Source organism: Colias philodice, chromosome 8 (genome assembly GCF_061535455.1).
Source record: "Colias philodice isolate Cphi_HAF_F1 chromosome 8, ilColPhil1 Martin Lab GWU primary, whole genome shotgun sequence".
Lineage (NCBI taxonomy): Eukaryota > Metazoa > Arthropoda > Insecta > Lepidoptera > Pieridae > Colias > Colias philodice.
The window spans coordinates 10,481,146-10,585,865 of NC_143093.1; the positions used below are offsets into that span (position 1 = coordinate 10,481,146).

A 104,720-nucleotide genomic window follows, 5' to 3' on the forward strand; every position below is an offset into this window, starting at 1 on the left:
AACTCCTGTAATAAGTTTTCATAAAATTATATTGTAAGTAATCAACAAACAATATTATAGTTACCTACTTATAATATTTTTTATTTTAAGTATCAAAACGGGTAAGTCCAACTTATCAATAAAATATTCAAAATTGAAAATTGTGATGTGTTTGACCCTTCTTCATCGAATGTTTTTCTATACACATTATAAACAACACCTCTTGCTTGTGATCGCAGCGGCTTTTTCGACATTTTCGAAGATTTTTAGACAAAATCCTAAAAATTATTCATCAAATGCAAAGAAGACAAATAATTTGACAACCAATTTGATAGTTGTCAAATAAAATTGCCATATGAAAATCTTTTATTTCGTAAATATAAATATGCCATCAGATTCTGGTAGACCTATACATAATATTATACCTAAATAATTGCAATCTATAAAATATATAAATATATATTATGAACACATAGTTTTATGTATGAAATATTCTTGATAATTATTGAACATTTCATTCCTGTTTGCTTGTTTTTTTTTAATTAAAAAAACGAGTTTTAAATTAAAATTAAAACACAAACTAATTTATGAGGTAATTACTATAAATCATTACTTTGTATCAGTAGCTAAAACAACATTAGTAACACCAAAATATTAATTTATTTCACTCATTAATATTTATTTTATGATTCCTATGTTAAAGTTGTCCATTATTTATTTTTTCTGTATGTTTCCGTAATTCCGTATAAGTTATAATATCTGATTAATAAGAATGCATTTAATGCATATTAATAATTAATGATCACTAAATAATATGATACCTATTTTATTAATTTCAAAAAAGCGCGTATCTAACCAAAAGTCTCAGGTCTAATTATTAAGAAGTTTCATTGATGTTGGCGCGATTATTTAAATTGAAATGTTACATATTATTGTTATGTATGACTATGGAACATAAAAATTTTCAACTTTTAAAAATCAAAACGGTATAATTATTATTTAAGAAAATAATTAATGGTTTGCTCTTTTATATTTTATTAAGTTGTTATTATGCATTCAGGAATAAAAAATGTATTGACGTTGCTAAGTACGTAAACGTTTTTCTATACCTATCCATAGGTACGGTCTAATTCTTTAATAAATGGCTTATAATAAATGGTCCGGGAGCCAGCAGCAGATTTTATGACCAAGTTCCTCTCAAGCGGTAATTAGTAAAATGCATCAAATTATAGTATTATGAAGCCTCGTGAACGTCAGCTGGAGCTCGGTTGGGGGGAAGAGCGGTTGTAGCCTCCCGTATCAGCTGACGGTTTTTCCACCAAGATACAGCCAGCTGACATATATATTTATCCACAGTTACATATAAGCTATCATCAGGTAAATTTTTGTTTGAGAGGAAATAACGGAAAATAAATTTTTCTTTAAATTTAACTTTCATGTTCGAGACACCAGCTGACGTATAATACACCATGTTGTAACCAGCTGACTATTTTTTTTCGTTGAGATATTGGGTTAGCTACAATTTGATAAATTTTTAGCTGAGAGGAAATGAATGAATGAATGTATTTTTTTTCCTATGTGCGTGGGAGGCTCACCCCCCCAACCGAGCGCCAGCTGACGTTCACGAGGCTTTATAATACTATACTCTCATGCGTCTGACGAATTATCTCTTGAGAGGAAATAGTTAACCAAATTTGCACCTGGCTCCCTAACCAAAAGGGATTACATCCTGAACTTGTTACGAAATTTTACAACTTCCAAAGGAATATAAAACGCGATTTTGTTTGTTTCAATGTATGTTTCTAGTATGTTGTTTATTAACATATTTATTATACGCCTGGCTATAATTTTTGTTGCATTACGCTTATAGGAGTATTGCTAATACTTTACGAACGGGCGCTAGTAAAGCAAACATTTTCTTAATTCTTTTCATGCTTAATGCTTATCATATAAGTAAAAGTTGTACCCATGGTTGTACCTATAATGTTATTATAGACTATTACTTCTGGGAATCATAAATCCCCAATGACGTCAGAGTTAAACCGCGCACCCTTAAAAACACCGTATTCTACATCAATATTCTATAAAAAACAACTTAATGTTATTATAACACAAATCGCTCTCACGGGACCATGTCTCCATAACGAGCAAATATTTTGTTTTCTTGCAAAGATTAACTAAGCTCAGGCTTGTCTAATAGTAGAATAAAGTATTATGCATTATATAACTTAACTACACGAAAAAAATGAAAATATCACTACATAGTATAAAACAAAGTCGCTTTCCCTGTCCCTATGTCCCTATGTCCCTATGTCCCTTTGTACGCTTAAATCTTTGAAACTACGCAACGGATTTTGATGCGGTTTTTTTTAATAGATAGAGTGATTCAAGAGGAAGGTTTATATGTATAATAAGATCCATTAAGTAGTGGAGAAGTACTGTTATTTTTGAGGTTTCTAATGTGATGTCGTAAAAAATTACATTTATTCCGCTTACATTGCAAACGCAGGCTGAACCCTACGAGTTTTATCAAAATAATGTACTAAGTATTATACACATTGAAAAGGTCTACAGAAAAGTCCGCGATGGTATATGTCTATCTCTTATGGATAACCCACAATAACTTTTTTTTGTCATTTACTTTTTACGACAAATAATGGCTAATTTTCGAAGCGATTTTAACCAATACAGCATTAATCCTTAACCAATTAAATACCATGGATACATTGTTCATTTAATATAGATCTATATGGCCCTTTACACCGTATGATTTAAGTGAATATTTTCGAAGATATTACAGATTTAAAAATTGTAGGACGTAGCGTTTGCGGCCGCCCGGCTATGTATTTTATACCCGTGCGATGCCGGAGGCCGGAGCGGGCCGCTATATTTTTAACCGACTTCCAAAAAAACGAGGAGGTTATCAATTCGGCCGGTATAATTTTTTTTTTTTTTTTGGATGTATGTACACCGATTACTCCTAGGTTTCTTAACCGATTTACGTGATTCTTTTTTTGTTCGATGCGGGATGGTGTCGAATTGGTCCCATAAAAATTTTATTCGGATAAACCCAGTAGTTTTTATTTTATGAGCATTTTTGTCTGTATTCGATGACTTCATTGAAATGTTGCAAGTAACTTTGATTCACTTCCCGGTAACCGATTGAGCTGAAATTTTGTATACTTATGTAAATTGGATAGCGATGAAACATTATCATGACATAGAGCTGATTTGATGATGGAACCGGAAGGTGGCCTTAGGAACTCAGTAATATATTGACTCAATTATATCGAGATTGGGCTCGTTTGATTCGTGTTGATAATTATACACTAAAAAGTATTAAATAAAAATAACTGCGTTAAAAACAACCGACTTCATAAACAGAAAAGTAAAAAATAAAAAAGATTTGATATTATTAATTACTACATATTATTTAGATGTGCTATTTATTAAATAGGTTTGAAGTCGGTGCCAAACACTAGTATTAAGGGCTTGGTCTAGTAGTGCAAACAAATGCATCCTGTCATCCTATATGTAAATAATACAAATGTACTAAGGGAAAGTTGCTCCACTTAATTTTTAAAAATTAAATCATTCGTATGCATAATTTAATATTCGTAATAAGTACCAAAAATGACAATTTGAAACAATTTTCGTGAAAATTACACCGGGTGATTTTTTTTTATCAGTACACAAAATTTGCGAATACTTTCTATTGATATCTTCAACTTCATGTTTATATAACTGATCAACTTTTACAAAGAAATTTGGACGAAATATAAAAAAAATAAGCTTTCTATATTATTATAAGACTAAACTAGAAATGGCGGACTAAATTTGTCAGCGCGTCTGTAAGATCAGAATATAAAACCAACATCCTGTATTTAAGTTACAAAATTAATAATCAAACAACATGCCGCTACGTTTAAAATGACTAGAAGAAAAAATTGAAACACCTCGACATATTTGGAATTTTGGAGTAAACAAATCATTTTCCCCGTATGGGGATTTCCCCGGATGAACTTGGGAAGTTCAAGTTCTCAATACAAGTTCATATTATATTTCGTATTTCTCAAACGAAAAATAAACATTTTTGGAACTTCAAAAAAATTATATTATAAGAAAATTTATGAGCTTACTTTAGTTTTAAAGAAATATACATCCCTTTACTGACACCCCGTAAAATAAAGAAATTGTTGCCAATCACCTTTGCAATCTATTTGGTTTCATTAACTTTATGTTCGAAGATAATTTTTTTTCTAGTAGTTACACGCGTATTTTTTTCGTTTATTTTCCACTAGCTTCCGCCCGCGACTCCGTCCGCGCGGATGTCGGTCTTCGCGTGGATGGTTTATTTCTCCATTTTGAGTAACTCTGACAATAACATCTTATAAATATCTATTGGACCCAAATACGGCTAGGCCTATAATAATACGCAACGTGTGTTCGCGGTTCTACAGAACAACGTCTATGGATAAAACTGAAAAATTAAGATTAATTTTTTTTTACGTATTTTTCCAGGATAAAAAGTATCCTATTTTACGCCCAGGATAATAAGGTATAATTATACCAAGTTTCATCGAAATCGAACCGTTAGTTTTTACGTGATGATTGAACATACAGACAGACAGACAGACAGACAGACAGACAGACAGACAGACAAAAATTTTTTTAATCACATATTTGGGTTTGGTATCGATCCAGTAACACCCCCTGCTATTTATTTTTTCAATATTTTCAATGTACAGAATTGACCCTTCTACAGATTTATTATATGTATAGATATCGAAATCAAATGTTTAAAAATACGAATATTTGCACAAAACTAAGATAAAAATAATCAATTAACAAAAATATTAAATTTAATGAAGTAGAGCAACTTTCACTTCGGTATGAAGGAAAATCGAGCGTAGAGCACACGTCAGAACGCTCCGGCCCAAGGAGCGCGACTAAAGAAATTCGCTAGGATTTTTCCTAATTATTTTAAATATTTTTTTAATATTTAAAGAATTATCAAAATTCAAAAAAAAAATTTTTTAAAGGATTAATACTCATTGGTCTTCAACCAACTCGAATAAATTAATGGAAAAAATAACTTTTAGCAGTATTTATCAATAGATTTTGTAAGGGAAAAAATGGGAAATTTAATGAATTTATAACGTTCTAATTAAGAAAATCATAAGTTTTTCGGCAATTGTATTCAGCAGTTTTTAATAACGACTATATAAGGATAATAATGCGCTGATCAGATTGTGTAAATTGTAATCGGTTGCAACGTAGTGAGTGCACAAAGTTAGCTCGAAATGTCTTTGGGGGAAAGAGACTTATCTTGAAGGCCTGATTAAGGTAACATAAAGTAACTTTATAAATGTGAAAAAATTCACGCGCATTGCGTATATAACACTAATTGATAAACAAGAAAAAAAAATTCAGTATATCATTTCATTAGCCGGGAAAAAATTGTCAAATAACTTGTTGAAAACGCAATTTTGCTAGACTGCAGCCTTAAGCCCGTGCACCGACATCAAACCTTTTTAGTAAATAGCACATCTAAATAATATGTAGTAATTAATAATATCAAATCTTTTTTATTTTTTACTTTTCTGTTTATGAAGTCGGTTGTTTTTAACGCAGTTATTTTTATTATACCTATACAACGTTCACAATTTTTCTGTAGTATGTATTTAGTATCAGCATTGCACCCGTGCGAAGCCGGGGCGGGTCGCTAGTAGTTTATAAAACAAAATAAGTGTTATTCTTTGTTCAGATAAAATATCTTTCATAATAAAGCATTAGAGTAATCTAATAAGTTGTAAAAACTGTTTTTATTTAAGTAGGTACCTACTTTACATTCGATGTCGGATTAATCAATAAGTTGGTTAATTATCGTTATACTTCACACTACTGATATAATATATAGTAGCTTCGATGAATTAAACATGTGATAACAAAATTAAAACTTACTGAATCATACGTCTACGCTATTTTTTACGTTCAACGTGATGACGTCACGACAAAGACCATCGAACGAGACCCTTCGCGGCTCATGCGGTTCCATCGATTGTGCGTATTCACGGTAAGGCAGGGAGGGGCGGGTGGGGTCTTCATAGTGGTTTCTACTACGATATTATCGATCGTTCCTTGAGCTTGACGCCAATTTCATACGATAACGTGCGTTCAAACCGGATGGTCCCGTGTAACGGAACAGAAAGTCGTCGAACCGGTAAGTGTGCCGAATTCATTTATTATCATAAATTTAAATTATACAGCTCTATATTATATATGTATTAATCGTGGTACTTTTCTTATATACAATTTCGTGTTGCCACGTGGTATTATGGTGTTATAGTGGTACAGTAGTGTTATTATGGCTATATGACTGTGTGATTTTTCCACGTTTGTATTATTATGAAATCACTTCATGGTATTTTTCGATGTGCACGTGTTATATTTTAGTTAGAAAACGTATATTATATAGGCTCTCTTTTTAATAGGTCACGTGGTTATCATTAAGAAACGGTGACCGATATTTATAAACCCCATGCATATTTTTATCATAGTTCATAATTTTATAACGTACACATAATATTATTATGAACATAATACCTACTTGGTGTATTTCCTTGAGCAGACGCCAGACAGTCTATCCCTGGAGCATGACCTGGCTCAATATTCCCAAATCCCATCGAACGATAGAGCGAAAAACGTGATTTACTTCTGAGTTATCTACCAACTATCGAAAAAATAAAGCTAGATATTTTTAAAACTATATGCCTAGAATAGGTATTTATTTCCCAATTTTTCAATAACTAGTAGAAGTTAGAACCAATTTAATTATTGTAGAGTTTTTATTATATATGTATAAAGGGTATAGCTAAAAGTTACGCCTAAAGCCTTATTCATATTATACCAGCTAACAATTACGAAGTTCAATCAGTAAATATTTGTTGTTGATTGTTGGCCAGCTCGCCGATGGTTAAATGATTATACACAAGAAGTAGCTACCTACTACGAATATTATAAGCATGAAAGTTTTATAGATGGGTTACTATGTTACGTAAAAATCGCTGATTGTATCTCTATTAAATTTTGTACGGAGATATACCTAGTATGTTAGTAGAAAATACACATTTTTCTCGCGTGCTTTTTAGACCTGTAGCTGTAGGTAACAGACTCGGGCTTTAGCTAGTCATTTCTATAGATAATCTTAGTTGTCTATATTGAGAGTAAAACAAAAGAGGGAAGAGCTAAAAGCACTATAAATAACACCCCCTGTTTAAATATTAACTAGCCGGTGGGAATAACCGCGAAGAAATTTATGTTTGGCTCTATTGTTATGACCTCTACCTGTTCTGATATATTTATTTAGTCTTTGTAGTTCAATACATAGAAGCAGGAGAAAACAATACAACATACAGATAAAGGCTTATGGATTATAGAGAATAGGGCCATAAATTCCGTCTTATTGCTAAAAACAGTCACTACCAGGCAACTGGGGTGGCAAAAGATATCAGACGTACACACGATCGCGATGGCACTACCAATATTAAAAAATATGAAATTATACATAAAATCAATCAATAATAACTATTATATGTACATATATTTCTGGTCTAATGAGCATATTATAAGATTAAACATTGCATACTTATAGACAAATCATAAAAAAGTAATAATACCTAATACCTACCTACCGAGACCTTATACCTAATACAAAATTTGAATAATTATAGTTTATCGTTTCCTTGCACTTACCTTATAGAATATTACTCATACCACATTTGCTTCAGTAAACTATAAAAAATAGATATTTTTAGAATGTTTGCAATATTTAAATATCAGATTAATTGGTTCCCCTAAAGAATGTTGTAGGCAATTTTGTTAATGAAGAACCACGATCTTACGGCGATAAAATAAAGTCAAGGCTAGACAGACCATTAGAAATAGTGAAAAAGCGCCCTATAAAAGTGCAGTTCATGGCCATATAAACTATTTTTAACATTTGGTAGACGCGCAGTATCTGTGTTTTGTAATATTTTTTATAAGCTTCTTGGGTTCATTTATTTTCTATTTAGAAGACTTATCAATGATAAGTTTCATAAAAATTCGACTTTGTAATATAGATTAAAAATATGAAGAGTCAGCTGGTAACTGCACTTAGATATCATTGTCATTTATTTCGTTGATCCTTGTAATTTAATATCGGATGTAGTTAACTTTTAATATGGCTATATTTTAATATCAATATTACCGTACAAAATTACTTAAATTACTATAGAAACGTGTCTATTGTCTATTATAATTGTGATATTTATCTTTTCAGGAGCAGAGCTTTGTGGTTTCAAAGACTTCGCACTACAATTTTTAACTTTTTAAAACAGTGACGACCTTGCATGGGTCACTTTAAAACTGCCTACTTCAGCCCTTTGATAAAGATCTTCATGGTACCTGTTGAAAACAAGCCGAATACCTTAAAACTAAACAGCGTGGCTAGACAGTCTAGTAGATATTCAGCCAGAGATCCAAGATTAAGACGTTAATCTATTATTTGAATCAGTCCCCACTGCCAGTATTATTTGTAACATAGTAAGATATGGAGTTAGACGAAAAGTCATCTGTAGTATTGAGAAATCGCGCGCCAAAAGATAAATTAAAACCACAAGATGCAGTACGTGAATCTTTGCTAACCGATTCGACATCGGGTATAGTTAAAGGCGATGATGATACTACAAGTATTGGTTCCACATCCTTCTCTAGTCCAGAAGTCGAAGTTAGTAATAAAGACCTACTTGCCGTTAATAGTAAGGAAAATCTCGATGGAAAGTGCACAAAAGTGAATATCGATACAGACAACGAAACAAAAGAAAATCATGGAAAGGGTAATGATGTGAAAGAAAAACAAAAGCTTATTAAGATAGTCGAAGTTCCTAAAGCAAAGATACCAGATGGTGGATGGGGATGGGTGGTTGTATTTTCTTCATTTGTCATCTCAGTGATCGCTGATGGTATTAGTTTCTCGTTTGGATTGCTGTATATGGAATTTCTTGAAGAATTTAAAGCTAGCAAAGCGACTACAGCATGGATTGGCAGTCTGTTCATTGCTGTACCTCTTTTGTCGGGACCAGTAATGAGCGCTCTGGTGGATAGATATGGCTGTCGAAGTATGACGATATTGGGTGGTTTGATTTCCACGCTTGGTTTTGTATTAGCGTCGGTTTCAAATTCAATAGAATTGATGATGTTGACGTTTGGCGTGATCGCTGGGTTGGGCCTCGGTCTCGTATACGTCACTGCGGTTGTTTCCATCGCTTATTGGTTTGAAAAGAAAAGGAATCTCGCTGTCGGTTTAGGAGCTTGTGGTACTGGAGTTGGAACATTTATTTACGCTCCGATGACACAATATTTTATAGAAGAATACGGTTGGAGAGGAACGATCCTTTTATTGGCTGGTACTTTGCTTAATTTGTGCGTGTGTGGGTGCGTTATGAGAGATCCCGACTGGTGGATCTTGGAGCAGGAGAAAGAGAAATCTGAAAGGGACGAAGAGAAATCTGTTAGAGATGATCTGAAATCTAAATATTCCAGTTCCGCCTCAATTGCCAATTCTGTTTCTTATAATGATGAGTTTTCGCGTGGTAAGAATATGAAGCGTCTTATATCAAAGGGTGTTTCGGCGGAGAAAGTGATAAAAGATGAAGTAGCTACTATAAGACGTCGTGAAATTATGGTGTTAATGAAAAAGAAGAATGATGAGAGGAAAACCAGATCTCTTATAGATATGCCATCGAATATGAGTAATGTTGTGGAGGTATGTTGTACTTATATTTTATACATAAAATTGATCTATAACAGTGCCTGATAATGAATTGTTAATAACAATAAAACTTTATATAATTTCAGATGAACAGCGGCTTTACGAACACAAGTAAAGAGTGTGATGATAGCATGAAGTACGTGTCATTTGCAAGTAACTTGTTCGATCGAGATTTAGCGTTAAGGAAAACTCTACAACCTAATGTGGTTACTCAGCCGATAGTTAAAAATAAAGATGACGTAAAAGATAACAATGCAATTGCCGAAGGTACGAAAAGCGAAGGGAAATCAAACGACGATCAAAAAGTAATAAGAAGATCAATGTCCGGGTCAAAAGAACTGAAACCGCTCTTGAAACAAGACAGCAAAGACAATAGACGTGATTGGTTTAAAAAGCAATTATCTGTTAATCATCATTATTTACGCGATTTGAAGATGCCATTAAATTCTATAAGCCACAGGAACGCGATTTTGAATATAAAGCGTTATAAACTGAAGGCATCCTCTTGCCCTGATATATTTAAAAATTCCATGATGACGGTTAATGAAGAGGAAGAGGTGAGTTCAATTTATTCAATTTATTTTACGACATATTACACGCGGTTTCACTCACGTGGCTCCGCTTCTGTTGATCTTAGCGTGATGATATATAGCCTATAGCCTTCCTCGATAAATGGGCTATCTAATCAAATCGGACCTGTAGTTTCTGAGATTAGCGCGTTCAAACAAACAAACAAACTCTTCAGCTTTATAATATTAGTATAGATAAATTATTTTAAAATAAATAAATAGAAAATCTGTCGCGCATAACGTTAAAAACGTAATTGCCAATTGGACGAAAGAAGGCGCAGAGACAGAGCTAGAGTATAAATTAATTATTATTTTTAAAAACATTCTATTTTTGCTACAATGATGACAGTGGTTAATTTTTAACTTGACCTACTCTTGCGTTTTCGTAACGCAGTATATAAAACTCGCTCTATTACTTCGCTTGTAAGACAAGGTTGTAAAACCTTTATTTTGTCTGTCTGTATCTTTATCACGCATCAGGTGAAATCCACATAATTGATTTAGATTTTAGATGTTACTTGACCAAGTAAATAGAAGAACATAAATTGTCACTGGCAATTAATGCACCATGTATTTTATTACTATATAATTTTTATTGTGTAGTCCACGCCGTTAATAGCTAGCTTATAATGACAAGGTTCGCGTTGTCTCTGCCAAAAAATTAGTATCCATAAGTCACTAAGGAACAATAAGCTTTCTAAATTATACTGGTGAAAGTATGTTCAATAAAGTATAGACTATATATTATAGTTAATCCGATATCTAATCGTTTCATGCTGCAATCTTTATTAGGTGATAGTGCAATGCAAAAGTAAATTATACGTATTTACTTAGAATAACATTATAAATTCTTAGAAATGTTGCTATTATTTTTTTATACTATCTTTGTTTACAAGTGTTTTCATCTAACCTTAATAATAAACAACTACTCACAATCACGCTTTAAAATTGTCCCGAGCAAAACTCTACGCGCCGTTTTCTTATGAGCAATACACTACACAATACACTTTGAACATTACTACCCAGAAATAAGGTTCTAATTTCAATGAATGTGTTATACAATATCACTCATATTTTTCGACGACCTTTTGACAGGCGATTGTGAGTCTAGTTCTTTATAGCATTTGGCATGCGATTGTGAGTCTTATGGTTTATTATTATGATAACAATATATGCCTTATTGTCTACAGAATTGGTACGACGATTGCGTCACAGTCCTACAGGATATGTTTAACGTGGAACTATTCAAAGAGGTCACATTCATAATACTTTGTGTTGGAACAATAATAATATTTGTATGGTTTATTGTGCCGTATTTCTACCTCGCTGAGCACATGGTGAACAATGGGTATAATGATGATGATGGAGCCGTAATGTTGAGTTTAATTGGTATCACCAATACTATTGGAATGGTGAGCATTGTGATTTGATTGTGAGTGTTGCATGCTCGAGTTTTAGGGATTTTAAATGCGATTTATTTGAAACGTCGGGATTAATAAGTTTCGAACATTTTACATAGGACACAGGCATGAAATTCTTAAAAATATACTTAGTTGTATAAATAATAAATAAATCGTTTAAAATATTTTATTAGTCACTTATTTTATTTAAAACATCAGCTCCGCCTTGGTTGAATTGAAATAGTAGGTACAAGATTAAAAAAATGGTCAATCCGGCATTGTGTTCCTTGCATAATAGACATTACAGTATCAAGTCCCAATTACCTATATCCTAGAACTTGAAACTTAGCCTATAAATTTCAAACGTTAGACAGAGAGAGAAGGTACAAGTACATTATCCGTACCTCTATTTTCTGAAAGAAACGTCGATAAGCTGCTATCTCTTACCACTCTTGCGCAAGTGATAATTTGTTGGGCCAACGCTCTCGTTTTCAAGAGAGCCTATAAGACAGATACGGTATCGCGATCTTCGTTCTCTTTCTAACCGAGAAAAGTCCAGGAAAGCTATTTTTTTGCAATTAAAAATACCTCTGCATTCTTGGGATATTCCACATTTTTTTATAGAAAGTTCGCTGGACCATCTAGAACAGTATTACACATTATTTTACATTACGATTTACGATTCTGAATAAGTATTAGAAACTACTTTTATCTCGCTTATTCGTATCTCGTACTTGATTGGTAAATGCACGACCCTTGTATAAATACATACCTATGTACTTTATCTTGACATTAAAAAGTCTTGTACCAAAGCTAGGTTAGGATAGGACAGTAGACCGTATATTTTTAGGGACACAATAAAAAGCTGAATAATATAATACGCATCAATATAATATTTCATTTTGCCTAGGGGTAACCATTATGTAAGAAGACAATATTATTTTTGGGTGAGAAAGCGATAGCGCTAGACGACCTATTATAGCGCTGTCATTTTTTCACACTGGAAATAATATTGCTTTGCATGTGGGGGCTGTATTCTTTCAATGAATCAAAAAGTGTATGACTATTTTACACGGCAGGTTTATACTATCTTACACCATTAGGTAGATAGTTAAGTCATGTTATTTTTAATGAATATTGTATTTATGAAACGAAGTACCTATACCTAATACCCAAGAAAATAAATCATTTCACTAAATAGAGCAACTTGAAAATATTGGAACACAATTTGAACTTAGATATAATTAACGTTCAATAAATTACGACAAAAATCTGTGACAAAAATAGAAAATCCAGAAAGCAAATGTCACCTGATATTTACGCATCTGTGCCAAATTCTTGCACTTACCACAGACTAAATATAACCGAAGGTTTTGGATATATTCGGATTTTATCAACGGTAGCTTCGAAATTTGAAGTATCTAGATTGATATTTCGTTTTTTGTTTCGGTTACTGTTCATTTAATTTTTAATGCTGTAAGGTTAAATGGGCACTTTATTCTATGGTTAGATAGCTATGCAAATTAGCAATTATTATTATTACTTCAAATAAATTACTGCTGTTCTAGATAAATAAGTTAATTTCGATTATTTATATTGACAATAATTAATTAAAAATTATCGTCAACTGAACTACACTATTCTGAATTGAAATAGGTACCTATATTGTATAATGCGAAGTCGTCAAATCATATCGAAGCTATTTTTTACAATTCTCGTAAACACACTTCTGCTTTACCTTGTAAAATAAACTGCATTTTATTACGTAGTAAGTATACTAAAAATTAATTCTCGTTTTCCTCCCACAGGTAGGCCTAGGCTGGATAGGGGATTTCCCCAGTGTTTCCATCGGCAATCTATACGCCGCTTGCCTTTTATTCTGTGGCGCTTCAGTAGCCGCTATTCCCTTAGTGGTCACCAACTATTGGCTATTGGCCTTCGTTTGTGGAACGTTTGGCTTGATGTTCGCCGCGTCTTTCACTTTTGTGCCAAGTTTGTTGGTCAAGTTGGTATCGTTGGATGACTTCACTTCGGCGTACGGATTGGTGCTGTTGGCGGAGGGGATTGGCCATTTGATTGGCCCACCGCTATCTGGTGAGTTGTTTTCTGTAATAAATAGTAATTTTGTGTTTTAATGATCTATTGTGTATTTGATAATGACATTTGGGGGTGTAAAATCTAGGGGTGTAAATAATGACTAAATAGGTAATAGTGAAATTATAAAATTGAAACTATTTGGAAGTTTTTATAACAACAACAGCAATATGTCTGTTTGTCAGTCTCTCATTGAACTCAAAAACTACTGAATGTAGAACTATTTTATGTAGTTTCATCCGATATATTTCTAGATACTACAACATAATCACTACAAATCATAAGCTACAGTATTAAGTGTATGAATTTAGAAGCGCCAAGGGCAGAGGCTAGAAAAAATTATTATGATTCGTAAAAAATAGATTATCATGAAGGTACTTTTTCTAACTAACTTGTTTTACGATATGCATAGACTATCTAGTATCTAGGTATAAAAGAATGACATTTAGATCTAACAGAATTCTATCGTTCCCAGGACTCATATACGACCTAACATTATCCTGGGAGTTATCCTTTTACCTCGGTGGAGGTTGGATTGTCATGGCCGGAGTACTTACAGCCTTCATACAACCGATCAGGTCTTACCAGCAGAGACGGGAAACGGAGCAGAATAGCGAAATTATTTAATTTTTTGTTAAGTGGTGTTGGGGTAATTGCGAATAGGGGCTTATTCCAATCTATAAGTTATAGATACTTTAAAGAATGACAGTACGAGTCGGGTAAATGCCCGACTCCTGAGCGAGCATACTCTTTTGATACATCAGTGTTTGTATCTAATCTCCTTTGAAACGGCTCGACACATTTATAATCAAATTATTCCCTCAAAAGATATCAGAGATAAATTTTCGAAACTATGTAAGTACCCTACATTCGCAATTACTCCAATCACGAATGCACTTTTATCTTTGATTAGAAAAATCAATTTGATAGAAATTGAAATAGTAATTCGGCTTAAAATATAGTGAAAAAATTCTACTATAACAGTTTTTGTGTTAAATTTTTAACAAAAGACCAAATTAGAGGTAATTTGAATAAAACAAACGATTCATTATTTTAATGTAACTATAAATTTTTGATAAGTTTTAAATTTGATATTATGACCTTCCGCTGTGGAAACACAAAATATAATACAGTAGAACCTCGATAAGTTAAAGTCCAAGGGAAACACAAAATATTTTAAGTTATAGAGGTTTTAAGTTATCAAGGGTCTATCCATTTTTCACTGCTTCTATAGCTTTTAATTTATAAGCGTAGGTGAGGGTTGTTAGTTTTCTTTTTGGACTCATTTTAAGCCAGTTTTATCACACAGTAAGTAAAGTGATGTTTCTAGGACAACAATCAAAAACTTATGATGCAAGTAAGACGTTGTCATAAAGCTAACCGCCGCAAAGCTTTGAAGAATTTCGATAAAGCAAACAATAGGTAATGTATTGTTTACGTTAACAATACATAGTAAACACGTGCAAGCAATAAATACCGAAACCTTTTGTTTTGACACTCTTTCAAAATGAATCATTGACAAACAATTTTATGTTATAGAGGTTGTGGAAACATTTCTTGAAGTTACTGAGGGCCAATACAGAGATTATTTATTTAAGTTATAGAGGTTGCGTATTTTAAGTTAAAGAGGTTTTGTGAGGTTAAGGGAACACATTATTTTTTGAAGTTACAGAGGTTTTTATGTTACCGAGGTTTAAGTTATCGAGGTTCAACTGTATGTGAATTATATACTTTTCATGTACTTACTTATTTGGAATAAATAATTAAATTTTTAAACATAATTAACCTCAATGATATTCTTAAGATAATATAATATTGGTACTAAAGATTTATTCCTTCTAGAAATATTAGTATATAAAAGTACAGGTTTATAGTTATAAAATTCAATACAGCCTCTCAATAAAACACCAAAATAAACTATTGTGAATATTTTCGCCTCTCATTTTTCGTAAATTTATTCTAAAATGTTCACAAAAAGAACAAATTAATAAAACGTATTTTATTAAATTTATTACAATTTATTACGCACAATTATTATTACCTATTAATTATTAGAATTATAGGTACTTAATGCATTTCTAGTCAAATTATAGTATTATTAAATAAACAAATTACTATTGTTATCGCTTTATGACATGTTATTACTTATTATGTAAGAAAAATAATAAATTACGATATTGAATAATTCTAATACGGAGTTTTATTTTAACCCTCTCTACGCTTCTAAAAGGGGTGTTTGAAATAAAAACGTGTTCATTACGCATTGATTATTAGAGGAAATTCTAACAGTAGTACCTAGTACCTACTACTACCGTAAACGCAAAAGTTTTTGTTGGAACTTGGAATGCAATGTTTTATGCAAAAACAGGTGATCAGATCTAGATGAAACTTTACATAGAGATAGTTCGTATAACCCGTTTTCATTTATATAGCTATTGTAGCTATTATGTAATTGCCTATTATGTTTATATTATATTTTAATTAATTTATTTGTTTATTGCATGTTAGTGCTCTATAATATATCTTATAACATTTCACAAGTAATAATAAAACCAAAAACATGTTCAACAATCTTAACTTTCATCCACTTTGAAATTTCATTTGGAATTTTAATTTCTTAATGCTGTAAAAGTGAAATAAATCCCACATAACTACCTAACTAAAGCAACATGTTAATTAAAGCTTAACGGGCGATACAAAATTATAATAAAATTTTAGCGCCGCGATAATAATTATAAGGTACTTACCTATCTGGTATACATGTTAGATGCATAAAAAATATACGGAGGTCATAGAGTTTATCCAATCGACAATTATTATGACTAACCTCAACCTTTATGCAAATAAACATTACATTTTTTTATTTAAAATGATTATTGTAATGTCAATAAATGATAGCGCCCTTCAGAATTTATCGTGAAAATTGTTTTAAAACAATTATTTATTTAAAACTATTTTATTTCAATTTAGATTATAAAAAATTGCAAAAAACTATAAAAAATTGCATCGCACGTGACCTTCACGGTTGAATAGTAAAATTCCGCTGATTCCCTGATGAGATGAGGATTACAAAAACAAATACAACAACCCAGCTATCTTGAGTAAATAATGTTATCGTTTGATAATTAAAAACGACATTTGTCGCGAGGAATTTCTGTGTAACGGACGTATTGTGGATACAAAAAAAATGGGAACATACACTACGAGGCGCGACGTTCCTTGTCACGCCTCCTAACAAGCTAGTTCGCTGATGTTGGTTTCGCAAACGCACGTCTTGTGGTATTCGTGAATTTGCGCCGAGTTTTTCGCGAGAATTCAATACATACAGGTATGTTCCTTTGTGTTATTTCGTACTTTATAAAAGTTATTGTGTTAAACGTAGGTTTAGTGTTAGGAGGATATGTGGCTCTACATAGAGCGATTTGGTTATCCCTAGAATAGCAAAGATTTTGGCATATAAATAAGGTATATTTTGATGCATTTTGTGTTATTTTTGTACTTTAAAAGATGGGATGAAGTAACTTTTGATTGATGAACTATAACTATGCAACAAGTGTATAATGATTATCCAATAACCGTTTCAAAAGTAGTTCCTCTTGGTAGAGTTCACGTAAAAAGCAATTAAATAGCTATTCAAACTGGTTTTATCACACTTAATAAAAATAAATGCTGATATGAAAGAAATCTATTTACCTATTATTCCAATGTCTTATTTAAATTAATTGTTGTCTCACAATGTTTCATATGAGTTTTTACTTAGTCCTTTATCTTTTAAGTTATAAGTATGCATTTTTAAGACTTTCACTATCTTTCTTAAATTTGTAAATGACTCTTATATTTTTTAAACTTTGTATAAGTATAATGTTCCCTTGACCACGTTCATTTTACTCACGTTTATTATTGTTAGTATAAGTAATTGTCTAGAAGAAATCCGAGTTATCGTTGCTTCCAAGAAGCCTGTTATTAAGTTATGGGAGCCTCGTAGGATGACCAAACGTTTGTTTTTTGTAAAAAATTAATTTGTATGACATTTATCGCTATAAGTAATTTTTAAGAAAAATACAAGGGTGACGATAATTTTGCTATTAGTTACCTTAATTATGCGAACATCACAATTCGGTTAAAGGAAAATACAGCATTCTAAACGCAACAAAAACCATTCACATTGAAGTTAAAAAAAGACGACCGCGTATCTCATATTTTAAGTCCCTGATTATGTAGACATGACAGTAATTTTTTAATGTTATTCTTAGAGGAATCGCTACAGTCGCATAAAAATACGGTTATTTACAAGGTCCCCAGTGACCATGAATCGGTTGTGGACCTTGAAGCAACAATGACCTTTATCTCGTTACAAAAAAAGATCACAATCGAGCAGCAAAAATATAGTTATTTATTACCGGTGTTGACTGCTTCAACGGTGTGTATTATGTAAAATAGTCGCTCTTTATTGTGTTTGCCAGTATTGATAAGATTTATTGCTTTTGCATAATATATTACACGCGTATCGTCTAGGTATTGTCTGTGATTTTAGTCCCTGTTTTGTTCGTACTGTTCTGACAAGTTTGAACTTTTTTTTTCATAAGGTACCCACAAAACACATGTTATTTTGGTACCTAACATACATTTTACCAATTGTTTTTTTTAGCCCTTATATTCCATGAGTAAGACCGGATACCATTCCAAAATATCAAACATGCTGAACGTTAATAATCAAGTTTTCACTTCTGCCGGCACTCCCGGAGTGCAACCCGTTTTCTTAGTAAGTGCGAATTTGTACATTTAACATTGTATGAATGTGTTATTTTTGTGTAAATATTTAAAAAAGTGAATATCATTTATGTTATCCCAACTCTGATAATACGTTTTTTTATTACTTCTAAAGTTTTAATTAACGATCGTGTTATTTACCAGATAGGTCAATAACTTCGGAAAAAAATATTACATTTACATTTTTAATATTACATTTTTAAGTCATGCGTTCATTCGTTTTTCTGTCCATGACCGTTCATTGTTTATATTATAATTAAAAAAAGAGCGTGTGTGCCGAGCACACGTGTCAGAAGTGAAATTTCTTTGGCAAGATTCAACGATACTACATAAAGTTTCACTTCAAAAAATAATATAACAAATTCCTTCTTCTCAATAAAATATATTTATTATTTATAATGGCAATATAGCGAAAGGACTCTTACGGTTAATTATAAAGAATTAATTAGTCATAAATTCAGTTAAATATTGTCCTGATTTTTTCAATTGGATGGCAACCCTAACGTCTAAGTAAACAAAGCGTTTTTATGAATACAAAATCCGGTACCGTGTAGCGGTTTACGCAGGTAACAAAAGCGTATTCTTTTATACCTTTTTTTTGTTTTTTATTTGCAAAATATGTACCAAGAAAAGCCATAGGACATGTTTGTAATATGTATGTATGCTCCTGAAAAGACAGGCAGTTGTATTACTCCCAATGGTGTTCAAAACATCAATAAATATCCAGATTTTGTAGAAAATTACTACCAATAATGCGTAATTACAACATAGGTATCAATGACTAAATATTTTCTTAGGTAATCAAGCATAGTATAAAAATGTATTAATTAAAAAAAAAAAGCAATAGATGCATGTTACGTTTTCAGTAAACTTGAAAGTTCTTCATAAATTAAAAAAAATATGTAGACTAAATCTTCCATGTCCTTTGACTTTTTTGTTGGATTTTTTTCATACTTCTTCTGCCCATTTTTGGGCTAAACATGATTAATGGACAAGCCCTGAGCTCAGTATCAAATATCGGGCTGTGACTAACAAATTCCATAATATGAATAAGTCTAATTTCAGGCCAGCAGTCAGAGGGATCAAATTTAGAATCTCCGTCACTTAGTCACTAGCTACAGTTCTTTTGTGACGGTTACAATAACCAGAAAAGTTTTGTGTAAGAATCAGAAAAATAACAATTATAAACAAAATAAATAACTACCATGTTATCATGAAAAAATCCCTTTATTTCCAAACTTGTTTTTAAAAACTTATGAATGAATTATGGTAACACTAGCCCCCTTGCCATGATGTCTTATAGCAATCTTACTTCCAGTGTGGAAAAATGACAGCGTTATATAGGTCGTCTAGCGCCATCACTTTCCCTCTCTGAAATATCACTGCTCTAAGATATCATGGTAAGCTCCCCGATCGGAAAGTACACTTCAAAGCCTGTATTAAAAAGAAAATGTACTAGTGTACACAAGTAAGAAGTGAAACTTCTTTATGACCTAATTTTTCAAAAAAAAATAAAAAAAATATGCAACTTTACAGAAATAAGTCGAATCCCGTGTGGTAGGGATAAGAAAAAGATGGCGCGTAACGGAAAAATGTCACGCGTAACGAAAAAATGTTACACTAAATTTTTTTCCAACCCCGATAAAGAAGTTTCACTTCAAAAATAATTTTCTTTACAGTTTATTATACCTAAAAGATAATAATGCATCGCTAAATGATAACCATTTAAACGTACTTTTTCATAATGCAAACAGCAGGCCTATATTTTATCTAAATATTAGAGTATTATATTTAAATGCTTCACGTTTTATTGAATTATTTGCATTATATTAACAGTTTAGTGGTAGAGTGCGACATGATTAGATAGTGCGTTCCTTACAATAGGCATGACGAAAGATTTTGAAATCCTCTTCCATAATGTGTGTATACGTTTACTATACAAGAAAAACCCTATATTTCGGTAATATACTTAAATCTAACGAAGATAAAAGCCATTTTCCAAAAAATATTTATTAACTGTGCCAAAACAGCTCACAGGTGTCATGGCGTAGGCGTGACGTCACATTTTGGTAAATACGTAATTATTTGTACGCATTGCGAAGAAAATTAAAAAAATATTTATTTAATATGTGTTATAGAAACGAATTTCAAAGTTTATAAGTGGTGTGCAGTATTGCAGTGTGAATCCACATAAAAATAATGCTCAAAAATGTGTTAGTAATTATTTTAAGCGAGAAAATAATAAGAAATGATTGTATAAAGTTGGCGCGGAGAACCCCGAACCATATATTCGTGAATTCGCAATTATATTTCTGTTCTGAGTCGATAAATCATACGTGAAACAATAGAAAATAAATAAAAATGCGTATTCTCAACATATTCATAACAACAAAAAGCATCTGATTTGAGTTGTTTACTTAAGCGTGACGTCACGCGTGTTTTAGTCAAAATGGCGAACTGCAGTATTTCAATGTTTTATTTTATTGATAATCTCATTAATCTTAATGTTTTTAAGATTTCTAAGTCACTATATGTAATTTATCTATTATACATTTTCCCTTAAAAACACTAATACGATCATTTATGGATACTGTCGTCATGCCTATTATAAATGAGTTGAACATACCTAAACATACTAAGAAATATTATAAGGTATAATTAAAACTTGGCTATTTTATTTTCCTCATCAATCGTTTATTTTTAAACGTGGTTTAACGTTTTTGTACAAAAAATCCTTGAAATCGATACCTATTTCTCTCGTGTTGTTTTTGCTGTCGTATGAAATGAGTAATTTTTTTGTCTATAAAATACTATGAATTTGGAACGCTAGGTGCAAGCGTTCATTCCAGGATTCCTTTGATACAAAAGCAATACAAAAATTTTTGGGATAAAAAGGCTAAGTGTGATCGTTGGCACAATAAAGAAATATGTATTTTTCAGAAATGGGATAGATGTAGGTAATATTAGGTATGTATAAGAGAAATGCGGAAACTTGAAGATAATATGCAAAGTGTTGTGTTAACGAGTGGTCTATCAGTGAAAGTGACAAATAAGTTCCAGTAGTGTATGTTATTATGGCGTATCTATATGTACTTAATATTATAAAGCTGAAGAGTTTGTTTGTTTGAACGAGCTAATCTCAGGAACTACTGGTCCGATTTGAAAAAATTTCGGTGTTAGATAGCCCATTTATCGGGAAGGCTAAACGCTATACATCATCACGCTAAGATCAACAGGATCGGAGCAATGCGGGGCACAGCTAGTAAGGAATAGAAATACTTTACCACGACAATGAACGACACGTTCATGGCGGAAGACGCGGGTTCTAAACCGCCTCGTGATCGATTTTTTCCATTCTTTAAAAAATTAATAACTAATTTTTATTAGGTTACACAGCTAGACAAAAATAACACATATTTATGTATCGTAGTACAGTATTATATTATCTGTGGTACCTAGGTATTTAATACGGAAAGGATTCCTTGTCGCACCTTCATCATTCTTACCAATAATACTGGTTAAACCCCGATTACCTACAGTTTACCTTCGTTCAGGGTTATTTGAAACTGGTTACGTCTGACAACAATCAGTTAAGTTGGCATGAACATAAATTACTTTATTACAGGAAAAATAGTAATACTGGACATTACACATAATTCTTGGCAAAAACTGTGTGTTTTCGCATGAATTACAGCACTGAATTTGGTAGATAACATTTCAAATGAAAATAGTTAGACGTAACGGGATACTATTACCGTGATCAGGCTTTTTTTTATATTGAAGCATCTAAAATTATAGCCAGTGATTTTATCGGGTACATCCATTGGGTACATCAACTGTCTTACCACAAAAAACTTTAGGACAGGGTTTAACTTTAATCGCGGGTTTTGTTTAATCGGGTTTTGTTGTTTTTTACAAGTGACAGTTCCCTGGTTTAAAGTTAGGCTGTTTAAATTATTTGGTGGTAATACCACTAGATTCTAGACGATAAAAATAGCCATATGTAACATTAAAATAATACATAAAACAAATAAAATTCTTCACAGTGGAAAGTATCAAGCGTTGTTTTTTATTCAATACTGTATATTGTTATAATTGCCTTTTTGATAAGGTCTAACTGCATGCCCTTGAATGATTGCAAATGTTATCAGTAATTAGTACTTGCATTGTTTTAAATGCATTTTTGACACAATACTACAAGTAGGTACTTATAAATATAAATACAATATGCAATTATCAGGATGCAATATCTTTTACGATATAATTTTTAGACTTTTATAGTCTTTTAGTTTAACCGATAGCCGTTTTGAATAATAATTCTGAATTAATTAACATTTTAATAAATAATTGTGAATTGTAAACGAATACATAATTTAAGCATCAATAGTGAATATTTATATGGAATTTTAACAGCATCCAGAAATACTGAAATATTTGTAAACATTTGAATACGCACACACGCACACATACACATGGGTCATGGGTGTATGTGTGTAATAACAGCTTGCATTTTGCATTATGCCAATGTGTGTGTGACCTCAAGTATGCAAGGGGTGATTGACCGGGGGCAGGTAGCGTCGTTTCTAGAATAATTGTACACCTAGCTTTCCTTGTGGTCTATGGTAGAAAGTGTTTAGTAATGGATATGTTGTCAAGAGATATATCAATAAGTGGTGGTTCTTGTATGAACTATTTGCAGTAGGTTCATATATATTTCTTAATTTTACTAAATTTGTTTTCTAAATGATACGACTTATATGACAATTTCATTTTTTACATGTCACAGACAATACTACATGAATTACTATCTCAATACTATTATCTAGGCCTAGCCATAAGACAAAAGCACAATTGTTCGTACATATTCTTTTTCTTTATGGGCGACCCTCAAAATAATGACCAATGTGCTGGTATGTTAAAGAATGATCATAAAAACAGTTATTAATATTGGGTATTATTCCATTCTCAAAACGACGTCCTAAATTGCTATATGTAATTACTATTCTGTTAACAATCCTCTAAAGTCTAAATAAGTAAGATTAGATCAATTTTCACTCCATTTTATCATCAGTCTACATACAAACGATTTGATTGTAATAGACCCCTTTAGTAGGGCTGCTACTCCTATTGAATTAAGGAGTGATAGTGTTATATGACAGACTGAATAGATCATCAGATGTTGTTTTGCGTTATTCCTGCAGAGTTCAGACTATCTATTTAGCTGATAATATAAATGTGGTATCAGAGATTCAGAGGTCATGATTCGTTAGTATATAGTTATAAGCTAATGAGTTCTCTTCGATTTTTATAATGGTTACAATTAATATTTTGCATGTTCGGAAATGAGAATCCAAATTAATTCTCGTTCTTAATTTTTAGTGTTCGTCGTGATACAGTGTTAATTTCTTAATTTATCTTTAGCTTGATCTAAGAACCAGTGCAGTAAATAACACAATTTTTTAAGACTGTTTACATGAGCTTTGTCGTAGTCAAGGATGAAGTGTATTTATTCTAGTTATGTCACAGATTACTACGTTAGTTATATTTTTTGCATTACATTTCATGGTTTATGATTTACATTAGTTATTTATGTCTGACAGCCCTATTGAAGTGGTCTGTGCAGCGCAAATGTATTGCTCTAATTGATCAATTGACTTGTCTAGTTCAACATTCAGACTATAAATCTAAAAATGGCCATCATGTGCCTGGACTGACATGCGTTATTGGTTTGTGCTCCAGAAGATAATTAGTAAGGCCACAGTTATGAATACATTGTTGGTTAATACCGACAGTTTTGTATGCTCTCAGTTTGTTCGTTTACAGATCCATGCAAAGAATTTCAGATCTTACCGTTTTGATATTGTATGGGGATACATTTTGAACAAAAATATTAGCAATCAAAATCGGTTTACATACCTAATATTATGTGAATGATATGTTAGAGGAAAATCTGGATTTATAAAAGTATTTTATAGGAATAGAGATTTATAAAGAATCTGCAGCCTGTTTAAATATTATTATATTACCTACAGTGACGGTTGTATTTCATAAGGTACTGAAGCTTAAAAACCCAATTTTAATGAGCCAGAAAAATTGTGTGAGTTTTTCTAGTTCTTAGGAGCTGGGTTTTTTACTTTTATTGCTAGCCAGATAACTTTTTAATTAGTATAAGTGTAATAACATTTTATTGCACGCTGAGTTTGATGAGATAATAACTATTTTATATTGCCCTTGGCTTTTGTCACTGTAATTTCGTGAGGAGCGGTAATACATGCTCCATAGCGGATAAATACTTTAATTAAAGGCATGTTTCAAATGGATAATAAGGCTTTTCCATGATAATATTATGTTTATAGTAGTCATGTAATTACACTTTTAGTAATAGCCAATAGGGTAGGTTTTATAAGGTTGCGTGCGTTACAAATTCAGGCTACACTCTTGCTCTATCTTATGAAAATAGCCAATTTTTATCAATTTAGCTTCCATACTGACTTTCAAAGCACTGATTTTACTGCTTTTATCCTTTCTAATTCTATAAAAAGTTTGGGCTGATTTCTTGCTTGCTCCCTTTCCAAAAATGTTATAGAAACTTCCAGTAGCTTCGAGTAGAATCGGCGACAATGTGTCGCTTCAGGCGTTCCCATCAACACCGTAAAACCGTAATTTGATCTAATTCAGCGACACTCACGGAATACTGGAGTCTGCCAAATGACGTCAGATGACTGCGGAGTGCGTTGTTGTATTTCCCTTCTATTTTGGAACAGCCTTGAGCCCTCAATGGGAGGCAAAGGTTCTGTCATTGCGTACGGAAATAAAACTTCCGAAAAATGTTTTATGGCTGATTTGCCTGGTGATCTATTTGGCTCGATTTGACTAAGATTCTATCTGTGGGCTCTTATCTATATTTGTGGTTGATTGACTTTGAGCCACTTCGGTTTCTTTTTTCTTAGGTATTAATGAAATGGATAAACATTTACACATTTCAATTATAGATGCCCAAAAGGATGAAACTTTACCGTCTACATGACGCCATAGATATTGAATTTTTCATTACGTGACAAAACCTCATTTGTCAAATTATGAAATAAACAAAAATTCTTACTCATAATTTATTTAAATCATGACTATCTTTTTCCTTCAGAATAGTCGTTAAATAGCTACTATATCCTTAACCAATCTGAAATAAATCCCACATTCCGAAAATCATCAAAATCCGTTGAACTGTTCTTGAGTTAGAAGTTGTGTAACTACCACGACTTTCTTTTATAAATATAGAATATTATAACTCAATTTAACCCATTTTTTGGTGCACGTGCAGTCTAGACGTCGTGGGTGACACTGGCGGCCTTGTAAATATGAATTTACCGGATTTTGCGTGCGGGTTAAATATAACCTCGCCTGTTTATTTGGCTCGGGTTATTCGGATTGTGAGGTTGATATTATACCTATCTCTGATGTACTGCGGCCGTTATTTATTTAAATAGTATAGAATTAATCAGGTATAATGCTCTAATCCATACTAATATTATAAATGCGAAAGTAACTCTGTCTGTCTGTCTGTCTGTTACTCAATCACGCCTTAACTACTGAACCAATTTGCATGAAATTTGGTATAGAGATATTTTGATACCCGAGAAAGGACATAGGATAGGTTTTATCCCGGAAATCCTACGGGAACGGGTTTTTCTTTGAAAACGCGGGCGAAGCCGCGGGCGGAAAGCTAGTGGTGAATAAATTATTTATTATTTGAGATTAGATATAATTGCTCGATTAAATGATTTATGTGGCCTAATGTTAATTGAACGAAAAATTATGTTACATCGTTAAATGGTTCAGTGATTTTTTATTTTAATTTATTAAAATACTTTCACAATTTTGGCACCCCTACATCCTACTACCGTTGCGTTATCGCATTCTTTCATAAAAAATTGAAAGTCGTTTACTGTTTTAGAGCTAGCGCGCACGAGCAACTTTGTCTCCGCAACTATTTTGTCTCTCCCATCAATTTGTATGGGGAGTTGCGTCGCTACGTGCGCGCACTTTCATACTAGCCCATAGGTGGGAGAGACAAAATAGTTGCGGAGACAAAAAAGTTGCGGAGACAAAGCTGCTCGTGCGCGCTAGCTCTTAGACAGTGTTGATTATAATGTTATCTGTCACACTAATAATCTACAACATGTATAAAAGCACAATGCATACGCATAAAACATCGAATCGAATCACTCGAAGCACAAATAAAAGTGCATACAAAGGAAGCAAACATCTCCAACCTTTCTTTGCAATGCGGTAAGTAACTTCCAGTCAGCAAAGGCCGTTGCAATCAGGTTGGATCTGTTGCTTCGGTTTGTTTGAACTGGTTCAGAGCGGATATTGAGCGCCGTTCAAGGCACTATGGATAGCTATTGGCGGTATTGTTACTGGCGCTAGTGCTGGCTTGAATTATTGTTGTTTATATTACTCCGATTCCATAAGAAGGAAGGTACTCAATTTTTTAGAACACTTGGGTGAAAATATGTATCAGTTTCGACGTGTTATTAGACTTGTTATACCAACTGCTGCGCAAAGGAATATGTTGATGTATAATTTTACTAATTATGCATAACATTCAAGTAAGGCACAGGATTTAATGGCAAAGAATCATTCAACATGAATTATAAATAAATAATTAAGTACCTAGATTATCTAATCTTTTATCTCGACAGTGTTTTTCCAGCTGCACTTTACGTGACTCTCCCATTCATGCTGGTTTATTATCAATTTATACCCACATCGACTTGACATTGATGGATCCAATCTATTTAATGGAGGCATTAATAAAATTACAATTAAGTGAACTACATACTTATAATAATATTAAACTAAGCATATACAAATTTGACAGAATATTAGTGAATAGAACGCAGTAAATGATTTTGTTTACTCGCTCTAGTTACTAAATCGTTGTTGTACTAACATACAATAAGCCGTAACGAGTGTACGACCTTCCATTAGTCACTAATGCGGTTGTAAGATTTCTTCCGCTAGTTTGAAAGAATAGACTTTTTTAATTTTTAACTCGACTCGACTGTAATGTATCATTAATTACTCGACTTGTAATTAATGATACATGACAAACTAGGTTTCCGCCCGCGGCTTCGCCTGCGCAGTCAAAGAAAAACCCGCATAGTTCCCGTTCCCGTGGGATTTCCGGAATTGCGTCATTTTCCCGGGATAAAAAGTAGCCTATGTCCTTTCTCGGGTATCAAAATATCTCCATACCAAATTTCATGAAAATTGGTTCAGTAGTTTAGGCGTGATTGAGTAACAGACAGACAGACAGAGTTACTTTCGCATTTATAATATTAGTATGGATTATACAAAAGATACTAAAACAAAGCGAAAAGGGTATCTACTCTCTTATGGCTTATGCTATAGGTACAATGCTTTTACTTTAAGTATCTCCTGTCTTAAAATAATAAAACCGAATTCTAAAGTAATGTTTGTGTTCACATTTTTCAAAAATACTTATATTATTATTTGTAGTATACACTTGTAGTATATCGCACCTTGTTAAAAGTTAAGACAATAAGACAATACGCGGATTGAAACAAAAGGGATGTGGTCACTGCTTGATGACGTCACAGGCAGGCACTACCGCCAGGTAAAACAAGCATACGAAATAATGAGTGATCAACTGTGTCAGGATTCGAACTAGTTGAAACTGGAGGTGATCATTCAAAAGCTCATTATGAATGTATGTCAAATGCATTCGATCCACTTATAGATTACAAGGACTTCAAGAACAGTGGGTTTAAGAAGCCGATAATAATAATAATTAAGTGCTTGTAGGTAGTTAGTATTTTTATTGGCTTAGAAAGGAAGAAGAGCTCTTTAGAGGTTCATGGTCTCATTGTAAAGGCTAAACTAAAGGTGTGCATCATTGGATGCATACCAGCTAAAGTGATTGTTCCATAAAAAAATTGGGAACTTTATAGAATTAACATTTCGCAAAAATGTCGTTCTTTAACAGGCTGGGTAAATAAAAAAAAAATGTTTTTTAATTACCTCATTTTTATTGGCAACATGGTTATTGTTTGTTTAATGAATTATCATATTCATGTAAAATATGTTGTTATGTTGTTCAAACAGTTCTGCACTAACATAATATTATGTAGTTACCAATCAAATGTATCATTGACTTGATTTCCATGAATCAAATATTTATTTTATCATGTTTTTCACACCCGTCTACATTAAATTGACTGTATAAATAATTATTCACATTATAATCTATAGTTTTAGTCTGTTTTACAACTTCAGGTATGTTCTGTTTAGTTTATCTGTCAGAAAGAGTCGTATTTATAGGCTATGATAGACATCATCAGTAAAGTGGTTTTTAGATACAAACGAAAGTAATTAATTGTAAGTCTGTTACGTTATACTACTGAACCGCTTTTCCGATATGAATGAATTTCTTTAAAATGTAGCATAGATGTAACAAAATTCGAAGGGGGTGCAATGATATGAAAATGTATATGGTGACGTAAATAAGTCAAAATAATATTATGATTTTTGTGTGTATTATTTACTTAGTGTGTGTAAATTAAATGATAGATTCTAGCAATTTGTATACAATAGGCATGACGAAAGATTTTGAAATCCTCTTCCATAATGTGTGTATACGTTTACTATACAAGAAAAACCCTATATTTCGGTAATATACTTAAATCTAACGAAGATAAAAGCCATTTTCCAAAAAATATTTATTAACTGTGCCAAAACAGCTCACAGGTGTCATGGCGTAGGCGTGACGTCACATTTTGGTAAATACGTAATTATTTGTACGCATTGCGAAGAAAATTAAAAAAATATTTATTTAATATGTGTTATAGAAACGAATTTCAAAGTTTATAAGTGGTGTGCAGTATTGCAGTGTGAATCCACATAAAAATAATGCTCAAAAATGTGTTAGTAATTATTTTAAGCGAGAAAATAATAAGAAATGATTGTATAAAGTTGGCGCGGAGAACCCCGAACCATATATTCGTGAATTCGCAATTATATTTCTGTTCTGAGTCGATAAATCATACGTGAAACAATAGAAAATAAATAAAAATGCGTATTCTCAACATATTCATAACAACAAAAAGCATCTGATTTGAGTTGTTTACTTAAGCGTGACGTCACGCGTGTTTTAGTCAAAATGGCGAACTGCAGTATTTCAATGTTTTATTTTATTGATAATCTCATTAATCTTAATGTTTTTAAGATTTCTAAGTCACTATATGTAATTTATCTATTATACATTTTCCCTTAAAAACACTAATACGATCATTTATGGATACTGTCGTCATGCCTATTCTACCTTATATGAGAGGTGATAAGTAAAGTTAAATATTTATCGAGAAGTGATTCAATGAAAATCCTCCTTTAGACTAGTTTTGGGATGTTTATATATTAGAGGTAAATTATTCTGAAATTTGATGTGTTAATACCATAAGTAAATCCTATAGGGCTGAGGCATCTTATGAATAAACTTCAGAAATAATATGTAACTATTTGGTACCTACCTACATTAATTTAGACTTAGACTTAAAGAAGTGTAAGTTCTCTGGAAATTCCGTCTAGTTTGTGACGTGTGTGTCTGTCTGTGGTATGAGGATTAACCAATTTTGATTATTTCTCTTTTGGAATGGTACATTAGTTGAGAATATTCTGAGCTATGTTTGATGAACATCATCTTCTGAATAGATTCATTAAATTAAAAGATAGGCTAGAACCCTAGAACGCTATATCGCGCCTATGTACACTACTCCCAAACTGATAATGCGCATAGAAAAATTCGTCACTGTTCGGCAACTGTCATATTCCCCGAGCCTCCGAAGACGATATGTATATAGAGTGGTTAAATGTATTTTCTTCATGCATAGTTTATTAGAATTATGAGTTTTATTGTGATTTTATGGTAAAAGAGATAAGTAACGAAATTAGTTTCGATAATTTAATGTAAGTTAATAGCGAGGATAAGCCACACGATTGCGAATATATATTTGTTGTATTGATTTACTTGGAAAAATCTATACTTAGAACTATTAAAGTGTCTTACTGAAGCTGGCGTAATGATGGATGTATGGAAGGTTAAAATAAGACAAAGTTTATATTTAAAAAAATGATTTTCAAACACTGGTTTACATTTAAATTGTAGAAATCTAATCATTTAAATCTCAGTCCAAAGGATTTACAGAATCAGGGATTATCTCTATTTCTGATATCGTAGAATGATCAGAACATTCATTATGCTCATATTTTATCATCACTTTCCCCACTGCTATCTGCTACCTGTGTAAATAATCATTTTATCGGAAAATTCAACTTTGAAACAAAACTAAGAAGGATATATGTAACAGCAGCTCTATATAATTCCATACAGAGATAATACGTGCGGTCACCACCAATATAATTATAAAGACGACTGACGGATTTTTGAATTTTTTGACTGACAGGCTACCGTCACCTACCGCCCGAATTGTTTTCGATTGTGTATGACTCTGAATTGACTCCTATTTCTTTCGAACAAGGTGCAAGGTGCAAGTGCATTGTTTAGAGCACTTACGATTCAATGATTCGGGGTGATTCGGGTGTTTCTGGAAATACGATAATTAGCGAAGATCTGCATGCGCATTATTAATTTTGGAGTACTGTAATATTGTTGTTGTGAGTATGAGCCCGTTTGCAGTATCAGCATGGATAAATTGTAAATTCCGAGTAATTTGGTTATATTTGATCTTGTTATGAATAGCTCAGTCGACTGTCGAACAATGATCTTCATTCACCATTGTTTCATTATATTTTACTTGCAAATAACGTTAGGTACTTGTTTGGAAGCTGTTCAGCCTTTGAATAAATTATGTTAAATCGTTGATTCCAAATGGATATTGCGAATGTTCGTGGATTTAAATATAGGCTGCTTCTATGTGGTAAGAAATATTCTAGTTTTATTAGTCGTCGTACCACAGATTATTAAATAAAAGCAGTACTAAAAGGCTCAATATTAAAATCATTAAAATATAATACTAGTTATATGTGCTAAGACAATAACCAAAGGTTCATACAACTATGTATTGTTATGTTTCGCTTACTAAACTTTGCATTGAAATAATCCCGGGTTAAATAATTTCAGTGATTGTCTCTCTGACTATGATTTATGAGTGACAGTCGATTACCTACTGAAAAAGGAGAATACTGTTCATGGAGATAAGATAATTAGATTTTTGCTGGTGATAGCAATTATTGTTTATTTACAGATATTATCGAATATTAATAAGCATTATATGATTAACATCTTTTGTATTATCACTACGTCACTACATAGTATAAAACAAAGTCGCTTTCCCTGTCCCTATGTCCCTATGTCCCTTTGTACGTAAGGTTTTAGTATATAATTTATTATGTTTTAGACAAAGCGGGCAGAAAGCTAGTGATAGATATTATAAACTATAAAGATACGTGGTGTTGAAGATGATTCATTAGACAGAATGAAGACTACATAATATGTCTTGCTGATTTTGCTCTACATAAAAACTAAATTTGCGTTTTCAGTTTCAGAGAACGAAGCTCTGTTGTTCTTATCCTTTTACCTTTAATATTATTAATATTATTAATACTATAATACAGCTGATAACTGACTATACTATATTTACTTATCCCAGACTCTTCCCATAGTTTAAAGAGAACTTATACTATGCTCTTCCTTTTTCTTTTCTTATGGAAAGCCAAGATATAAACAACCGTATCTTTGAAAATGCTCATAGACAATGATGATAAGATAAATAAAGTGATGACCGTTTCCGTTAAAAAAATATTCGAGTTTGTTGCCAATAGCAAAAATCACGCGTATGAAATAAACTGGAGGGCTACCAAAAAGGTGTTATCTACAAAACATCGGCATTACGTCAGAAATATTCTGGCCAATGTCCAATGTCTCGTTTTACTTGAAATGAGACGATTTCTGAGGTTAATTATATATTTGTTTTTTAGATTTGTATATAAACATAGTTTTTATTGAGGTTGTACTTGTTGGTAAATTAAGATTGTATGTTATAATGTTATGGTGTTTATTACTGCTGCGAAAATTTCTGCTGCTGCTGTTTATTTTTGCCGTAAACTAAATAATTTTTAATAATAATTATGGTAATCCAATACGAATACCTAGTTGAAGGCGATTATTAAATAAATAAGATCAGTGGGTCAATTTTCAGGGTCACCGCTTACATCAAAATGAAATGAAATCTAATTTCGATGGAATTTACTATCGCAGTCTAATTCTATTCGTCCGTTTTATAAACTGTAAAATATAAATATATGATTACAGTTTACACCATCATCTGTAGACTGTACTGTAAATTAAAATTATTGAATAATATTTTACATTGATTATGAGTATCAACCCTAATACAAATTGAAGAGATTGTATGTTAATAAATAAGAGTTTACCATAGAAACTATAAAACCTAGTACTTGTATGGTTCAAATGACGTCATACAATCAGTAATCGACAAATTGCTAGATGCATTACAATCAGGAAACGTTAGACCTGCAAAAAGTCTAGTTTCTGATGACCTTGCGCTATATTGTAGGCTATTATTTCTCGATTCTAGGACTCGATACAATCTAGGTTTCCATCCACGACTAGTCAAATGTTATCTCCTAGCCGATAAGAATACTACATACGCAAACGCGTGGGTTCGCTTACGTATTAATAAGTTATTAACATCGGCCAGCGGCGGCCGTGTTTTGTGCTCGCCACGCAGCGTGACGTCATCCACGCATCCGTCCATACTCCATAATATATTTAATTGAACGACGCTCGGCCGTTCAGTTATCCGACATCTGTTGTCGATTGTTGTTACTTATCTGTGATAGTTCCAAAATTACGAATCGAAAGTACGCAATTTAAAGTTTCCGTCAACATTGTGCGCCATTTCCGAATTTGAAATTGGAACTCGGTCATTGAACCGACACGATTAAGGTATGTACAGATTGTTAAGGAAATATTTTTAATCCTAATTCATACTAGCTAGATTGTTCTCGATTAAACCGGTTTGTTAAAAGTTCCATTAATAAAAAAATTATCGGATGCATTCTGACTGGGAATGATTGAATACCTACTTTCATTGCTGTTTAATTGTAAACAATTATGTTTCATGACACATACGGGTGATCATTATTTATTGTTGACTCAGATAAAACGGGTGACAATGAAAAAGTTTAACCTACATATTATTTAACATAATAAAGGTATTTTAATGTTGATGAATAAGCCGTTGTGTTTTTATTAGATTATGTCGCAATTGGATTAAAGAAATCGTTGACTTTGAAATTTTATTTCAAGAACGTTTGATAATTTTAACGCAACCAACATATTGTACCTACCTACTGAACAAATTTTTATTTTTGTAGGTATTTCCTTTTGATCGCGATCACTCATGTTACTTACAGGAAATAAATATTAAAGTTAAATCAAGCAATTGTAGTGCGATAGTTTACGTATGGTAAATAATTTATGTTTATACTTATTATAGGTACTACTTGAACACATACAGTATGTAATCCATACTAATATGTATTATAAATGCGAAAGTAACTCTGTCTGTCTGTCTGTTACTCAATCACGATTCACGCCTAAACTACTGAACCAATTTGCATGAAATTTGGTATGGAGATATTTTGATACAGGAGAAAGGACATAGGCTACCTTTTATTGCGAAATATGTACCACGGGCGAAGCCGGGGCGGACCTCTAGTGTTATAATAAAGCAGTAGTTTCCTGGTACATATATTGCAGTTGGCGCTCACATAATAATTTCGCGGTATTTGAATGCCTCGCGTCAATATAAACAATTTATTCAATGAGTGAGTAGGGTTGTCAAAAACATTATAAACTTTAGAAATAAATCCTATAGGTATTTTAATTGCAAACACGGCCTAAAGGAATGAGTGGCATTTAGGAAAATTATGGAAATAATTTAGTTGAAATTTACTACCTGAAAGCCTCTACATAAATTCCATACCTAGGTATCTTATTTCGATATCGAAGCAAGATTTATTTCAACAGACAAGACAGATATAATATTTTATATTATACTTCCGAAATTATAATATCATCTACACCGTATGGATGGTATAGACTATAGACTATTTCTTTGGCTTTCCCTTGTGCCTATACCTAGCTATACTGTCTTACTTTTCTAAGAATCTATAGAATACTAGCGGTCCGCCCCGCCTTCGCCCGTGGTACATAATATTTACGTTTTCTCTACATAAGAACCATCCTCGGACTTCAAGGAATATAATAAAAAAAGAATTATCAAAATCGGTTCAGCCGTTCTCGAGTTATGCGCTTACCAACACATTTTGCGATTCATTTTTATATATAAGAAGAAAATATAGAATTCTATTCCTTATAAATATGTTTATTATGATTTTGGAATTCCCCTATATAGGTATATAATTATTTAAAAGTATACACCTTATCTTAGGAGCTCTATTTTCGGAAATGATGAAGAAGATCTCATAAAAGATATCTATCGCCGTAATTTCGTTATATTTAACTTTTAGTTTATCTTATCTTTTATGGCGACTATAAATTGAAGTGAATTACCTTTTTATTTGATACCATTTACGAAAAAGAACAGACCTATTTACAAAAATAAATATTTATTTTTGACCCTTCAAATAGTGCAACTAATATAATCCATTAAACTACTTTAATTAATTTAATCTTATCTATACTAATATTATAAAGAGGAAAAGTTTGTAAGTATGTATGTATGTATGTATGGTTTTCACGCAAAAACTACTGGACCGATTTCAAAAATTCTTTCACCATTAGAAAGCTGCATCTTTACTGAGCAACATAGGCTATATTGCATTTTCAAAAAAATTAGAGATCCTTACCAAAAATGCAATAATGTAACCCAAGGTGTAAAAAAATCCTCAATAAAACTTCTGTCATCGCGTGCGCTGCGGAATCTATTGAAGATAGAACAAAAAAATGTTCTACGGTATTATAGAATGGATCAATATCTACAAGTAAGTCCGCGATACCATATGTCCATCTTCAGTAGTTATGTTACTACAACAACTTTTTTACGTTTTCAAAGTAAATAGAAGTGCTGACAGTAATCAAACCATGTTATCCATACACATATATTAATCCTTATCCCATTAAATGATGTTTTATTATAGACTGTTTCAATACCAGCAAAATACTTTTTAAATGAAAAGAATTGGATATTCCATTCAAAAGATATAACGAATTTTTAGAAGTGTCAATCTACAGAAAACAGTAGGTATACTGTTCGAGCAGGCCGTAGTGCGGTGGTCACGGAGGAATTCTACCAATATGCGTCTTGACGGAACACAGTGGGGTTTTGGTCGGTAGGAATCCGAAATAACCCACGGCCCCTCCCCCGGAGGCCGTGGGTATCTATGAAAGATTTCCCCACTAAAACAAAAAAAAAAAAGGCCGTAGTGCGGGACGGGGTAAAGGTGATTTTCATGTGATTAAAAATTAAACCTATATATAGTCCGACCTATAGTAGACTTTTCACTGTAACGATATCGCTATCTATGCGGGTGAAACCGCAGGGCATTGCTAGTAATATATAAATCTCGTGTAACAATGTTTGTCCTCAATGGACTCCTAAACCACTTAACCAATTATAATAAAATTCGCACACCATGTGCAGTTCGATCCAACTTGAGAGATAGGATAGTTTAAACATGTAGGTACCACGGGCGAAGCCGGGGCGGACCACTATAGTATGTCTATAAAAAGGAGACGGTACCTACATAAATCAATGATAAAACTATTTTTGCAAGGTCAGGGAGTTCTTGGTAAACTGTCGATAAAGAAATTATGCACGAAAGCTAAAGGCCAGTATCTTTTGAAACTTTTTAGAAAGTAAAAAGTCTTTTATAAGATATGTACATAGGTATATATATAAGTATAACATGTTCGTATATTGTGTTCCGCACTCACGTATGGCTGTACAGGTTTTCATGAATTTGTTGGGACTGAATGTAATTGAGTAGTAATATATGCTGCTCTATACAATGTAAATTTTAAACGTAGGTACTATCACAGAAAATAATATAATACTATGTATTAATTATTATGTATAACCGGTAGCTCATAAAATTTCATGCTTCAGGGCTTCTACAACGTTCTCTATGGAATACCAAAAATATACGGTTTATTCACATGTTAATTGTTCATATCGGTGCTTGCTATAAATAACAGGAAACTCATAATGACATCATACATGGAACTTAGTGCTTACATTGCATTGGAAACATTTGATGAACAGATTTTTACGGTCTCTGTTATGGTGTTTTAACTTTTAACGACACACCTCATAGCAGTAAAGGTTTTTGAAAATAGATTCCCGTTATAGAATAAAATGTATCGGAAATTTGTCCTGGCCATCTTGATTTTGTCGGATTATAAATAATGCGACAGAATATTTCTTGATTGTAATTATCATCCCTTGCATCAAACGAACATAGAGCTAAAGCTAGAGCAAGGGCTTTCGTATTAAGTATTGTTCAGTATTAGAACATTGCATAAAATCTTATCGAATGCACTAAGAACAACAGCTAAAGAATGCTCTACGCCTGTTTACACTAAAATAATTTCACATAGTGGGGCTAGAAGGAGCATTCGCTCGTTTGATGTGTAATCGTATTCATATTTAAAATGATATGATATATCCGAATATATCGGATACACGCGGATACCTGGTCTAATTTTAGTCTTCTTTGCTTTTAAAATGAACAAACGAAAACGACCTATCTCATGACGTTATAAATCAAGCGATACAATGTAGCTTAGCGATACAATTTAACTTTTTATGTCTTATAACAAAGTATCTTATATGTACAATGTACATAATATAATTTTCAGAACGCGTCGTGGCATATCTTCATCATTACCAAAATACGAATTTTGCGTTGTGGCTGTGAACATAGCGTATTTTGAGTTATTTTTCGTACAATAAGCGATTTCAGGTTTTTGGGTGTACCATATCTACTGTAGAGTCATCTAGTAAAAGTATAAAATTGTGTCAATATAATTGAGATGTAGACATGTGTTAGGAATTTATAGGAAAACCTACTAAGTTAAATACTAATTAATCTCCACTTAGTCCTATTAATGTAATAATACCTTAATCCTATTGGATTGTAATAAAAGAACATTATAATATGGATCGATATCCACAGGCTTATCAATAATCAATATGAGCTTTACTTCATGATAAACTGTAATATGCGAAAATTGAGATAGAATATAGGATTTTGGATATTAATTATCTAGTAGGTTATTTCCGATGTAAAATATTTTGATACAATTCATCATCTCGCACGTATTCTAATTTGCGGTATTATGATAGCCTTACATAATTAATTATTTGTTCACAATACTTACATAATAAGATTCAATTCATTTTCCGAATTTTGACAAAATTCTACTATTAATGTAAATATTATAGAGCTGTGCTGCCTACAGGTAGTTTTTATAAAATTTAATCAAATTGGGTAGGTATTGAGACAGCACAATAAGTTAAATTTCAATATATTTTAGTACAAAATATTATAAAATACTTATAAAACATCTTCCAATCTTGACGTTAGAGTATTTAAACATTATAATAAAGATAATATATCTGAATTATTTTTTTATCAGAAAAATCAATCATGCAAATTTGATAAGATCACAGATAATAAACAAATAAGATCTAGGTGATATTGTTAAAAGGTTTCCTCATGGCATTGATTTATTTTTATATGGCGCCTCAGTCTACGAAAAAACACATCTTGCCTAATTTTATTGCCCTTGAATTTAGATTTAGAGTACGTTGACCGCCACTCTAATAATTTATTATAATTAACCATCCTCTTCTAATTAATAAGATTAGCTATATATCCGTCCTTGTCATTGGCATATTAATTCAAGATAAAACTTTGTTTGTCCTTGTCTAGAGATTATCAAGAATATTGTGTCTGATAAAACTAATGTTGATTTTACATTACTGATAATAATGATAGGTATATAAAAGTTATTCAACTTTGGCACGACCTAAATAGTTTATTTGCAATGTTTATATTTTTTTAATCTATATCAGTAACTACAGTTTGATGTTTAACTACTGATGTTTAACTACCGTTTTTTTAAACATAGTATTTTTTGTTTCAGGTTTTTACTGCCCTGAAATGTACGAAGCAGAAAGACTTTAATGTCAAAAAGAGAGACGTCGTTTAATAAAAAAACGCGCGATAACTTTGAAAGTGTATTTTTTAATAGATTGAAATCGAGGACTAGCCGGTCCTTGATGAACTCGTCAACTTACAATCCCTGCACAATCACTCTTTGTATATCGAAGAGGCCCTGTCGCTATTCTGCAAGAGATCCTAGATTAAGACATTGGTCGAGAGAACTAATCGTCTCCTCTACTTAAACGGACTCCGGCATTTCCTTATTGAAAGCAATTTGTATCTTCCAAGGAAGATCACGATTTGAAGTACGTACTTAATACCGTACTTAAAACGCGTGGGATGGAAACGGAAAGAACCTACGCAAATGGAATTCCAGGTAAAGATAAAGGTATCCACAATGAACATAAAGTTCCGTCTGAAGAGGAGACGACTACGTCGCCGCTTTTAGTCAAGAACGATATCAAGTTCATCGACTCTGTACATGACAGCAAGCTTGATGTGAGAGATTCGGATAAGGCCAACGATCTGAACACTGTGAATTCGATTAAAACGGATGATGTTAAGAAGGACAATCTGATAGTAGCGTATAGTAAAGATGATGACGATGCGAAGTCGACGAATGAAAGAGTCAAGTTCTTGGGTTTGGGTGACGCTGACAGTATTTGTTCGAGCAAGCATTCAGTCGAACAAGAGCCACAGATACCGGACGGGGGATGGGGCTGGGTGGTCGTAGTTGCCTCTTTTCTCATTGCCACTGTGGCTGACGGATTAGCTTTCTCATATGGCTTATTGCAGATCAAGTTCGTGGATTTCTTCGAAGCGAGTGAAGCAAAAACGTCATTGATTGGAAGTCTCTTTATATCGGTGCCGCTTATAGCTGGGCCGATAATGAGTGCACTCGTTGATAGATATGGATGCAAGAAAATGACTATGGTCGGTGGGCTGTTCTCTACGGTTGGATTTGTAGCTGCTTCATACAGTAATACTGTAGAAGCACTTTATATTACGTATGGTCTGATTGCAGGATTGGGTATGGGTTTGTTATATGTTACTGCTGTTGTGTCAATAGCGTACTGGTTCGAAAAGCGACGTAATCTCGCCGTCGGTTTAGGATCATGCGGTGTTGGATTCGGTACGTTTGTGTATTCGCCACTGACTACTTATTTATTAGACGAGTATGGATGGAGAGGAACGTTATTGCTACTAGCTGGCACTGTACTTAATGTATGTGTTTGTGGAGCTGTCATGAGAGACCCCGAATGGTTGATTTTGGAGCAGAAGAAACAGAGGAAACTAAGCAAATCTAAGAGAGCGTCAAGTTCTACATCTATATCAGGAAGATCAGCTAGGTCGGGTGGTGGAGAATCCATTTACCCGGGTGCTGAAGAATTAAAGTCAATGATGAAAAGTGGTGAGACGCCGGAGGATATTCTCATGGCTTTGGTTGCTTCTATAGCTGAAGCAGAAAATGTTGAAGAAATAACAAAGAGAAACGCTGATTTGTCACAAATTCAAAAGGGGAGCTCTGTTATAAATCTACCTACATTTTTGCGTCAACACGAGAAGGTAGATATTATTTACAAACTTATTAGTGATATATTTTAGACAATAATACAATAACTTAAAATAATTTTTATATTTTCAGGTACCAATCGAAGTATTAGATCAGTTGAAAACAAACGAACGCCTCTACAATATTGTATTACAGAACTACCCTTCACTACTGGCTTTAAGAACATCTTCAGAGACAAAGTTGCCAATCGAGTCATCTAAAAAGGATGGTAAAGGCAAAATAAGCAAAAAGGATAAAAAGGAATTTGATAAGAAACTTGAGACGGTGAAGCATAATTTGCTGCAACCGATACCTGAAAATAATATCACATCTCCGAAGACGGCTCGTCAAGATTGGTTCACGAAACATCTTCAAACGGACCACCATTATTTAAAGGATATTCGGGTGCATCGAAACTCAATTATGCATCGCGGTGCTATGATGAATATTGCCAAGTATAAACTCAAAGCGTCTTCGTGTCCCGATATTTATAGAAACTCCATGTGGTCCGTGAAGGATCAGGAAGACAAGGTAAATTTTAAATGTTACATATTACTTTGTTTTATACACATTACAAATAATATAATCTCTCGATGTTTTTAACATTTAACATAAAAAAAAACTACTTACTGTACAATGTACATAAACAATAAAGTTTGTAAAGTAAAATGTAATATTACATTTACAGACCATCTGCAGACGCCTAGTAGACATGATTAACAAGACATTCGACTTCAACATGTTCACCGAGTTCCACTTCCTCATGATGAACCTGTCCACCATTGTGCTGTTCATCTGGTTCATAGTTCCTTACTTCTACATATCTACCTTCATGGAGGAGAGCGGGTACACCGAGACTCAAGGATCTTTGATGCTTAGTACTTTTGGAGTGGCTACCATCATTGGTATTGTAAGTATCTAAGATCTTATGTACTTCATTTATATTGTTTCTTGTTTCATGCATCAGATCAGTGTTTACAATGATTAGGTTAAATGCATATGTTCAAATTCTGTACTAAACCTAGCTTTTTGCAGTATCATTACGAATCTTGACATGGTTTTATTCATATTTTATGTATTTTTTATAAATTGCTTTGTTCGTTTCGTGAAAAGATCAACAATCATGGATTGAATTTTAGTACAGACCAAATCGATTCAAAGATCTTTACAATTTGAATTATTTAAGATTTAAATATACGTACTCATACGTTCGTTATCTTAACTTTATTTGTGGCATGCTTCAAAATAAACTCTTGTAATATAAAATAAGATAATGTCGAAATATTTCATTATTTCTGTGCATGAAAAATCTCAAGGCTGACGACTAAGTTTGGATTCAGATAACTTAAAGACAGATTAATATGACACTAGTACAAAGTGAGCAACTATGGAGTTTCTTGCCGATTCTTTTCCATAGATACTGCTTTCCGAATCGGTGGTAAATGTTAAAAATACTATGTAATGACGATTCGAAAGTGCTACTAAATAGTAGTATAATTGAATAAATGAATGTTTGAGTTTGAGTTTTGAGTTTGAATTTGTATATCATTATGAAAACAAAGAGTTCGAGATAGGTTTTTCATATCTTATCTGTGCAATTAGATGGTTACGATGTAGCTTGTACTATTTAATGTGCGCTCTCACTCTCAGGTGTCAAGGTTGCATTGTAAAAAGCTTTGCTTAGATTTTATTACGGAAACGTTTAGCTTCTATAAATATGTGTTTAAAATTTTCATAATGTAATAAGATTTTTTTTATCATTTTCTGAGATTCATTAATTGAGTTGTTAAGGGATGATTGCGTTTTGGAAATCTTGCACACAGTCCACTTTGACTTACCTATCCAATAACGACAAGTACAGCACAGCAAATTATTCAATATTCCTATGTGGGTTACGTAAGCACTAAATAATTTCTTGTTAGTGTTACATTACATTAAAACTTAAACTAAAACATACAACAAGATTCCTACTAATAATGTCACAATGTAAGCTGATGCATCAGAGATGTTGTCATAGTCACGTCTCGTTCATATAAGGACAAACGATTATTTTGCATACTGAAACGTAACATAGACTTCGTAGGTAGGTCATCTGATCTGTGACTGAAGGTTGGATATTTGATTTCCAATTGATTTCTCTATTGAAAACGAGCTTATAACTTTCTAATATACGTCGATATAAAAATGTATTTATGTTTGTTATACTTTTATGACACAAGAGCAAAATAATCATACTCCTACTATCATTTTAATTGAGCATAAAGAAAATAACAATCGTAACTAATAAATTCGTCATACGAAACATAATTATTGCCCATTAATAGTTTATTTCTTACAATAACTAGCCAATTTTCCATTCCAGGTCGGTCTAGGTTGGATGGGCGATCTACCGTGGGTGAACATCACCAAAACCTACGGGCTATGCCTCGTAATATGCGGCGGTACGATCTGCCTGTTCCCAGTGCTGATACGCATTATGGACCCCAAGGAGAACTACAGCTTCTATATACTGACTATCAATGCTCTGATATTCGGGCTAACCTTCTCCAGTTCGTATTCGTATACGCCGAGTATATTGGTCGAATTGATTGCGTTGGAGAGGTTCACTATGGCGTATGGATTGGTGCTCTTGAGTCAAGGCTTGGGACATCTTATAGGACCGCCTATGGCTGGTGGGTATCTTTATTAATTTTATAAATGCGAAAGTACGTTTTTGAAGTGAAAACTTCTTTAGCGGCGTTGAGCACTTTTTCTGTAATGGGTATAAAATCTTAAACTCGTGTCAGGACACGTGACCTGATCGAAAAAGCGTAAGACGGATGGAGAGAACTCAACGAGTTTTCACTTCTGCAGGCACTCCCGGAGTGCAACCCGTCTTTTTTTTTATTTGCAGTTGAGCGATTTCATAATTATTACACTGTATGATTTTTTTATGGGTTTGATTGATATTATAAGCTACTTTTTACCGCACTGATATAGGTAATGGAATTTCTTTTGACTACGCAGGCGAAGCCGGGTGGAGAGCTAGTTGCTTTTATAAATACCTAGGATTATTATATTGCTCAATACTTTATGTAACGCGTTAGTAATTGCAATATTATTGCAATAATGAGTTATCTTTCTATGGGTTTTTTTCACCGCTGCATATTAGGTAAGGAAAATATTCATAATATGGTTTACAGGAAATTTACTAGGAAACGTTTATGGGGCAGCTACATATAATTTATTTAATACGTTTTGGTTTCATCAATTCAAGGTTGCGGCCTCAATGGTATTAAAATTTAATCGTTCGTCTGGCATCTGCGCTTACGCACTTAGCAGTTACTGTCTGTTATAAATTTAAAATTATTTACCTACTATGCGGCATGAGGCTGAAAACTTCATTTCTTTGGTTGCTATGTACTAGGTACTAGTTACTAGGTACCATGTTTAATATCTATTAATATTTTGTTATGTAGAGAATCATACCTAACTACCCATATAAAAATGTGAACATTAAAAAAAATTCTGATCCTCTTTTCTATAAAAGTAATAAAACATAACATAATAACTTCTTTCATAAAAACGTATTGCGCCCGGCAAACTTCTTAGCCAAAAAGTAGTTTTCAAGTTTTAGTACATTTTTATATGCGCAAGCTTCCCCCACCACGCTACTTTTTGGCCAAGAAGTTTGCCGGGCGCTATAACAAATGTAAACAACGTAATAACGTCTGCAATAAAAAATATTCTATACTTACCTATAAGAACTTACTTTCACAACCACATTTTGTTTTCTTCAGGTGCACTTCGTGATAGAACAGGATATTGGGACGCGGCATTTTACGTAGCTGGCATCTGGGTGGTTGTCTCTGGCTTCTTGGTTGCCGTGATACCGTACACCAAGAACTTCCGAATCATCGGCAACGCGCCGCTTGCGAAAGATGTGGCTGGCGAACCGGACCCTAGTGTTAAAATTATAATTGCGCATTAATTAGTAATTACGTCATTAAAATGCAACAACTGAAATTGTTTTAAAATAAGAATGCGTTTTTTTTTTTAATTTTGACAGAAATTAGGCCAAGAATCGGACAATTAAAACGTTAAAAGTCATAGATTACAGATGACTGATGATTTTAGAATACAAATTTGTTAAAAAATTAAAATATTATTGCATGTTTCTGGATTATTAGTAAAAGCGTTTGATTAAACTTAATATGAGTATAACGAAAAATTGACAAGTTAAATATTACTGTATCTCGACGCCCCCCGCGAATAATCCGGTAATGACCTATTACGGGGTTTTTCATGTTATGCGTTTTTCGGCATCTAGAAGTTAAAATACACCATGTAAATTTTTTTCAGAATTTTTCTGTCTTTATTTACGAAGATATGAAAAATTACGCGTATATTCCATAAAATAACATTAAAATGTATTTTAAACGAATAATATGGTTTTAGATCTTTACGAAAAATAATATCAATATGCTTCGACAGTAAACATTGTTACGATATTATTCAGGTAAATAGTTTTCTACATTATTTAAGTAAGTGCTAGTACAGGCTTATTCGGGGTTTTATTAATAAATCGATTTCCAGATACATTCATTATGGAGTGCAAGTATGCAAGGTATTGGTATGTAAGGTATTATGCAAGGTATAAACACTTTCTATTACTGAGCAAATGATTTACACGGCCTTAGAAAAATTAAAAGAGATGAAAGTTTGATAGATAAACGAGGCAGGCATCAGAAAAGACCACATCGAAACCTTCATCTACACCTCATTAGATGCTGGTCGTCCGACTCAGGTTCTACCTGCTGCCCACAATTATAAGCCCCCATCAGTATGGCTTCATGCCACAGAGGAGCACCGAGGACGCCCTCTATATACTGGTGGGCCACATCAGAAATAAGAGGGAGGAGAAGAAGATTTCTGTTGTGGTATTTCTGGACATAAAGGGAGCCTTCGACAGCGCCTGGTGGCCAGTCATAAAGGTGCGGTTGGCCGAAGATGGGTGTCCGGGGAACGTAAGGCGGGTGATCAGCAGATACCTGAGTGGAAGAGGTGTGAAAGTTACCTAACTTTCACACCTCTTGTCCCCCGCATACCTGCGGGTGTGAAGTGAGTAGAGAGACCAACAAGGGGTGCGTGCAGGGTTCCATAGGTGGGCCGCTCCTGTGGGTCCTCTTGCTGGATCCTCTGCTGTGGATATTAGAGGAGATGGATGTGTTTTGTCAGGCTTTTGCCGACGACATTGTGCTAGTGTTTGATGGAGATACTGCTTTAGAAGTAGAGACGAAGACAAACTGCACATTGAGGAAAATTGACGAATGGGATGTCAGAAATAAACAAAAATTCGCACCACACAAGACATGTGCCCTGCTCTCGACACGAAAATTAAAATTTGACATGCCACGACTTGTAATGGGGAGTGTGGACATCCAATATTTCGAAAGTATTAAGATACTGAGCCTTACTATTGATGGCGGCCTGATATTGACCGAAACGTCGGGAGCGTTTGCAAAAAGGCAATCGCCCGTTATAAGCTATTAACAAGAGCAGCTAGAGTAAATTGGGGGCTTAACTCCCAAGTAGTTAAGACTATATATCGCAGTTATAGAACCGACTATCTTGTATGCATCAGCAGCGTGGGCACCCACTACGGAAAAGATGGGGGTCCAAAAGAGGCTTAACACCGTTCAACGGGGTTTTGCCCAGAAGATCTGCAGAGCATATCGGACTGTCTCCCTGAACTCTGCGATGCTGTTGGCTGGGATTCTCCCTCTTGACCTCAGGATACTCGAAGCTTCGAGGCTTTATGAGATCAAGAGGGGTGTGTCGCACCCGGCGGTGTTGAGGGACAGGGAGGTGGAACGAATGGCTCTTGCGATTGAGGACCCACATTCGGCAGAGCAGGTAGAGCTGGGGCTCGGCTTGATAAATGAGGACAGCTTTGCTGACGTGGTTAACAGCTACGTCCACAGGGTCTATACGGACGGCAGCAAGATTGAGGGTCGAGTCGGAGCCGCCTTTTCCGTATGGAAAGGTGATTCCGAGACAAAGGCCATTAAGCTTGCGTTGCCACCGTATTGTACCGTCTATCAGGCTGAGCTCCTAGCGCTCAAAAGAGCAGTAGACATAGCCTGCAAGAGTGGAGCGGCAAAGGTCGGTGTCCTTATTGACTCCAGATCGGCGCTCCAGGCGGTTACCCTGAGTTCCCCTCATCCCCTGACTGTACAAACACGGGCGGCCCTCCGAAAAGCTGCATTGCAGAGGCGGGAGGTCTCCCTGTTTTGGATTAAGGCGCACGCAGGGCGGGGAACGAACGGGCAGACGAGTTAGCCAAGGAGGCCGCTCTGGGGTTGAGGAGGAAACCGGATTACGATCTGTATCCTGTTTCATTCGTCAAGCGTATTTTGAGACAGGCTACGATCAGCGAATGGGATAGGAGATACGATGTAGGAGGAACGGCCGGAGTCACGAAGCTCTTTTTCCCAAGCGCTGCTGCTGCATAGAAGGTAGTCGGGAAAAAGACATCACACACCACACCACACAAGTACTGACTGGTCACGGTAGATTCGCATTCTGTGAGGTTCTGATGAGGATTCTGATAAAATTTTTAACTGTAATAGGACCATAGTATAATTTTCATGATTATGTAATCATGTGTAATAGTCGTGTCTTCAGTGCAGTGTCTATTTTTTATAATAATAATAACTATCGTGTTTTGTGAAACAATCCAAAGTTGCTTCATTTACTAAAATGTCCTGTATTTCATAAAATATACTATAATAATAATCAAATAATACTTAAGTAAACTATTCGAATAAACAGTAATAGTTATAACAATAAAATGTACGTTACTGTTAAACAATCGAATAACCAAATAATAGATTTTTACAAATGTTCAGTATACAAAACAAATAACACGAATATTAGCGCAACAAGATATTACTGTTGCCGTCGAAAATATAAATTTACACGAACAATATCGTAAGTGACATTACTGACCAGAGCTTGACCTACACTAGTATAGTAAAATGCATCCAGCTAAATTATAACGAAGCCCTTGGGACTACTTAAATTTTGTTGAAATAACCAGATAGCTGAAAAAATTAGCTTCCATATGCGATATTAAAAGTATCTGATACTTTTTGTTTAATGGAGTTATTAAGGAAAAATGGTTTTTTATTTTTCCTGAACATTTTCACTTTTACGATTACCGGATTATTCGCGGGGGGCGTCGATCTATAATATTTTAATTACTATAATTATGTATTTTATATTAAATAAATAAGTTTTACGGTAGGATTAGAATATGATGTGTGGTATTCAGGACGTAATTTGTGAGGGTTTTCTAGCAAAATGTTTTTTAGTTTAGAATGTTTGTAATCGACAGTACAAGTTTTATAATAGCTATTTATATTATTATTCTGATATACCTTAAATCAAGTATGGTTTTATTTTTGGTATTAAATGTACTTACTGAGCGTTTCAATTTGCGAAGAATTTGCGTGTTTTAAACTAGTATGATTGATACATAAAAAAAAAAAAACGATTAAAGCATAAACTGCCAAAATTTTCTATACCCACATAACTACTTAGTTTAGAATAATAAGGCGAGATTGTGTTTTTGATTCTTCTTAGTTTCAAGTATTTTCGATAGGTATTGATTATGAATATTTTAATAAATATTTTATTCAGAACAATTACTTTGTTTTATTTTAACATCATTCCTATTTTTTATGGGTTCATTCTATTTTAATACCGTATGGACTTAAAATTATAATATAATTTAAGAATATATTATGAAGTACACGGTGCTATGGTATTTGATGTGAAAATGTCCTACAAATATGATTATTTTGTTGCTCAATCATGAAACAAAACCGTAAAAAAATATTACATAGGTATCTAATTAAAATATACATTTTCGAAATATACGTCATTCGCCAGTGTGCTTTTCACCAACTATGAAGCGACATGATTGTTAATAATTATTCTTGACCTAAGTTCTTGGCAAACACATTCCTCGGCTCCTCGCTACACATCCTCACACATTATTGGTGGAAAAGTACCCTTATCCGGATATAAATTTATACGTTGTATTGGTTTATTTGTTATGCCAGTCACTCACATTCGCATGCATTCGAAAACCCATATGAGGCCGTTATAATAGTTATGGGTATGATGACATTTGCAAATATTTGTTGCACATGAGCGTAAACCTAAGGCGTAAACTAGAGATGAAACGGATAGCAGTTTGGCCGGATACCGGATACCGGATATTCGGCCGACCAAGTGGCCGGATAGCCGAATATCCGGCCGCCGAATATCCGGCGAAACTTAGCCGTTTGCGTAGGCGTCGCGCGAACGATAGGATGGACTCGGTTCGATTCTTTTCGTTGATGAGTGAAGTTAACAATTGTACAATTTTATTATTGTGTCGATTGCATGCAGGGCAGACACGTGCGTGATCGTTTTTAGGTTATAATTTTATTTGTGCTCTTATTATTTTAAGTACATACATATATAGTATATACATAGGTCTAAAAGATTTAGCAACGAGAAATGGCATCGGTGAACAAAAGATCGTCTTTATGGGAATACTTTGACATAAGCAGTGAAAATAAAAAGTTAGCTCTACAGCAATGTTAATATTTCTCGTGGCGGCGAAGCGAAAAAAGCAGGTAATGTATCTAATAATAAATAATCTAATTGCAATAATTTTAATACCTATCAAGTAAAATTATATCTTGCAAGTTTCGTAACATAATTATTGATTTCGGGGAAATGTGATTCTTGCTGAATAAAGCAATTAATTACTCAAAAATATGTTTCTTTTATCCAGCTATTTTTTTTTAATCGGCCGGATGTATATCCGGCCGAATAGTAGCTATCCGGTATTCGGCCGGATAGTATTATGGCGGCCGGATAGGCCGGATACCGGATAGTTACCGGATATCCGTTTCATCTCTAGCGTAAACACAGCGTACGTGGCGTAAACATTTGTACTTACTACAGAAGTTACATTGTACTAATAAGTGAGTGCAAGTGAGTATCCGTGTTAAAATCTAGTATTAGTGACGCGTTTGTTGTGTTTGTATCTTCAACGTTCTTATTTTTATTCTTTTCATCTTCTTTTTATTTTAAAAGTACGTGTAGCACTAGCATTATCCCATAGACAAAAATTAGCAAATGACAGTGAGTGACAGCAAGTGCCAGCCTCTATCTTTGAAATCTTTTTGAAATCAATTTGAAATTGAAATGTTGACAATTTAATACTTGTCTGACAAAAATATTTAAATTTTTAAGTCTAATAATAATATTACTATAAAAATTATCATTTAAATAAATGTATTAAACTTAGACGAATGGTTTAAAATTTATTGTACAGCACTTATGATTTTAATATCACTGAACAACACTAAGTACTGTAAAAATATATTCTTATTAAATATCAAGTATTTTTCTAAAGATATCCAGTTCCTTAATTAATCTATAACTAACAATGGAGAGGTTGGTATTGCTCTTATTTTAAAATTTAAATAACAATTGCAATACACTTAAAAATAAATCTATTTGTTTTAGAATAGTGCATTTTGACTTCAAAGGAGCACCTTTGAAAGTGTCGTATTTAGAAAAGGTAAGTTTCAGTTTAATTTTATTTTATATACATTTCTTTTATGTAAGTAATACTACTAGATAGTTCATATTCTCCATCTTACAACTTTTGTACTAGAATAACTTTTACTTGAATTTTAATAGTAAGACGAGAAGAAGAGAGTGTACCTCCATCTCAAAAAGTCGGCAACGCATCTGCAGAAACACCTGTAGTTGAATGGGCGGTGGACTCGCTTACGATCAGGCGCTCCACAAGCCCATTTGCCCACTCTAATATATAAAAAACTAGCTTTCCGCCTGCGGCTTCGCCCGCGTTTTCAAAAAAAACCCGCATAGTTCCCGTTCCCGTGGGATTTCCGGGATAAAACCTAGCCTATGTCACTCAGAAATGATGTAGCTTTCCAACAGTGAAAGAATTTTTCAAATCTGCCAAGTAGTTTCGGAGCCTATTCAATTCATACAAACAAACAAACAAACAAAAAATCAAACCTTTCCTCTTTATAATATTTGTATAGAAGTACATATTTTTTGCAAACTACCTACCGCTTAATTCAATAGTTTCTACCAATAAAAATAATTCACAATAATAAATACTTGTTAATTTTAATTATGATATTTTATTATTTGAATAATTAAAGGTGTGCTTGTTTCCTTTACCAATTAAAGACCTTATGAACAATAACTAATCCCTACTTTAAAGCTAGTTTTAATACTAATTTTTAATTTAGAATATTATATTCGAATTAATAAATTTTATGTAATACATATATATTTTCAGGTATTTAATCACATAAAATCATGGGGTGGTACGGGAATTCTAATAGAATGGGAAGACACATTTCCATATACAAAAGATTTGGTGGATTTTGGCAGTGTGAGGGGCTGTGGAGGGGACGGCATGTATTCACAGCAAGATGTGCAAAATATCTTGATGTGCGCTAAAGCAAATGGCCTAGAAGTGGTATGTATATATATGTGGGGATGGTGTAAATAAAAACGCCAAATTAGCCCAATCAGTTTAATTCCCAGACACCGAACAAAAATACATTTTTAACAATCCTCCATTTCTTTTCGTATCGACTATCGAGCCACAAAGTCAAGTCATAGATAAACATCAATCTACAGATAACATATCCACAGAGTAAATAATAGAAAAACACAGACTAAAAATAAAGCTAATTATGAAATACATCTTAATATCTTATCCTATTCCCACACGGTCATCCTGCAGAATCATCTGTCCCAGATGAGTCAACAGTCGCTACCCATGGCTTCATCATATCAGCTGAGCTTGAGGTTCTCAGAGGTCCTTCACCCTGACCTATCTTCCTTAAATTATAACGTTCATTTCTCTTCTTCTCAATAACTTCATACGGGCCGAGGTATTTTGGATAAAGTTTATAACCTTGTACAAATTGTGTCCTTTTAATCGCTACTAAATCACCTACTTCGTAATTATTCGACTTCTTCCTCTTTTTATTATAATTTTTAATATTTTCATCTTGTATATTCTGAATATTTGCTTTCGCCATCCTTCTTAATTCTTCACGGTCGTTGTAAAAATGTTGCTGAAACTCTTCCTGTATTTTATTGTAAATATCATCATCTTTATCATTCATTTTGATTCCTGTTAACAGTTGGAAAGGTGACATCTTTATACTTCTCTGATATGTGTTATTCAAACATCTTTGCAATTTACTAATATGTTTATACCATTTCGTAGGGTCGTCTGATGATAATTTGCTTAAAACTTCAATAATAATTCTATGTATTCTCTCAACTTGACCATTTCCTCTCGGTTGACCAGTTGTGATCGTATGATGCATAATTCCTTCTTCTTCGCAGTATTCTTTAAACATGTTGGATGTAAATGAAGTGTTGCGGTCGCTTATGATTCGTTGCGGCGAGCCAAACGTCTGCTTTTGAATGTTTAATTTATCTATTACTTCATTGGTGGATAGCGTCTTTGTCGGATAAATCCATGTAAACTTTGTGAATCCATCTACAACGGTAAGAATGTATTTATAATTTTTATTGGTGGATGTCAACGGTCCTAGATGATCAATATGGTAAGTAGACAATGGTAAATCACCTTTATCTATTACATGTAGAAATCCCTCCTTCTTTCCTCTTTTATTTGCATTAAGTATACATTCCACGCAATTATCAATGTTTGTTTTAATCTTTTCCTTTAAATTCTCTATATAATAATTTCTATTTATTAATTCCTCAGTTTTAACACAACCAAAATGTCCGTTTTCATGATGTTTTCTTATAATTTCATTTTGCATTTTCTTAGGTACAACCATTAATTTATTTCCATCCTTAATCTTCCATAACATTCCATTCTCTAAAACATAGTCATCATAAGATTCCTTTTCTAATACTTTCTTTATTAGTTTTATTTGCAGATCATCGTCTTGAGCTCTTCGCAAACGTGCTGCGGTATCGGTAAGTACAATTAAATTCTTTATAGGCTGTCGGCTGAGAGCATCTGCATGTTTCATCCTTGCTGCAGGCCGATGTTCAATCGTGTAGTCATATTCTTCAAGTAAGAGTGCCCAGCGAGCTACTCTAGGAGGTAAGTCCTTTTTCTGCAATGTCATAGTCAAGGCGGAGCAGTCTGTAACAATTTTAAATTTAATACCTAGTAAGTATACTCTGAACTTTTTAACAGCTTCAACAATAGCTAATATTTCTAAATAATAACTGTGATACTTTTTTTCAGTAGCGGATGTCTTCTTGCTCATGTAATAAACGGGATGCATCTTATTATCTGTTAAACTCCTTTGCAATAATACAGCACCATATCCTTCAGCACTTGCATCTGTGTGTAGTTCTGTTTCTAAATTCGGATCATAAATCTTCAAGACTGGAGATTGACATAAAATAAACTTTAATTTCTGAAATGCTTTTTCACAGTCTAAATTAAAATTAAAAACAGTACCTTTCTTTAGTAGATCAGTCAGAGGTTTTGCTATTAATGAATAATCCTTTATAAATTTTCTAAAATAACCTGTTAGTCCGAGGAAACTTTGAAGTGACTTTATATTGTTAGGAGTCTGAAAATGTTCTACAGCGGCAATTTTCTCCACTGAAGGTTTAATTTCACCTTCTGAAACAATATAACCCAAGTAATTAATACTTTTTTGCATAAAATAACATTTATCCCAGTTAAATAATAAACCATACTCTTCAGCTCTGTCAAATACTCTTTGTAAATTAACAAATCCTTCCTCTGCAGATTGAAATGGTAAAATGAGATCGTCAAGATATGATAGAACAATACCATCCATAATAAGATCCTGAAAAATGTCATTAATAAATCTCTGAAAAACAGAAGGAGCAGTGCATAAGCCAAAAGGCATCTTAATAAATTCATATTGACCTCGTGGTGTCACAAATGATGTATACTTCTGACTATTAATATGAACATTCACATGTAAAAATCCATTTTTTAAATCAAGCGAGGTAAACATTTTAGCATAAGTTAATCTGTCTAATTGATCTTCAATCAGTGGTAGTGGATATCTTTCTTTAATAATTTTCTTATTCAATTTCCTGTAATCAACGCACAATCTATAGTTTCCATTCTTCTTTTTTGCAAGCACAATTGGACTAGCATAATCAGACTTACTTGTTTTTATTATTCCTTCATCAAGCCATTCTTTAATCTGTTTGTCAACAATGTTAAGCTCCAAAGGTGACAATCGTCGTGGATTCTGATAAACTGGTACATCATCGGTTAATAATATTTTAAGTTTTACATTTGATTCTTTAGTACATCTTTTGGGGTTATATTCTTTTATAATATTCTGTATTTTATTCTTATATTCTTTGTTTTCAATATTTGTGATATCTTCATTTTCATTCTCTAGCATTGTAAGGTGTAATATTCTTGTTGCAGTGATAGTTCCAGCCTTAAAATTGATTTCTACTTCTTTCAGTACAGGATTTCCTAATATAATGTTGACAGGGATAGCGCCATCATCAACAACATAAAATAAAGTTTCAAAATAACAATCATCAATTTCAATTTTTGCTGTGAAAGATCCTTTTGTATAAATTTCCTTTTCAGCTATTCCAGTTAAAGTCTCTGTTGTTCCTGAACTATAAGATAACAATTTTTCACCTTGAATCTTCCTAAAATAAGACATAATTATTAAATTAGCATCGCTTCCGGTATCAATCAGGGCTTCTACAACAATATTGTTTATTTTCAGCTTCTTAAAAGGTCTCACATCAATATTATTCTTAGTTGACATAATTTCCAAACTCTTCTTTATACTTTTAGAACATTCAGTTGATTTATGGCCAAACAAGTTGCATTTAAAACATTTAATGCCTTTAGTACAATTAGGCGACTCATGATCTAAATCTCCACAATTGAAACATCTCTTTACTCTTAATGTTTTTTGAATTTTCATGCCAATGGACTTTGATACTGAATTACTTTGAATCTTATTAGGTGAATAATATGATTTTTTCTTAATTTCTGAATAAATGTCTAACTTCTTTCTGAATTCTTTAATGTTACAAGCGCCATATAAAATATTTTTGTTGGACTCACTGTCTTTAATACCGTCGATGACATATTCCATCAGGGCTTCATCTTCAACATTCCCAAGTACTGCAAGTTCCTTCATATGTAAAAAATATTGCTGATGAGTCTCATTCATCTTCATCCGGCGTGTTGAAAGTCTCTTGTGAACAGTTGCACTGTTCAACTTCTTACCAAATTCCTCGCGGAGCTCAGACTTAAGTGTATCCCACGTGGTGATCCCACTTAGTGAACGTAAAAATAGCTTGGCGGTCCCCGTGAGGAGCCGCTTCGAAAATATGAGTTTTTCTAATTCGCCCCATTGCATTAGAGAGGAAACGTCTTCAAATTCTCTTATGAAAGCCTCGACGCCATAAGCATCATCACCCGAAAATGGCGTCATTGATTTTTCTAAATCAGTAAAGGAAATACGCAGCGATGGTTCACCATAATCATCATCATCCTTTAATAGTCGTTTCGGCGGCATGTTGAATAATGTAAATAATAAGTTTTATATAGTCTTCAAGTCGTAATCGTATAATCATAAGCTTCTTTAAATCTTAGTCTTCTTAGTTCATAATTCGTAAAGTCTTAATCTGGTTTAATCAGCGGCATCATAATCTTCCGCTGTTTTTCTTTATTCCACCATCCCGGACGAGCCCCCAAATTATGTGGGGATGGTGTAAATAAAAACGCCAAATTAGCCCAATCAGTTTAATTCCCAGACACCGAACAAAAATACATTTTTAACAATCCTCCATTTCTTTTCGTATCGACTATCGAGCCATAGGGATGGCGATCTGAGATCGATTAATCGAAGAATCGATTTTTCGAGCAGAAAATATCGATTTTTTAAATCGATATGAAGTACTGTGTCGATTCACTGAATCGATATATCACCCTTGAAAATCGACATTCGATTTTTTCTGTTTTGGTATAAACCATACAATTATTTGCATTTAGTTGAATGTGCCTGAATTATAAGAGTGCTGCCGGTTAAAGAGTTAACTACTCATAAACTCGCGAGATGGCTGTATGTTTAGTATCCTTTACTCGCCTCTCTTTAATAAAAAAGTTACGTTAGTAGTCTTTGACTTTATGTATTGTGTGTGTGACGATTGATATTGCAATTTGCATTATTCATTTGTTGTTGTCGTTTATTGAATACTGTTATTAGCATAATATAAGTATTTTGCATGATTGATAATTGATTTTCATCAGATTTTCATGTAGTGTTTGTTGCGAAATAATAACTAATTGAGAGTAGGTAAGGTAAGTAAATAAGTAAAGCGCTTCTTATTTTTCACTTTGACGCTATTATTTTCAGTTTGTTCTGTTATTGTTTGATATCCTTATAGTTTGATACGGTAATAAAAATAATAATTGTTATTTTTGAATTCCCTGATTTTATTGATAAGATATCGTTAATTGCAATATTAATCTTGTTTTTAGTAAAATTGATACAAATTTACATTGTTAATGCAAACTTGAAAAAAAGATCGATTTTTTAAGAATCGATTTTGTAGGCCTCGATTTTTCGTGAATCGATTCATTAGACTACGATTCGAATCGATTTAAAAATCGATCTTTTTCGTAAAGAATCGCCATCCCTACGAGCCACAAAGTCAAGTCATAGATAAACATCAATCTACAGATAACATATCCACAGAGTAAATAATAGAAAAACACAGACTAAAAATAAAGCTAATTATGAAATACATCTTAATATCTTATCCTATTCCCACATATATTTAATAAATATTAACTAGCTTACCGCCCGCGGCCTTGCTTGCATTAAAAAAAAACTATTCCCGTTCCTGTAGAATTTCTGGGATAAAAAAATTAAATTCAAGTTTCAAATTAAACTTCTATGTGTGCCAAATGTTATTGTTATCGGCTCAGTAGTATTTGTGTGAAAGGGTAACAAACATACATACTCACAAACTTTAGCATTTATAATTTTAGTAGGATTATTATAGCTGTAATGTGATTTAAAGATATAGATCAGTCAGAATCGACATTGAAAATCGAGAATTTAACAATAATTCCAAAAGTTTTCAAACTTCGGTCAAGTAAATGGTACATTGGGACGACAATAAATCTCATTTTGCATTTTGCAACCTTGTCCGCAGTCCGGAACATTGTTAAAATTGCAATTAAATTATTTTTTGCTGTATGGTCGTGAAAAAAATTCCAAAAGTTCTGCAAACTTAACACAGATATCGGAAATATATACCGAACGGTTGTATAAATTTGCAACCTTTTTCGTTGACCGGAACATGTTTATTTATAATTATTTTTAATTCGTGGTCATTTTTTCGAGTAAGGTGGTCTCGGAATAATTACAAAAGTTTTGGAACTTGATTGCAAACTTCGAAAACATCTATTCTGGTGCATTTACAAATTTGCAACCTCATTCAGTTTAATAAAAAAAAAAAACATTAATATTCAATATTAAAAGATGTTCCGTACACTGAGATTGGTTGCAAATTTAATACGTGATATGAAATATTATATCGAAAACTTCCCCAAGTTTGCAGAACTTTTGGAATTTTTTTCAGGACCATACAGCAAAAAATAATTTAATTGCAGTTCCGGACTGCGGACAAGGTTGCAAAATGGAATTTATTGTCGTCCCAATGTACCATTCACTTGACCGAAGTTTGATAACTTTTGGAATTATTGTGAATTGAATGTCTAGACTGACTGGAGTAATAATATTGATGTCTATTGGAGCTCTGTAGAGTTTGCAGTGAAGATATTTTACATCTATTTGTCATATTCACTGTTTAATTTACTAGTCTTTTGGAAATAGGACCCTAAGCTTTTAGGTTCTTTTTGTATATTATATACATTGAATTTATTGAAGTAAATGTTGAATTGAAGAAAGAATAAACTAAACATTTGATTCTTTGACATCATAACAATGGCCTACTTCCTAGCTGTGTAATAGTGATAAACCATTTTTACATATTTCATATTTTATACAAAATAAAACAACAAAGATATAAATGTTTAATTAAAAATATATAAATAACTATAAATATATACAATTAGACTTTTAGACAATTATTTCTTATTTTTTTAAACAAAATACTTCCAAAGAACGATTAAAATTTGATGTTAAATGTTAACAAATATTTACGCGAAATGGTGAATGTCCATCTGATCCGACGGTCCAAAAGCAAGAGAGCGCGACGTCTGTTATCTGCCACGTTCTATTGCCTATTCCACTAACTATACATAATCAAAAACATTACAAAACGTTCAATTTCTACAGATACAACTGATCCAAACAATCGGTCACATGGAGTTTGTACTAAAGCACCCTCAGTGCATCCACCTTCGGGAGTCCCCCCGTTCCCCAGCAGTGCTCTGCCCCACAAAACCAGAAGCTCTACGGCTTGTATGTAATCTGCTTCAACAGACTTTGGAAGCGCAGCCGGATGCTAAGTATATACATATTGGCGCCGATGAGGTTAGTAACATGATATAACAACAAAATTTCTAAACATTGACGGCCTTAAATATAAATTTATAAAGAATAGAAAAAATTCGATCACGAGGCGGGACTCGAACCCGCATCCTTTCGCGCCATTCCAGGGCGGATGCCTGACCAACTCAGCCACTCGTGACCCGCCAGAGCGATCGAATTTATTCTATTCCTTCAGTTTTATGTGTCTTAAGGCTTTACTAATAAAAATTTAAACAATGGATAAATTTCTACCATTTTCTACCATAGCTGTGTCCTGCTCTTGCTCACATGAAACATCAATCATAAAAACGAGACAGGTTATTGCAATAACTAATCCATTGCATAGCGAATGGGTAACATTTTATTAGTAAGACAGATAATACTTAAAATCATTCAATCCAATATTGGAATAGAAAAATGTGCAAATTTATGATAGACTCGGAATTTAGATGTAAAACTTTATTTTTCATAGGGTCATCAAGGTTTTTGAATCAGGTATGGGCTAGCAATAATAATATGTGTGCATAATATATTATATTATTTTGATATGTTTTATATTGAACAAAATCACAGATGAACAAGTGAAAACAAATCCTTATTTATAAATGGTATGTTTTCATCAGTTGCAAAATTGTAATTTTTTGGTTACTCACCGTTAACAAACAAACAAAATAATAAATTTAGCAAAGTATACAATTAGTGACAGAAAATATATATGACTAGCTGTTCCCCGCGGTTTCACTCGCATTGCTCCGCTCCTATTGGTCTTAGCAAAAGCTTAGTATGGGATCAGATCGTGCCGAGTGTGAAAATTGTCGCGAAATATTAAAATATTAAATAAATATTTGTTCCAGGTATGGCATTCTGCAGTATGTCCAGATTGTCAAAGAAAAGCGTCCACACATAAGTACAAAGTGGCAGCTTTATATCTCGACCATATACGAGAAGTGGCGTTATTTGTTAAACGGTTTAGACCAAATATAACTATACTCATGTGGGATGATATGCTACGACAGATGAGCGTTGAAACTCTGCAAGGTATGAAATTATTATTAACTAGCGGTCCGCCCCGGCTTCGAAGGTAGCCTATGTTCTTTCTCAGGGTCTAAAGATTGTCTGTGCCAAATTTCATCAAAATCGGTCCTGTAGTTTATGCGTGAAAACCATACATGCATACATAATTACAAACCTTTCCTCTTTATAATATTAGTATAGATAGATATAAATATATAATACATAATTATTATTCGACTGACTGGTTGGCTTGGTTGGTAGTGGCCCTGCCTTCCAAGCCAGAGGTCGTGGGTTCGATTCCCACCTGGGGCAAATATTTGTGTGATGAACATAGATGTTTGCTCTGTGTCTGGGTGTTAATTACATATCTATATAAGTATTTATTTAAAAATTATATACGTATGTTTATCAGCCATCTGGTTTCCATAACACAAGCGAACGCTTAGTATGGGATCAGATTGTGCCGTGTGTGAAAATTGTCCTGAAATATTTATTTATTTATTATTACAACTGTATTTATTTAAAAATATATATGTATGTATAAAGCTTCAAGCCGTCAACTGCGCGGTTTGTAGCGACAACTCGAGCAGTCAACGACCGACCGCTCGAGCAGTCCGTGTACGGCCGGGCTAAAACCCAATAAATTATATACTAAAATCTTCCTCTTGAATCACTCTATTAAAAAAAAAAGTGTGTGCGTGTAACCTTTACGCGCGATTGAAGTAAAACTTCTTTGGCGTTGACGACATATATCACTGAAATGATTAAATATTAACTTAAATAAATAAATATTATATTATAATTTAATTATATTTATTATTCATGTGCTTTACAAAGATTATTTAAATGTTATATTAATATTATTCATTCGAAACAGGTAATTGAATGTCATCATAATTTCTTACGTACGAAATTATAGGTTTGTGGTAACTATAATGTGAAACATAAATTTTACTCTCTAAATTTGCTACTTTTCTTGAAAATACAGCATCTATCGTTGTACCGAAACGCGTTGTTGAATGAAGTCGAGAAGTATTCATAGATAAATCAAATTTTTCTTCTAAAAAATCAATTAACGGCTGAGATTCCTGAGAGCGAAAATTAACATTAAAATCTCCAGTTAGAATCATCGGTAATTCATGATAATTACTATTTAAAAGTCGAGAACCTTCAATTGTGAAGTGAAGTAATTGCTGATGAATAAATTTTATGATATTTGTCAGGCTAGTATTTGTAGAAATATAAATAACAACGATAATCACAGGTTGGTCATTCGTATTAACACATCGAACCAAGGCGATGTCACCAATTTGTGAAACCTCATCGGAAATTTGTGATAATATAGTTGGTGAAATATTTTGAATTGGTGTTACATTGTTCAGTGTATCTGTAGATGAATGATATACAGCTACTCCACCAGCAGTTGAGTTGGGTCGTTTGTATTGGGTAACGCAATAAAAATTTTCAATAAGAATTTGTTCGTCATTTTTCATCCAAGTTTCGGAAAATAACAGCAATGTGGACCTTTTTAATACTTTATCATTCAGATCAGAAACATGAGCACGTAAACTTTGGCAGTTGAAGGAAAATAGTGTAATGTTACTCTCATTTACAAGGTTATATAATTCTTCCTGTTGTGTTATTAGGCGAGAATTTGAAAGTCTTTCAAATTCACACTGTAAATCAACTATTCCCCCTGGACGCTTTCTTCCATGATAAAATTTGTTGTCATCGGTGTTTGAGACAATGAACAATCCATTTATTACTCGTGATAATGCTACATATAACAGCTGCTGACTGTGACTTTTATTGTATTCATAAACGATTTGATCAAAAGTACCACCTTGAGACTTATGTATTGTAAGCGCACAAGCAGATACTAATGGAAAGTGATTTCTCTTTGCAAATATTGTCTTATTTCTATTCATTGGTACAGATGACGATCTTCGTAAAATTGGGACTGCTGTTCTACTAATATTTAGAGTTTGAATATGATGGGCAGCTTTTTTCCTAATTTTCCTCCTATCTTACCAGGAAACTCAAGCCATAAGCGTATGATGTTATCACTGTCATCACGTTCAATATACACTAACTTTCCAACACAACCGTTGGCTAAGCCATCAGATACATCAATATTGGTTGTAATAATGTAAAATTTGTTAAGAACTAATATGATTTCATAAGGCGATCCTCCTGTATCAATAACTGACATTTTATGAAATTGTTGGCGTACATATGCTTCTTGTTCAACTGAATGACAACCTATATACATATCTGTTGCTATGGATACTACTTTGTCTTCAGCAATATTTAAAATAGATTGATTATAATCCGCAACATGTTTATTTTTATTTTTAATTTACTTATTTTAAAAGTAATAAATAAACAAGTATATTTAGAGATTTTCAAAAAAATTTGCAATTTAAAATAATGTTTTTAAAACTGTTGAATTTTTCATTCACTATTTTCACTATTCACAATTGATCCGTTTGAAAATTTGAAAATAAATAATCCTAATTGATTATGATATTTGCCACTAGCTGGCGTATAAGTCAAGAAGCGTGTAGTATATGACATATACTTACAACCAATCAGAATTATTATTTTTAAATGGCGGAAACTACGCAGACTATAGTAAGCGTTACTTCCGTCAGAAAAAAAATCTGAGTTACTCCCTAGTCGCGCCTAAAGAAGTTTTACTTCAAAAAAAGACGGGTTGCACTCCGGGAGTGCCGGCAGAAGTGAAAACTTGATTATTAACGTTGAGCATGTTTGATATCCATCCGTCTTACGCTTTTTTGATCAGGTCACGTGTCCTGACGCGAGTTTAAGATTTTATACCCATTACAGAAAAAGTGCTCAACGCCGCTAAAGAAGTTTTCACTTCAAAAAAAACAACATCAAAATCTGTTGTGTAGTTTAAAGATTAGATAGAGATATAGGGACAGCAAAAGCTACTTTGTTTTATACTACGTAGTGAAAAACTAATATCTCAAAAAACCTTAATTTTTGTCTTTTTGCACAACTCTCTTCTTCTACTGTCTTACTATATTATAAAACTCAAAGGTGACTGATATAGTGATCTATCAACGCACAGCCCAAACCACTGGACGTGTCGGGCTGAAATTTGGCATGCAGGTAGATGTAAGGACGTAGGCATCCGCTAAGAAAGGATTTCGCAAAGTTCTTGCGGGAACGGGGAAAAACGGGGATGCACGTACAAAGTCGTGGGTGGAAGCTAGTCTTACTATATTATTTAACCTGAAGTATCAACTACAGTATATTTACAGCATACAACCTTCGAGATTTAATACAACCAGTACTATGGAACTATAACACTACGGAACATTTCCAAATCGAGAAGCCTCTATGGGACAAATACGTTCCTATTTTCACTGATGTATGGGCAGGTTCCGCTTTTAAAGGCGCTAATGGCAGTAGTCAGGTATGTTTGTATGTTTGTCCCTGTAACAGTCCGAAATGGATAATTTGATTTTAATGAAATTGGGGTTAGCAATGGATGTAAGATATGACTGGAATCAGTGTTGTTTTTAATAGTTTTGACTGACTGGTTGGCTTGGTTGGTAGTGGCCCTGCGTTCCAAGCCAGAGGTCGTGGGTTCGATCCCCACCCGGGGCAAATATTTGTGTGATGAATATAGATGTTTGCTCTGTGTCTGTTAATTATCTATATAAGTATTTATTTAAAATAAAATAAGTATGTATGTTTATCAGCCATCTGGTTTCCATAACACAAGCGAAAGCTTAGTATGGGATCAGATCGTGCCGTGTGTGAAAATATTTATTTATAGTTTTAATTATTTATTCAGTAAAAGTGTGATTAGATTTACTGGATGTAAGATTGAATTAAACATTGAATACCATTCGAAAACTATGTACTACAAATTTTCATCATTCTTGTATCAGGATATACATTATAGTTACTAAAATTCAATAAATAAATATTATATAGTAAGTAACTAAATCCTTTTAGCTGAAATACCTGAAAGTAAATAAGGATATAGTAATAAGTTTTTTTTTATTGGTTGACAGATGCATTCATTTATTTATTCATTGATGCATCGATTCACTGATGCATTTATGAGATGATTCATTTGTTCTGATTATAATGTTTATATAATATTTTTAGGTGCTATCGCCTGTGAGTCGATATGTGAGCAATCAAGAGGCATGGCGGAGGGCGATTACACGAAAACCAGATAGCATAAGATTTGTTGGTGTTATATTAACGGGATGGTCGAGGTTATACTTTTTTATTATCTATATATATATTTATGTTTATCAGCCATTTGGTTTCCATAACAAAAGTAAAAACCTTAGTATGGGATCAGATTGTATCGTGTGTGAAAAATGTCCTGAAATATTTAAAATAAATACTGTTTATTGATATAAAATACTAGTTTTCCGCCCGCATGGGCAGTGTGTAGGTAGTGTGATTTATGTTTTAAGCTACTTTTTACTAATCTAATTCTGCCGTAAATCATTCATGAAGTCGTCAGTTGAAAGTTACTTTTTGTTGTTTAGAAATTAACCCATTGACCACCGAGCGGCCCGACCGGGCCGAGACACAATAGATTTTCTATTGTGTCTGTGATCCGAGGACTGACGGATTAAATAATTTGACGGATTTTAAACATTATTCATTACATTATAGTGCAAAGTGTGCGAAACGACGGATAATAATAAGTACACTTGATGAGTAAAACGCGTTTAAAATCCGTTAGTCTTTAAGTTCTAAGTGTATAATACTCGCGTAAAATAAACACACAAGAAAATACTAGCTTTTATAATTTAAAAAAAATACTTCACACAGCTCGCTTTTGAATTATATAATAATACTGAAATAAAGAATAAAAGGTTAGATAAAAGGCAATGGTATAAATTTCTTATTACAGATACGATCACTACGCTACATTGTGTGAACTGCTGCCCGTCTCTTTGCCAAGTTTGTTCAGCTGCCTGAAAGTGTGGATGAGGCCAGACGATACTGAAAGTGGTAAATAATATATTAATTATAATTATATTATTATTTGACTGACCGGTTGGCTTGGTTGGTAGTGGCCCTGCCTTCCAAGCCAGAGTTCGTGGGTTCGATTCCCACCCGGGGCAAATATTTGTGTGATGAACATAGATGTTTGTTCTGTGTCTGGGTGTTAATTATCAGTAATTATAAGTACTTATTTAAAAATTATATACCTATGTATGTTTATCAGCCATCTGGTTTCCATAACACAAGCGAAAGATTAGTATGGGATCAGATCGTGCCGTGTGTGAAAATTGTCCTGAAATATTTATTTATTTATTTATTATTGAGTACATATAAACTAGTATTATACCCATGGCTTTGCTTGATTGCATTGTGCATTCCTCGTAAAAATCTCAATTAATTCGGTTACTTGCCCAAAGAATTAATTTTGTCGTTAAAATAGAGCGTAGAATGACCGAAGCTTGTTAGAATAGAACACCATAAACTTCGTTCTGTATAAGGTATCCGCTAGACGCCGAGTTCGATAAAATTATAGATATATAACGCATTTGTATGGCATAAAACCAAATGTACAAATTCAAAATTATAGCTACTAAATATATAAAAAATAAAGTTGTTAAAAAATACGTTTTGAGTTGTGCCTGTGTGTAAATTATTACATTACTAGCGACCCGCCCCGGCTTCGCACGGGTGCAATGCTGATACTAAATACACTACAGAAAAATTGTGAACGTTGTATAGGTATAAAAATATAGCGGCCCGCTCCGGCCTCCGGCATCGCACGGGTATAAAATACATAGCCGGGCGGCCGCAAACGCTACGTCCTGCAATTTTTAAATCTGTAATATCTTCGAAAATATTCACTTAAATCATACGGTGTAAAGGGCCATATAGATCTATATTAAATGAACAATGTATCCATGGTATTTAATTGGTTAAGGATTAATGCTGTATTGGTTAAAATCGCTTCGAAAATTAGCCATTATTTGTCGTAAAAAGTAAATGACAAAAAAAAGTTATTGTGGGTTATCCATAAGAGATAGACATATACCATCGCGGACTTTTCTGTAGACCTTTTCAATGTGTATAATACTTAGTACATTATTTTGATAAAACTCGTAGGGTTCAGCCTGCGTTTGCAATGTAAGCGGAATAAATGTAATTTTTTACGACATCACATTAGAAACCTCAAAAATAACAGTACTTCTCCACTACTTAATGGATCTTATTATACATATAAACCTTCCTCTTGAATCACTCTATCTATTAAAAAAAACCGCATCAAAATCCGTTGCGTAGTTTCAAAGATTTAAGCGTACAAAGGGACATAGGGACATAGGGACATAGGGACAGGGAAAGCGACTTTGTTTTATACTATGTAGTGATTCTGTATAAGGTATCCGCTAGACGCCGAGTTCGATAAAATTATAGATATATAACGCATTTGTATGGCATAAAACCAAATGTACAAATTCAAAATTATAGCTACTAAATATATAAAAAATAAAGTTGTTAAAAAATACGTTTTGAGTTGTGCCTGTGTGTAAATTATTACATTATTAGTACATATCAAGCTATTTGTTTATTGAACTTAATTTATTTTCTAAACGCTTTTGAATGCTGTTAGAACTTAAATAAACATTACACATTTATTTTCAGAAGCAGTAAGCGATGTGTTATCCGAAAATGAATGGAGTGGTATCGAATTAGCTCGTTGCATTCACTCGTTCGTAATGTTGCGCGAACGTTGCGGGCAACTGTTGCACGGAGATGCGTTAGTATTTTAGTTGTATATTTAACTAGCTGTGTTCCGCGGTTTTACCCGCAGTGCTCCGCTCCTGTTGGTCTGAGCGTAATGATATATAGCCTACAGCCTTCCTCGATAAATGGGCTATCTAACACCGAAATAAATTGTCAAATCGGACTACTAGTTCCAGAGATTAGCGCGTTACAAATAAACAAACTCTTCATCATAATATTAGTATAGATTATTCGTTCATTTATTTGCATGCTTTAGTTCGAATGAATAATTCATTTATTTCGTTCATTTATATTCATTGTATCTTTTATTTTTATTTATTGATTCCTTCATTTATTATTTACATTACTGATTCATTCGTTCATCTGTTGATTCATTACATTGAATTATTTCCTAATTTATCCATTAGTTCATGGATTGCTTGATTGATATTAATTAATACGAATGTCATCGTATTCTTTGCTCCTAACATAGTTCTACATACATACAGTCCCGCCTCGTGATCGAATTTTTCCTTTTCTTTATAAATTAATAGTTCTTCATGTTTGTAATGTAAAATAAAGGAGAATCTAGTAGTAATAAAATTGGAAATATAAATATTGTTACAGAGTAGCGACATGGTTAAACCCGTGGCAGATACAAAACGGCTACACCAGTCCGGTACAAGTGGAGAGTTTAGCGAACGCTTCGCATGCGTAAGTATAATAGACTAGCTTGAAGCCGTGGCTTTGTTTACATAAAGGCTGTTTATTAATATAAAAGTTTAGGCCTTTAGGTCATGTCTTTATACTACATCTTGTTTTTTTAAGCCAAATTTATATAGGTTTTGTTGAATAATAATCACACGTATTTCAACAGATATATGCGTATAATATAAATTAAATGTACCAAATCCGACATAAAATTAACACGCAAATGATTATTACAATAGTGAAACTAGATCTGCATTATTCATAACATTTTTAAATTATACATACCATTAAAATATCACTACTTACAAACATTTTTTCTTACAGCCTACTCATAGACTTAAAAGGCCTACACACGGAAACTAAACGCCAACTGGAGCTAGTTACTGGCCCGAGAAGTTCGCAAGAGTGGATCGGTAGTTTCTTCGATACAATACTAAAACAAGTAGAAGAGTTGAACAGAGTGGCCACTGTGAGGCGAGATACTAGCGCCAGTGTAAAACCGTTGTAGTGGGAATTGTGAAAATTGAGATAGTGACTAGCGCTAGCCATTGAGATAATATTACTACGTATGGAGGAGACACCACGAACAAAATCTGTGCGCCATTTTTTTGCTCTAACTAAGTTTTTAAAAATTATTATCTAGTTAGGTACTTACCGATAAAAGTTATTCCTTTGCACTTTTCCGTATTACTTGTATTATTTGTGCAATATCGTAACACACACGAAGGCATATTTGATGCGTTTCACTTTAAAACAAATGTGCGTGCAGTTACGCCATATGGCGTATGTTGAGCGGAACATAAGTCATGTAGGCGGTGTCGTCTCCATATGTATATCTCAATGGCGCTAGCACAAAATTTTGTAACGCTAGTGCTATGGCACTTTTCAAGATAACTACCGGGCGAGGTAGCTTGTGTGATGTGTATAGTAGAAATAAGATGGAGTAATAAATAAATAAAAAAAATGGTTGTTTGTAAAGTAGGTTTACGATCGAGATGTTAACGTGATAACGTCTTATTGGTGGCAGCGCTCGAGATGAGACGGGAGATCGGTCCGTCTCTCTCTCGTTATACCTGCGATCGCGCTCGTGAGGTTTTGGTGTGACACAAGTTTCTGAACATGTCACACGACTAAAACGATTTTAAAAACGTTATCACGTTAAAATACTATGAAATGTTCAGTAAGACTGTTGAAAATGGATACAACCCCAAACCGAAATATTGAGAATTGGTAAAATAAATAAAAATAATTAAAAGTGTGAATATTGCCTACTATGGGGCAAAATACTTTCCCCAGTATGAAACTATATCGTAGTGGGATTTGGGTGAGAGTCAAGTGGAAGCGCCAGTAACTAGCGTATACTTTAAAACTTGCAAGTCTCCACAGAATTTTATCAGAATTATCCGAATAGATAGTTGTAAGCCCCAGAATTAAATATATGCGTCAACAATAAGATTATAGAAAAAGAAAGCTGTAGTTTTAGTGAGAGATCAATTTAGCAATAATATGCACATATCATCAGAATGGATAGATTCTTCATCCTTAATGTTAAATCCAAAAGCGTATGAATTTATTCTGCATTAGACAGGAGAGGGACTGGCGCTAGTAAAAATAGTAAAGAAAATATATCTATTAATTTTCTTGCATAAATAGGCGCAAGTCTGAAATTGAGTAGAGAATAATTTGTATCATAATAATTACTATGTATTTATTTATTCTTAAGTAGACGAAGAACGATTACCGCAGTTTTTTAATAAAAATAAAAAATCTGGCTAAGTACGAGTCGGCCTCATATATGAAAGGTTTCAATAGCTATAAATAATGCACAAAATGATTTTTTATGAAATATGCCTACTTACAATGATGCTATATAGACAGACAAACATGCAAAAATATTTAGTAATATAATTTTGATTCTAATATTTTACAGATCTTAAATTCGTGTTACAAAATATTCGGATTTTTTATGTTCTTTAAAAGTGTTTTAGAACTTCACTTAGAAAGTACCGAATATCTAATTTTTGGTTGTAACAGAGCACTAAAAGTAAAGCTTTAATTTAAGCACCAAATGTGAATAAGAATAAACAATAAAATTATAAAACAATACAATTGTTTATTTTATTCATTTTATTAGAGATTGTCTAATCTAAAAATGAACGCCCCTCCACTAAACTTAATTGTTTCAATGTGTGAGGACAAATAATTATTGAACCACTTTATATGTGTGCGCGCGTCGATTCTACTGCAAACTTTGACACTCGCGCACTGATTTGTCAACTAATCGGGCGATCAGTTCAGGTGCCTAGCATTGTATGGCGGGGAGAGCGCGCTATGTACGGAATGACACGTCCGTTCTGTCGTGCATCGCGTCATTTATGCACTAGTTGGCCAACTGGTCCTGTCGTTCGGGCATGGACGGGACTGGAGGACTGAACAACCAATGAGGCAGACCAATTTGTGTGTATTGCGTCTATACACGTACTTTGAATGTGAGCGTAAACACAGTGGAGGGGCGTTCATTTTTAGATTAGACAATCTCTACAACATAACAGTATACCCGTGTAGATAAAGCACTTTCTAAATTGATGTTTAGTTCGAAATATATTTAACACTAGCTGCTCCGCGCGGTTTCACCCCCGTTGCTCCACTCCTGTTAGCCGTAGCGTGATTATATATTATAGCCTATAAACTTCCTCAGTAAATGGGCTATCTAATTCTAACACCGAAAGATTTTTTCAAATCGGACCAGTAGTTCCCGAGATTAGCGCGTCCAAAGAAACAAACTCAGCTTTATAATATTAGTATGGATAACAATATAAATATGTAATAATATTGAATTAGATCAATAAAAAAGTTGCTCAGTAGAACTACACAAGGTAGGATAAAATGTTATGTGAGCACTTAGATGGCACCAGATGGCGCTGTTTTATAAAAAAGTTCCTAGAAAATAGATTTTTGTTCAACACCAGCTTTTTATTTTCAATAAAACTATCTGTAAACTGTTTACAAGATGTATATAAGCAAGCAAACCTAAATAAATGAATTATCGAAAGTTCTAAACATATTTTGTTTTTTTTTTTGTACTAAACGAGCCTTTTGTAGTTATTCTTCATTGAATTATATTATACTAGCTTACCGCGGCTTCGCCCGCTTTGTCTAAAACCTAACAAATTATATACTTTTACCTTTCTCTTGAAACCCTCTATCTATTAAAAAAAAACAGCATCAAAATCCGTCGCGTAGTTTTAGAGATTTAAGCATACAATGTCCCTACATAGGGACAGAGAAAGCGACTTTGTTTTATACTATGTAGTGATTATTTTGATTTAAAGATATTAATAATATAACCACTTGTTTTATTTATCGCGGGAATTTTTTTTTTCAAAACTTACATAAAGATATTTCATAGTTTATCACCAAAAAGTCGACGCAGAATAAGAAATATTTGTCAAAAATTTCAAATAAAATAGTAGAATCTAAAAGCTTCAACAAAAAATTCTTTAGTCTGTAAAGCTTTACAGGATTGTTACTTCGATGTAATCCTGTAAAGTTTTACAGACTTAAGGATTTTTAAGACATGAATGCAGCCAAGGGAATCAGCTAGTACATCTAAAAACTAAAGCTCTTGTGACTTGTCCCCTTACGGCGTATGGGGCAAATAAATTTCACCGATAGTTTATCTAATTAGAACGTTTTACCGCGCACGAACCCGCTTGCAAGATCAATGTAAATTTTCATCCAAATCCGTCCAATAGTTATTATTACATGAAAGAGTAACAAACGTCCATACACCCATCCATACACCCATCGATCCAATTAAAAACTTCCGCGTTTATAATATTTGTATGATAGTACCATTAGTTGTGAATGTGACGATTATTTTTTTAACTTACCTTCCTAACCGTGGGACGCGTCGTCTTTTCGACCTTATAGGACACCTTAATAAACAGAATAATAATTGTAACTTTGTAAGACTGAAAAGGTAATAAATTTCGACCAAAGAAGGCTCTACATACCCACCCATAATCACTACATACTTCTTGAGGATAAAGTGAAGTCCCATGTCACCTAGTAGTAGGGGAGGCCAAGAGGGGGATTTTGGGATTTACTCGAGCGCGTCAGATTACTTTAAGGGACGGTACCTTAGCTATTCATTAGTACCTCTAGTCAATATGAGCAGTTATGGTTGGTGGGTGCGCTCAGGGGCCCCGCTGGAAAATTTGAATAATCCATAATTCCCTAAGGTTGAGCTCGAATCGTCAGATTAGCGAAATGGGGACTTCTTATATTGTAATTAGCCCCCCCATATATTAATCTGACGCGCTCGAATAATATTACTTTAATTTTTTACCCTTTCTTCATAGCGATTAAATCGCCACTTAAATCGTCAGATTAACGTATACTTTTTTTCAGTGACGTCCTGGAGCATGCAAAATATCAATATCTAACGCGCTTGAGTATTTCCAAGCCAATTTTTTTCTTTTTTAAATTAAAAAAAATCAAAAAACCCTTCCCCACCGCTAAAAGTGAAAACATTATAGGACCTTTTTTTCTCGCTATGGTCTAATCTACCAATTCTAATAGGTTCCCGTGACGCTCGAGTAAATCCACATTTAGCATCCTGGCCTCCCCTACTATAGTGGGGTAAGGGGCAGATGCATTATACATCTGTTTCACTGATCGATTTTCTTTAGGGACAAGTAGGTGATCAGCCTTCTGTGTCCTACCTACCAGACCAAGACATTTTTTTTTCTTCGTCTCCACCGGGAATCGAACCCAGGACCCCTCGGTGTTACGCTCACGCGTCAACCACTGTACCGAGGAGGCGGCAGTCCGCACGTTCATGGCACGTAGGTACTGTTCACTTCTTGAGGATATACTTTACTTAATTTGTGAAATTTCCTACAAAGCGGGCGAAGCTGCGCGCAGAAAGCTAGTTATTTATAAATTTTAAATACCTTTTAAGTATTCGCCTACATCACCAGCATTATTAAATACATATATAAAAATCTCATTTATAATAAAAACAATACCCAATCTAACCTAAGCGTATAAATTACCTAATTAAGATAAATTACGAAATCACTCAAATAAAGAGCAAAAACAATAAAAGAGAGCGTCAAGGATTAAGATAAAGGGAGGAACGGTTCTAGAAGCTTCGCTTGCCTTTTTTAGATAAACAGAATAAAACAGGAACGTCCGATAATCGGCCTTCCAACTAGTAATTAACTGGCTTAATCGGACTGCCGATAAAAGTTTTTAATTGACTTTTCGCGCGCCCCGACACCTTTCTCGTTAATCTTCATTTGAGTAGGGTTAGGAAATTCCGTTATTTTCTAACTAAAGGTAAAAAGCTCGTGAAGAATTTTACACTTTCCAGACTTGCAAACAAGATCGCTTTGACTTCATAAAATGTGGAATATTTGTACGTACTTTTTTATCTGGAAGGCATGGCTGGAAGGTTTATTTTTTATATATCTTGTTCTTAGAAAATAGTTGACATTTATTAATTAGTGGTTCTACGCATGAACTGTTAAAAGGCAGACGGCTTGACTCAGTTATTTTCGAATTTATCATACTAATAGATTATCTTTGAAAGCCTTGAAGTTTAACAAGCCCCTCTTAGTAAAGCATGCATCTTAAGTTTCTCTAAGAACCAATTCTAGGAACTCCCAGATGACATAATTTTCTTTTAATTTAAGCCGTCTTTTAGGAGTAATTAAAATTTCTAATACGCTACTGTAGTTATACCTACCTATCTATTTCAAATAAAATGATCTTTTTTATAATAATATTATATAGATTACATTAGTATCTATTTATAGTACTCTTATTATCCACTTTATAAATACGAAAGGGGCAACCCTATTCCCAAACTGATAATAGCTTTCTGAGAACTATTTTCTTTTGTCCAAGTGCTAAGTGAATTACGTAAAAAGGAAATGTGGGTGTATGTAACTCAATGTTATTTCTGGCAATTTTACGAGAGAATGTCTCAATAATAAACTTGAAATGGATATAAAAGATTATGAATTAGTAACACATCGATCAGTAATTCTTAATTTTAATACAGAGTCTAATAGAGTAAATAAACCTAAATGAATGTAAAATTCTTATCGTATCACAATATTTTTAACCATAAACCGCTGAAACTGCTCTACCGATTTTAATGAAATCTTTTGTACAGTTGGTATTTATCTTATTTTTATACTCCGAGGTGATTAGTGTGTTTGGAGAACAACGTATAAAAACTACGATCCAATAATCAAGAATCTGTTAAATGTAACAAAAAATAAATACAAAACGTTTCCAGTTTATATATATCTTCTTAAAAACACTATTTACTATAAAATACATATATGACTAAAGTCTGAATCACTCTGTATATTTTAGGTACTTCCAAATTGGGCTGTTGAAGGAACTCAAGTTACTCACGTAACACGTTAGTCTCATGGCTCTTATATTCACGAACAAGCCAATACGTCGTATTTGTAGATCATACATATTCATATACCAATAAAATCGATAGAGGAAGAAAATAATTAGGATATTATTACGAAACAGCCCCCCTATGCAAGTGGCTTTCTATTAGCGTAAAGTTCAATAGAATCGATAAACGAATGTATGAGATTGACATAAGCTGGAGATACGTCACGTGACCGAGCGTAACGAAACGAAAATTGGTAGACGAGTGGCATTGTTTTTCTATTCCATTAAACGGAACGTAAAGTCATACGACAGGCGCCATACAAATGCTTAGCCAAGTGGCACTTTTGACAGGAGAAACGCTTTGTGGGCGTTCGTTATCTAGCGTACGCTTACATCTTGTAGAAATCGAAACAAAATGGCGATTTTATAATCAGCTGTTGAAGTTCCGTGTTGTGTTTCTTAGTGATTATAAAATTTTTAATAAAATGCACGCTTTGAGACTTTTAAAAGCTGCGCACGATGAAGAAGTTTGGCTCAGGCGCCAAAAAAGAAATGCGTCCAGACGGAGTTTGGAAACAATCGAAGAAATGCCCGAACAATTATTTCAAGAGCGTTTTAGGTTAAGTAAAAAAACGTTCAACGAGCTTTGCTGCAGCTTACGTAACCAAACAAAAATACGGGGTACTAAGGAAATTCCTTTGGAAGTAAAGGTAATCCACAGTTTCTTTACTGCGATTGTTTATAAGTGATGTCCGATATTTTAAATGCCCAATGAAAGGCATGTGTTGTGCATATCTATATTACATATCCTAATTCTACTTATTATCGTAGGTTCTTTGCGCTCTGAGTTTCTTGGCAACGGGATCCTATCAGAGGATTGTGGGTGTCACACAACATTTGCCACAACGCACTACAAGTAGATGCATTAGGCAAGTTGTGGAGGCACTCAACAGTCCTCTGATAGTTAGAAAATGGATAGTTTTCCCTCAAACACGCCAAGAAAGAGCAAGAATTCGACAAGAGTAAGTGTTTTTATTAATTTATTTATAACTTTCAATGTTGTATACAATTTTAATAAATAACTTAATCCTAATTACATTGAAGAAGGTCGCTGCTATTGTAGTCACAAACAATTCTATTATTCCACATATTGATTGTCTATTATACCACAAAATGTTTGTTTCTGTTCAATTCTAAATGTTTTAAAGGTTTACAAAATATTATGACAAATCCATTTGAAAGTCTTTTTAACAATTGTATTATATTTTTTAATATATGTAGGTAATTGTCTTTAATTATAAAATGTGAATATACCTAATTACAGATTTCAAAGGAAATTTCAATTACCAGGGGTAATAGGATGCATAGATTGCACTCACATATCTATTATAAAACCTCACATTGATGAACAGAATTATTTTAACAGAAAAGGATACCATTCCTTGAATGTGCAAATGGTAAGCTATATTTCTTTGCATATGTATAATTAGTTAGTAAGCATTGTTTTTAACATGTTACATTAAAACAAAATAACAAAGCAACTGCAAATAGAATATTTTTTATAACTTAAATTTTTTTTTCAGATATGTGATGATAATTTAAAGATTACCAATGTCAATGCAAAATATGGTGGAGCCACGCATGATTCCTTCATATGGTCATCCAGTGAAGTGGAACCATACATGCGTGGACTTCACGAAAATGGTGAATTGACGTGGCTATTAGGTAAATCAAATAATTCCTACCTACTTCTATATATTTATCATAAAAATATTGGAGTTATAAAGCTCTTTAACTACATTATTTGTTTAAGGTGATTCTGGATACCCGCAGAGAGCGTGGCTGATGATACCAATTTTAAATGCCGAACCAGGTTCTCGGGCAGCGTTGTACACTACACGCCATTTACAGGCACGCAATTGTATTGAACGATGTTTTGGTATACTGAAGGCTCGTTGGAGATGCTTGCTGAAGCATCGTACACTCCATTACCATCCTCGTGTTGCCAGTAAGGTAACTATTGCATGTTGTGTTCTGCACAATATTGCACAGGATGCTCAATTACCTCTCCCTAATAATATAGCTGAGCAACACGAGGATGGTGATGAACCGAGTGTGGCGGTTGGACCCATTTCGAGCAACCAAGACGAGCTGATGAGTGGCAGAATAATACTTAATAATTTAGTTAATAGGTTAATTTAATAGGTTATTTTTGTCTCTCTATGTTAATGGCGTGTAGTATATAGCGTGAACTAGTGGTTCCCTGGTCCGACTAACTGGAACAGCACCTGGCACTGGCAGCACTGCACACTCCTGTTTCACTGGAGCATTAATTACAAATAAGTTTGATAATTAACCATTGTTTAATTTTTTAAAACAAAAGTATGTAATTTTGGTTATAAAGACTGAAGTAGTCATTTAATTAATTGTTGAATTAAGTATATTATTATAAAAGCTAGAAGAGTGAATTACTGACTAAATAAAGACTAATTAAAATTAAGTACATAAGTGCAGTAGGTATTACTTTTAAACCTACAATGTATTTTTTAAAGTGTGTTGTGTGTAGTTTTAAAGTGTATTACTTTTAAACCTAATGCAGTGTGCCTGACCAAGTAGTTTTGTATAATATTTTTTCGCTCCTAAAACATTATTTTGTTTACTTCACAGATTTAAATAATGAAACTGCATTAGTTACAGTATATATTAATCCTTTTAAAGTTTCTGATAACTGCTCATATTTTAGTGCAGGTCATAGGTGAAAAAATTGATCATCGTTACAGCCTCAACCTGTTTTTTTTATATTTTTAAGTTTGTATTTTTTATTGTATTTTTTGTTAGTATGTACATATTTATAAAAGTGTGTACTGAATTAATTAGTGTGTACTAAATTATAAACTACTTTACTAATTAAGGAATAAAATATACTATTATTATGTAATATGTATACATGTTTTATTCAATATTCTTAAAACTAAAACAAACACTTAAAATAAATAAAGTACATATAAATCCTATAAAATTTAAAGATTAAAAAGTTAGAGGACAGAAAATACTGTACTTAAACTATTAAATTAAAATAATATTAAAATCAAAAACAAATTCAATATTCTTAAATCTAAAACAAACACTTAAAATAAATTAAGTACATAGTATAAAATATAAATCCTATAAAATTTAAAGATTAAAAAGTAAAACAACTAAAGACAAAGGACAGAAAATACTGTACTTAAACTATTAAATTAAAATGTTAAAATCAAAAACAAATTCAATATTCTTAAAACTAAAACAAACACTTAAAATAAATTAAGTAAGTACATATAAAATATAAATCCTATAAAATTTAAAGATTAAAAAGTAAAACAACTAAAGACAGAGGACAGAAAATACTGTACTTAAACTATTAAATTAAAATATTAAAATCAAAAACAAATTCAATATTCTTAAAACTAAAACAAACACTTAAAATAAATTAGAAAATATAAATCCTATAAAATTTAAAGATTAAAAAGTAAAACAACTAAAGACAGAGGACAGAAAATACTGTACTTAAACTAATAAAAAATTATTAAAATCAAAAACAAACAGAATCAAGAATAAAAAGAAAGACACTAAATAATACACTTAAAACCCTATAAAATGAAAAAAAAAATTAAGATGTGGGCCCTTGAGGCAATATCTCGAGCAACCTTTGCCCGATAACAGCTATTTGCTGCATCACCCGGGTTTGCTCGAGATTTGCCTCAATCTTTAGCGACTCCAGCCGCAGTCGCTCCACTTCTCTTTGATGGAGAAGTTCCTCGCGCTCCCTCTCACGTTCATGGAGAAGCTTTTCCCTTTCCTTTTCTCGCTCATGGAAGAGCTTCTCTCGCGTCTCCTCCAGTGCAAGGCGTCTTTGTTCTAGCGCCACAAATTCTGTAGCGGCCCGGTCAAATGGCGTTAAGCCGCGATTCCTGCGAGCTCTCTGCATCCGATGTCTCGGCGAGGCAGTCGCAGATCGTGGTGACGCCGATGACCGTCGACCAGTGGGACGCGGAGGAGTACGCGGTAGAGGGGGCGGAGGAGTGCGCGGTAGAGGGGGCGGCTGACGTACTGGTGGTGGTGATGGGAGGTCTAGCAGTAGCGGTGGGGCTGGCAATGTTGGAACACTTGCTGTCGAGTAATGAAAATAATGTTAAGGAGGCAAATATAATTCTGACTTCCACTTATGTTATAAATTAGAAATGTTCATCTATTCCATCTGTAGTATAATATTCTCTAGGAGACAAGCAAAGACTATAAAATCTGCTCTCCAATCAGTAAATTATAAAACTATATTATGACGATTGAAAACAGCTCCTAGAAGAAGGCTAATTTAATATGTAAATAGAGTTTAATAAAACTTACTATTATAATTAAAATTCTCTAAGCGTATAGGAATTTCAATTTCCACCTCTTCATCAATGGGTTCTTCCCTTGGTACTGGTGGTGCCTGAAAAATATTTATTTTTATCAATATATTATTTATAACTTTTATAATATACTCTTAACACTTACAAATATTACAATAAGGAATTGTTAGCTAAGTATTTTGTATAATAATTGATATAGATTTGTAAAGAATAAAATATTATTAAAAGATATTTAATGGTCTCATCAACATTAGTTAATATCCATTAATTATATTGTGATGGGATTACATTTTCAAACACTAGCTGTGCTCCGTGGTTTTACCTGCAGTGCTCCGCTCCTGTGGGTCTTAGCGAGATGATATATAGCCTATAACCTTCCTCGATAAGTGGGCTATCTTATATCGAAAGAAATTTTCAAATCGGACCAGTATTTCCCGAGATTAGCGCGTTCAATCAAACAAACAAACTCTTCAGCTTTATAATATTAGTATAGATTTTCAAGCTGTTTATTTGTTTTATTTATTTAATACAATTCATTTTACACAAGTTGTAACAGGCTTATATGTAATCTCTTTCAAAATAAATATAAATACTATTATTGGCCATGCAAGTTACAGAGGAATTGGTGTGATAGGTAAAGTTGCTACAATATAGTACTAACATTAAAGCCATGCTCTTGTATGCCAGCTTGACCAAGAACAGCAGTCTCTCCCAGTATGGCACAGACTCGGTCTTCCAAAACTGTTAGAGACAGCTTACTGCTTGGACCACCACCAGTACCATTTGCGTGGTTGGAAATCAACATTTTCTTTTTTTTTGTTTTCGTCTTCCAATCTGCCCAGACCTTTAGGTTTACATGCCGTGAGTTAAAGTGGTGCATGAAAAGGGCAATAGCAAAATAAATGAATAAATTAAAATATACAGCTACGTTAACAAGATGCAAGTAAATAGCAAAACAATTGAGAGTTTGAAATATACAGCTAGGTGAACAAGATGCAAGTTAATAGCAAAACAATTGAGAGTTTGAAATATACAGCTAGGTGAACAAGATGCAAGTTAATAGCAAAACAATCGAGAGTTTGAAATATACAGCTAGGTTAACAAGATGCAAGTTAATAGCAAAACAATCGTGAGTTTGAAATATACAGCTAGGTTAACAAGATGCAAGTTAATAGCAAAACAATTGAGAGTTTGAAATATACAGCTAGGTTAACAAGATGCAAGTTCAAACTTACTTTCTTCCACTTGTCTTGCGATTTATGTACCCCACCACCAACTGAATTAAGTAATACTGTGAGCCTTGCCCACATTTGGTCGGCTTTTATTCGACCCTGAAGTCCCCGCTGTGGTCGAGAGAGGTCACCATACCTATGGGTAACACACACCAATGAAGAACTTGGTATTAATGATTTCATTGTTTATTATAAGAATATTGAAGTTAGTTTGGAATCAAAACTGTATTTTTTTAATAGTACCTTTCCATAAATTCTATAAGAGACGAAAATTGCTCCGGGCTGGCGCGCAGTCTCTCCATTTCTAAACTAGAAAAATAAGTACACATATTTAATAAATTAAATTTAAACCTTGAAGACATAATATATTTTTATGCATCATTGCAAATGCAAAATGAACTTACCTCTATTTGTATTTTTATAATTTAAAGCACAACCTGTATTTTTTAGTTCACTTCAAAAAATTTTAGACTTTGTACTTTTTCCGTTCGGCAGTTTATTTTGAATATTTTTCAACATTACTAATGTCAAACTGAATGACAGTTCACAGTTTGACGTACCCTGACTGACGTTAGAATTCGAAGCCATAGACATTAGCGTACGATCCAATAGAATGAGCGTTCGCAAAGTTGTAATCCACTTGGCTACCTGTCGTATAGCGTATTCGTTAAGACGTCAACGTTTGTAGAAAGAGAAACGCTATGAAGCGTATGCCACTTGACTAGGCCCCCTGATGCGTAAGCGCATATAACATATTTCATTTATCTCTTGACCGTTGACACGACTGGACGCCTATCAATGGCATTATTTATATTTTTAATTTGTGCCTTTACTGTAATTGTGAATGCAAATTGGCAATCCGATTATGGGCCGTTCAAGAACGTCCTGTATTCAAAGTGGATTACATGTAAGTAGCCTTAAAATATTAAATAGTAAGCACAATATTATTAGTATTAGAGTCTATAATAAACTCTCCCTAATCTAGAGCTTTTATAGATAGATAGTTCTTTCAAGAAAACTGTTAAAGTAATTGTCCTTTGCTTTTTTAGTATGTACCGTGACTGTCATAAATTTAAATAATTAAAAAGAAGAAAAATTCCTAGAATGTTTATTCGATTCTTTGTAATAATGATTTCAGTTGAAACAATTGTGTTATAAGAATGGAATTGTTTTGTTTGTTTACATTTACCGGAAACGTCAGAGATGATAATAAAATTTATGTAATAAATCGTATATTATATTGTGTTCTTCATAATACTTAAATATTTTTTGGCTTTTTATATAATTTAGACATTTTGCATGGAGATTTCGTAGTTTCAAGTGAGATTGTTAGAGCTCTCTTTTCATAAAGTTTACAAATCAAATTTTCATTAAGGGGGTTAAGATAAATAATAATATTAATAGATATGTGTTGATTGTGCAATGTGCATTTGTGATGAGAAAATAAATAAATTTAATTTAATTTAATTTAAAATTTTAATTACATACTAAGTTAAGATTTTCTGTGGTAAGAGAATATTTGTGGTAATAAAGCGAAATAAAACCTCTATTTTCAGGTGACCACAGCAAGAAGCTTGACCAAGACGTCAGCGAAACGGAGCTCTATTTCTATGATTTCCAAAACAACTTTAACGTTAGTTACAAAATAAACAATGCTGTTGATTCAATTACCAGATATTATAACTTGGACGTAACAAGACAAATCAAGTTCTTTGTACCGGGCTATAAGTCGCATATCAGTAGAAAAGCACCAGAACTTATCAGACAATCTTTCAAACAAATTCCTAACGCCTACCTTATTATAATAGACCATTCTATATACACGTCATCCAGAGAAGGAAATAGGAAGAGCTATGAGCGATCAGTCTTCTATTCTTACTACATAGCAAAAGCACTAGCCAAAGTACTAGCTGACTTCAGAAATATTGGATTCCCGTCCCTAAACATTCATTGTATTGGTCACAGCTTGGGCAGTCAAATTCTAGGATACGCTGGTTTCATTTACTTCGATTTGACAGCAGAAAAAGTGTGGAGAATCACTGGTATAGATCCAGCTGGCCCTTGCTTCTCCAATAGCTTGATAGAAGAGCAGCTACGGTCAGGGGCTGCAGATTACGTGGAAGTATTCCATTGTAACGCAGGTGGTTTGGGCACTACGAGCGTCCTGGCTGATATCGACTTCTTTTTAAACGACGGAAAGGTACAACCGCATTGTCATGTTGGAATTATTCCGGGCTATGGTGAGTCGGACGCAGCGAGATGCAGCCACAAGTCTTGCGTTCGATATTGGACCTATAGCATAAATAACCCAGGGTCGTTTTTGGCGTGGAGGTGCGATTCTTATAGAGACTTTGCTAGTGGTAAATGTGCAGGGAATGAAGTAGCGATAGCTGGGTATACGAACCCTGGCAACACGTCTGGTGTATTTTACGCGTCCACTGAGACTTACGGTGTTTTATAATTTAATAATATTTGAAGTGTTGTGTAAAATAAAGTGAAATGAAATGAAACAGAATTGAGTGAAGATTTATTATTTTTAATGAGTTACCACATAGGTAGAGTTTGAGAGGTAGAGTTTGAGACGTATGTAGCGTTTACAGTGTATTTTGATTACTCTATAATCTATCTAAGTATGTATTTAATAATTATTAATCTCAATTCTCTGTACAAAATATGCAAACAAATATTAAACTCATTCTAACATTTAACACGCACGTATACCTTAAAGTTTAAACACCTTTTACTATTTAAACATTTTGCTCGGCATTTCCATTCTAATTTAACATGTTATTTAGTGGGTCACTTTAAAGTTTCGCAATCAGACAATCCCTATTCCTGGTCCTATTAAGGGGGATCATTGAAATATTTGTACCTCCAAAACGTCATTTATACATTCAATTTGAGTTCCGGACGTTGCCTAATGATGTTGCTCCTTGCTCTAGGAATGTGATATTAAGATGCCCCTACTAGCTGTTCACTATAATAGAGTTTTTAAATGACATTAAACTAAACAACTATCTATATTATGTCCAAAAATTGTATTGTAGCTAAACTTTAAAATTGTCCAATTTGAAACTCACATATAACTACGTAGGTATATAATTTGTGTAAAAAAGTTGGATGAATAATTTGATAAAATAATCAATTTTACTACATTGAAAATTGATTTATTTTCATATTGGAAAGCAATAATGGTTAAGTATTCAATGTATTATGGTTAAGGATTCTTATTTTCCATTTCACAGATAAGATTTAGAAATAAAAGTGCATTAGAGTAATTCTGAGTGACGGGTTTAATACAATAATATGAAATTAATACGTAAATAGTGATTGATTAAACAAATATAAATGTTTTTATTATCAAACCTGTACAATTTCTTACATTACATTCACAATACTAATACTAATACAATAAAACGATGCTCTGAAGTTAACACTTCACAATTTTCCCTACATCCTTAATTCCCCTCATCACTCATGTACTATACCTACAGTTAAATTTTCAACTCGAGAACCTATAGTACTGTAAAATCTGACCTCAAACCACAAACTGTAGGGGCGAGTTCGTTATTCAGTTGATACTGATATATTTAATTACAATGCTAACGTGGACTGGATTAAAGTCATTCATGTAGTTAATGCAGGACTTTAGTTACATACTGAAGTTGTATTTATACTTACAGTGTAACATACATGCTTTATTACCCTTTAAACTTATCGTAAGGTAAATTCTATTAATATTATGTATTTTCATTGCAGGATACCTACATTTTACGTTCGAATTATTCTTTATTTTTTTGTAAAATTAATATTAATAAAAGAACGCTTAAAGAAATAAATGTTTAAATTGTTCGTTCGTGACATCGCAGATCGTATATAGATCGTATATTTGAAAAATGAAAGTTTGTTTTATTGAAAAGTTTTTATTTATGTTTGGCAGAAATTAAACTAAAGTTGTGTGCGACGATGGACATGTACACTTTGTAAATATTTTCGTTCTGAATTTTGCTTTGTCTACCTACCAATGTATAGTTTCAGGATAATTTCCTATAGGTACCTATCCTTTATGGTACTGCACTGTGTGTAAAATAGCTCATGTTCACTTAGGTAATTATTCCAGCTACTTAGCCCAGAGGCGGCTTACAGCGAGATAGGGCCTGAGATATTTATCCGTGCAAATATAATATTATAACCTTAAACACATCAATTATTTATAAAAATATTGTTGATTTTCGTACTTTTAGATATTATTGTAATATATGGAAAGCTCGTCAAACATAATTTGTTGGTTGTACAACAATATTATAGGTTTTCACTTTTCGTATAACAGATATTATATTTTGTGCGAAATATTTTGTCGATGTCAATTGACTCTCTTTATAGGTACATTTTTTATTTACCTTATATATGCTCGCCTCAACTACGGTATACCTTAGGTACCATTACCATACCTTGTTGTAATTTTTGAAAATAAAAAAAACCCTTATTATCCTATTCCAAGTGAAGATGATCTAGCTAACCGAAAATAATTGAAATCCGTGTTATAAATACTATAACTAACCAACTTTTAATAAAGTAGGTATGTTATGAGGCTCTGAGAGCCCTGTTCCGATTCCCTTAAGTCCGTCCCTGTCAATCTACATTGTGCTTGATCATTGTGTATTCGTAATATAATAGTGAACTGGCAAATTGATATCATGATTGACTTTATTGGCAGAACTTAGATATGGTTTCGGCTAATGTTCATCGGATAGGTATAGTATTATTATATTGAAGCTGTTATTAATTTGTGTTTAATATAATGTTAGGAATGTAACCAAAGTAAAATTGATTGGCCATAATTAATTGATAGGAAAATTTATTATAATATTATTTAACTTAAGTCATAAAAAATAATTCAGCGGTTCTATGGTTTATAAGGGATAAAATATACATAATATAACCAAACAAAAACATAGTCACATACCTACTCACATGTTAATTATTAATGTAGCTATTTACAGCTGATGAGTCAGTCCTCCGTCGTGTCTGTCTGTCTATTCGCTATAAATACAAAAATTATTGTACTGATTTAATTCTGTTTTCTCAAATGGATAGCGTGGTTCTTAAGAATGATTTTAGTATCCAATTAAATAAATTTTAGTCAACGTGAGCAAAGATCAAAATAGAGAGTTCAAAATAGAGTCGTCGTTTATAATTTACTAGCTTACCGCCCGCGGCTTCGCCCGCTTTGTCTAAAACCTAATAAATTTTATACTAAAACCTTCCTCTTGAATCACTCAATCTATTAAAAAAACCGCATCAAAATCCGTTGCGTAGTTTTAAAGATTTAAGCATACAAAGGGACAGAGAAAGCGACTTTGTTTTATACTATGTAGGGATTGTAGGATCGACGACTGAATATTCGAATTTCGAACCAAAGTAAAAACGATCACACATACACAATAGGTAGGTACCTACTATAAGTACAGTACATACTAATCGCTGTTCAATTGCACACACGAGGACGTAATGAGTGTATTTTGTTGATATTGCTTCCTCGATAGGGGTGCACACCCCCGCTACGAGACATGCTGTAAATCGTGGAACTAGGGATGGCCCCAGGTTTTTAGTTTTACTAAAAAATTGAAAACTATTGTTAGAGCTTATAATTGTACTACTAACTTTTCTAGTAGTATTGATACAGTTTATAAGCTACTATTTTTTCGCCCGCGGCTAGGACCACCTATTCAAAGGAAATTCCCATTTTAATAAGATGTTTTACAGCGGTAAAAAGTAGCTTATGTCACTCTATAAAATAGCTATGGGAAAGCTGATTGACAAACGAACAAAAATAAATTCCATATTATTATCGTATAGGTTGAATATTATTCTAGAGGTATTTATTTCATCGCAGTGTTTGTAAATAAAAATGAATATAGTATTTTATTCACATAGGACAGTAATTTTCAAGTTGAAAGTCAGAAATAAAATTCAACCTCTGGAAATCCGCGCCTAACCAAATTATAGACGACGTCACGTGCAAAAATTGATTTCACGTGTCGCCGAATCTTTCTATATTTTCTGTAAAAAAACCAACACTTTTTACGTGACAGTTGACAGATAAAGGCCATTGACATTTTTATTACGTTTTATTTTGTCTTGAGCATGCTGTAATCCTCATCACAGATTTATAACTCAAACAAAAATTATTAATAATAATACATTTATTTATTAAACTAGACATTATTTAGCGCTTTTGAAGCGTCAAAGTACAAAAAAATTATCATGTTATTATGTAATTATCATGAGAGCTATTGAGTCATCCCGGAAAGCAGACTTTTTTAAATTAAGCTTCTAATTCATTAATACCACATTACAAAACTAGGCAATCGCTCAGGGTAACCAATTAAAACAAAAAACGGACTCTTTTTAACTTTTTAATACTCTTAAAATGGTGCTGAAAAATTTCCTCAACCAGTTTGGTAGTTTCGAGCTCATCCACAGACCACAACAAACAATAAACATATCTTTGCCCACTATAAGCTCGAATATTTAAAATAAAATATCGTTTGTGAAAAATAAATGGTATTTTAATCGACACAAACACATCCCTTGCCATTAACGTCTATGCAATAACAAAGTGCAGTTTTGAACGCCTAGCGCTAATGACACAAGCTCCCAGTGTTGCTGCTAAACAATTAATGTTCCCGCTTAGTGCTACTAAAAATTAACGAGTGCTTTAATGGCTTTCTTAATAATATGAGGCTACTGATGCTTTTGCTCATTGTTAAGTGCGTTTTTGTAACCGGAACCTAGTTAAATGTTACGAGTTTACAAGTATTTTGCTATTTTTACTGATACAAGTTTACCAATGGGTAATTTGCTGTTTTTTACTTTTTCATGCATTTTACATTTCATCTTTTTATTGTATAATATTCTGTATCTTCTAATGAAGACATAAATTCTACTAAAAGTGTGTAAAGCTATGTTGTTTATGTATGATAAAAAATACGACAGTCGACAGCGAGAAATCTTTTTGTAATGTTATTTTACCGACTTACCTATATATCTAGTATATATCTAATAGCAGTGTAGACGTAGAATACATTTCAAAATAAACTGAAAATTTGTATGAAATCGACTCCAGAAGGCTTGATTTTGGCCCACTTTATATGGCCAGATTTAATTCGAACTTTTTTTGATAATCGGTGACAATACAATACTTTTATTCGCGTATTTTTCTTCACTCATTTTTTTTCATAATTTTCATGAATCTGACTATAATATCGTTTATAGAAATACAATTTATAATATGTAGAAATCATGTAGAAATGTAGTTCCTTCAACGCGTCATATTACATTTGAAAATTCCATCTATCGGGTATTGAGTAATTGTGTTTCAAGCGTTCTCATTCATGTAGTTTTCAATACAAATGAGTTTGAACGTCGAGTTTGACATTATCATAATATATTGCTGCATATCGACAAACAATCATTAATTCATATTGACTAGGACAAATCGACACTTTCTATTGTTTTGCTGTGTTAAATTGCAAAATTGAAACGTTTATTAAACAATTAAACAATTTATTTATTGTTCTGCATGGCGGTGTGGTCACAATCATTTGGAACTTCCCTTTTAAGTCATATAGACCTGTAGTAGGGAAGTTCCCTCTTCCTTACTGAAATATAGCTACATGCTAACAATACAACACAAAAATTATTTAATTTATATGGTACTAAGTAATAATAAATATATAAATATATTATATAAGTAATAAGTAAATAAATACAATAAATAAAATCAGAATATTTTATATTAAGATATACAATATACATACATATATATAAATAAAATAGAATAATTTATATAAACAAAATCATGTTAATTTTATTATTATTATTATTTTTTTACAATAGCAAATCTTCCGCATCATCATAAGTGATGGTTTTGAGCCATTTATGCACTGTTTTTTTACAGTCTGCAAAGGACATTGTGTATATATTTAGAGCTCTATTCATTTTGTTATATAATTTAATTGATTGCGAATAAAATTGTCTGGAGGCAAATAGTGTTTTATTATTTATTTGTGGTAGAACGGAGAATGGTATTCTTTTTTTTAGAATGTTTGGGTCGACTTTTATGTTTTTATGAGTTTTAAGTATACATTGCTGAATATATAGTTTTCTTACCGTAAGGACATTTGCTTCTTTATATAGGGTATCGGTTCTATATCTCTTTTTCTTAAATAGCGCAATTTTAATAATAGATCTTTGTGCCCGTTCTATACTAATGAATTTTGATTTAAAAGTGCCACCCCAAATCGTAATGCAGTAAAGTAAAAGAGATTCGACTAACGTTCTATATATGTACATAATTAGTTCCTTATCTGCAATATCACGTAATTTTATAAAGACCCCAATTAGTTTTCTGGCGCGTACAGTGACAAGATTTATTTGCGGTTGCCAACTTAAATTTTTGTCCAAGATGATACCTAAGTATTTGATTGTATTTACTCGTTTAAGAGGGGGGCAATTTGATGAGCAAGATTTAGGTATAATCGGTACAGTGGTGAAGAGTTAATGTTAAATTAGGATCTGGTTGCATATTGTCTCTTATTGAAAATGTAATGTAATGTGTTTTTGACGTGTTAAGTGTGAGCAGATTCATATTTAACCAGTTCGATATCTTAAATAACGCAGAATTTGCTAGATTAAATACTTCGATCCAGTTAGAGCCGTGGATGAAAATAGCGGTATCGTCGGCATATGAAAAAATTTTTCCGTTTTTAATTTTAATATTTGTTAAGTCGTTAATATATGCTAAAAATAATGTGGGTCCAAGGACGCTTCCTTGGGGTACGCCGAAGTTGGAACAATTTTCATCATCACTTATGATGTCATTGTTCAGCTTTACCCTTTGAGTTCTGTTATAGAGGTAATCCGTTATTAATGAATGAAAAGTACCCCTAACGCCCATTTTATTTAACTTTTCTAGAAGAGTGGAGACAGAGACGGTATCGAAAGCTTTTTTTAAATCCAAGAATATGCATAAAACTTTGCGCTTTGCATCTAATTGTTCTGTTATATTATTTGTAAGGCTGGATGGAGATAGCGTCTTCAGTACTGTGTTTATTGGGTAAAAAAATATAAATACAATATAAGGCCAGCATATGAAAAGTGTCTCAACAATATACACATTAAAACAAAAAAAAAACATTGACAAATAACAATAGGATACTTAGTTACATATTATAAGATATCAAATTGTTACTCCTTAAGAAATTTTATAGCAATTTTGAATTGTATCTAAATAGGCTTTCTAAATAATTATACTGCTACTTATTACAGTAAAAGTTATTGAAGTGTAATCTGATCACAAGACATTAGATAACTAGATAGATATTTATTAGTATGTCGAGCTTTCGTAATTCTGTAATAATTATTGTTATCTTGATTTCTCTCTCAATAACCAATCTAATAATTAATATTGAAAGTGCTGCAAATATGGCATGCTGATCGATTTTCTTTAGGGACAAGTAGATGATCAGCCTTCTGTGTCCTACCAGACCAAGACATTTTTTTTTCTTCGTCTCCACCGGGAATCGAACCCAGGACCCCTCAGTGTTACGCGCAGTACCGAGGAGGCAGTCAATTTTTTAAGTTGTTTAAATATTTACATTGAGTGAAGTTTAAATATTTACATTCTTGTAAAATCTTCGCAATATAAGCCATATAGTTAAAAGAAAACATTTAAATTACAAAGATTGTCCTTAATTCCCGCCATAATGAGTAAACCACAGATCGGCTCACACTCGATAAACAGAAACAACTAATCGATTTGCGGTCCTCGGTCATTATCTGGCCCGGATCCGATACGACTGCGGTTTTTACTGCAGTGTAAGTTGGCTTTGCTATAGTAATCTTGATTTTGCTTCAATCAGTGGTAATTAATATGATGAATCTAGGGTGATTTTTTGTTTGTTTGATAGAAATACGGATTCTAAGTATTAATAAAATCTTCTTAATCTTAATACTATTATAAAGGCGAAAGTTTGTATGGATGTATGGATGTATGGATGTATGGATGTATGGATGTTTGTTACTCTTTCACGTAAAAACTACTGAACCGATTACAATGAAATTTAGCACACATATAGAGGGTAACTTGGATTAATACATAGGATAGGTTTTATCCCGGAAATCCCACGGGAACGGGAACTATGCGGGTTTTCCTTTGAAAACGCGGGCGAAGCCGCGGGCGGAAATCTAGTGTTATAATATTTTGCAGTTCATCAAAAACCCCAAAGTTTTTGTATAAAATATTTCTTTAGGAGTGAATTATTATTCAGCTGTTTTTTAAATTAATCAATATGTATAACAATATTACATTAAGAGCAGATACAACAATAGTAGCGCATAAAATGTAGATAAACAACGCAGTCTGAAAGCACTGTATACATTACGAATTACCATCCCACCTACTTCTATATCTACTGAATCTAAATTGGAATATCTATTACCAAACTATTAATCACAATTATTATCAATCAACCTAACTTTCAATCTAAATATGCCACTGATAAAAGGTCGCAGAAGCGTCGTTTTTCATAACGTCTCACGGTAGATTTAATTCATTCGGCGCGAAATATTTTCCACGCTATGATGGCGGACACTGGAGCGGTAAATTGAACGTTGCCAGCGACGCGTGTGCAAATGGTACCCGGTAAGGCGTGGTATACACGAACGACTAACGAATATAGTACGACTATAAGCTTTAGGGGTAGATCAGTGGTAAGACATAAAGCTATATGAATAATAGTTATGAATCAAGAAATTTATGTATTAACTTATCATCTGATCAATTTTCTGTCAAAATATTTGATGTATTCGCAATGCAGATAAATTGCGCCCATAAAATTTCAGATTTAAATCAGCAGCTCTTTCACACTAGATAAATGATAGATTTTATAGATGCTAACGAAATCTAAATACTTAGTAATCGTAATGTATATTTAGCCTCGACTAAAGGTAAAATTAAAAATGACTATTATTATTACAAAACAAGGACAAAATTTTCTTTATGTATAACAATATGTAAACGTTGACATTTACTGCTATCACATGGCTTGCAAATTGTAATTAATTAAATATTTGGGATAAGGGATTACATGGCCATGCTGGTGATGGGAACCCAGATTTAGCGATACCAAAAAGTGAACATCGCGCCTGTAGTAGTTTTAAATTCAAAAACATAGTCAGCTACTCGTTAACACGTTCGCTGCGAAACAGGGCTTGAAACACCCTGTCCGTGTCTCGTCGTTATAGCGGTAGGAAAAAACTTAAACTTCTCTGTCGTGCGGGAGGCATAACTTCCATCTGGTTCAGTGTAGGAAAGTGATATCTATATATCTGAGATGTGCTATTGATTCCTAGTTCAATGGTATACCGACCTTAATACCGGGTTTCTTAGACCTCGTGCCGCACTGAACAAATAAAAATTCTAACACAGTGCGGAACGAGGTTGCGAACACCTCGTACCACCGCGCACCTCGTACCGCACCCTAAGCTAGCTTCACGCGGTTAGTGTTGTGCAACGCATTCGAGACTATTTGTGGAACAACTTATTGAAGCTTTTACAAAGAAGGACTTGAATGTGGATACAGGTACCTAATTTTCAAACTACTCGTTATAATAAATATCGTTAATAGAAACGTGAATGTGACATGTTGAGTAACTTTCTTCAAATAGGTTGATAATCATGATTACTATTAGTGTGTTTGTTCATTGAATCAACTAGCGGCAAATCCAAAAAACCCGGCAATCGGTGTATGGCTCATCAAAATTTAACTCTTGCCCAAGTCAACAAGCCAACAAACAAGGCACATCATCTTTTAATGGGATCAAAGAAGAGGAGATTTGTAGGATGTTACGAAAAACTCCGCATCTTCTTAACCCATTGACCACCGAGCGGCCCGATCGGGCCGAGACACAATAGATTTTCTATTGTGTCTGTGATCCGAGGACTGACGGATTAACAAGTCGTGAGGCCGACAAAAAAAGTAAAGGAAATTCTAACAGAATGCACTGGTTGCAAACAATATTCTGGTTTGGCCTGTTTTAATAAAAAACATCCATAAGTTTTGATAAATAAATACAATGAAATAAAATCGATATTTCTTTTCCCATCACTAAATTATATGAAAAACTGCTATTGTTCAGTGCGGTATGGGGTACATCAGACCCCACATTTTATTTTACCCATAGAATCTAAACTAACTAATCTAACCACGGGCGGCGGTAGATTTAGGTTAATTAACTCATTGTTAATAATAATCACGACAAAAGCCGCACACTTTGTCTTATTTGGCGCCAAAAAAAGGATTTTGGTCTCCTACGGGCGGTGGGGTTTAATATGCCTCGTGCCGCCACAATCTCTGGTATAGGACAAGGTTTAAAACGACCCGTAACGCAGTAATGGAAAGTACAGATATATCTGTGCCGCAGCGAACGTGTTAACGATGTAATTTTTTTGATGGTTTTTAAAAATATGTTTAAAATGTTAAGACACAAGTTGCAACAGAATATACCATTAGTCGCAATAGTATAAAAAGCTTTATTTGAACGATAAAACCAACCCCGTAGCGAACACTTATTGTTTTTACCTTTACGTGGAATTAACAACTTTGTCCAATACTTCCCTATGTTTTTATGCGATTTTAAATGTTTTGGCCATGTTTCCTGTCTACATCTTCTTATATATAAAAATGAATCGCAAAATGTGTTGGTAAGCGCATAACTCGAGAACGGCTGAACCGATTTCGATAATTCTTTTTTTATTATATTCCTTGAATTACGAGGATGGTTTCTATGTAGAGAAAACGTAAATATGTACCACGGGCGAAGCCGGGGCGGACCGCTAGTATTCAAATAAAAATCATTGATTTATCAATCTTAAAATATGAAAAAGAGATAAAATATTTCTAGTGATCATTCGAAATGAGAGTTTATCATAAATATTTTAAAATTTATTTATGATCGAGGGAAATAAAGAAAATTTTACATTTTTGTTCACGAGTCAGAAAATAGGTAAGTGACCAAGTTTGAAAATTAAATCTAGGTATACTAATTCTCAAAATCAAAATGAAAAGCTGAGAGTTTGTTTGTTTGAACGCGCTAATCTCAGGAACTACTGGTCCGATTAGAAAAAATCTTTCAGTGTTGGATAGCGCATGTATCGAGAAAGGCTATTGGTTATATTATATAATCTCGCTAAGACCAACAGGAGCGGAGCACTGCGGGTAAAACCGCGGAGCACACCTAGTTATGTATATTTTCTTTATTACCGGACAGAGTCGGGGCTAGTGACTACTTTAATAACTACAGTAAGTTTAATAATGAATGTCTAATGATGGAAAATACCCACGCACGAAATTGTGGTCACCAAAGTACTACTTAACCTACTTCCCTTTTATTATAACTTCATTTAATATGAGTAAATAACAGAGCATGTATTGATATTAATTTAAGTAATGTGAAAGAAAACTCATTACTTAAATCTATACTAATATTATAAAGCTGAAGAGTTTGTTTGTTTGAACGCGCTAATCTCGGGAACTACTGGTCTGATTTGAAAAATTCTTTCGGTGTTAGATATCCCATCATCACGCTACGACCAACAGGAGTGGAGCCACGGGGGTAAAACTGCGCGGAGCAGCTAGTAGGACATAAACTTAGTAATAGGACATATTTTTGCAGTCAGTAATTCAAGACAGTTATTTCCTGAATTGTATAAAAACACTTAGACAGTTTAGAATTGAATTCGGTAGATTTTGTTTTAATTAATAGGTTAACAACAAATTTATTTATTTCTTAATCTATCCGCCAACATTTCCATAATTATTTTCATTCACTTCACGATGAAACAAACAGCAAAGCATAATGTTTTTTTTTTCACTTTATTAATAATTAAATGCGATCTGCAATGTAGGCTTATAAAAGATATAATTAAAAAGGCGTATCTTTTATCAAATCGCTTTTCATAACTCAAATTCAATGCATTCGACCTTGTTACAGTTTCAGTATTTGTATGAATTATATTCCTATATAATTCATACATTGCTCTCGTATGAAATAAGTGCATTTCAACAGCATTATAAAAAACAAGCCAAGTGTGAGTCGGACTCGCGCAAGATGCGGTTCCGTACTATGAAGACCCCGTTTAATATTTTTTATTTTTAGTATTCGTTGTTATAACGGCAACGTAAAGCCGCTTTTTCAGAATTCTAGCTATCACGGTTTATGAGATACAGCCTGGAGACAGACAGACAGACAGCGAAGTCTTAGTAATAGGGTCCCGTTTTACCCTTTGGGTGCGGAACTCTAAAAATGCATAATACGGATTCATTCGAAAAGCTCGTGTTTAAAATCTAACAACGTGACGAATATACGTGCATAAACCGTAACATATTATATTCAAAACATAAAATGCACGTATTATAAAAGTGGAGAACGCGACGCTTTTGCATTTTAAAAATTTTCAAAACTACCGCACGCTGTCGTGATATAAGAATTTTTATCACGCGCTTCCAAAATCTCTAAGTCGCTGGCTGAAGTGCCTTTTGACGGTAACCTAGTTGGTTGTGGTTTAAGTTATGTTTCAGTTGATATTATCTATATCAAATATTATATAATCAAAAGTGGTATTCTGTAGAGGAAAGATTAGAATTTTTGTGTGCTGGTTTGTTATGATTTTAATCAAAAACTGCTAGATCAACTTAAACATTTTATCATTAAAATGCATCTTAACTGAGTAACATAGGCTCTTTTATCCGGGTCTAGTAGGGCAAGTGGTTAATTATATGTTTGTTAGCAAGTCACAAAAATAACTAATGTTTTAGTTTGTTCAATTAAGATTTCCAATTTAAATTATAGCGAACTTTTGGCTTTAAAGTTGAGATTCTAAAAGTACTTTTTTAGTTCTATTTTTCTTTATGACTTTATTATACCTTTACCTTAGCTAAACACCTGTAGGTATTTTAAATGATTTTAAGCCTTTAGAAGGGCAAAACATATTTTAGCAACATAAATTAAGATTTTTTAAATTCAATACTATTACCACAGACTAATAATAATATACTACGTTACTCTTAAACGCTCCTCCCTCACACCACTCCTAGCAAACATTTTCAAACATCAACCGCTTGATCACGTAATTCTCAAAGTGGGTCTTCATCCCCTGAAACCTGCATTTTTTCCCTTTGCCATCTCTTGTAACGGATGACAAGAAGGTGACGTCACAATCCCTTTGATTCATTATTAGGAAATCTTAAAAATGTTAAATTATGGTAATTTATGTCGATTTGGTCCTTCGAGGATCAAAACGAATGGAAATCAAGTACTTACGTTATAATTTTTGTGATTTCATTTTATAATTACAAGTACTCCGTTATTAAATTTAAATTCGTCAAATTTAGTACCTAAAAAAAGACGTGTGGCACTCGGGGACTGCCGCGGTAAAGCTATTGCATAGCATGCCTTCAAGCCACACCTCCGTGTCCGTCGGAGTGGGGAGCGTGAGGTTTTTTCGTTACGGAATTTCTCGATTCGGTCCCCGCGCTCAAGGCCCGCGATAGAAGCTATGCAATAGCTTAAAAAAAACTCAAACTAAAGTCCATTTAATTTTGACATTTCCGATAGAAGGTCAATTTCGATAAAAACTTATCTATCTATATTTTGATATTCCAAATTACAAATATGTACTTCAATTTTATTCGTAGTTCGTAGTTCGACAATAACTAAGGGAAATGTTTCATAATATTACCTAAGTCTTTTCTAGCGGAACCATTATAGTTCATTATCAATGAAAACAATATTGTAAATTACGCTGGTAATATTTCCTGAATATTTAAAAAGTAATTTTGTAAAAGCAAACGCTAAGTAATTGTAATTTTAATTAATAATTGTTTTTTACACTTCCATTTTATCCAAGCCAAAAACTTCAGTATCCACTTATTTAATAAAAAGCGACCTCTTACTAAATAAAAATATGAATTTTAATTTAAACTCCAAGAGAAATAAATACAAAAAATACCGCAAACATTTTTGTTTACAAATACACTTCAGCATTTGTGTTTCAAAGATCATAAATTTTCTTAAATTTCCTCAAAGAGGCTGTGCTTCCGACTCACGTTGAAACCGCAATTATTATGATTTAGCTTGTTTGTGGAATAACGTTAAGAAAATATATAATATTTTATGTTTTCTATGAAATGTTTTTCGTACCTATTCCTTGTTTAGTGCTTATTGTAAATGTATATTTACACTAGCTGTGCTCCGCGGCTTTACCTGTAGTGCTCCGCTCCTGTTAAAATGTTCGTGGACAAATGAAGCTATAAATCAACTAAAATTGGTGAAAGTTTCATTCCATACTTTGAATACTTTATTGAAATGTTAATCGAAAATCTTATTGTTTGCAAGTGTAAGGGAATGAAATGGAAATCATATCAGTTATACAGGGTGTCTCACTATCGGTATACTAAGCGCGAAGGAACTTGTAGTCTTGCATACACTGATCACGTAAAAAATACTTTAACAACAAAATTACGCCAAAAATTTTTTGCTAAATTTTTCCTCAAAATTCATGTTTTCTTCTCTAGCTTCGAGGAGCCGGCATATAACGCTTCGCTAATGTGAGCATTTTGTCTATGAAAACATAATCTTAAACGTTAGCTCACGTGCGGGTGGCAAAGCTGGGCGGGTTGCTTGTTAGGGGTGTACACAAAGAGTTTTAAGAATTCATCATATTTGAAAAAAAAAAATACATCTGGGTTTTTATAAGTATTTTTACATACTCGGCGTATGCAAAACTATAACGTCCATTGAGCTTAGAATACCCACGGTGGGACACCCTGTATAATAATGAATGAATATTAGCAATTATGTATGTAGAAATATCTGCTCGTTAAAAAATAATGCACCAACGTGTTTTTAAAATAACATAACACAACTAACTGAAATGATTTCGAAAAATAAATATTAGTTTTGCTATTCTAATTTTGAAAGAATTAAAAAAAAATGTTCTTTAGTTTTTAGATTTATTTAAAAGACTATTGTGATTTAAGTAGGTATAGTTTGAATCGTTACTTAAAACTTTATCATTCACTTAACAATATAGAAATCCTTTCATATCTACATACTAGCGGTCCGCCCCGGCTTCGCCCGTGGTACATATGAAAAATAGATGTTGGCCGATTCTCAGACTTACCCGATATGCACAGAAAATTTCATGAGAATCGGTCCACCCGTTTCGGAGGAGTATGCAGACTAACATTGTGACACGAGAATTTTATGTATAAGATTGTCCTTCATAGGTATCCAGTAGCTTTGGAAAAATTATCATCAAAATGTCTCTCCTTTAAACATAAAACTATATCTACGTAAATCGTCACAGACATTCTTTACTAAAATCCGTTTTCCTTGGTCACGGCATCACGCGTGAACGGGTGGACCGATTTCGATAATTCTCTTTTTATAATATTCCTTGAAGTACGAGGATGATTCTTATGGAGAGAAAACGTAAACATGTACCACGGGCGAAACCGGGGCGGACCGCTAGTATAATTATATGCAAAGATTTTGAATGTCGCTTCGCTTATATATACCATCTGAGGCCTGAGCGAAACGTTATAAAATGTGATTTTAAAATAAATCGATATAACAATTATCTTTTAATAACACCACTTAATCCACATTTACCTGTACTCATATGAAGAAAATTCTTTCCTTTGATTTTCCTTCAAGAGTATAATAACGCGAAAAACAAGGAAAAATATAAGAGGCTTACTCTTTTATAAATTCTTTTTATTCCTGTTTGGATGTAAATAATTTTTTCCCTAATGCTTCATATAATACAAAGGAAATCCTATTTACTTATGTTATATATTCAAAAAAGTTCGTTTAGCAACCACAATATTATGGTATTTACATACATAATACCTAACATGAAAGTTATGTAAAAAATATTGCATAAAAAAAAAAGATATTATGTTTTGTAATATTGTCATATTTTTGTATTCCTTTGTAGAGCGCCTTTTTATCGAATCCATACTTATATTATAAATGCGAAAGTAACTCTGTCTGTCTGTCTGTTACTCAATCACGCCTAAACTACTGAACCAATTTGCATGAAATTTGGTATAGATATATTTTGATACCCGAGAAACGACATAGGATAGGTTTTATCCCGGAAATCCTACGGGAACGGTTTTTTCTCTGAAAACGCGGGCGAAGCCGCGGGCGGAAAGCTACTATTTTATAAAATTAAAATTAAAAAAGCTTTTCAAAAAGTTTGGTGTTACTAATTCACTTAAAGATCTCATTATGAGGCCTTGTTTCATGGCACATAGGTACTGTTATTTACAAAAGGATTCAAGTGTAATAAAAGTATTGCTCTATTTTGACAATAAAAGAAAATATCATTAAAAATAAATAATTTATTGTACATCATAACCATCAGTCGAGAAGTAGAAAACTCCGGTCGCATTACCAGGGTTCCAGAAGCCAGCGATAGTAACTTCGTTGGCAGCACACGCGCCGTTCTTAAACAATTTATACGAGTCGCATTTCCACGCCAAGAACCAATTTGGATTACTGACCGTAGACGTCCAAATATCAATACAGGCTCTATGATTGCATTTAGCGGCTTTGGACGAATCGAATATACCAGGAATTAATGGTGTCCCACATTTGGGCTGGGCGGCACCTTTCTTATTTATAAAGAAGTCTATGTCACCTAAAACGCTCGTTGTTCCGAGACCACCAGCGTTACAATGGTACACTTCGACGTAATCCGCTACTCCAGCTCTAATCTGTTCTTGTATTAAGCTGTTTGAGAAACAAGGACCAGCTGGGTCTAACGCAGTGATTCTTGAAATCTTGTTACCCGTATTTTCATAGAATGTTTCACCAGTATGCGCCAACATTTGTGAGCCCAAACTGTGGCCAATACAATGAATATTTTTCGGTGATATCCCTCCATTTGCTAATTCGGAAAGCATGTTCCCTAATGCTTTGCCGATGTAATGTATATATCTGACAGAACGTTCGTAACTCTTTACGTTGCCCTGCCTGTTATTTGTGTATGGAGAATGGTCCAGGATTATCAAATAGCTATTTGGATAGTTTCTAAATGTATCCCTCATTCGTTCTTCTGTCTTCTTGTTTATGTTCGACTTGTAACCAGGTACGAAGATGATGAACTTCCTTGTTTTGTCCAGTTCTTTGAGAGCCAGGATGCCTTTCGCTGCGTCATTGATGTGGAAAGTTTCGACGTCATTGCGAGGAAAGTCGTAGAAGTAGACGTCAATTTCGCTGACGTCAAGGTTGAGCGTTCTGTCGTGGTCACCTGTAACAATGGTAATTGAGTTCAATGAGATACAATGAGGTAATGAGCGTCTTGTTACGGCGGGATAGGGATTATAATTGTAAGGGCATTGATTACATAATGGTCAATAGGCACTTGAGATGAAAATCATGTTTCAATTAGTTTATAAGGTATTTTAAGGAAACAAGATTATCTTTTAAAGATAAACATCTAATCTAGTTAATTTTTGACCAATTTTATTATTTGAGATTAACAAAACAACGAAAATCCTAAGCACGTGTCAATCAATTAAAGACAATTAGATTACCTTTTTGATTTCTGTCATGTAAGAATCTATATATTATTTAAAGATTTTTTTTGTTGTACTTTATCATTTTTATAATAAAAAATATGCTATGAATAAGTAATACATATAAATCAAACTATTCTTGAATTGATATTCATCTCAACATAATATTCCTTCCATGTTTCTATTTTCTCCGAGAATTTTTCCAACAAGCTATGCCCGTGGGTATGCTCGAATAATTACAAGGTGATCGCAAAAGTCATTATTTATTTAAAGACTAGCCTTCCTCCCGCGGCTTCGTCTGTTTTGTCTAAAGCCTAACAAATTATATACTAAAACGTTCCTCTTGAATCACTCTTTCTATAAAAAAAACCGCATCAAAATCCGTTACGTAGTTTTAAAGATACATAGGGACAGAGAAAGCGACTTTGTTTTATAGGTGCTATGTAGTGATATTCCACTTGAAACCTGCATAATAATAACATAAGTGCTAGGTCATGAATCGTGACACCAGCCTGTCTGATACAATAGCATTTCAATATGGAAATTATATCATTTGCAATGCAGTATTTCGATTATTGCAATATGCAGTACCTATTTAATAAAGGTCTTTGTCATATTGCATCTTTTCGCTGAAAAGACAAACTTATACTGAAACACGATATTATTGTCTTAAGTAGTCTTCTTTTTGAAGTGGTTTTGAATGGATACAAAAAATACATTAATATTTACCCTTTAACATCAAATTCTATAGGTACCTTACAAATTCATTAAGTTGTAGACTGGTATAAAAACAAAGTAAGTATGTATGTTTGTTATTCTTTAAGTCGAAAATGGCTAAACATCATTTGCTGAAACTGATGAAATTATGTACTTACTAGCGGTCCGCCCCGGCTTCGCCCGTGGTACATATGAAAAATAGATGTTGGCCGATTCTCAGACTTACCCGATATGCACAGAAAATTTCATGAGAATCGGTCCACCCGTTTCGGAGGAGTATGCAGACTAACATTGTGACACGAGAATTTTATATATAAGATAAAATACAGTAGAACTATTGAGGCGTAACATTACTGAATAAAGGATTGACGCACGGACTGAATTCAAAGTCTATATTTATATGTAAGTACTGGCTGATACACGCAATTTCATCAGAAAAAGACGATATCTTCCCATATCATTTTTTGACATTTTTTGACACGTGTGCTTGGCACACACGCTCTTTTTTTAAACGTTTGTTGATCTAAAATATCTAAGTGATAGATTAGTCATTGCTGATTTGTTGATAAGAAAAGAGTCATTGTTTTCTTATAATGTAGGCTGTTATCTTATTATATTTGCAATGGTGAAATATCAGTGACTGATATCTGATAATTTCAACAGGATGAATAAAAATAAACATCCCTGGAAATAATATCGTAGAAAAAAACCGTTGAAAGAATTTAAGAGAATCTCAATTTTGTCTACTACATTTTATAATAATATTACTTTGAGCGAATATTTTTTATCATGTGTCTTTTAGAAAACTCTTAGGCTTTAGAGAAGTTGCAGCCGTCAGACACGAATTCTACCAATACCACAGAATAATAACTAGTAGCTAGCTACCAATACCCGTGGTCCCATCAATGAAGTGGCTGGACGGAACACAGTTGAGTTTTAGTCGGTAGGAATCCGACATAACCCACGGCTCTTTCCCCGGAGGCCGTGTGTATGGGAAATCTTGCATAGATATTAATCTATGCAAGATTTCCCCACTTAAAAAAAGTTAAGCGATGTTTCGGAGTTTTAACATTTAAATATTACTAATTATAGAATTAGGCTTTATTTTTTAAGTGGTCAGTAGTTAAGATATTGGGGATGCCTGAAAATTATGCCAAAAAAGCACCCTTCTTCTTCTACTAGCTATCCTGATCATATAAAACTTATATACTTACGTGGCAAAATTTGTATGGATTTTATTAATTTTATATAATACTAGAGGTCCGCCCCGGCTTCGCCCGTGGTACATATTTCGCAATAGAAGGTAGCCTATGTCCTTTCTCGGGTATCAAAATATCTCCATACCAATTTTCATGCAAATTGGTTCAGTAGTTTAGGCGTGATTGAGTAACAGACAGACAGACAGAGTTACTTTCGCATTTATAATATTAGTACGGATTGTAAGGCTCTTAGTGTGACAAGGTTAATGAGATTTAAACAAGGTTACTATCAATACTGTTATAGATTTATAAATAACTTAACTAGGTATATGTTATTTAGATATTTGGTATTATACTTATAGTAGATTAAAGAAAACCACAGACATAAAAATATTAGGAACATTGGTATTTACACAATAAAATAAAAGACAATTATTAATACGTGCTTAAATTACTAATCTATATCGAAACAAACACATAGAATGAGGAAATACAAATAGTAGGTCACCTACGCAAATAAATTACTTCAAATTTCCTTCCCGTCTTGAAGGTAAATTTATTTGTTAATTAACTGTATCTTATGTGTTCATTGTTGTTCCGATTTTATTGCATTTGTCATAGGTTATGACTTATGAGTTATTTACCAATAAGTACTTGATTCATACTACTATAAAGAAAAATGTAATATTTACCCATATTCTTTACCTTCACCTTCATTACAAAAATCCTATTTTTATTAAAATTATAGACCCTGTATATAACTTACATTTAATCAAATTCGAATGCAGCGCCATCTGGAAGGGTCCATACTTTTCCAAATCGCCGCGTCCCCAAGCGTGCGATTTCGCATATAAACAAAACAAAAAACAGATAAATAATTTCATTATGACACAACTACACTCCACGGAGGTCAGATATATACTGGCGTGAGATCACGAGATTATTACCATGTGCTTCGAGCAGGAAATTAAATCTTTTATGTGTTATCTATACTTAACCTGAGTTCATACTTCATTTAGCGTATGGGTATACGATCAAACGCACTCCTTTTGATATTAATATGTATTTAATTTATTAACTTTTCGGTTGTAAACTTTTCTATTTAGGTATTCAGAGGAGTAAGGAGTAAACTTCAGATAAATATCTGATTTGTCACATAAAATATTTATATAGTTTAATTGATTAAAAATACCATCATTAAAACTCTACACATGGTGTTTTATAAATAAATTATATATAAAAAATCATTTGCAGGTAAAAATAAACTTTTTTGAAATAATAGTAGATAAAAACAATACATAATATAAAGTTATTATTATTAGTAGTCTCTGAAAAAACTGAAGGTTTATGAAATAATATGATGTAAATATCTTGAGGAGTCAAATAAATGTTTCTTTCTTTTCTTTCTAAATTGTACTTTCATACAATATTATATTAACGAACTTTGTATGTAATTACAATATGCATTAGTATGGATAATTGAATGATGAATAGAAAACCCCTATATTACTGGCGGTACGATAGCTACCTATAGATAGAAGCTACTTAAATTATAATTAAAAAGTAATTATGCGGGTATTCCTATATTAACAAACATACTCATTAAATTAAGAAATAATTGATGTTATTGAGTTATCTTTAGAGCCATTCACTTATATTTGATCAAATTTCTTACGGGAAAGAACCTGGGATCTCCCCGATACGAGGAAAAATTAAGTCACATAGTAGTAACGTCATTGTATATAAGTAAGTAATATATAAAGCAGTTAATATCAAACAGTGGTCCAATATTTCACAAAGAAAGAAATATTATATAATTTAAGTACTTATATTAGAGAGGAGTCATTTTATAATAAACATTTAGACATAAAAAACACGTCAGCACAGCATAATAAAATTGAATTCAACGAAACAACGAAAAAATCACGTTAAGTCTCTATATGTATGCATAATATTCTACAATATCAAGTACACTATTAATGCCATTTAGCAAGTTGTCAGTCATTGTTTAACTAGTTATTTCGGTCAAAACTCGTTACATAGAGTAGCCACGTCGCAAATGTTAATTTTGTAAGTTGATTGATTGATGCTGTAATCATACTGGGTGTATGTAGTCTGTGACGTCAGCATCATTACATATCTGATAATATTGTGTTTATGTACTAGTGATGTAAACTTGTTTTGTCTGTTTCTTTAAGTTAAATCGATGATTTATTAAATGGTACACAGATTATTCAATATGTAATAAGTGTCACTAAGTGATAGTAACATAATTTTAGATCTATTTTGAATTTGTAGGTGTTAGGTGACAAATTATATATTATGTACAAATAATATAATTTAATTTTATCAACTACGTAATTTCACATGAATATGTATTCATGCTACATACCTATATGTAAAGCTGTTTTGTATTTCATCAAACAGCAACTCTTATTATAGTGAAAACATAAGTAACTACTAGTGGAATTGCTATAGTCATAATTTTATTTCTTCTTCGTTCTGTTTCTTAAATTAAAATATCCAATAATTGATTAATTTGCGCTTTGTTTTACTTATAATGGCGAGTTTTCAGAGCTTCCTCCGCAGAATCTAATTAAAATTAAAAGAAATGCTACATGAATACCATTAATGTCATAAAAATTGTGGATTCATTGGTATTATATACTATTTATAAAATAATAGAATAAAAAAGAGTGTGTGTGCCGTGCACATATTGTTTCAGAAGTGAAACGCTTTTGGCAAGATTCATAGCAGAGATGTAACGGAGCTTCGATTCCGGTTCCGTTAAGTCGGAACTTCCGATTATTATTTCACTTTCGGTTCCGACTTCGGTTCCGATACTTTTGTATCGGATGTTAATCGGAGGTCGAACGAAACAAAGCGGGCGGCCGCGGCGCGCGACGGCCTGTGCCGAACAGGTTCATACATGTCGCGCGGGGAATCCCCCGACCCCCACTACGTGCACTCTATCATCAATTATTTTTTCACTTGTTAGTTGTTATTATTTGTTACGCCCAAGACACGTTTATAGGTTATAGATAATTGTTTTGATTTTTGCGGCTTATTATCAATGAAAGTGATCTGTTTTTGTGTGGGATAATGAAACCTAAGTCCAGTTGTATTTGGAACTACTTCAATGAAGTTAATTCAGATTCGGCAAAGTGTAAACTGTGTATGAAGACGTATTCAAGAAAGGGAGGTACGACAACGTCCTTAAAAAGTCATTTGAAGTCTGTCCATGCCACTGAATATGAAGAATTCATTAAGTCAGAAACTGAAAAAAAAGATACTGTACAGCCTTCGACTTCGACGCCCCTTCAGGATGATAAAAAACAAATGACTTTAAAAGAAACTTTGCTGAAGAATACAAAATGGTGCACTTCTCATGCTAAATCTAAGGAAATTGACAGATTCATTAATTTTATCTTTTGTTCATTTGGAATTATGCCAATTTTTTTTTCACAGTTGTTTTTTATTTTATAATAAAAAATAAAAATGAAAAGAATTGACTATAAATCATGTTTTATTTGTCCTTAAACAAACTGACCCTGCCTCCGATTTCGATTCCGATTTCGATTCCGATTCCGATAAACCAAATTTGAAAACTCCGATTCCGATTTCGGTTCCGATAAAACTACCTCCGTTACATCCCTGATTCATAGATACCAAAATCGTCATCTTTAAAATTTTACTCTCAACGCGCCTAAAGAAGTTTTACTTCAAAATGCAAAAATAAGGAAACAACTCACACGGAAACATTTAATAAGAAATAATTAGTTATTATTTTGAAAATTAGGTTAATACATTCAAAGTATAACAAATCCGTATTGCGAGTTACGGTCAAGGACCTCGCGTGAGAATATTTATATTTCAACGGATTAGTTGGTAAACAATTTTGCTTAGGATTTGTATAAAAAATACATACAAAAAATTGTAATAGAATTGTTTTTTAACACTACTGTAGGTATAGTAAATACATCTATTAAAGAATCTGCCTAAAATACATACAATTTAAATATTTAACAAGATAAGATTGTTGCTTTTGTTTAAATACATACGAAAATTTAAGATAATTTTCCTTTGTACTACAGCTACTTTTACTACCTACTACCATGGACGTATAAAAAAAGACGGACACCGTATTACGAACAAACAACGTGAAGCCACCATAGTAAGCTAGCGATCGTGTAAAGACAATAAACACGCACACACTCTCACCATAGTAAGCTAGCCGGCCGCCATTACGTCGTGATCTACCGACTGATTAACTGCGTCACTGTTTCACAAAAAAATTTAAAATGCCGTCTTGCGTGGTTAAATGGTGTCGCAACAGTACAATTTTAAATAACAAAACACAAGGGATTACATTCCACAGGGAAGCAAGTTATTTATTTTAGGTTTTAATGACAAAATTATTACGGCAAAATTTATAGAAAAAAATACAGCCGCCATTGTCATCAGGACAGCTGTTGCCATGGCAACATGGCACACACACATGGATGTTTCGCCGCCATTACTAGGCTTCACTCAATGTTTAGGCGATATACCGTCCGTCTTTTTTTATACGTCCATG

At 33.2% G+C, this 104,720-nt stretch overlaps 6 protein-coding genes and 1 long non-coding RNA gene across 8 annotated transcripts; 4 read left to right on the forward strand and 3 right to left on the reverse strand.

Annotated features, from left to right (window-relative positions):
* Positions 1–6,132: 6,132 nt before the first annotated feature.
* On the forward strand, positions 6,133–14,982 carry LOC149486795 (monocarboxylate transporter 14-like). The gene is made up of 6 exons (XM_089698475.1): positions 6,133–6,202; positions 8,303–9,787; positions 9,880–10,350; positions 11,553–11,774; positions 13,571–13,856; positions 14,332–14,982. The coding sequence occupies exons 2-6, from the start codon at positions 8,573–8,575 to the stop codon at positions 14,481–14,483; spliced, it is 2,346 nt and encodes a 781-aa protein (XP_089554601.1). The 5' UTR covers positions 6,133–6,202; positions 8,303–8,572; the 3' UTR covers positions 14,484–14,982.
* On the reverse strand, positions 13,235–17,066 carry LOC149486796 (uncharacterized). Its single transcript, XR_016315995.1, has 2 exons — positions 16,939–17,066; positions 13,235–13,868 (listed from the first exon to the last, which is right to left on the reverse strand). It is a non-coding gene; the product is annotated as an uncharacterized LOC149486796 (long non-coding RNA).
* On the forward strand, positions 17,037–44,664 carry LOC149486797 (monocarboxylate transporter 9-like). Of its 2 annotated transcripts, none has more exons than XM_089698472.1 (6): positions 17,037–17,184; positions 38,863–40,448; positions 40,528–40,965; positions 41,123–41,344; positions 42,797–43,106; positions 44,214–44,628. In XM_089698472.1, exons 2-6 carry the CDS (start codon positions 39,222–39,224, stop codon positions 44,402–44,404), a joined length of 2,388 nt encoding a protein of 795 aa, XP_089554598.1. In that variant the 5' UTR covers positions 17,037–17,184; positions 38,863–39,221; the 3' UTR covers positions 44,405–44,628. The 2 variants fall into 2 exon arrangements, with proteins under 2 accessions (XP_089554598.1, XP_089554599.1); XM_089698473.1 differs by lacking the exon at positions 17,037–17,184 and adding an exon at positions 33,378–33,633 and having other exon boundaries at positions 44,214–44,664.
* Positions 44,665–49,702: 5,038 nt separating this feature from the next.
* On the forward strand, positions 49,703–67,092 carry LOC149486798 (hexosaminidase D-like). Its single transcript, XM_089698500.1, has 11 exons — positions 49,703–49,932; positions 50,005–50,059; positions 50,816–50,998; positions 57,858–58,055; positions 58,907–59,090; positions 62,357–62,511; positions 63,216–63,328; positions 63,982–64,082; positions 65,733–65,847; positions 66,441–66,527; positions 66,849–67,092. Exons 1-11 carry the CDS (start codon positions 49,925–49,927, stop codon positions 67,030–67,032), a joined length of 1,383 nt encoding a protein of 460 aa, XP_089554626.1. The 5' UTR covers positions 49,703–49,924; the 3' UTR covers positions 67,033–67,092.
* Positions 67,093–76,602: 9,510 nt separating this feature from the next.
* On the reverse strand, positions 76,603–78,935 carry LOC149486799 (uncharacterized). The gene is made up of 4 exons (XM_089697861.1): positions 78,817–78,935; positions 78,577–78,709; positions 77,337–77,421; positions 76,603–77,102 (listed from the first exon to the last, which is right to left on the reverse strand). Exons 1-4 carry the CDS (start codon positions 78,933–78,935, stop codon positions 76,603–76,605), a joined length of 837 nt encoding a protein of 278 aa, XP_089553987.1.
* A 418-nt stretch (positions 78,936–79,353) lies between these two features.
* Positions 79,354–81,657, forward strand: LOC149486800 (lipase member H-B-like). The gene is made up of 2 exons (XM_089698438.1): positions 79,354–79,480; positions 80,130–81,657. Exons 1-2 carry the CDS (start codon positions 79,372–79,374, stop codon positions 81,032–81,034), a joined length of 1,014 nt encoding a protein of 337 aa, XP_089554564.1. The 5' UTR covers positions 79,354–79,371; the 3' UTR covers positions 81,035–81,657.
* Positions 81,658–97,031: 15,374 nt separating this feature from the next.
* LOC149486801 (lipase member H-like) lies at positions 97,032–101,052 on the reverse strand. The gene is made up of 2 exons (XM_089697862.1): positions 100,911–101,052; positions 97,032–97,960 (listed from the first exon to the last, which is right to left on the reverse strand). Exons 1-2 carry the CDS (start codon positions 101,026–101,028, stop codon positions 97,050–97,052), a joined length of 1,029 nt encoding a protein of 342 aa, XP_089553988.1. The 5' UTR covers positions 101,029–101,052; the 3' UTR covers positions 97,032–97,049.
* Positions 101,053–104,720: the final 3,668 nt, after the last annotated feature.

Excerpts from the sequence above, each read along its gene's own strand:
- LOC149486799 (XM_089697861.1), bottom strand. The coding sequence starts at position 78,935 with ATGTCTTCAAGGTTTAAATTTAATTTATTAAATATGTGTACTTATTTT. Across the intron at positions 78,710-78,816 it reads CTTATAGAATTTATGGAAAG|GTATGGTGACCTCTCTCGAC; the intron begins GTACTATTAAAA and ends TGTTACCCATAG. Across the intron at positions 77,422-78,576 it reads CGCAAGACAAGTGGAAGAAA|GCACCACCAGTACCAAGGGA; the intron begins GTAAGTTTGAAC and ends AATATTTTTCAG.
- LOC149486795 (XM_089698475.1), top strand. The coding sequence starts at position 8,573 with ATGGAGTTAGACGAAAAGTCATCTGTAGTATTGAGAAATCGCGCGCCA. Across the intron at positions 11,775-13,570 it reads TCACCAATACTATTGGAATG|GTAGGCCTAGGCTGGATAGG; the intron begins GTGAGCATTGTG and ends TTCCTCCCACAG. Across the intron at positions 13,857-14,331 it reads GATTGGCCCACCGCTATCTG|GACTCATATACGACCTAACA; the intron begins GTGAGTTGTTTT and ends TATCGTTCCCAG.
- LOC149486801 (XM_089697862.1), bottom strand. The coding sequence starts at position 101,028 with ATGAAATTATTTATCTGTTTTTTGTTTTGTTTATATGCGAAATCGCAC. Across the intron at positions 97,961-100,910 it reads GCATTCGAATTTGATTAAAT|GTGACCACGACAGAACGCTC; the intron begins GTAAGTTATATA and ends CCATTGTTACAG.
- LOC149486798 (XM_089698500.1), top strand. Across the intron at positions 62,512-63,215 it reads GCGCTAATGGCAGTAGTCAG|GTGCTATCGCCTGTGAGTCG; the intron begins GTATGTTTGTAT and ends TAATATTTTTAG. Across the intron at positions 65,848-66,440 it reads CAACTGTTGCACGGAGATGC|AGTAGCGACATGGTTAAACC; the intron begins GTTAGTATTTTA and ends ATATTGTTACAG.
- LOC149486800 (XM_089698438.1), top strand. The coding sequence starts at position 79,372 with ATGGCATTATTTATATTTTTAATTTGTGCCTTTACTGTAATTGTGAAT. Across the intron at positions 79,481-80,129 it reads GTATTCAAAGTGGATTACAT|GTGACCACAGCAAGAAGCTT; the intron begins GTAAGTAGCCTT and ends CTCTATTTTCAG.
- LOC149486797 (XM_089698472.1), top strand. The coding sequence starts at position 39,222 with ATGGAAACGGAAAGAACCTACGCAAATGGAATTCCAGGTAAAGATAAA. Across the intron at positions 40,966-41,122 it reads TGAAGGATCAGGAAGACAAG|ACCATCTGCAGACGCCTAGT; the intron begins GTAAATTTTAAA and ends TTACATTTACAG. Across the intron at positions 41,345-42,796 it reads TGGCTACCATCATTGGTATT|GTCGGTCTAGGTTGGATGGG; the intron begins GTAAGTATCTAA and ends TTTCCATTCCAG.